Source organism: Camarhynchus parvulus, chromosome 26, assembly GCF_901933205.1.
Source record: "Camarhynchus parvulus chromosome 26, STF_HiC, whole genome shotgun sequence".
Classification (NCBI taxonomy): Eukaryota; Metazoa; Chordata; class Aves; order Passeriformes; family Thraupidae; genus Camarhynchus; species Camarhynchus parvulus.
This window is the reverse complement of record NC_044596.1, coordinates 6,097,388-6,232,958: the sequence shown is the minus strand read 5'-3', so window position 1 is coordinate 6,232,958 and position 135,571 is coordinate 6,097,388. Positions and strand designations below refer to the sequence as shown.

General features: G+C 55.6%; 11 protein-coding genes across 11 annotated transcripts in view; 4 read left to right on the top strand and 7 right to left on the bottom strand.

Annotated features, from left to right (window-relative positions):
- Positions 1-5,918, bottom strand: part of C26H6orf132 (chromosome 26 C6orf132 homolog) — a 12,250-nt gene extending 6,332 nt beyond the window's left edge. Inside the window, 2 exon segments of the mRNA XM_030965805.1 lie at positions 2,078-2,193; positions 5,721-5,918. Of these exon segments, the coding sequence (XP_030821665.1) occupies positions 2,078-2,193; positions 5,721-5,871 (267 nt within the window). The 5' untranslated portion in view covers positions 5,872-5,918.
- Positions 5,919-15,067: 9,149 nt separating this feature from the next.
- On the top strand, positions 15,068-18,393 carry GUCA1A (guanylate cyclase activator 1A). Its single transcript, XM_030965860.1, has 4 exons — positions 15,068-15,265; positions 17,284-17,433; positions 17,918-18,008; positions 18,233-18,393. The coding sequence occupies exons 1-4, from the start codon at positions 15,068-15,070 to the stop codon at positions 18,391-18,393; spliced, it is 600 nt and encodes a 199-aa protein (XP_030821720.1).
- A 6,348-nt stretch (positions 18,394-24,741) lies between these two features.
- On the bottom strand, positions 24,742-27,871 carry GUCA1B (guanylate cyclase activator 1B). The gene is made up of 4 exons (XM_030965831.1): positions 27,660-27,871; positions 26,340-26,489; positions 25,339-25,453; positions 24,742-24,869 (listed from the first exon to the last, which is right to left on the bottom strand). The coding sequence occupies exons 1-4, from the start codon at positions 27,861-27,863 to the stop codon at positions 24,742-24,744; spliced, it is 597 nt and encodes a 198-aa protein (XP_030821691.1). The 5' UTR covers positions 27,864-27,871.
- Positions 27,872-32,746: 4,875 nt separating this feature from the next.
- Positions 32,747-40,213, top strand: IRF6 (interferon regulatory factor 6). The gene is made up of 8 exons (XM_030965696.1): positions 32,747-32,803; positions 36,252-36,428; positions 37,279-37,483; positions 37,905-38,027; positions 38,131-38,277; positions 38,505-38,897; positions 39,252-39,370; positions 39,664-40,213. The coding sequence occupies exons 2-8, from the start codon at positions 36,255-36,257 to the stop codon at positions 39,883-39,885; spliced, it is 1,383 nt and encodes a 460-aa protein (XP_030821556.1). The 5' UTR covers positions 32,747-32,803; positions 36,252-36,254; the 3' UTR covers positions 39,886-40,213.
- Positions 40,214-40,775: 562 nt separating this feature from the next.
- On the top strand, positions 40,776-41,866 carry C26H1orf74 (chromosome 26 C1orf74 homolog). Its single transcript, XM_030965812.1, has one exon. The coding sequence runs from the start codon at positions 40,776-40,778 to the stop codon at positions 41,568-41,570; it is 795 nt and encodes a 264-aa protein (XP_030821672.1). The 3' UTR covers positions 41,571-41,866.
- A 102-nt stretch (positions 41,867-41,968) lies between these two features.
- On the bottom strand, positions 41,969-53,373 carry TRAF3IP3 (TRAF3 interacting protein 3). The gene is given in 15 exon segments (XM_030965777.1): positions 41,969-42,698; positions 42,959-43,159; positions 43,161-43,208; positions 43,969-44,120; positions 44,652-44,711; positions 44,790-44,852; positions 45,559-45,694; positions 46,167-46,304; positions 47,000-47,140; positions 47,395-47,466; positions 51,184-51,279; positions 51,518-51,547; positions 51,797-51,821; positions 51,961-52,330; positions 53,138-53,373. Coding segments are annotated over 14 exon segments (1,587 nt in total). The 5' UTR covers positions 52,302-52,330; positions 53,138-53,373; the 3' UTR covers positions 41,969-42,614.
- A 1,335-nt stretch (positions 53,374-54,708) lies between these two features.
- On the bottom strand, positions 54,709-57,182 carry LOC115913635 (corticosteroid 11-beta-dehydrogenase isozyme 1-like). The gene is made up of 6 exons (XM_030965778.1): positions 57,095-57,182; positions 56,479-56,609; positions 56,168-56,279; positions 55,896-56,081; positions 55,289-55,432; positions 54,709-54,929 (listed from the first exon to the last, which is right to left on the bottom strand). The coding sequence occupies exons 1-6, from the start codon at positions 57,180-57,182 to the stop codon at positions 54,709-54,711; spliced, it is 882 nt and encodes a 293-aa protein (XP_030821638.1).
- Positions 57,183-58,082: 900 nt separating this feature from the next.
- HSD11B1 (hydroxysteroid 11-beta dehydrogenase 1) lies at positions 58,083-62,837 on the bottom strand. The gene is made up of 6 exons (XM_030965788.1): positions 62,501-62,837; positions 61,780-61,910; positions 60,779-60,890; positions 60,008-60,193; positions 59,140-59,283; positions 58,083-58,660 (listed from the first exon to the last, which is right to left on the bottom strand). The coding sequence occupies exons 1-6, from the start codon at positions 62,586-62,588 to the stop codon at positions 58,434-58,436; spliced, it is 888 nt and encodes a 295-aa protein (XP_030821648.1). The 5' UTR covers positions 62,589-62,837; the 3' UTR covers positions 58,083-58,433.
- Positions 62,838-68,140: 5,303 nt separating this feature from the next.
- On the bottom strand, positions 68,141-69,275 carry G0S2 (G0/G1 switch 2). The gene is made up of 2 exons (XM_030965827.1): positions 69,083-69,275; positions 68,141-68,723 (listed from the first exon to the last, which is right to left on the bottom strand). The coding sequence occupies exon 2, from the start codon at positions 68,687-68,689 to the stop codon at positions 68,381-68,383; it is 309 nt and encodes a 102-aa protein (XP_030821687.1). The 5' UTR covers positions 68,690-68,723; positions 69,083-69,275; the 3' UTR covers positions 68,141-68,380.
- Positions 69,276-77,106: 7,831 nt separating this feature from the next.
- On the top strand, positions 77,107-102,121 carry LAMB3 (laminin subunit beta 3). Its single transcript, XM_030965931.1, is given in 25 exon segments — positions 77,107-77,143; positions 77,609-77,696; positions 78,038-78,195; positions 87,809-87,923; positions 88,071-88,144; positions 88,248-88,427; positions 89,764-89,827; positions 90,106-90,281; positions 90,605-90,640; positions 90,642-90,687; positions 90,690-90,725; positions 91,210-91,398; positions 91,478-91,633; positions 92,210-92,409; positions 93,223-93,334; positions 93,618-93,990; positions 94,563-94,723; positions 95,738-95,946; positions 96,846-97,049; positions 97,644-97,788; positions 98,746-98,953; positions 99,944-100,085; positions 100,199-100,375; positions 100,770-100,923; positions 101,686-102,121. Coding segments are annotated over 24 exon segments (3,501 nt in total). The 5' UTR covers positions 77,107-77,143; positions 77,609-77,647; the 3' UTR covers positions 101,823-102,121.
- Positions 102,122-102,583: 462 nt separating this feature from the next.
- Positions 102,584-115,770, bottom strand: CAMK1G (calcium/calmodulin dependent protein kinase IG). The gene is made up of 14 exons (XM_030965933.1): positions 115,560-115,770; positions 112,150-112,266; positions 110,470-110,598; positions 110,144-110,218; positions 109,065-109,203; positions 108,280-108,403; positions 107,718-107,793; positions 106,915-107,027; positions 106,015-106,093; positions 105,477-105,564; positions 104,806-105,055; positions 104,484-104,661; positions 103,988-104,104; positions 102,584-103,093 (listed from the first exon to the last, which is right to left on the bottom strand). The coding sequence occupies exons 2-13, from the start codon at positions 112,239-112,241 to the stop codon at positions 104,011-104,013; spliced, it is 1,437 nt and encodes a 478-aa protein (XP_030821793.1). The 5' UTR covers positions 112,242-112,266; positions 115,560-115,770; the 3' UTR covers positions 102,584-103,093; positions 103,988-104,010.
- Positions 115,771-135,571: the final 19,801 nt, after the last annotated feature.

Here is a 135,571-nt window from a genome sequence, read left to right as displayed (position 1 = left end):
TTTGCAATGGAAATGCATTGCTGCAGGTTTGCAGAGCACCCCGAGGGGAGCTGCTGGTTTGCAGGGAAACAAAAGTGTCTGAGCTCTGCATCACCTGCTTGGAGGAGAGCAGAGGGACTGGCGGTCAGAACAGAGCCCTGCGGAGCTGGAGGACACAGCCTGCACTCCATAGAGGAGCAGAACTCTTGGACGTGTCATTTCAAACTGGGCAAGCCTGTTCCTCACCAAAACCTTCTGTGGCAGCGGCTAATGCTCAGCATCTCTCCAAAACCACCCATCCCCACGTCATGAGCTGGCTTCTGAGGCGGAAAGCATCCCCAGCACGCTGCCAGTCTGCAGAGATGGCTGGGAAGATTGTTCCCGCGGCTTGCTCGGGGTGTGGCCAGCCCAGAAAAGCTCCAGCTGATTCAGGGCAGGCTCTGGGTGCTGTGCCAGGAACCTGCATTTCCAGTTTGTGGTACCTGAATCAGATTGGTGCCTGCTGAGGATCCCGTGGGGGGAAGCTTTCACTGCAACCACCAGGAATCACTTTTCACCCCTGGAACAGAGTCAGCCATCCCAGTGAAGGGAGCCTGCCCGTCCCCGTGGTCCCCAGCTCTCGGGAGCCCACCCATTCAACGACCAAGGTTTGAGGCTGCCCCTTACAAAAGCCACCCAAAATACATCTGCTGAGCACCCTGGGGTCTCAGAGACACCAAGAATTTCTCTGAGTATAGGAGCTGCCCCCAAACTCCCTGTTTCTGAGCTGGGGCAGGGTGGAGCTTGCTGCAGGAGTTCATTCCCTGGGATTCCTGCAGCGCTGGGGGAGCAGGGGGGACCCCCCTCGTGCAGTCCCTGCTGGATTCGGGGGGACAGCAGGGCTGGGGCAGGGAGCTGCTCCTGTGGGAAGAGCTGCCAGGTGCAGAGGCTCAGGAGCTGCAGGGCAGGGCGGGAGCATCCTCCTGACTCACCCGGAGCTGCTCCGTGGGTGGGTGGGGGGAAAGGGTTAAGGCAGGAGCTGCAGAACAGCCCCGTGCAGGTGTGTACCTGCGGCAGGTATGTGCGAGGCAGCAGCAGAGCCTGTGCCAGATCAAATCATGATCAAACCTCACCAAAAGCGTGCAAACCTCCAACACACACCGGGCCTCCAAAACGCTGCCTTTTCCTGCAATTCCTCCAGTCAGAGCTGCTACTGGGAGGAGCAGCCCAGGTTTGTGAGGGACCCTCAGAAGGGAAAGAGAGCCCCGGGGCCAGCTGTGCCTGTGTGGGCAGCACCAGGGCTCGGGTGACAGCCCTGAGGATTGTCCCGGGGGCATTCCTGCTGTTAACCCCTCTACCACTCACTCTTCCATTAGCAGAGGTCTCCCCCTGGTCAAGACCAAAGGATTGAAGCATTTTACTGACCTGCAGGTATCACTTCAATTTAACTACTGCCACCTCCAGAGCCCCTCTGAGCACCCTGCTCTAGTGCCAGGGGTAGGACAGGAGCAGCTTTAAGGTCCCATCCAACCAGACCCTGGGAGTCTGTGAATGCTGTTCCCCTCTGTGCTCCTCAGGGGATGAGAGCTCTGGGAAGTGCTCATGGGCTCCTCAAAGCCAGCCTGAATCCTGGGCTTACAGCCACCCCCAGGCCCTCTGCTCTGGCTGCTTTGGCCCCGCTGCTGCTGCTGCAGCCCTGGTGGCTCTGCAGGGAATGGTTTTTCATACAGAGATTGAAAGGAATCACCCCTGCCCACCACAGCATCCCTCATCCTGTGCTCAGCAGGACTGGGCGCAGCACTGCTGCCTCCAGCCACACACACTCCTGATCTGGGACAGATCCTGCCAGCACCGGGGAGATGAACTGCGCTGCAAGCCTGATCCACCATCCCCGTGCTCAGCAATTAGCTTTTAATTGAAAAAGCAATCTGACAGTGCTCACACCTCTCCCACAGAGCCTCCTCCATGCCCCAGAGCAGCCTGAGCTCAGATCACCCCCAGTCCCTTGTAGCCAGCCTCATTTCAGAGGGGCTCGGCTTTCATTTCTGCTCCCCTTGGCTGAGAGCAGCAGCTCTGGGTCTGGGCACAGCTCCAGCCCAGCAGTGGCTGGGGCACTCACCAGGGGCAGGAAGGTGAGCAGGGGCCGGACCCTCGGGCGCGGTTTGAGCGTGGCTGTGCCCGAGTCTGTCACCGTCCCGAAGCGATTGTCGCCGTAATAGACCTCGATCACATCACCTGGGGGGAGAGCAGAGCGTGAGCAGCAGCACTGAGCTGGGCACTGCTGACAACAGCACAGACACCCCGAGTTCACAGAGAGCTGGGCAGAATTCGCTGCAGCACCCCCAGGGGTGGGCAGAGCCCATCAGACCCTGAGGAAAAGCTGGGTGTCCTGGAGGTGAGAGGGAGACAGGAGAGGGAGGTCCCTGTGTGCAGGACAGGCACTCACAGCCCTGTCACGCTCCTGCAGAGCACAGAGAGCCTTCCCTGAGCTCTGCAGGATGAACTGGAGCGGCTCAGAAGGAGCAGGAGGCAGTCCTGGCTGCTCTGAGCAGCAGCAGAGCTGGCCAGGAGCAGGGACAGCTGCTGCCCTGCCGAGCGCTCTGTGGGCACAGCACTGCCATCCCAGCCAGGGGGATGCCAGGTGCCTCACCCCGCTCCAGCCTGCTCTAGGGGATGCCCACAGACGCTGCCCTGCGTGGGGAAACAGCAGGGCAGGAAGTCACAGGGCCCTGCTGTGACAAGCAGGAGAAGCCGTCAGGAATTCCTGGTTCCCAGCCCTGTGCTTTCACCTTGAGCCACACCTCTTGGGCTGGTTTATTTCTGACAGTGAATAAAGCTCATAAAATTAATTTAATTACGTTCTTTGTGTCTGATTAGCAGCATGAATTAACAAGCAGAAATAGTGAAGCATGTAAACCCCACCTTGGCTGGAAGGAGATACACAAATAACTCGTAGCCAAGGAGACAGACATTAAAGAAATTCTGAGTTTGAGGAAGGAGGGGGAAACAACAAAATGACTCTGATTGAAGGGAAAGCTGCAGGAGTGCTCTGAAGCACAGACTCTGATAGTGAGGAAGGGAGAGGGGAAGGAAGATGGGAAGAAATCAGGAGGAAGCTCCCAGGGACACAGCTTTACACCAAGGCTAGGAAGAAGAGGCGAGCAAAAGCTCTGTGTGCGTCCCACAGAAGGAAAACACTTGCATGAACACCTGGAATGGAGAACCTGACCACACCAGGGGCTGGGCATGAGGCAGCACAGCCTCTGCCCAGGGACTGGAGGCAGATCAATTCCACACAACCTTCAAACACACCACAGAGGCCAGGAGCACGCCAGCTTCTCCCTTCTCCCACTCGGCACCCCCAGGTTACCCTGGAACACCCCCAGGAGCATCTGCCCTGCTGCCACTGCCCCTCCAGGCAATCTCAGCCTCCCCTCCCTCACACCAGACTTCTCTCACTACAAGTGATTCTTTACACAAAGCACATTTTCTCCGGCTTTCAAACCACCACCCAGCTGTGCTTCAGCCAGCTTGGCCTACCCTGCCTGGGAGGGGCCCAGAAGGGCCCAGGAGGAGCTGCTGCAGTCCCAGGGAGGACAGAGGTGCCAGCAAATTACCTGGAAGTGCTCGAGGCCAGGTTGGATGGGGCTTGGAGCAGCCTGACCTAGGGGAAGGCGTCCCTGCCCATGACAGGGAGTGGAATGAGATGAGTTTTAAGGCCCCTTTCCACCCAATCACTCTGTGATTCTGTGATGATTAACTCTGTGGGTGACCCCACGTTCAGTGAGTAAGGAGCAGGATTAAGGCCAAGGCAACAGGAGAGTTTGGACTCAGACAGCCTGAGCAGCAAAAGAGTAGTTCTGAGACTTGAAATGATGAGTTTTGTATTTAACAGTCACTAGGTAAACCCAGTGAGAAACTGGATTAAAGATCACAAGGACTTTGATCCTAGATTACTAAGCATCGCTACCCTGAATGCTTTAATTAAAGGAAAATGAAGTGCTTGTAGTTGTGTTTTCTTTGCTAGATAAACAGGACTTGCCTGCTGGGAGCCCATCACCAGCAAGCCCTGAGCTCTGCCAGCCTCCTTTCCTGGAAGGAGGGATCAGGAAATGCACCCTTGGAAGCTGTGGGAAGCAGCTGGCTCAAAGCACTGGCCTTGCTTCGGCCCCTTTCTGCCATTCAGCCTGTCCTGGAGACATTCGTGTTTGCTCAGCCATGGGAAATGAAACAAACAATTTGCCACGCATGTAATGGAACTTCTTCCTCCCCGGGGCTTGCATCACCTGGAGGAGGCGCAGCAGGTTTGAGCCGGGGTACCCACAGCTCCCAGCAGCAGGAGGCTGCAGTCACTATATTCAGGAATCTCTGAGTCAGGGACATGCAAACCTACACCCATTGCACATTGCCTAACTTGTGTTTACTTTGTATGAGAAACCAAGGTGGGGATCAGCAGGAGCAGGGGACTCCTCCAGGCACGGAGCCCTGCAGGAAATGGCCCAGAAACAGCGCCAGGGCTGGAGCTGCTGGGGCAGGACCAGGATGTGCTGTGTGCGGGTCTGGGTACAGCACAGCTGGCCCCTGGGCTGCTGTCCCCCTTGGGGCTGTCTCTTTGAGCTGCTGTACCCACTTTGGGGCTGCTGTACCCACTTTGGGGCTGCTGTCCCCCTCCCTGGGCTGTCCCTTTGGGCTCCTGCCCTCACTTTGAGCTGCTGTCCCCACTGTCCCCCTTTGGGCTGCTGTCCCCCCAGCCGTGGTGTCCCACTGCCACACTGCCACCGCGCCCTCACCGAGCCCCATTCCGGGCAGAAACGCCAGGAGGATGCTAAGGAAGGAGCGATTCACCAGCTGCTCCTCAGGCTCGGGTTTCAGGATTCCCGGCCCTTCCCCTGCGCTCCGACCCACACCTGAGCAGAAAGCTTTAGCACTGCCCCTGCAGAACCGCAGCCACGGAAATCAGGCTCCTAATAAGCAGACACAGCAACTTCTTTTCTTTTTTCTAATCCAAACCACATCAGAGAGAAGCTTGGATCCTCCTCAGATTTACAACAGTTAGAAATCAGCAATTTTCCTCCTAGGTTGCAGAGTTGCATGAAACTCCCAGTCACATTTTCATTTTATCTTGGTTTCAGCAGCTTGGCCTTTGGGGTGTAACCACCTCGCAGTTGCTTTCACAGACAATACTTCACCCTGCACAGCTCAGCAGGCAGCGCTTCCATTTTTTTTTATCTTGGGAGAGTTTGTTGGGCTCTTACAGCCACCAAACTTCATCCACAAACTGCTATCTTCTATCTACCTGACTCCATTACTATTAATTTGGCTCCCTCCTACGTGAGCCTCCAGGGCACCGTATTGCAATTAAAACCACAAAGAAACACAAATAAATCCCGAGGAATATGCAACCCTCAGCTCCGTCCTCGCTCGCAGCCCTGCGAGAAACAGGTTTATGAGTAAATAACTCCGACCTGGCAAGGCGCAGATCAAACATGGCGTGGGAAAGCGCGACGGGAAGCAATAAAGTGGATTTTCAGTCACTCATCAGCCTCTTTGAGCCGAGTTTAACCCGCCGGGAGCGGCAGCGAGCCAGCCGAGGTGCGGACCGCCCGCCCCGCTCGGGCACAGCCGCGGGACCGGCGCTGCCGCATCCCGGAGCCCCCGAGCGCCCCCGGAGCCCCCGAGCGCCCCCGGAGCCCCCGAGCCCACCTGACCCTTCTGCCCCCGGACCGTCCCTGCCGAGCCCCGCGGCCGCCGGGGACACTGACCGGTGCCACCCGCGCTGTCCGAGGTCACCTCCTGCGTGAAGATCCAGGGCGGGTTGGTGGCGAACAGGGACGCGGCGCTGGGGCTGGAGTGGCGCTTGCCGAAGAGGCGGCTGAAGGTGCCCTGCACCGAGTGCGGCTGGTGCTTCTTCATGCTGGCCGAGCCGAGCCGCGCCGAGCCGTGCCGGGCATCCCGCGGCACCGGGGGGACGGGGCCGAGAGCTCCGGAGGGGCGGGGACGGTCCCACCCACCCCCGGGCCCGCCCTCCGCCAGGTGCCTCTGCTCTGCCCCGTGTCCCTGCTCTGCCAGGTGCCCCTGCTCTGCTGGGTGCCAGGTGCCCCCGCTCCGAGAGCACCGGGCCGCGGGGAGCCGGGGTTCGGAGGGCACCGGGAGCCGGGGTTCGGAGGGCACCCGGAGCCGGGGTTCGGAGGGCACCGGAGCCGGGGTTCGGAGGGCACCGGGAGCCGGGGCTCCGGGAGCCGCTGCGGCCGGCGGGGACCGTCCCGGTGCGGCTGCTGGCCCCGAGCGGACACCCCGCACCCCCGTGCTGACCCCTCTGTCCGAGAGCTCGCTGGGCCCGATGCGGGGCCCAGGCACCCTGTGGGTGAGGAGCCTTGCCCCAGGCTCCGATTCCAAACCTCCCTCCCTCAGCCCGACCCCCCGAGGGCTCTGCCCTTCCTCTCCCTCCCGTGTTTCTCCGTCCCTGCCGAGCCCCGGCTCCCCTGGCAAGGCCAGAAACACCCGTGAGCCCGGCATGCTCCGAGCCTCGGGGTGCTTTGGGTGCACAACCTTGAAGGCGATGGGATTGACCCCAAACCATTTCTAGTTTGGGGTACAAAAGCAAATTTCTAGCACTGGTAGTGATTTTTGCGCCCTGCAAGTAAAAACTGAGAGTTAATGAGTAGCATTGGCTACTAATAAATGTAGGGAATTCTGGAGAACTTTAAACCCAAAATAGTTATCAAAACATTAACTGTGAAACACAGCTTCCTACTTCAGGTTAAGATCTTACACCTCTTTCTACCAAGTTTTGAAAGTCAAAACAGTATAGATTGATTTTTTTCAGTGATAAATATCACTTACTCAATCACTTTAAAATGATGCTTTTCTTGTGAAAAGCATCTTCCTTTTTACTTTAAAGAACAAATTAAAGCAACACATTAAATCCCCTGTGATCAATGAAAAATGAGCACTGTTATGATATTCCAAAAGATAAGTCTAATCGTGGCACAGATCCGAGGCAGCACTTAAATAAAGTGAATCATGAATGGAAAACGGGGAAGGACAAGGAGAATTACAATGTTAAAATTCAATTCCGTGGCTGCGCTAGAGGAGCTCTGACACTTTAAGGGATGTTCGGGGGATTTCAGCGGCGCTGCTCGGGTTCCTCTGCCCGGCTGGGGCCGCTCCCGCAGGGGCGGCTCGGAGCCCTGCCGAGCCCTGCAATTAGTGCCGTGTCCTGACAGTTATCTTAAGTGCTGTTTGCGAGACGGAAACGCCGCTGCAGACAGACAGACACACGCACAGACAGACAGAGAGCCGCCCTGGCACTCGGCAGGGCTGTAGCGGGCTGGGGGGCAAGGGATTGTCCTGCCTGCGGGGAAGAGAGGGATGGGATGGGATGGGGTGGGATGGGATGGGATGGGATGGGATGGGGTGGGATGGGATGGGATGGGATGGGATGGGATGGGGTGGGATGGGATGGGATGGGATGGGATGGGATGGGATGGGATGGGATGGGATGGGAAGTGGGAAACAGCAGCCACTGCATTCCCAGAGGAGCAGCTTTCTTCTCCCCTGCATTCCCAGAGGGAGCCCAGGCCCATCTCAGCAGCCCCGGAGCTTCAGAAGAAAACTCCATCCTTGTCCAGGATCCCTGCTCCAGCAGAACCACAGCTGGCGCTGTGTGGAAATTCCCAGCTGGAAACTTCATTCAGAACCCCTCTGGTCACAATGCTACTGGAAACACGCTGGCTGTAAATTCTGGTGGTGTTCTGCTCTCAGGAGCTGCGAGCGGCACCGTGCGCCTTTGGGAGTGCAGAGCTGGGTACAATTTCCAGAGAGTACATGCAGCTGCACAGCCAGGTTCCTTGGACAGTGCATCAGGAATGTTTGCCTGTGGCTTTGACCAGTCAGAAAGCAGAGTGCTAACAGCTGGAGCTGACAAAACCATAAAAGTACACAAAGAAGATGATACTGCTGCTGAAGAAACCCATCCTGTCAGCTGGAAACCAGAAATTATCAAGAGAAAGCGATTTTAGTGCAGCAACATATTACTTCTGTAATTTTGTTTTGGCTTTCCTGAGAGCATTCAGTCACATTTTGTTCTGCCTAGAACAGCAGAGCAAGAAGCCAGCTAAGTCTTTGCTATTTCAACATACAATAAATTTTATTTCTCTTTAGGAAAAAAAAAAAAAAAGAAAGAAGGAACAGAGCTGCAGCGGCCAAGCCAATAAAATCCTGTGGAATGAGAGAGCCTGGGCTCGTGCACAAAGGTGTCCCACAAAATCTCATTACAGCGAGGAGACTTCAAAGGGGTGGGAGCAGCAGGGGTGACTCAGCCCCTGCCACTGCTGGGGTGCTGCTGGGCACTGGGGCTGGGGCTGCCACAGCCCCACATCCCCACATCCCCACATCCCCACATCCCCACAGCCCCACATCCCCACAGCCCCACATCCCCACAGCCCCACAGCCCCACATCCCCTCATCCCCTCATCCCCACAGCCCCACAGCCCCACATCCCCACAGCCCCACAGCCCCACAGCCCCACATCCCCACATCCCCACATCCCCACAGCCCCACATCCCCACATCCCCACATCCCCACAGCCCCACATCCCCACAGCCCCACAGCCCCACAGCCCCACATCCCCACATCCCCACATCCCCACATCCCCACAGCCCCACATCCCCACATCCCCACATCCCCACAGCCCCACATCCCCTCATCCCCACAGCTCCATCCCCACAGCCCCACAGCCCCACATCCCCACAGCCCCACATCCCCACAGCCCCACATCCCCACATCCCCTCATCCCCACATCCCCACAGCCCCACAGCCCCACATCCCCACATCCCCACAGCCCCACATCCCCACATCCCCACATCCCCTCATCCCCACATCCCCACAGCCCCACATCCCCACATCCCCTCATCCCCACAGCTCCATCCCCACAGCCCCACATCCCCTCATCCCCACAGCCCCACAGCCCCACATCCCCACATCCCCACAGCCCCACAGCTCCATCCCCACAGCCCCACATCCCCACATCCCCACATCCCCACATCCCCACATCCCCACAGCCCCCACAGCCCCACAGCCCCACATCCCCACATCCCCACATCCCCGCATCCCCCATCCCCCTCATCCCCACATCCCCTCATCCCCACAGCCCCACATCCCCACATCCCCACAGCCCCACAGCCCCACAGCCCCCACATCCCCACATCCCCACAGCCCCTCATCCCCACAGCCCCACAGCCCCACATCCCCACATCCCCTCATCCCCACAGCCCCACATCCCCACAGCCCCACAGCCCCACATCCCCTCATCCCCACAGCCCCACAGCCCCTCATCCCCACAGCCCCACAGCCCCACAGCCCCTCATCCCCACAGCCCCACAGCCCCTCATCCCCACATCCCCACAGCCCCACAGCCCCACATCCCCACAGCCCCACATCCCCTCATCCCCACAGCCCCATATCCCCACAGCCCCACAGCCCCCACATCCCCACAGCCCCACATCCCCTCATCCCCACAGCCCCATATCCCCACAGCCCCACAGCCCACAGCCCCACAGCCCCACAGCCCCACAGCCCCACAGCCCCACAGCCCCACATCCCAGCCCTGCCTCCCCCAGCCCTGTTCCTGCCTCGCCCTGGGTGGCAGGCAGAAAACATCACCCTCACTGCATGCAGGGATCCCGAGGTGAATTTATTATCCCACAGAACACAAGCTGCTGCACAGCCCTGCCAGGGCTCCTGTGCACATTCCCATCTGTGTGCTCCCGATCAAAGACGTTTGGTTTTCACCTTCCACCTCCCAGAGCTCCCCTCAGAGGGGTGGGAGAACTCAGGAGCAGCACGGGCAGCAGGCTGGGCACGGTGGCTCCTGTGAAGTGCCAACTGCAGAGCCACAGGAGAGGTGCCAGGTTGGGTGCCCGGGCTGTTTTTGAGGAAGGACAACTGTCACTCCCGCGTGGTTGAGGCCACACAGCAAAAGGACTGGTGGGCTGGGCACAGAGCTCAGGAAAGCACTTGGAAGATCTCCAGCAGATTTTATGGCACAGAAGGAGCCGTGCGAGCACTGCTGTGGTGTAACACCGCGCAGTGTGAGGCTGCCTTTGATCCCAGCGCGGGTAAACACCCCACAACAATCTGCTTTCGCATCAGGGGCAGGAGCTGCAGCCTCAGATGGGGATGGCTCCCGCTGCCCTCGCGGGTGTCACAGGGGTGCGAGCAGCGATGGCAGCACCTGGAGGAGGAAGGGGTGTGAGGAGAAGCCCTCGGGTGTGCCCTCAGAAGAGCAAACAGCCCCCAGGGACAGAGGAGCAGCTCGTGCCGGGGGGCAGGGCCCGTGCTGCAGCTGGGGTCCTGCAGAGCCCCGGCTGCCCCGGCAGCTCCCAGGGCTGCAAATCCTTCAATCCTGTCCCCATGTGCTCCTGTGCACCCCTGTGACATCCAGCAGCCCGTGACACCCCGGGGTCGCAGTGGCCCTGAGGTCACAATGGCCTGAGAGCCCCGAGAGCCGGGCCTGCAGCGCCGGCTCCAGCGCCTCCTTCCTGACAACGCCTCCCAGGTGGGTGTCCCAGCTCACAGCGGGGACACTGGCCCACGCCGTCCCCTTCCTGAGGGCTGCAGCTCCTTGTCTGAGGGTGACGAGGTCTCAGTGATGTCAGTGGGAGGCTTCATCCCATCCCTGCTCTGCAAATCCTGCTGCTGCCATGGGGGGCTGTGTCCCTGCGGTGCTGAGAGCTCAGAGCAAACACACCTGGTACTCTGCATGGCTCTGCATGGCTCTGCATGGCTCTGCATGGCTCTGGGATGGCTCTGGGCTCTGGGATGGCTCTGGGATGGCTTTGGGCTCTGGGATGGCTCTGGGATGGCTTTGGGTAGCTCTGGGCTCTGGGATGGCTCTGGATGTCTCCAGGGTGGGCAGCACTGGTGGCCAGGCTCTGGCAGCTGCCCAGGGAGCTCCTGCCCAGGGAGGTTTTCCTCTGAACCCTTCCTGTTCCCCAATTCCTGAGGCAGCCTTTCCCTGGGGCCCACCTGGGGGGTTTGCTGTGACGGCCAGCAGGCACTTTGGGAGGGATTAGGGATCTCTCTACGCAGGAAGGGTGCAATAGGATTAGTGGGACTCTCCATTCAGGCGCGGGGCCATAAATAGCACCTGGACCTTAAGCTGGTGCTTCCCCTCCAAGGCAGGGATCACCCGGCAGGTGCCTCCGCCCGGGCAGGGAGGAGCCCCTGAGCTTCCTGCAGAGCTCCAGGTGCCCCGAGGAGGAGCAGGACCCACGGGGCAGCCCCAGCGCAGGAGCAGAGCCGGAGGGCAGAGCCCAGCACTGCGGGACTGCAGGGCCCAGCAGCCCTGCTCATCCTGGAGGCGCCTGCATGACTCAGCAGTGGGGCTGCCAAGGCAGCTGCAGCCTCCCCTCCACGCCCCAGATTCGTGCCTGGAGCGCTCCTGCTGGGTGGGTGCACAGGCACCAGCACAGCCCTGTGTGCACTTGTCTCCTCCAAAGTGCAAAGGGGCAGGGGCTGCCAGCACTCACCGGTGTGAAAACAGCAGTTCCTGAACAATCCAAGGCCAGAGCAGGGGGGCACAAACCTCACTGAGATGGCTGTGGTGGTGTAAAATCTGCTTTTCAGCAGTGAAAATCCCATGACTTCATCCCCTGGGGGAAATGGGCTGAGGTTTCCTCGTGGCAGCAGCTGCTGGAATAACTGCTGGGAGCTGTGTGAGCCTTCCAGGCATCTGCCCTGGAGAAATGAGTGGCAAAAAGAGGTGGTGAACCTGCAGGGATCTGGTGATTCCCCTCAAAGGCTCTAAGGAGATTTCCAAACAATTTGCAGGCATTCCCCTCCTTAATAGATTTAGGAGCCGGGGAACAGAAATAGCGCCAAGCACGTCACGGAAAGTAGGAAACCTCTTTGCAAGGTTAAAAATAAGCAAAGAGCAGAGCATTTATTTAGGACAGGCAGGAGCAGAGTGGCTAATTGCTGAGGGAAGAGCCAGTTTCCATTCGCACAGAGGTGTCGTCAATGAAAACAAGATAACTGAGTCATGCTTAGGTAACAGCAGCAGCAATGTGTCTGCAGCCCAGCCCCCCCCCACCAGCCGTGTCTCTCAGCTCAAACAAAAGGGTATTCTGTGGTACTATCAATTCACGGGCCTGGGGGTACAGCAGCAGGGCCGGGGCTCACAGCTCACACAGGGGTATCCTGGGGGTCACACAGGAGTGTCCTGGGGGTCACACCCACCCCTGTGTGTCCTGGGGCTCATGTCCTCCCCTCCTCTGCAAAGGGCTCTTGCAGATGCTCAGGGCTCTTTCCCTGCTCCTTGTGCCCTGTGTGGGCAGGCATCCCTCACATTTCTGGGGTAAAACCCAGGTGGAGATGGACGGAGAGCAATGCCCAGAGCAGGAGGGGGCTCAGGGAGCTCTGGGGTCCCTGCAGAGGCACCCAGAGCTGCTGAGCTGCTGCCCCAAAGGACAGTGTCAGTTCTGCCATCACTGCTATGCCCTGTTGGCTCAGATTGTGTCGAACCCTTTGCGAGGCAGGTTTGCCATGGCTGTGGCTGCTGCCATCACCAGGAGCGTGTGTTGCTGGATTTATCACTGTTCTAACAGAGAGCCAAGAGACAATCAAGTCCTTTGTGTCTCACCATTCATATTCTCTCAGCATTTGTTTAAAGTCGCTTCCATATTTCCAGAGCATCATTTGAGTTTAAAGTCCCTTTCTCTTTAGGCAGCACCAGCTCAGATTTTTGGATGCGCAAACCCCTCAGCACTCGCAGTGCCTGCCCGCCCTGCAGGAGCGTTCCAAGCTCTGCTGCTGGCGATGCTGAGCCCGGGGACAATTCACATTACTCTGCATCTTTTGCTCCGCAGGTGGCTGGAACACCAGAAGCCCCTGGCAGAGCCCAGAGAGCCAAGGCAATGGAGGAGGCCAAGGCGAGCCCCGGGGTCCCCCAGCCGCCCCCCAGGCCGAGGAACCGGCCGGCCCCCGGCGCCCCCCTGGGCTCGCGCTTGGTGCCCGTGGTTGTGCACACCGGGGGCCGCCCCCTCAGCTCCTTCCACTTCGTGTTCTACCAGCCAGGCTGGCCCAACTCGCTGGCCCCGTTCTGCACGGCACAGAAACCTTCCTGCGGCTTCCGCTTCCAGGAGGGCACCGCGCACGGCCGGGCACGCCTGGGGGTGCCCAGCACCGACATCCGCAAGTGGAGAGCCTGCCACGGCCCCAAGCCATAGCTGGGGCTGCCAGGGGGCAATAAAGTGTCCCTCGGGGCAATAAAGGCTGGGACAGCATGGTGTGACAGTGTGCCATGGTGTGAGAGCATGGTGTGACAGTGTGCCATGGTGTGACAGCACGGGGTGACAGTGTGCCATTGGTGTGAGCAGTGTCCCATCAGAGTGAGAGCCACGGGCACCGTGTGTGTCCCCTGGGTGTGAGTGCCATGGGCACCGTGTGTGCCCCATCAGTGTGACAGCCACAGGCAATGTGTCCTATCAGTGTGAGCAGTGTCCCCTCGGTGTGAGAGCCATGGGCACTGTGTGTGCCCCATGGGTGTGAGCAGTGTCCCCTCGGTGTGAGCAGTGTCCCCTCGGTGTGAGCAGTGTCCCTCGGTGTGGCAGCCACGGGCAGGGCAGCTGGGCTGGGCAGGGCGGCTCTGCCGCTGCTCCCCAGGGAAATATGCAGAGTGGATTTTGCTCTGAAGCCCTGCCCACGCTGTCCTGTCCTTTCCTGCTGCCCGGGTGTCACAGCACAGGGCACTGCCAGCCCACCCAGCCCAGCTCACCTGGCTCAGCACAGCCTGGGCTGGGCTCAGGGCTCCGCTGCAGCCTCACCTGGCTCAACAGGGGCCCGCTGGCCAGTACAGAATTAGCACATCCAATTAGTGTTCCTCAGCTTAATTCCTTTTCCATGAGTGGTTTTTGATTGTGTAATGCTGCTTTTTTTAGCAGAGTTATTCCTAATTTTCTGAGGTGCAGAAGCAATACCGGCCTCTGTTACTTGTTAGATAACTGCAGTTATATATTAAATGTATGTTAAACTCAGTGGGACACCCTGGACTCACACCTTTCGCTTCCAGCCCAGGATCTGGCCTGTGGTGCTTTCTGAGATTTTATTCCCAAGTACTTCTCAGAATGCTTTGTGTAAAAGTGAAAACAACATTGCATTTGGTTGTATTTACATGGAGCATTTTGCATGGTAATCCATCACAAGTGAAAATTGAAGCTGCATTTAACTTCACTGAGTTTGTAGCAGCCAGGACACACTGCTGGGGTGAGCAGAGAGTGGGACAATTTTGAGGGAAAACCACTCAATTTGCAGCACCGAGACTGGACACAGGAGCTGGGGGGGGGAGAGGGTCCTTCCCCTTCCTGCTGTCTGCAATTAAAGCAGACTTAAACCTCTACCATTCAAAGCAATTACGTTGCTATATCTGTCTCCTCAGACCAAATTTACCCTCCTGCTGTGTCTCCTCCAGGGGCTGAAGCGGCTCTTCCTTCCCCCTCCCTGAGTTCCAGGCTCTGGAGCCCCTCTGGGATCCTCTGGCAGAGCGAGGTGAAGGGAAAGCAAAGAGCAGAAACAGCACAGAGGTTTCAGAGTGGTTTTCCCTCATCTTTCTTGCTCTGGTTCTGGTCCAAAAGTTGTTGCTCGTGTGACACCAGTCCCCCCCCCCCCGCCAATGATAAATGAAGTGGATTAAGAGATTAGCTCATCACAGAGAAAATTCCACCCTCCTAATCTCCTACTGGGCCTGTAATCTGCAAGACTTCCCCATTTTACCTCTTGTCTATTTTAACCTGAACTCTTAATGCCTGGCAGGAGCCCACCACCCCTCCGAGCCTCATTGGCTGGGGAGGGATTTGCTGGGTACTTAAATGTCACCTTCCCTCCAAGGAGGGTTTTGTGCTTTTGGCTTTCCCCAGGAAGAGGAGCCTCCTGCGTCCATCCATCCCTGCTGGAATCTGTACAGCACCAGGGATTTCCTCATGCCCTGACCCTGCACTGCTGGGGACATCTGCGCTTCCAAGGCAAGAAGCAGAATTGTGAGATTTTTTTTCCCCTAAATCTCACAAATCCTCAGTTTTTGGCCGCACAGGGCCCAACAGCTGGTGTGGAGATGGGGAACATGGACGGGAAAACCGTGGAGGAGCTGAGCACCACCGAGTGCCACCAGTGGTACAAGAAGTTCATGACAGAGTGTCCTTCTGGCCAGCTCACCCTCTACGAGTTCAAACAGTTTTTTGGCTTGAAAAACCTGAGTCCGGCAGCGAACAAATACGTTGAGCAAATGTTTGAGACGTTTGACTTTAATAAGGTAAATATTGTCCTTCCCACTGGGCCGTGCAGGGCTGGGCTGGGTGGGAGGGAGGGAGGCAGAACCTGCTCTGGGTACGTGCAGCCTGATTCACTGCAGCCTCATAAATTGTAGAATCGGTTCTGGAATGTGAGAAATGCCAGCAGGAACTCTTCACCCACTGCCTGCTCTGCAAGGACACAGAGGCTTCTCCCAGAACTGATATTTTCCTTCTGGAACAGGGGGTTTATCTGGCAGTCTTTGATCCCTTTAAAATGAAGTGCCCTTTAATCCTTAAACACTGGATGTTGTGACAGTGGCTGTGAGGACAAGGGCTGCATTCAGCGAGTCCCCAGCACGGGCTGCGGCTGCTTGTGCTGTGGGAAACCAAACTGTAAATGGATTGCACTGGGAATGATTTTATTCCATGGGAGAAGGAGCTTGGAATCCCTTGGGAGAGGTTTTGGGATTTGGGAGTGCAGTTCTGGAGCAGGGATTTGGGAATGCAGTCCCAGAGCAGATATTTGGGAACGCAGTCCCAGAGCAGATATTTGGGAATGCAGTCCCAGAGCAGATATTTGGGAATGCAGTCCCAGAGCAGATATTTGGGAATGCAGTTCCAGAGCAGATATTTGGGGATGCAGTCCCAGAGCAGATATTTGGGGATGCAGTCCCAGAGCAGATATTTAGGAATGCAGTTCTGGAGCAGGATTTGGGAAGCAGATGGATGCTGTGTCTCCAACAGGAAACTGCATCCTCCTCTGCTTGCAAATGACCTGAAATTGCACCTCCTGTGAGATGAGGAATCTATTTTACGGCAACCCAAAGGGCTTAGTGGCATTAATCCCATTGACAAAAATGCAAATCGGGCCCTAAATCCTTCAGGTGTTTGGTTTGTGCCTTGGCCTTTCCCTCGCTCACTGCTGTGTTTGAATGCCTGCCTGAAAAGGGAATTGATGCACAGGAAATCCTGCTGGGAAGGGGCTTAGCAGTTATTTGTCCCTAAGCTGGCTGCTGCAGCAGTGGGATAAAGCAGATGATCTCTGCAGGGTCCTGGCCCCGGGGCAGTGCCTTTGTTCACTGACAAACCCTGGCTCATGCTCTGCTGAGGTCTGTAGTGGCACTCATGGAATCCCTGAGGGTGGGAAGGGCCCCCCCAGCTCTGCTGGGTTCACCGTGAGCTGAGTCCCCAGTGCCACATCCACGGGAGCCCTTCCCGGGAAGCGCCACAAGCCACAGCAGGAATCCCTTCAAACGCCATGGGAACGCTCCGGGGTGGGCAGGGGGCATTTTAACAACCTCCTGGGAGCTGTGAGTGCTACAGGCAGCGTCTGGGGGCACTTTGGTGCCTCTGAGCTCAGGCCAGCAGCTCTGCAGTGGTGCCACCATCCTGGGTCCAGCTGGGCTCCCCAGACCATGGCACCAGCTGGGGTGGGCAAACAGCCGGCAGGAAAGTCAAAGATAAAAGTGTTTGTGCTCCAAACGTGGAGCACGCACAGCAATGGCACAGGGACAGAGGGACACCAGCCTGAGATGGCAGCAGCGTGCTGGGGTCACTCCTGAGTTTGCCCCTCTCCTGGAATGAGACCCCAGGCAGGAGAAAGGAGCTGAAGGTGTGTGCAGGCAGGAGGAGGCTGGGGAATTTATCTGGGCTCATCTGCATAAACCTCTCTGACCTCTGAATCCCCGCTGCTTTGGGCTGGTAATTAATGCCTGGTGTGTTAATTCCCTGAGCCCAGGCCAGCTCTCAGCGCCCAAGGCACATCCACCCAGCCAGCCCCAGCCCCGAACGGTGCAAGGCTGGACTCGCTGATCTGGGGGCCTTTCCCAGCCTTTATGACTTTGTAATTCTATCATTCCACAGCATTTCTGCCCAGGTTCAGGTGGCACCTTGGCTTTCACCACTGCACTCCACAAGCCCCTGGTCTCAGGGTGGAGGGACCAGTTCCAGGGGGAACTTCAGAAGTGACCAAGAGAATCCTTTATTGCCTGACTCTCTGCTTTTAACCTCACCTTAGCTTCTAACCTTGTGCTTTTAGGATGGCTACATCGATTTCATGGAGTATGTGGCAGCTCTGAGCCTGGTGCTGAAGGGGAAGGTGGACCAGAAGCTCAGGTGGTATTTCAAGCTCTATGACGTGGATGGCAACGGCTGCATCGACCGGGCTGAGCTGCTGAACATCATCAAAGTGAGTGGGGCCAGCTCCTCCATTCCTGCCCGACGGGCCCTGGGTGCAGGGAGGCTGCAACAGGAGCTTCCAGCCCATGAATGCCATGGGCAGCGACAGACCCTGCCCAGAGCTGCTGCTGTGCTGTGCCAGCTGTGCCTCCCACACCCCGGTCCTCCCCTGGCAGCTTGCTTAACCCTGGGCACTGAAACTGGGGCTGACATAAGCACTTGAATTTAATCTAGGGGTTTTCAGAGGTGAATGGCTTCTGGCTTACCCCAGCGTGCCCAGTAAATCTTGTAAAGCATCGATGGCCTTTTTAGGTGATTTTAATCTGCAGCCTTTCAGACAGGACTTGCTCCTTTCGAAGCCTAACTGCCTGAAAACAAGTTTTAGCCCTGAAAAAGCATCTGGCCTTTTGTGTCTGGTGCTTTGGCCACTTGTTCTGATGGACACCCACACCCCTGCAGAGCACTCAGTAACCCTGTGCCCCTCGCTCCCCCAGGCCATCCGATCCATCAACCGCTGCAACGAGAAGATGACGGCAGAGGAGTTCACAGACATGGTGTTCAACAAAATCGACATCAATGGAGATGGTGAGGCCCTTCCTGGGCACTGCCCCTGCCCTGCCCTCCCTTCCCTGCGCTCCAGAACACCAGGCTGGGAGAGCTGGCAGAGGCTGGCTCCCTGTGCAGGCTGAGCTCCCCCCTGCCCTGGGAGGGTCTGTGCTGGGCTTTGGGGCACAGGGCAGGGTCTGTGCCAGTCCCGGGGTGCAGGGAGCAGCAGGGCTGGGGGTCTAACAGATCTCTGTGCCCTGCAGGCGAGCTGTCCCTGGAGGAGTTCATGGAGGGCGTGCAGAAGGACGAGATGCTGCTGGACATCCTGACGCGCAGCCTGGACCTCACCCACATCGTGAGGCTGATCCAGAACGACGGCAAGAACCCTCACGAGGGCGAGCAGGACGCCCAGGCTGCCCAGTAGCTCCCTGGGCTCTCCCTTGGCCTGCCCTGGCCCTGTCACTGGATGAGCTGGGGCTGCACTCCCTGCTGACAGAACTGTCCCTCAGCACAGGGACCGGGGGGTGACACCCTGGGCGTGGGAGGAGAGGGGTGCAGAGCTCAATAACACACTGTCCATCCCACACCGACCTGGGATGGCTCTGGACGCTGCTGCTGAGCTCGGAGAGGGGACAGCCAGCGCTGCACGAGGCTGTGCAGGCCAAGAACTCACTGAGAACACCCCAAAATCGCCACCGAGGCCGTGGCCAACACCCCCCAATGGGGTCCAACCAGGGGCTGCCCAGGACTTGGCCCCGTGAGAGGGGTCCTGGAAAAGCAGATCCAAACCTTCTCCTTCCATTCGTGTTTCCAGAGCAAGCAATCTCCAGGTCTGGTCACTCCTTCCTTCACTCATTATTGTCTGGTCAGCAGTGAGTAGTGATAATGCGAGTTAAAACACTTGGGAGCTAGGAAAAGGGGAGGAGTGAATGCAGTGGCTTTTCTTTATTTAAAAGCATTAAAAACATGGAATGGTGCCTTTTTCTAACAACCCCTGGACTGCAAGGAAATGTTTCTCCCTGAAGCATCCGGAAGGAAGGGAGGAAGGAAGCAAGGGAGGAAGGAAGGAAATGCTTCCAGACAAGCAGGATCAGCAGTGCAGGAACCCGAGAGGGAGCTGTAGGGCTGATCCTGCCTGTGGGAAGGAGCTGTAGGGCTGTTCCTGCCCGTTGTAGGACTGATCCTGCCCGTTGTAGGACTGTTGCTGTCTGTGGGAAGGAGCTGTAGGGCTGTTCCTGCCCGTTGTAGGACTGTTCCTGCCCGTTGTAGGGCTGCTCCTGCCTGGTTCACACCTGGCACAGGAGCAGCAGGAGGCTTTCACCCCCCTGTCTGTGTGGGTTCAGGAGGGGGGAGCTGCTGCAGAGGGTGAGACCCAGCTCAGAGCAGCACCTGGGCATTGCTGCCAGGGCAGAGCTCAGGGTGGGAGCAGGGCAGTGCCCTGGAGCTCAGCCCTGGCACCCTTTGGGCAGGGCCGTGCTGGGGCAGGGCTGCCAGCCCCCAGCAGCCCAGGCTGTGCCCCGGCTGCTCCTGCAGGGAGCTCCGCAGCCCTGGGACACCCCAGGCCTGGTGAGGCAGCACAGGACACCAGGAAGGACTTCTTGCCCAGCCGAGAGATTTGTTATTTAGCGCTGGGTGTTTGCAATTCATAAGCTGCTTCCTGACCATTTTTCCTGCGTGTCTTTTTCACTGGACAGAGTTTTACCTGGAAGCTTTTGTACTTCCAGTCCTATGGTGAGCTAATAAAGATGTTTTACAATATTATTTCAGGTCATGCTTTTTCTCTCTTGCAATCAATCCGCCTGTTTCCAGCAGGGCAGATTCAGCGGCTCACACGAGTACAGAAACAGCTGCTCTGGGGTTGTTCCCGGGCTCACAAACCACAGCAGCCTGGACAGGAGCCCTTGCTGGCCAATCTGTCCACTCACAGCCCTGCAAGAGGGAGCAGCTGCAACCCCTCATTAGAGGTGGGCTGAGCTGTTACTCACAGTGTAATGTAAGATCCTAGCGCAATACAACAGTGTAACTCTCCTCCTTGCAGCAGAACCAACTCCCCCACAGGTGAGCAGCACAAAACTCAGAGCCCTTTGGCCTTGCACAGCACGGGGAGGGAGCTGAGCTCAGCGTGGGCTTCCCGAGCACCTCCCTGGGCACAGACACCTCAGCCCCGCCCGAGCTTCCCCGAGCTCCCCTCTGCGCCCGAGGGGCTGCGGGAAGCAGCTTTGGCCAACCAGATCTCTAGTTTTAAAGCTGAAGTTGTCCTAAAAGGTGTCACACCCTGTCCCACCCCTGTCCCCATCTCTGTCCCCTACCATGCCATGCCATGCCATGGATCCCATTATCCCTTTATCCCACATTCCCGTTCTGCCCCCCCGCTCCCGCCGTGTCCCGTCCCGCAGCGCCCCCTGCCGGCCGCGCCGTGAGCAGCGGGAACGCGCCGGGACCGGCCCCGGGACCCCCAACCCGAGAGAACACCCAAACCAGCCCCGAGACCCCCAAAAACAGCCCCGGGACCCCCCAAAACAGCCCCGGGACCCCGAACCCGAGAGAACACCCAAACCAGCCCCGAGACCCCCCTAAAACAGCCCCGGGACCCCCAACCCGAGAGAACACCCAAACCAGCCCCGAGACCCCCAAAAACAGCCCGGGACCCCCAAAACAGCCCTGGGACCCCCAAAACAGCCCCGAGACCCCCCCAAAAACAGCCCCGAGACCCCGAACCCGAGAGAACACCCAAACCAGCCCCGGGACCCCCCAAACCAGCCCGGACCCCCCAAAACAGCCCCCCAAAACAGCCCCGGGACCCCGAACCCGAGAGAACACCCAAACCAGCCCCGAGACCTCCCTAAAACAGCCCCGGGACCCCCAAAACAGCCCCGGGACCCCGAACCCGAGAGAACACCCAAACCAGCCCCGAGACCCCCCTAAAACAGCCCCGGGACCCCCCAAAACAGCCCCGGGACCCCCCAAAACAGCCCCGGGACCCCGAACCCGAGAGAACACCCAAAACAGCCCCGAGACCCCCCAAAAACAGCCCCGAGACCCCGAACCCGAGAGAACACCCAAAACAGCCCCGAGACCCCCCCAAAAACAGCCCCGAGACCCCGAACCCCCAAAACAGCCCCGGGACCCCCTAAAAAGCCCGAGACCCCGAACCCGAGAGAACACCCAAAACAGCCCCGAGACCCCCCAAAAACAGCCCCGAGACCCCCCAAAACAGCCCCGAGACCCCCAAAACCGAGCGGAACCCCAAACCAGAGAGACCCCCAAAACATCCCCCGGCACCCCCCAGAGCAGCCCCGGGACCCCCCAGAGCAGCCCCGGGACCCCACACCCGAGGGAACCCCCAGAGCAGCCCCGTGCGCTCTCGGAGCGCGGTCTCGGAGGCGAGGAGAGGCCACCGAAGCCATTCCCGGCCGGACTCTCCCCTTTCCCTTTCCCTTTCCCCTTTCCTGCCCCTCTGCCGCAGCCCCGGCGCTGCTCGGGGCCCAGAACAGCCTCGAGGGCACGGTCTGTGAGGGTGATGCTCTTGAGACACTTTCCAGGCTTCTGAGCTGAGCTTAACTTTGGAGAAATGAAAGAAGAGAAAGGGAAGAAGGAAGGGAAGGAAAAGGAAGGACTGCAAGGAAAGGAAGGAAAGGAAAGAAAGGAAGGAACGCCAGGCACAAAGGCAGGAAGGAAGGAAAGGAAGAAAAATAAAGGAGGAAAGGGAGGAAAGGGAGGAAAAGAAGGAAAGGGAGGAAAGAAAGGAAAGGAATTTTGCCAGGGCACAGCCGAGCGCAGGTGCTGTAAGAAAAGCACTGTGAGAGGCCACAGGCAGCGCCTGCAGTGACCGGCACGGGGCTCAGGAGGTCACTCTGGCCTTGCACAGGACGTTTTCCAAGGGAACCGCGCCACAGGTGCTCCGGGAATGACCTGGACACAAACCCCGAGCCCGGGGAGCCGCCCCTGCCCCAAGCTCGGCTGCGCCCAGAGCAGGGCAGGGATCCTCTCTCCGCCCATCCCTGCTGCTCTGCCTCTCCCCAGGGATGCCTCTCCCGGGGTATTTCAGGGCGTGATGCCCCCTTGGCTCCTGTTCCCTCTTCCCTCCATCCACAGCCCCGTTATTCCGCCTTTGCTCCTGCCCGGCTGCAGGGCACGGAGCAGATGGCAGCCCAGAAAAGTCAGGCGGCATTTGCCTTTTGCAAGCCCTCCTGCTGCCCCGTTTAGAGCAGAAAGAAATCCGATCAGCGCAATCCAATTGGAGCCGGGCCCTAAGTCTGGCGATGGGATTATGCAAATGCTGACATCGACAGCCCGGTGAGTGCTGATGGGGCTGGGAGAGATCAGGGCCGGCGTAGCCAGGGCTTTAAAATAGCCCTTGCCGTTTCTCGGCCAGAGATTACACAATTGATAAGAGGAACGATTTTCCACGGGTTGTGCCAGCTCTGACACCACCACAGCCCCGGCAGCTCCATCCCAGCGCTGCCCGGGGCTCGGAACCAGCTCCAGGCCTGCAGGGTCACACTGGGGCATCTGACTGCAGCACCCAGCTCACCTGATTTTAAACTCCTGCTCTCACTTCCATTGAGAAATCTTGTTTTTTTAATCATGCTCTCACGGTTTTTGCTGTCATCACACGAAGTTAAACGCAAGAGGCTCCTTCCCAACTCCGCAACAGCATCGTCATCTCGGCCTTATCTCTGTCTTACCCAGCTGCTCCAGCAGCTCCTCCCCTACATTCAATATCTCGCACTCACAGGCTGCAGTTTCGCTCAGGTGCTTACACAGCTCTTCACCTAATTAACAAACAGATACCAGAAACCGGAAGGATTTAATAAATATTTCTTTATTCAAGTCGTGTTTTACAAAACTTCTACCAACATCTGTACAAGGGCTCACCGGGGAGGGCTGCTGGCCCGGGGGTCCCCAAACAGCCCTGCAGAGCCTGGGCTGACCAGGGGAGCAGAATTGCAGAATTTGAAGCATTTCAGTGAAGCAGAAGCAGCAAAATGCAATTCTATGAACTAGACAGCCTCTCTAAATCCATGCAAGGAGCAGGGGGTGTTACCTGGGTTGAGATGATGAAATGTAAGGGATTCTTAGACATTTGTACCCTCCAATGAAAATATTTTTTTGCAACTGGAAAATCAATAAATGGGAATGTTTTCATCCAGGCTCTCAAGTCAGAAGTCAGATTTTTCTCTCAGATCTTGAGCTGATGAACTATCGACCAGAGAGAGCTTTGAGCAGCTGCCTCAGAGCAGCAGAAAGCACAAGTCTAATCAGCCCTGATAAGTCAGCACAGCACAAAGTGCTCAGTATTTACAGAGAACTCATAGAAAGGCTATTTCAAAGTGGACATGTGCACAATCTGAACTCCTGCACTGATTGTGTCTAATCCTGAGCACTTCCCCATGGAATTTAAACACTGGGTAAACTGACAAGACCACAAACCAGCACACTAATCAGCTAATGACAGCTACTACAGTCCTAATTAAAGGCCACAAAAAAGGGGTTGTAAATCTTTTCATTGGTATGACCTGGCCCACTGATCCCATAGGAAAATTCAAATGGAACAGACAAGCTCATGTTATTTCCTGGGGGTTTTCTTTTTCAAATGAACAGTAAATCCAATAAAGGTGAACCAAGATATTGATTCAACCCAAATTCTTTTCCCACATACATCCATGTAGGAACACGGGTTAGAACAGCAGAGCTCAGCCTGCAATTTGTGTAAATTCTATATCTGTACTCTGGGGCTAAATTAAATCCAGTGTAAAACCACTGTACTGCAATTTTTGTCACTTTTCCCACTTTTCAAGGCCAGTTTGGACCGGGCTTGGAGCAACCTGAAGTGGCAGGGCAGGGGGCTTGGAAATCGAGGAGCTTTCAGGTTCCTCCCAGCCCAGGCCATCCATGATTTCTGATTCTGTGGTCCTGCCAATGGAGCAGCACAAATCCCCCTACTGCAGAGACACTGCCAAGCACAACCCCGCTCTTCCCTCATCTCTGCTCCCACACCAAACTTTCCCCAGTGCAGTGAAAATCCCGGAGCTCCCCGGGCTCACCCCTCTCCCGGGGCAGGAGAAGCTGCTCCAGAGTGAGGATTCCCCAGAACCAGGGGCTGGAAGGAGCTGAGTCCCACCTGGGCCGTTCTGGGCTCTGAGTGGGGCTGGGAAATGCCAGAGTGTGGAGCCAGCATCCCTCAGCCCCTCAGGCTCTGGGCAGTGAAGGAGCAGCCTCTGGTCCCAGGATGGGGAGGAAGGAGCTGCTGCTGCTCCTGCCCAGCCCTGAGGTTGTTTCCCTGAGCTCTGTGCTGCCCTGGCCACTGCTCAGGCCCAGCTCTCATTTCTGGTGGGGTTATGTTGGACACGAGCAGCAGTAAAGGCTACAAAACACACACAGGGACCCCCTGAGCACCCCCCAGCTGCCTGTGCTGCCCTGCAGGGGTGAGCCATGGCCAGGCCGCTCTGGGCAGCAGCCAGGCTCCATCCCCACTGCCCAGCCCCAACCCTGCTCGGGATCTGCTGCAGGAAGCCACCAGAGTTTGTTCCTGGGGTGTAACCAAAAAGCAGAGCTGGCAAACACGGGATTGTGTACACAGTCAAGAGTTATTCATGGGCCAGAAATAGTCCCTGGGTACCAGCAGTGCTCAGCACGTGGGTTTTACAGCAGAGACGGCTCCTTAAACCACTCCGGTTCTCACCTGGATGCTGAGATGGAATTAAAAAGGAAAGTTGTTACCGGGCTAGAGGGAGGAAGGGTCACACCTGGGGCTCAGCACCGAGCCCTCTCAGAACAAAGCACTCTTCCTCCTCTGCTCCGTGATCCATCCCCCGGGGTTCACATCCATTTGCAGCATCTTCATCACCCACTTGTCCTTCCTGGCCCCGTCAATGAACTCGTCAAGGGACAGCTGCCCTGTGGGTGGGAGCAGGGACAGGCAGGTAAGAGAGGAGGAGGAGGAGGAGGCAGGGTTCCACCCAGGTTTCAGAAAAATGCTGATCAGGCTCGATCTCAGGGGATCCCCCACCTCAGCAGCTGAAGGACCAGACAGGGGCTGTGACCCAGCGTGTCCTGCAAGGCCCAGCCCGACTGGAACCAGTGTCCTCACCCAGCTCCTGGTGCTGGGACCTGCCCTGGGCCTGCTGGGGCTGCCGGAGGGTGGGATCTGAGTGGCACCAAAGCTGCCCCAGCAGTGACTCCTCTGTGTTTTGCATTAAAATAACAATGAAAAGGATCTCACCCTGCTCCACCAAGAGACTTTTGGCTCTGTGCAACAGAGCAGAACCAAGCCCAGCTGTCCATTGTGAGAACACAACAGAGCCCAGGGATGTCTGGGCAGCCCAGCTCAGGTGAGCTCTCAGGAATGCACCTGGGCATCACTCACCGTCCCCGTTCTCATCCACCAGCTGGAATATCCTGTCCACCACCTCCTCCGGGGTCAGCAGCGGGGTCCTGTCCTCCACGTCCGACCAGCACACCTTCTTCAGCCTGTAGATGGACTGAAAGCAGCTCCCAGATCAGGGAGATGAAAGCACTGAGCTCTCTTGTCCCCCCGTGGCTGTGAAGGCCTTTCTCAAAGGCTGGGCTTGAACCTTTCTGGAAAGATCTGCCCCTCAGCAGCTCAGATCTGCAATGGAACCCCTGACCTCATGGCTGCACATTAGTGAGCCCATTTGCTCTGTGAGGCTGCTGCCCTCCTGCTCTCCTTACACACACGGGCAGAGCTCAGGGCTCCTTTGCAGAGAACAAAGTGAGAGTTTCACAGATGGGGAAAATCACAGGCCTTGAGTGGGAGCTTTTGCTGACCCCCAAAGGCAGGCGCAGCTGGACTGACCCAGCCCTGGGGAAGCTGTGCCCAGGCTGCAGATCCAGCCTGGCCCAGCTCTCATTCTGAGCCCCTTGCCAGGGGAAAGGCTCAGACTGAATCTCGCCCTGCCATGGCACCACCTGTCCATGGTTACCTTTGCTGCTCAGGTTGAAGGGTTTTGTGTCAAGTCTGCCCAAGAGAGGATTAACAGTGGCCTCACAGTTCTGGGCACTTCTTGGCTGACCTCAAAACTGCAGTGGGAGGTGGCCCAGACAGGCTGCCCTGCTTTCCCAGCTGCTGCTGCTGCTGCAGGGGAGCAGTGCTCACCTTCCTGCCCAGAGAGACCCCTGTGCCCCAGGGAGGGCCCTGCACATCCCTGGGAGGCTCAGGTGGGGATGAGCATGTGCTCAGATATGGGATGTGCTCCCCAGCCTCTCCTGAGGCAGGAGCACAGGCGCCCGTGTACCTGCTCAGCCCCCAGCACCCTTGGAACCCCATTACCACGAACCCCACACAGCTCAGAGCGTTGCCAAAGAGCAGGGATTGCTGAAAGAAAGGATTGGGCAATGCCCACCTACCTCAACGATTTCCAGCAGCTCAGGTTTGTCTATGCAGCCGTTCCCATCCTTGTCATACACTTTGAACGTCCACCTCAGCTTGTGCTCCAGCTTCCCCCTCAAAACCAGGTTCAAGGCAGCCACATATTCCAGGAAATCAATGGTGTTGTCCTGCGCCGACACAGAAGCAGCAGCTGGGTGACCCTTGGCCGGGCAGAGAGCTGATGGCAAAGTGCTTTGCAGCTCCCAGAAAAGCTGGTTAGAGCTGCCGGGAGGACAGGCCAGGCACAGGAGCTTGCTTGGCACTCTGGGGAAGGTTTGTGGCAGTTCAGGACCTGCAGCCAGGCTGGGCTCCTCCTCCCATCCTGCATCCACCAGCACCCCCCAAAACCAGTCTCTGTCCTGTTAGGAAAACTCCTGTAAATTAGGAATGGGACTTCATCTTTTATGCACAGTTTGCTCTGCTGCCTTTTCCCCACAGCTTTCATAATGGAATCTGGGACTTGAACCTTTCATTTTTTGCAGGAATTTGGTTTTTCACAACTTGGAATTCTGAGACAAGCCTGGCCTGCCAACATCTTCCACGGCCTTTTAAAATCCTTTCCCACAAACTGATTTTTGCTGCCACTTCAATCAGATTTTGACCCTATTTTCAAAGGGAGCTTAAGGGAGATGAGTTGATCAGGGATGAACAGCCTGAGCCCCCTTTTCCTGTATTGATACAAGGAACAAACATCCCCACAGCTGGAACATGATCAGGAGCTTCAGGAAAAGAATAATTTCCCCATTTGGCAAGTGCTGCTCAGCCAAGGCAGCTGAGACCCCAACGCATGCCAGGCTGCCCTGCAGCAGGGCAGGGATGCAGGAGCTGGGGCTGAACCACAAATCCCACTTTCCCCAGGTGTGCCATGGCAAATATGGCAAAGGGAATCAAACACAGAATGTCTGAATTGTCCAGCATTCCTCTGCTTTTGGAAAGCAAAGATAAAACCAATATTTTATTACAAACCACCTGCTCGTACCTGCCACAGACACTTCCTCCAGCACAGAACAAGGCTGGGTAGGATTTTCCTGCACTGTAATTTCCCCTCTATCTCAACACAGAAATATTTTTGCCATGTGGGAGCCTTGGCTATTTGAGGGCCTCAAAGTGTGACTGCCTAACTTCCAACTTTTTAATCCACCCTTAGTCCCTTAAGGGGACATTCTGACCTTAATTTAGGTGGAGATTTGAGGAGATAAATCCAGGCCAGCCTGTGCTCCTTCTCCTGCCCTCGCTGGTCCCTCGTTATGTATATAATATAGAGAAATAAATGACTGTAGAACCCTCTCAGCACTTACCCCATTCTTGTCAAAAGCCCTGAACATGTTCTCCACATACTCTGCTGCTTCCTGGTTGTCCTGGACCCCGAAGAACCTCTTGAACTCGTGCATGAAGAGGGTCCCACTGGGACATTCCACCACAAACTTCTTGTACCATTCCTGCAGCTCTGCAACATCAATCTCCCCTTGCTCCCCTTCAGCATTGGTGAACTGCTGCCCCATTTTCTTCGGGAAAGCAGGATTAAAAACAGAAGGAAAAGAAGAAGAACCTGCCAAAGTCCTTTGTTCTTTTTCTTCTCTCTGTCCCGTGCCTTCCTGTGATGTCAGTGCTGTGTCTTGCTATGTCACCTTCCCTTTTTTGTGCTTTATTTTCTGTTCCTCCTCCCTGCCCAGCTGCTGGCAGCTCCGTGCACTCCGCAGGAGATCTCAGAGTGGCTCCTGTGCCCCGGAGCACTGAGCACTGGGCGCGGATAAAAATAACTAAAGATCATTAGGAGATTCCCACCCATGAGCCCCAGAGACCTTCAGATGTTCTGAGCTGTGCCCTATTTAGAAGCAAACTCCAGGGGCTCACGGTCTTTCTACACATTAATGCCTCCCTGTGAAAGAATTTGGGAGCAGAGGTTCCCTGCACACACAGCACACAGCCCCACTCTCTGTCCTGCAGGGTTTTCTAGGGGAAAAAGGGGATTGTAGGGGAAGGAACATTCATCTTTGCAGTGCTGGCTTGTGTTACCTGCCTGTGGGGGTTGCTCAGTGCTCCAGTGAGATGGGGCACAGGAAAAACAACAACTACAGAGAGGGGATCCTGAGAAAACAAACACTTCCACAGAAAAACCTGCTGGTGGATTAAATTAATTGAATGCCTGCAGTGGGCTGTGAGACAATTAGTGATACACAGTAGATACACACACATTCCTCTTACTGCCACATCTCCATCTTAAAGCTTTAAGCTAAAAAGAGCAGGAGTTGTTTATTTCCATATTTTTAGAGCATTTTCTCCTTATTCCCTTCCCTCCTTTGTGTCCATGGAAATTCTCCTGCTTTCCCCTTCCCCCTGAAGCTCATTTATGGCTCTGATGACAGACACAAAGTGCAGCTCTTCCCTGGGCTGGCTCCTTCTGCTCAGCACCACCCAGAGCCCTCCTCTCAGCACACACAGAGGCCCTTCCTCTTCCTCACAGCCACCAGCCTTTCTGCTCCCCAGCCCCACTGTTCTGAACCCCACCAGTATCTGTGTCAGTGGAAAGAATGACCTGAGCTATAAATGTGCCCAAGCCAGCCCAATATCTTCATTAAGAGGATTGGAGCAGCATTAATAGGAAACCATAGATTCTCTTATCCTACGTGCCAAGGCCCAGATGGATTTAAGCTGCTCGTTTTTTGGAACTTTTTTTGGTGTTGGTTAGGTAAGAAGAGCCTCTCTCATGGAAGAATACTGGTTAAGAACCTGGGTGAAATTTGAATTTGATATTGCAGAGCAGTGGAGCAATTCATGCTGCACTGTCAGAGTGGGGTTTGGTCTGAATCCACTCACACCTGCAAGTGACCCAGCAGTGGTACTCTGTGTGTGTATATATTTACATTTATATATTTATATATTTATATTTTTATATACACACAGAGATTTGCAGGAGTTGTGTTACACCTTTACATGTGAGGATACCCAGGCGAGGTTTGGTTTCACTTAAGAGCAAAGAGAGGACAGAGACAACACAGCAGAAGCCTGGAGACGGATGGGAAGGGCCAGAGAAGCTGCCAGAAAATTTAAGACTGTTCTGTTTCAGTTAAAGCATTTCTATCTAATGATATTCTTGCCTATCCTCGTGCCTAGAAGAATGCAAGACAATAATGAACTCAGCCCTTCCTTTTGGGAGTGCTTCAGCGCCTGACTCAGAGCTGCCTCATCCACAGCAGAGCAGCTGTGGGGCTGCCCACCAGAAAAATAACAATTAATCCATCCCCCCATTTTCCTCTTCACTAGAGCTACTGGAAAGAAGTATTTGGTAGCCACAGTCATGTTAATAAATGATTTTATATAATTTTTGGGATTATCCTGGCTGGTGAGGCCAGGAGCTCTCCCTGGTCACAAAGAGCCCCAGGCCACAGAGGGGCTGCCAGGACAGGGTGGGAAGGATTTGTTCCTTTTCCCTGCAGCACAGCTGGGGACTTTGGGATGTGCTGGGGTGAAGCCTCTCCACCATTTTGTGCTGCTCTCCTGCACGGAGCTGCCTGCTGGAATGTGAGTGCTGAGAGCACACAGCAAGACTCCACATGCCCAGGACATTGTCTTGACTCATTGCATAATTTTGTTTTGCCTTATGGGAACTTGGTGATCTGTTCCCAGGAGAGAAAATGGTTCCTTTTTGTTTTGATGACTGCAATCTTCTCCAGCTGGGAACAAAGGGCTGCAAGAGACCTGGAGTACAAAGCCCAGCTGCTGCTCTTGCAGGTATCATGACATACAATCGTGTTGATAAAATAGTGATGTTTATTTGGCACTGAAATAAAGTAAATCCCATAGCTCCTGGTATGGAAATTCCTCTGCACATCCTCTGTGTGCTCTGCAGACTGCACTGGAAGAGCTGCTGTCTCAGCCAGCAGGATGTCACTTCACAAGGTACAGTTTATCAGCCAAAAGATCTCTTCATTTGATTTTAAAAAATGATGCAGTTAGAGGTAAATATAGTCAGGGAGAAGTAAAAATAAAAAGAATAATTTCTAGAAAACACCACAGTGCAGAGGCTGGGGCAGTTTGTGTGCCGGAAGGAGCAGGATCAATGCTCTGGGTGTTGTGTCAGAGGGAGCACTTTGGATGATCAGTTACAGACAGGTAACACCTGCCTGCACATCCTGCCTCATGAGTTATCCTGCATTATCACCTCTGCAGCTCCGGAGCTGCGCAGTTTCCCAGCCAAGAGCATGGAAAAAGATGTGCAGCTGCTTTCCCGTCAGCTGCCTACCCCAGCGTGCTGCCACACGCCTCAGCACGGGCTGGGAGAAACTCAGGAGGGAAAAAAAGCCACAAACCCTGCAGAGGGCTGGGCAGACTCATTTGTTTGGCATCTGTGTCGGTGCTGGGAAGGCAGCAGGGGCTGTGGCAGAGGCAGCAGGCACAGCTGCCTGCCCTGACCAGCTGCAGGGACACTGCAGGCACCACTGGACCCTTCTCCCAGGCTGGAGCAGTCCTCAGCCAGCTGCTTTGCCACATTGCTCCATTTTTAAAATCCCCCAGCCCTGACCCGCCCCAGGACCTCTCCTGCAGCTTGGGCATCTGAGTGTCCTTCCAGTGTGCCCAGGAAGGGCAAACCCTGGCCAGGCACTGCCAGGGCAGCAGCAGAGCGAGCAGCAGCACTGGTGTCCCCCTGCACAGCAGCCCCCACAAGCAGGGCCAGCCCAGAGCATCCTGCCCTTTCCCTGCGGGACAGAGGTGTGCACAGCAGGAATGCAGGAGCTTTTGTGCTGCCCTGGCTGAGGAGAGATCAAAGATCCTGCAGAGCTTGCCCTGGAGTTCAGCCCAATTTCTGCCTGTGCCTCTTCCTGGCTGCTCCCAAAATTGTCCTACCACTGCATGCTTCACACAGCAGGAACAGCAGGGGTGTTTTACTGCAGGAGCTGCTGTCCCTTGATTTACACGTCAGGAATGGTCAGGTACCACTAAGGGAACCCACCTCACCCAGCACAGAGAGCACTGACCTCAGAGTGTCACATCTGCTATTCTGCTTATTGCCAGGAAGATTTTCTTATGTGCTGACAAACCCTGCATGTTTCCTCTGAGTGGAATTCCATGCTGAATGAAGCCTGAAATATTTACCTTGCCCTTGGTATCCAGCAAGGCAAACTTGCCCAGCAAAACAGTGGCTTGTTTTGTCTCTGTGAATATCTCCAAGATTGTGTCCAGTTCCAGCCTCTTGGCTCAGGACTGAGCTGTGGGTGTAAGTCAGCCTTCCCAAAGCCAGGGCTCAGTATTTTCCACAGCGTTCACGGTGAGAAGGAGAAGGGAAATTCCCATTTTTTTTCTGGTTCATTGAAACTGAAAGGTGAAGCACTGTATGATCCTTGAAACCAAGATTCACCACTGAGTCATGGTTCTCCACCTACGAGGAAAATAAATAAGACGCGAGGCTGGAGGGCAGGAGCCTGCAGAGGGACCAGGGAGAAGCTGCTGAGCCCCTTCCCAGGGGTAGGTGTGACCCACAGCGGGGATGGAACCAGGGAAGAGGGACGTTTTATGCTTTTCAGAGAAAAAACTGTGTGCCTGTGGCTTTAATCAGAGCTGACTTTACGGTTTGACTTCATCCTGTCCTATCATTGCCTGGATATGGATTTATATGGATGGATATGGATTAATATGGATTAATATGGATGGATATGGATGTGGGACAGAGCAAATGTACTAAGGTTGTGCTAGGGGAGGTATAGATTGGATATTTGGGAGAATTTCTTCACTGAAAAGATGGACAAGCATTGGAACAGGCTGCCCGGGGAAGCAGGGAGCCACTGTCCCTGGAAGTGCTCAGAACCCTGCGGATGTGGTGCCGAGGGACACGGTTTGGGGGTGGACTCAGCAGGGCTGGGTTAATGTTTGGACTCGACGATCTTCGAGGTCTTTTCCAGCTTTCACCATGCCGTGATTCTGTGACTCAGCTGAGTATGCTTTGAACTGTGAAACAGCCCAGGAACATAATGCTTTCTTCACAAAATATTCAATTCAAAAGGCAAATATATCCCGCTTAAAAGCAAACTTCCTTTCCTAAACACTCCATTTACCAGGGGGAAAAAAATATCCCGTTTGGAAGTTTCCTAAAGACTCCGTTTGACAGGAAAAGGGCCGCGGCAGAAGGGCAGGGGCGCGGGGAGCTCCCCTTGCCCCGGGATCTGCGGGGCGGGGCGGGGCGGGCGGAGCGGCTGCGCCGAGCGCACCTGGGCAGGTGAGGGGCGGGCCGGGCCAGGTGAGGCGGGGCGGGTGAGGGGCGGGCCGGGCCAGGTGAGGCGGGGCGGGCCGGGCCAGGTGAGGCGGGGCGGGCGCTGGGCGAGCGCGGCCGCCGCTGCCCGAGCGCCGCTGCCCCACGCGCGGGCCCGCGGGGCGGCCCCGAGCCCCCGCGGGACGGACCCGCCCCAGCCCCACGGACGGACAGACGGACGACGCACGGACGGACGGGGTGAGCCGTGCGGGGCGCGGGGATCGGGCGGTACCGGCCCCGGAGCCGCCCGGCCCGGGAGCCGCCGGGCGCGGCCCCGTCCCGCGTGGGGCTCCGGGCGGAGCGGGCGCGGTGCGGGCTCGGAGCGGGGCTCGGGCACCGCGGGGCTCCGTGCGGGGCTCTGCACGCTGCACTGCCCGGCCCCGGGGCGGGGGCGGCGGTGCGGGGGCGCCGGGCGGGTGCGGGAGGGCAGAGCCCGCTGCAAACGCCAGTTTAGCGCTCCTTGCCCCCGGCTCCGCGGGCAGCGCCGGGCTAGCCCCGGGCTACGCCTTCCTATCGCTGTAAAGCGAGGCCTAAAGTTAGGGTAAGGCTCGTGTGTTTCCCCCACCCCCTGCAGTCTTCGGATCGCAGCTGTTGCACCCCAAATCCCCACATTTTGTGTAACAACTCGTGCCCCTTCCAATTTCAGGGGCAGCCCGGCCGTGGCGGGGGCTGAGGTGACCAGACTGGGGTGTGCAAACTGGGAATTCAAAGTTGATCGTGTTCGGGTGTGCTGGGGACAGCAGGGGTGGTGGGTGACAGGGGATGTACAGAGCTCTGAACTGTGGGAGCCCCAGGTTGCCGGTGCAGGGAGGTGATTCAGCGTCGGATGGCAATTCAGCCTGTTCCTCTGTGGGAAGGTTTGCCTTTGAAAAGATGAATACAGGTCCATGAAATCCAGGATAATATAGTCAAACAAAGGTAATGAGCAAGGAGAGGGGTCTGGGGGTTTGCAGCAGTGAACCCCAAGAAGACCCTTCCATCTTCAGAGGCTTTAATGGATGAGATGGAGCAGGAATGCTGAGTATATTTGGATCTGCAGGCAAGGAGCAAAAGCATCTGTGCAGCAAAGCTGAGTTGGGCTTCAGGATGGTTTTTCTGGTGCTCCGTGGGCTGTTGAACTGTCTGGGACCTCACCAGGGCCCGGAGTGTCATCACAGCTGACCAGGGCTGTCCCTGACCTTGGTCACTCCTCTGCAGCCCTCCGGGGAATGGCTGCAGGCTGTCTGCTCCTTCCTAACTTGGAGTGGCTCTTGTTGGGCTCAATGTCTCCAAGGAGAAATACTAATAATTAGGGTACAGGCAGTAATTACATCACAGACCAGAGATGCATTAGCAGCACACTGATGTGCTAATTATCCCTACCCAGCACCCAGATTGAGTGGGAATAAAGGGAGCTGGGCAGTCCCTGGGTTTGTGCACCAAGGAGCCTCTGCCTTGGCAGAGCTGTGAGTGTGCCCAGGCATTCCCCAGGTGTCTGGCATTGGTGAAACCCACTGTGGATGTGCCCAGGCATTCCCCAGCTGTCTGGCACTGGTGGAACCCACTGTGAGTGTGCCCAGCCATTCCCCAGGTGTCTGGCCTTAGTGAAACCCACTGTGGATGTGCCCAGCCATTCCCCAGGTGTCTGGCATTGGTGGAACCCACTGTGGGTGTGCCCAGGCATTCCCCAGGTGTCTGGCATTGGTGGAACCCACTGTGGATGTGCCCAGCCATTCCCCAGGTGTCTGGCATTGGTGGAACCCACTGTGGATGTGCCCAGGCATTCCCAGGTGTCTGGCATTGGTGGAACCCACCGTGAGTGTGCCCAGGCATTCCCCAGGTGTCTGGCATTGGTGGAACCCACCGGATCGAAGTTGAAGGTTGTGAGAGGCTGACTCACCGTCTGAGCGCAGCAATGGGATTCAAGTTGATTTGCTCTCAGTTATTGTGTCAACAAGTCATTGGTGATAAAAGGTCATAAAGCATTGTAGTGCTGAGCGCTGGCAGACGCTGTCTGCAGGCCCCGGGACAATCCCTGCCAGCGCCCACCTTGTCACCCGACTCCTCTGCTGGGGCAGGGGCACAAATCTCTCCTGTTTGGGGGATTTGAATTTACTCTGTGTCTTGCAAACGTATGTGCGCAGCACACGTTATTAGCAGGGACTGCTTGTAATGTTAAGTGAGATGTAACGTTAAAAGAAATGGTGGAAAGCAGTCGCAGAAAGGATTCTTCAAAATGTCACTTTTTTTTTTTCCTTTTCAAGAGGAATCAGTACCTGATTTTGGTCTCAATTCCAAGTCCAGGATTAATCTGGACTTTGTGTCTTTGCAAGCACACTTCTGAAGGTTTAATTCTGATAGCATTTTCAACATGGAGAACCAACACAGCAGAGTTTCAGGAACACTAAAATAATTTTGATGATTGCTTCCTGATCCTTTGCAGCTCCTGGGAAACAGTCTGGTAATGTGCCCACACATTTTCAAACTATTATTTAAAAATGGTTTGCAGTTGAAGCCGAACATTTTCTTTGCAGAGAAGATAAACAGATAAACTGAGTTGTGTTTGGATTAATTTTGTGTGAGCGCTTGCCTCTGAATGGGATCTGCAGGTATTTGAACAAATAAAACCTGTTCCTGGACTAGTTCTTGGATAGGATTTTTTTTAATCTTCTCCATCTCTGCTACCAGACACATTTTGCAATTCCTCCAGCAATATTCAGGGCTTATGGCAAAGGTTTTACTTGTCCTGTAACTGCTTTATTAATGGGAATATTTGTAATTTCTCACCTCTGTTTCAGGATTTACAAAGGAATATGGGAGATGCACCCTGTGAGCACATGTGTGGTGCAGAAATCCCCTCCCAAAATCTAAAGATACTGAATGTTGCCCTTCTTAGAGAGGGACACACATTAATTCTGTTTGTTTGGCTTTGTTCTACACAAGGAAAATATTGTTGGCTGGCTGCAATTGTATGAGCAGTGCAGGGCTGCTTAACAAAAACATTAAGTAAACAGCAGTCGATTTTTAGCAGCAGTGCAGGCAGACCTGCAGTTCATGTCCTTCTGGATAAACATCCTGGTTATTACAGGTCACTGCTGTTTGCCAGTGATTATGCTGCATTCAGGGTATTCATGGAAAAGTCATAAAATGACTTTCAGAGTCTGTGCCTGTGGTAGAGCAGCCCCTGTGCCTCAGCTAAGCCCTCCCAGTCGGGGTGAGCCTTTCTCCTCCTCGCTGAGAGTCTGACAAGAGTGCAGGAGCAGAGATCAGATCAGCCCCTTCTCAAGGTCTATGTGGAGGCTTTGGAAACTCTGCTGCCTGTTCCTGCTGTGGCTTGTTGGTGCCTTTATCTCCTGCTCGGGGCTTACAGCCCAGCTCTGCTCAGGGCTTGCCTCCGTGTGCTCGTTGAGCACAAATATTACCCTGGAAGCCTGAATGTGAGCTGCTGTCCCTGTAACAGCTCTGGGCCCCCTCAGGGAGGTGTGTGTGACTCTCCCCGCAGAGGAGTCACCCAGCTGAATCTGAACTGGTGCTCTCAGGGTGCAGTACCATAAAAGCAACAGCAGTTACACAGCACAGGGCCCTTTCTCATTACATGAATTCCGTTTCTTTGAAGCCAAGGAGGCTCGAGTAACCTCCAGCAGTGGCTCTGCTGTCCCCCTTGCAGAGCATGGCCCTCCACCCGCGCAGGGTGCGCCTGAAGCCGTGGCTGGTGGCCCAGGTGGACAGTGGGATGTACCCCGGGCTGATCTGGCTGAACCGCGAGGCCAAGCGCTTCCAGATCCCCTGGAAGCACGCGACCCGGCACAGCCCCCAGCACGAGGAGGAGAACACCATCTTCAAGGTGAGGCGGGGGGAGCTCGGGCATCCCAGGGCTCTGCAACACAGACAAAGGGCTGGATTGTTGGCCCAGGAGCTGGACAGGCAGCTCGGGAGCTGCTTGCAGGCACGTTTTATTTATCTGACCTCAGAAAAGCCACTTGGTGCACCTGGATGCCAAGCTTGGCACTGCCTGGGATGGTGTTGAGTTCTTTAACCCTTTCCCACCACCAAAGGCCAGGTGCTGTGTGATCCTTGGTCTCTGGAAGATGACTGCTGTTGGCTTCATCTGCTCAGGCTGGGATGTGGTCACTGGCTCGTTCTTGGCAGCAAACCATGAAATGCTGTTACATAAGTCTTAAGAGGTCCACCACAAGCTCATCACAAGCACTCATCGCTGCCGTCCCTAATATTCTTATCCCAGGGGATTCACTGTAACTCCCTGCACTCCTTTGAGGAATTTCTGACCTTTGTCTTGGAGGCATCTTGGACCAATAATCAGATTTTGGGGTGAGAGAGGGAGAGGCCAGCCGGATGTCTGTGGCTGTCCTTCCACTCCATTTTAACCGAGTCCATTCCTCCTGCACAGGCTCCCTGTCAAAAATGACTTCTGGTGTTGAATCTGAGACCCACAAAACCTCTAACCCAGAACTGTGAACATTCTTTTGGAATTTGGATTTACATATTTTTTTTCTCCACTTTCTTTTAATAGAAAAACTATTAAAGAGGGAATTTCCTTTTTTGTTATCACGAGAGCTCTACCTAAGACTTCTGCAAGAGAAGGATTTTACGGTGGATTTGTTTGGAGGTTTGGATTCTGATAAAAGCTGCTCTGTGGGGAGGGCTGGACTGAGCTGGCTGTACTTTGTCCCCAGGCATGGGCCGTGGAAACGGGAAAGTACCAGGAAGGAGTGGACGAGCCAGACCCTGCAAAGTGGAAAGCCCAGCTCCGATGTGCACTTAACAAGAGCCGGGAGTTTAATTTGATGTACGATGGCACCAAGGAGGTGCCCATGAACCCAATTAAAATCTACGAAGTGTGCGACATCCCGCAGTCGCAGGGATCAATCATTAATCCAGGTGAGGGCCTTGCTGACACGGGCTGGCTCCTGGGCAGGCGTGGGTCCAAGGGAGCTCCTTCCCTCTCGGCATTAACTCTGCAGCTGCCCTTGTGCAGCAGGAGCAGCTCCCAGGTGAAGCCTGTACTTTAACTAAAAGGACTTTGGACAATCCTTTAATCCTGAAATTAATAAAGCTGCACACAGTTGTATGTTTTCCTGCTAAACAGTCTAATATTGGCAATACTGTGTCTTACTTCATCAATACTTAACCTTCACTTTCTAGAATTATATATTAAACTGAAATTAGCAATTTGTATGGATCAGATTTATCATTTTTTACTGAAATTTGAAAAATCCACAAATTAATACCCAACATGAAGACGATCTTTTGCCAGTGTTTCATGCTGATCATCCACCCACAAGAATGTGCTTGTTTGCAGGTTCCACTGGCTCAGCTCCATGGGATGAAAAGGATAATGATCTTGATGATGAAGAGGAGGAAGAATTGAATCAATCTCAGCATGTCCCAATTCAAGAGACGTTTCCATTTCTTAATATCAATGGTTGGTGGCACAGACTGATGTATCAGTGAAGGTATTTGTTTGTAAGTTGCTGCATGCTTGAAGTAAAATCTTGATTTATTGAGGAGTTGTTGCCTTATTGTAGATTCTCCGATGGCTCCAGCCAGTGCAGAAAACTGCAGCCCTGAAACTGTGTGGCCAAAGAATGAACCTCTGGATATGGAAATGCCCCCAACGGCGCTGCAGCATGACTTCTTCAGCAGCCCCGAGCTGTGGATCAGCTCCCTGCCAAGTACGTGCGTGGGCCTGTAACAGTGCTTCTGCTTTTGTGCTTTAAAACCCCACAGAAAAGAGTGTTTTGCCTTTTTTCCTGTGGCTGTTTGTGAATGAGTGAGGAGAACTTCTGTAGTTTAAATAGAATTGAGTGTGGTGTAAATATCCCTGTGAGAGCAGTGGGGCTTGTGTGGTGTCCCTGTGCTGGTGCTCCAGGAAAAGGCACACTGATGGTTTCTCTCTCAGTGACAGACCTAGAAATCAAGTTTGAATATCGAGGAAAGGAGACCGGACCCACAACGACCGTGAGCAACCCGCAGGGCTGCAGACTTTTCTATGGGGAGCTGGGTCCTATGCCAGACCAGGAGGAGCTCTTTGGGCCCATCAGCTTGGAGCAAGTCAAGTTCCCAGGGACGGAGCAGATCACCAACGAGAGGCAGAAGATCTTCACGAGCCGGCTGCTGGATGTTATGGACAGGGGACTGATCCTGGAGGTCAGCGGCCACGCCATCTACGCCGTGCGCCTCTGCCAGTGCAAGGTGTACTGGTCTGGGCCCTGTGCCCCCTCCTCCACCACCCCAAACCTCATCGAGAGGCAAAAGAAGGTCAAGCTCTTCTGTCTGGAAACCTTCCTAAGCGGTAGGTGACTTCTGCTTCTGGAGAACAGCTTTGGACACCGGCATGGCACTGTTGTCTGCACTGGGCTCTGCCTGGGCGCACCAGGTGTGGACAGCAGGTCAGGGCCACTGCTCCCCTGACTTGGAGTGGGTGTGTGGCAGGAGAAGGGCACTGTGCACTCATTTAATACTCTGAGAGACACCAGAGGGCCTTGCTTTTAAAGAAAGCAGTTCACGTGCAAGGGGTGAGCTGTAACTGTGTGAGAGGTGGCAGAGGACTGTGTAGGTAAGCTGGGGGTGATGCAATAAGGTGGGATGTCGTGGGTGTTTCCAGCCTAAAGAGGACAACCCTGCAGCTCTCTGCTTTTCCTCCTAGAGCTGATTGCCCATCAGAAGGGACAAATTGAGAAACAGCCACCATACGAGATCTACTTCTGCTTTGGAGAAGAGTGGCCTGATGGAAAACCCAGGGAGAGGAAGCTGATCGTGGTGCAGGTAGGGCACTGGGGCTCTGGGGTGACATGTGCCAGCCTTGTTTGGTTTGGGATCAATTCCCATGGATACTGAGACCTGTTATTTTCTGCTGTGGCTTCTGACACCAGGAAACCTCCAGTAAGACTGGTGGTTTGGGAGAGCAAATACAAATGTGACATGTGCTGAATAGAATTGGTTTGTGAGTGCGCTTTAGGGTGTTGTGGAAGCCATCTCTGCATCCAGGACAGGGGCTCCTGCAGAGAAACAGGGACATTCCACATGCCTTTAGGCTAAAAAAGGGACTTTTTCACCAGGTCATCCCCGTTGTGGCGCGGATGATCTACGAGATGTTCTCCGGGGACTTCACGCGCTCTTTCGACAGCGGCAGCGTGCGGCTGCAGATCTCCACGCCCGACATCAAGGACAACATCGTGGCACACCTGAAGCAGCTCTACCGCCTGCTGCAGAACCACCAGGAGGGCTGGCCCATGCAGGCCCCAGCCATGCACATGGCGCAGCCGCTCCCAGCACAGTGACCCACCCTGGCTTCTGGCCTTGTACATATACAGGAGTGCTTCTTAACCTGTGCCTTGCCTCAGTCCGAATAAATAACATCTGTAAATCTCGTCATCTTCTACAATTTCAGCAGTTGGTGGTGCTTTTGTTTTGATAGTGGCTCAAAACAGAAGGGATTACAGGAATGCTTTTAACTCCTTCATCCTTTTCAGCTATTTGCTTAAACGACTCCTCTGTATACATCAGATTCCAATTCTGTAATATTTTTTAATCTGCTATAATACAATGTATATAAACACTTGATCATTGGAAGGGGAGAAAGAAAATAATCTGTGCTCTATTAAATCTGCCTGGATAATATCACCTTGTCTCATTTTTTTCTCTTTAATGAGGCTGTAACAGCAACCTTAAAGGCTGATACTCCTTTTAGTGGGGAGGGTGGGTTATAGGGATGCATATACGCCAGCATTGTAAATGCATATATAACAGAATGGAGTTGGAAGGGACCTCTGGAGCTCCTCTAGTCTGCTGGGGGCTGATTGTTCAGATCTGTACAACCCTGAGCAGTCAGTGATGGCACAGAGCTGTCAGCAGCTCCCAGCACGGTTCGGTGCTGTCCCTGCATTGCCTGATTTGTGCCCAAGCTGCGGGCACTGTCCGTGTGCCCTGCTTTGTGCCCAGGCTGCGGGCACTGTCCGTGTGCCCTGCTTTGTGCCCAGACCGGCCCCGGCCCGGCTCCCGGCTCTTCTCCCGGCCCTTCCCCCGGCCACGGCACAGCCCCGGCCCTTCTCCAGGCCCTGCTCCCGGCCCTTCCCCGGGCCGTGACGAGGCGTCCCCGCCCCGCAGGAGGCGGCTCCGCCGGGGCCGGGCCGATCTCGGGCCCGCCCCGGAACCGCGGCGGCTCCCGCTGATGGCGCCGGGCCCCGGGGCGCTGCCGGTGCCGCTGCTGGTGGCGGCGGCCCGGGAGGCGCAGGGGCCCGGCCGGAGGCGGCGGCTGCCCGCGGCCCGGGCGCTGCAGGCGGCCGGGGAGGTGCTGGCGGTGGCGGCGGGGCTGAAGCCGGCGCTGCTGTGGGACTGCGGCCCCGCGGGCCCGGCCGAGCTGCGGCGCTACCTGGGCCGGCTGCGGGAGGCCGGGCTGGCCGCGGAGCGCCTGCACGTGCTGGCCATGGGCGGCTCGGCGCTGGTGCTGCGGCCGGGGCTGGCCCGGGACCGGCTCCACGCTCACCCCGTGCCGCTCGTGGATGTGTCGGCGGCGCGGCGGGGCCCGGCGCTCTGCGGCCCCAGCGAGGCCCGGGCCGTGCGCCGCCACCTCGCCGCCCTCCTGGGCCACCTGCGGGACGCCGAGGCCGCCGGCGCCGAGCCCGTGACCGCCAGCGAGGTCGTCGCCAGCGGCTGGAACCTGTGCACCGTGGCCGGGGTGCTGCTGGGCTACCCCGCTGTGTACACCTTCGCCGAGGGCGCCGAGAACTGCCTGGCGCTGACCCCGCTGAGGGTGTTCACGGCCCGGGCCTCCTGCCCCCGCATAAAGGATGGGCTGAGGGTGCAGATCTGCTCCTTCAGCGTCCCCGAGAGCCTGTGCGCCGAGCTCAGGGACGTGCTGGATGCCTGGTGCCAGCAGCTCAAGGAGGCTTTTGGTGCTCAGAGCGATTTCGTAGATCTCTGCATTTCCAGCGAGGTCGTGTCTCTTCCAGCGGTTGCCTTGTAAAACACGAGCATTCTCAGACTTTTTAGCCTTCCTCACTGTGTCAGGGACCAAGGCAGAAGATCCAGCTCCCTGTGTGTGTTGTCCCCTGCATCTCTCGTGGTCCTTGAGCACTGAAGGCTGAATTGTGACAGTCACCGCAGGCCGGTGGCAAAACCAAATACATTTTCTTTAAAAAAAAACAAGTGTGCTCCCAGATGCTCCGTTGCCTCGGTCCTGCCTGCCTGCACGTCACACCCTGCAAAGTCAGTGTGCTTATTTGCAGTGGGCAGCTGAAGATGAATAAATGATTTGAACACCACAGTGCTTTGAATTACGTGAAGTTTATTGTAGGCTCCATGTGTGTTTACTACGTGTATATTACGTGTATATTTCAGGTATATTTACTTCCCGTGTGAGGTGATGTCATTGTGTCTGAGCCTGCACATGAATGATGGGCAAGTGCTGCTGTAAAACCTGCACGGTGCAGCTGCAAAAGGGACTTTAAACCCCTGTCTCTGATGAATTCTTGTGGTGCTGGCAATGAAGGGGAAGCAGGTGTGGCTGTGGGGATGCTTGGCCACAAGGGAGGCTGGAGGAGTGGATAGAGCAGTGGGTGTGAGGGGACTGTGCTGAGGAACCCCCCTGAGCTGGGTTCCTTTGTCAGGTAAGAGTAGAGACAGCCCAGGATTGAGCACCTCCCATTTAGGGAGGCGATAAATACAGGAGGAGAACTTGGAGGCGTAAAGCCCAGGGAGGCTGGATGCCAGGGGCACAGGATGCCCTGTCCCTCTTACCCTGTGTGAGCCACAGCAGCCGTGGGCACAGGGGCTCTGTCCCTCGGTGCCTCGGGGCTGGGCAGTGCAGCCTTCGGCAGGAACAAAGCAACCACAGCAGCTGAGGGAAGGGGTGATGTGCTGTGTTCACAGGAGCTGGCTGGAGTGACACCAGCTCGGGATGCGAACCCAATGTGCACACACAAAAGAGCAGAAGATGAGGTGAGGTCAGCTTGCTTTTGGTGAAGCAGAGGTCAGTTCCTGCAGTGAAGTCAGTCATCAAGGAGCTCCTTCACAGCCTGTAAGTCGCCAGGAAGATGGCGATGACCGCTGCTGCCACTGCCACCAGGAGAGGGATCCAGGGGCCCCGCTGTGTCTGCCAGGAGAAGCTTGTGTTACTGGGAGCGTGCTGGGGGATGCCACTTCCCATGGCAGCCCTAGCGAACTGCCCTCTGCAGGGCACGGAGCAGGGAACATGTCCCAGGCCGGTGTGCGGGGCACAGAGCAGGGGACGTGTCCCAGGCCGGTGTGCGGGGCACAGAGCAGGGGACGTGTCCCAGGCCGGTGTGCATGGCACAGAGCAGGGGACGTGTCCCAGGCCGGTGTGCAGCGCTGGGGGCGGGCAGGAGCTCCCACCTGAGCCTGGCTGCCGTGGGAGCGGTTCAGCTCGTCGCGGCACTGGCGCAGCCGGGTCAGGCACCACTGGTACTCCTGGCTCAGCGCCTCCAGCTCCGAGCGCAGCTCCGCGCACTGCGGGCACAGCGAGGGGCTCTCAGCAGGAGGGGTCCCCTGGGCTCTGTGTGTCCCCAGAGCAGCCGGGCTGCTGCAGTGGCTGCAGCAGCTTCACCCGCAGCTGGGCACGGCTCTGCTGAGCATCCTCGGGTACCTGCAGGGACAGGGCACAGCTCAGAGTCACTGCAGCGTGCTGCTGGGTACCTGCAGGGACAGGGCACAGCTCAGAGTCACTGCAGCGTGCTGCTGGGTACCTGGGGTACCTGCAGGGACAAGGCACAGCTCAGCATTACTGCTGGGGCACTGCCAGCTTCCCACACCTGCCTGCTTTGCTGCCAGCAGTCACAGCACAAGCTCTCTTCCTGTGTGGCTCTCAGCTCTGCTATGCTAAGTTATAAATTATTCTTTTATAAGTCCTTTTGAATAGATCCTTGCTGGCTGAACACTGCTATAAGAATTGAGGGGCTGTTGGTTGGCAGAAGGCTGGTTTGATGGCAAAGTGTGTGTAAAAGGCTTTGGTTTTTGGGTTTTTTTCAGCCCACTTGTACAGACATTGCTTCTGTTAGCAGACTCTTCCTGTTATTTTTATTGTTGTTATTATTGCAAGCATTTTCTTTTCCTCTTCTCCTTCCCTTATGCTCAGGGGCTTGGTTCTTAAAGCGTGGCTTTGGCTTTTCCCTGTGGGGCTGCTGAGGCTCTCCTGTCTGTGAGGGCAGGGGGATTTGTACAGGGAGAGCTCTGCTCATGCAGCCAAGGCTGCTGCAGCCCTGCCCTTGTGTGCAGGGGCTTCATCGGGGGTTTGGGCAGGAGTGGGGTCAGGATAAAATTTAGGGCAGGTAATCCTTACAGGAGCCAAGCCTGGGCTGCCTGCAGGAGCTTTGGTGTGCAGTGTTTCTGCTGAGTGACTTCCTCACCTCGTTCTCCTTTGCTGTGAGCTGGGATGTCGTTTTCTGCATCTCATCCTTCAGACTTCCTGTTCCCTCCTCCTCCTCGGGGTGCTCTGACAGAGCGTTTTGTTTTTCCTTGGCAGGAGTGAGAGGTGGGGTCTGTGTGGTGAAAACCTGGTCTAGAAGAGAGTCAGGCTTCTGATGAGAAACAGCTCCAGGCTCTGGGCTGGCTCTAGCTCTTGTTTACTCAGCACACTTTAGGGATAATATTTGTGTGCTATGCACAAAGCAGAAGACACAGGAGCTGAGTTTGTTATCCCTGTCTCTGCTGTAGCTACAAGTTCATCATCTAAAGAGCAATATTTCTAAGCAGTTGCCAGAAATGGAGGGGAGGGAGAGTTAAAATGCCTTTTTTATTGCTTTCTTTTTGTCAAGTACAGCTGTAATTGCAATTATAAACTGGAATGTGTTTTGTTTGGAAAAAATATGGCAGAGCCACTGAAGTAGAATTTGAAGTGAAATCCATTTATTTTTTAAAGTGTTTGCCATCATAAATATGTTTGTAGTTTTAATGTTAACTAGCAAAACAATTTATTCTGTGTAGCTTTAAAATAACCTTTTACTCTAGACCACTGCAGACTTTCCCTAGAGTCAGGGCTAGTGTTCCTGTGTCCAGGGAGTGCTACGTGAGGGTTACAAAGTTTGCTGACCTGTCCTTTGCACCGTCACCTCCTGGCTCTTCTGTTGGTTGTTCTGGTTGTGGATCAAGTCTGGGAACACAAAAAGCACCATTACTGTCTCCAGCACTAAAGGAGGTCTCTAACTTTGTGCATTTCTGTGTTACTTACTCTGCAAATGGCTGATTGTTGCCTCCAGTGTTACTTTCTGCTCTTGTTCTTTTTGCAATTTATCTGAAATAAGGATAGAAGATCAAGGTTGGTGTAAATCTCTGTGTATCTTTATGCAAGGGTGGTACTTTTCTGTTCTCCACATGTGTAGAGTGGAGCAGACGTTGTTGGCTGCCCTGGACTTTCTTCTCTGAAGGGATGTGATTTTTAGCTGTTTATTGCTCTTTCTTTTTTGGCAGCTTTATCTCTCGTGCTCGTTTTCAAGTCATTTATGGTTTGTTTTAAAGCTGTTCATGCAAGACCCGTTATGAGATTAGAACTGCAACCTGCTTTCTCTTCCCTAATTATGTTTTAAAATAGCCATGTGTGAGTTCAAAGTACCGTGTGTGAGTTTCCTTGCTGTGTCTGAAGTGGTGCTTTAGGACATTACCAGCTCCTCTGTCTGCCCTCACCACCCAGCACCGGGGCTGATGCTCTGCCAAGGGTGGCAAGTCCTGCCTCAAGCTGAGGACACATCTTAGGTTTTTATTTCTTTTCACGTCTCCCATCACATCCTTTCCTCTAACAAAGCCACTTCTCTGAACTCTTTAATCTAGCCAGGAAAACCTTTTGGAGGGCTGTGGCAATCAGCAGCCTTGGTGGCACGCTGAGATGTGCGGTGCGCCGGAATGAGCGTGGCGTGCACGCTGCTCCGAGCCCCGGGGAGCTCTTTAGGAGCTCTTTCCTGGTCCCTGGCGGCTCCCGGAGGGCACAGCTCCGGCCCCGGTACCTCGGATGTGGCGGATGAGGCCGGCCTGGCGGTCGTTGTCGCTGCGCAGGGCGCTGGCTCTGTGCAGCAGCTCCGTGCGCTCGTCCCGCAGCGCCCGCAGCTCCCGGCTCTGCCGCTCGCTCTGCGCGTCCGCTCGCTGCGCCCGGACACACAGACACACAGACACACAGACAGACAGACACACAGCGGGCCGGCTTGGCAGGGCGTCACAGCTCCCCTCGTGCTGCCCCCGCTCCGCCTTCCACCGCCCAGGCTGCTCCCGCCCAGTGTCCAGCCTGGCCCGTATGATTGTTCCTCTACATCGCTATGTACTGATGAGGATCTTACTCTTCTAGTATATTAATTACAATCGACTTCCAATCCTTAGAATCTGGTTTGAACCCACAGAAGAGTAATAAACATAATCCTATTCATACCGGCCCTATCACTGGCCCTACGCATCCTCCTAACTTCACTGAACTTTTGACTCGCCCACATAACCCGCGACTCACAAATACTATCCCCATACGAATGCAGATTCAACCCCCCTGGGATGCAGGGGCAGCCACGGCTGCTCTGGGCAACCCAACAATCCCAGAGCAGGCTGCTCCTGCAGGGAGCCCACGTACCTGGAGCTCGCTCTGTAAAGCCTGGAAGCTGTTTCTGAGCTCGGTGTGTGCTGTGGTCTCCTTGGTCAGCTCGGCTCTGAGTGTGGCATTGTGCTCCTTCCAGAGGGCGAGGTCCTCTTGCATCTCTGCCAGGCTTCTCTGGAGAGCAGAGAGAGACCCAGGGGTGGCTGTGACCCAGGGGTGGCTGTGACCAGGCCCGGGGGATGCTGCCAGCCTGCCCTGGTGACACCAGCCGGGCTGTGCTGGGCAGCGCTGGCTCCCCGAGCAGCAGCTGCACACAAAAACCCGTGTGGGGCTGATGCCATCTGATGGACAGAGCCAAGCAGGGCAGCGCTCCCTCTGGAACACGTTCCTGTGCTGCCAGCAGGCTTGAGCAGCCCGCTGGTACTTGGGATAAAGCTCACTTGTCTTTCTGCAAATATGTTATCCTGCGGGGCAAAGCAATTTGCTGCCTCTTGGGGAAAACCTATTTTCATATAAATGAGCAACTCCAGAAGAAAACAGCTCTGGAGACGTCGTGCCCTGCTGTCTGTTGGTGTGAGCAGGGCAGGGAATGGCCCAGAGGGATGGTGGGAGGAAAGGGTTTGCAATTCAAGCTGACAAACCCAAGTATACTTCCCCAGCTGTGAGCTGTCTGTAACCTGATGTGCGGCTTGTGCAGTGAGTACAGGTTGCACTAAAGTTGCTTTGGGCTTTGCTGAGTAGCTAAAACTTCATATTTTTTTATCTTTGCTGCTAATGGCAAGCCTGTCATCACCTTTCCCTGATGTGGGTTTTCTTTGTCACAGCTGGGCTAAATGAAAGCCAAGCCAGGCGTAAGGCATACTGCTCACCTGAGAGTTCTGCAGCTGCTGCTCTGTTAGGAGTTTTTCCTCCAGCATCTTCTGAAGAGCCTCTTTTGCCTTCTGCTCATAGGTCTGCTTCTGGTCCTCCATCTCGATCAGGATCTTCTTCACACACTCCTTTGAGTAACTCTTTAGAGAAAGAAAGAGCTTGAAGTGCTTATCTGTCAGATTCCCACTTTGCTAAACCCGAGTGTTAGCAAACCCAGAGTGTGTAAATGCTGCTGCTAATGTGCTGTGAAGCATTGCTTCAGCAGAGTTAAAGTCCTTTTTGGATAAGTATCTCATCAGATCGATGAAGAAACTGAGGCCTGGCTCAGTGACAAGGCTTGGTTTTTGTTTTCCTGCCTTTCCTCACCCGTGTTTGTCAGTGAGTCAGACATTACCTGGCTACAGGTCTGCAGCTGATTTTCCAGCACCCGTAGTTTACACCTCAGTTTGTCCTCGTTCAGCTGACCCTGGGGAAAAGCAGTTGAAGTGAGATGTGGAATCATGAACTGCACAATGTGCCCCCAATGTTTTGTTGGGCTGTGTTTTGATTCATTTTCTCCCTTCATCTGTAATCAGATCAAAGTCTCTTCATTGCTCAGAGCTCAAGGAAACATTCCCAGCCTCAGAATAAATGGGATATGGGGAAAGTGAAACTTTTATGGATTGAAAACCTGTCCTGAGGGAGTCTCTCTGGTGTTTTACAGTACAGTTATGAGGCAGTTTTACAGTTATGAGACAGTCGCGCTTTACGACACCTTTTACGACAGTTGCACTTTATGACAGCTTTTACGACAGTAGCGCTTTACGACACCTTTTACGACAGTCGCATTTTTACTGCAGTTTTACGACAGTTGCGTTTTGCGGCAATTGATGGCAACCAACTTTATTATTAATAAATCAATCCTAACTAATTGGTAATCAATTAGGTCTTTAATTAGAAATTTTGTCAGCTAATAATTTAATTTGTTAATTAATTTATATATAATTAGTTAATTAGATGATATTAATTGGTAGTCATGTGGGTAATTAATGAGGTAATTACCTAATCTTAATTGGCTACTTGTTGAGAATTTATTACTTATTTAATTAAGGAAATATTTTTATCAATTAGGTGATTATTAATTGGTAATCAATATTTAATTACTTTACAACTTAATCAGCAAATTAAGTGATTAATTATATATTATTTGATTAGCTAATTATATAATAACATTTCTATGTGACAGCTTTTTCATTACATAATTATTTAATGTAAAAATTAATGATGTAATTTTTAAATTCATCATTATGTAATTATTTAATTAGCTTCTTAAGTGATTGCATATTATGTAACTAGGTAATTATGTAATTACATTTGCATATGATTCATTAATTACCTTACTAATTAGTTGCTTACTTATTTATTAGATAATTATTATGTTATTGGCTAATTAAGTAATTTTATAAAAAAGTAATTTTTTAATTAGCTAATTAAATAATTGCACTTTTGTGTAACACAGTTACAATGTGTCCAGTTATGTACAGTGTATACATTGTGTACAGTTATGTACAGTGTGTGCAGTTATGTACAGTTATGTACAGTTATGTACAGTATGTACAGTTATGTACAGTGTGTACAGTTATGATTAGTTATGTACAGTTATGTACAGTTTGTACAGTGTCTACAGGGTGTACAGTTATGTACAGTGTGTACAATATGTACAGTGTGTACAATATGTACAGTTATGTACAGTGTGTACAGTTATGTACAGTTATGTACAGTGTGTACAATATGTACAGTGTGTACAATACGTACAGTTATGTACAGTTATGTACAGTTATGTACAGTTAAGTACAGTTATGTACAGTTATGTACAGTGTGTACAGTTATGATTAGTTATGTACAGTATGTACAGTAATGTACAGTGTCTACTGTGTGTACAGTTATGTACAGTTATGTACAGTTGTGTACAGTTATGTACAGTTATGTACAGTGTGTACAGTTAAGTACAGTTATGTACAGTTATGTACAGTTATGTACAGTGTGTACAGTTATGATTAGTTATGTACAGTATGTACAGTAATGTACAGTGTCTACTGTGTGTACAGTTATGTACAGTTATGTACAGTTTGTACAGTGTCTACAGGGTGTACAGTTATGTACAGTGTGTACAATATGTACAGTGTGTACAATATGTACAGTTATGTACAGTGTGTACAGTTATGTACAGTTATGTACAGTTATGTACAGTTATGTACAGTTAAGTACAGTTATGTACAGTTATGTACAGTTATGTACAGTGTGTACAGTTATGTACAGTTATGTGCAGTGTGTACAGTTATGTACAATTATGTACAGTGTGTACAGTTATGTACAACATGTACAGTTATGTACAGTTATGTACAGTTATGTACAGTGTGTACAGTTATGTACAGTTATGTGCAGTGTGTACAGTTATGTACAATTATGTACAGTGTGTACAGTTATGTACAGTGTGTACAGTTATGTACAGTTAAGTACAGTTATGTACAGTTATGTACAGTTATGTACAGTTATGTACAACATGTACAGTTATGTACAGTTATGTACAGTTATGTACAGTGTGTACAGTTATGTACAGTTATGTACAGTTATGTACAGTTATGTACAACATGTACAGTTATGTACAGTTATGTACAGTTATGTACAGTGTGTACAGTTATGTACAGTTATGTACAGTGTGCAGGTGCTGGCAGTGACATGACAAGTTAGGAGCGAGGGGATTCGGGGCTGTTCTTGCTGGCTTTGGCAGAAATGCAGCTGCTGCCTGTCCCCACGGTTCTCTGCCTGTGCTCCCTCCCTGCCTCGAGCTCCAGCTGCTGGAACGCTCTTGTCTGGCTGTTTTCCTTAGAAAATGGGTTGGGTCTCTGTTGCAACATCTGCACTTGGGCAGGGGGATCGAGGGCACGGTGATGATTCATTTTCCTCACTGTCATCAGCTCCTCTCGGTGTTAGTCAGGCTGCTCAGGCCTTGTGGAAGCAGACTGCATGCAAATTCACATAACATTGCTAGCAAAGAGTTCACGTGGGCTGTTTTCCACCACCAATACTGAGAACACCAATATCCCCTCTGCCCACTGCTGTCTGAAGTCACGACTCTGACAAGAAACTCCTCGGTGTTACAGGAATAGCTGACAGAGCCAAGCAAAACCAGACTCCCCGGTGTCTCAGCCCTGGTTAAATTTGCACACAAGCACATTTACAGTCCCAAAGACTCAATCTTCCCACTTCAGCTGTTGGTGCAAAGAACCAAAGGCTCTTAGTATGTAGGTGGAATTTTGAAAAGCAATTTTAGATGTGCAATATCCTGCCTGGTTTTCCTCAGCTCTCCTTCTCCGCTGTCTGCACAGGTTCCAGCTGTGCACAGATGTGACTGTGCCATTATCCATCCATCCATCCATCATCCATCCATCCATCCATCCATCCATCCATCCATCCATCCATCCATCCATCCATCCATCCATCTCTCCCTTTGCCAGACCCACCTGCCTTATGGAATCCCCTCCCAGCAGCAGCATCTGCCTGTTGGCTCCAGCACCGAGGGGATTGTCAGGCTGATAAAAAGCTGATTTTTAGGCCAATGAAAAGCTGAGTTTTAGGCCAAGGAACAGCTGATTTTAGGCTGAGGAAAAGCTGAGTTTTAGGCCGATGAAAAGCTAATTTTAGGCTGATGAAAAGCTGATTTTTAGGCTGAGGAACAGCAGCATGCAAGAGGCAGCAGCAAAGTCTCTCCTGTCCTGTAGCAGGGACAGCGAGCAGCAAGGAGCACCCACCTGTTGGTATTCTGAGGTTTCATGGCCACTGCCTGCACCTGTGGCTGGGTGTTTTTTCCTGCTCACGTTATATTGAAGGAGCGAGCAAGGGCGGAAGTTTCTCACCACAGGATGTGTCTAACACAAGTTTTTGTCCCCCCTCACCCAATCACTTGCTTCTCTGCCCCAACAGAATTTTCAAACCGTGTTTTTTTTTAATGCCACAAGAGCACGAATTGTTTGATTTAAGGATCCTATAAGAAAGCCCCATATATTACATAAAATGTATCATCTTAATTTTGCAACCTCTTAGAAGACAAAAAGGGCCTTTTCTGCTGAGTTGGTCCCACCCTCCCTGAGCAGAGAGGCAGGGGAGGCAGGGGAGGTGATGGGGGGCTGCAGCTCTCAGGTACCTGCCAGGATTTCTCTGAAGCCTGGAGCAGGGTGGACAGGAGCTCCTGTAGAATCACCATCTTGTGCTTGAGCAGCAGCTCACGGTGCAGGGCCTCCTGTGGGACAGGGGGCCAGAGTCAGTGGGGCCAGAGCTGGGGGCACAGCCCGGAGCCCCCAGCCCAGGGCTGGCCTTGCCTGGAGGCTCCAGGTCTTTGAGGTCTGTTGGCTTTTTTGGCCATGTTAAAACTGGGCTTTTAACACCCCTTCATTTAGCAATATTAACAATTTTAATAAGTATTATTCTTGGTGAAAACCAGCTGTCCCAGTGGGTGCTGAGCACTGTTTGGTACCTACCTTCAGGTAGTTGGAGAGCTGCACCATTTCCTGAAAGGGAAAGGGCAGGTGTTTAAAAATAGGATTGTTTCAGTTTATAAACATGGTATGGACTTGCTCCAAAACTAAATAAACTTGCTAATAAAAACTAAACTTTTTAAATAAAGATGAATTAACAGCCTATATTTGGGTGGAGAAGGAGAGCCTGCTGGGGTCCATTGGGTTAGTTTTCCCAGGGAAGTGGAAATATTTCCACAGCAGTTTACCTTTCAGGAGTTCCATTACCTGTGCTTTGCTTACCTTATTTAAAACTGCTATTCCCCAGCTGAAATGGAAAACAAAGTGTGTTACTGAGGAGTCAGGGAGGGTCTTCAGCAGGACACCCCCTCCCCAGCTGCGCTGTGTCTGTGCAGCCTTTTGTGGGAGCACTTTGGGCATTGCCAGGGAGGGCAGGAGCTGCTCACTCTGTCTGCTGGCTCGAGTCTGTCACTGCTGAGCTGGGCAGGGTCTGTGTCCCTGTGGAGGCGAAGGGACAGGCTGGGGACGATCCCCCTGAGGAGCTGTGGGTGTCCTCCTCCCATGTGGGTGTCCATCTCTGTCCCGGCAGGGTGTCCCCGGCCTCGGCCACCAGGTTTCTCCTGCGGAGGAACTCAGCCTGCCGGGGGCTGGTGGCTGCTGGCGGTGTCCCCCGGCCCGGGGTGACACTGGCCCTGCAGCGGGTGACATTGACCCTGCCCCGCAGCCGCTCCCGCGCCTCCTGCCGCCGCTCGCTCCTCTCCTCGTAGCTCTCTGCCCTCCTGGGCATGCTGGCCCTGTCCCCTCGGGGGCTCTGCCCTGCGGAACCAGCGCAAAACACGGGGCATCAGTGAAGATCAGCCTTTGCTGGGCTTTGTGGGTGTGGGGTGTTGGGCAGCGCTTCTGGAGTGCCAGTCACATCCAGGGCACTTGTTTAGTTTGTATAAAATCTGCTCTGAAATTCTTTTTGCTGTCCTGGTGGTAGCTGTGGGGTGCTCAAGGCTCATTCCTGGTACTTTCTTTTACTGTAGGGGCCTCCTTTGAAGGCAAGCAGCCTTTTTGGGGTGGTGCCTGGGTGGGGAAGGTGCCCACAAGCCCCAGCCAGGACACTGCTCCAAAAACCGAGTGTTTTTCAACTCATTTTGCTCCATTTTTGTGTGTTCTGCTCAGCCTGCACTCATCCATCTCTTCCCACCAGGAAAAGCTCAATCCTCTCCCACCTGTGCTGCCTCTGGCTTGCCCAGCCCATCCCAGGGCTGTAAAAGCCTCAGCTCACCAAAAATGCACTGAAAAGCAGGATAAAGCTTAAAGAAACACAGCCCATTACTCACCCGGGGCTGAGCAAACCCTGGAGGCTTTCTTGACAAGCTAATGCTCTATTTCCTCCTTCTGTTACCCCAAATTACCCTCTCTAATTAAACCTGTCCTCTATCTTTGCTTTCCAAGCTGTTACACCTCTTGCTTCAAGGGAAACCAGGAAAAACCCTCTGCTTCTTGCTGGTTGGCGTCACAGCTCCCCAGAGCAAGTTGTGTAGGCTGAAATTGGGGCGAGAAAGGAGGGAAATGTGCCTGGTGCTGCCCTTGGCCTGCGCTCCCCTGCAGCCCCGCAGGCAGCCGGGCGCTTACCTGGTGCCAGGCTCCTGTGCCGCCCCTCGGGTGCCGTGCCCAGCCGCAGCTGCCCTCCTCATGCCCAGCAGCTCATCCTGCGCTCTCCCGCTCTCTGTGGAACAGGAAACGCTGCAGCTGCGGCCGAGCCCCGGTTCCTGTCTGTGCCCGCAGCCCGGCTCGGCGGGGTCGGCCTTATCTCAGGAGCCCCGAGGGTCCAGCCGGGCCCCGAGCAGAGCCAGCAGCTCAGTTATCTCCCGGGGCATCTCCCCGTGCTGCTGTGTGACACACAGCGTGAGCCGGAGCTGCCCGTGGCACTCGGGGACGGAGTTCCCCTGAGCGGCTTTGGGGAAGTACAGTAATGCTGTTATTGAAAGGCTCCTTGCAGGTTGCAAAGAGGAAAAAAAAGCGTGTTTTGGCAGCTGAGGAGAGGTCAGGAATGGCAGAAATTCATTAAGGTCTTTAGAGAAGTGAAAGCTTCGCTAATGCAAATCGGGAGGAGGTCGGTTTAGCCAGCTGGGCACTGATAAGGGCGCCCTGCCCTGATAAGGGCTCCCACGTGGAGAAGGAACACCCGGAACAGCAGAGGTCTCAAAGCAACACTGGATTTATTTTTACAAAGACCGGCATGGAAGGGATGTGTGACAGAAACCTCCAGATTCAGAGCTCTCTCGTGGCTTTGGGTGCTTTGTGCTGCCTGGCCCAAGCCTGGTCCTGGGCAGGGCTCAGCTCAGCTGCCTCAGTGGCTCTCCAGGGGAGCAGTGTCTGCAGGATGAGCAGGACCCTGCTGCTGGGCAGGGCACTGGCAGCAGATGCTGCTGCAGCACTCCTCTGGACTGCTTGCTGGCTGCAAAAAGCCCTTTACAAGAGCCCTTTGCTAAAAAGGACATTTTTGTGCTGCCTTACAGGCTCCTGGAGTGTCCTGCCCCAGGCTGCCGGGGCGTCAGCACCGGGATGCCCCAGGGTGGGGAGAGGGCACCGAGCACAGCTGGGTTCACAGCCAGAGTCGTCCTGAGCAGCTGGGCTCAGAGCCAGACCTGTCCTCTGCCCTCCCGGACAGCAGGTCTGCCGGCACAGCAGGTGTGCCAGCCAGCCCAGTGTCCAGCCCAGTGTGCGCACCCCAGGTGTCCCAGCACAGCCCCAGGTGTGCACAGCCAGGTGTCGCACAGCCCAGGTGTGCGCCCGCCCAAGTGTGCCAGCACTGCCCAGGTGTGCCAGCCCAGCCCAGGTGTCCCAGCACAGCCCAGGTGTGCCAGCACAGCCCAGGTGTGCCAGCACAGCCCAGGTGTGCCAGGACAGCCCAGGTGTGCCAGCACAGCCCAGGTGTGCCAGCACTGCCCAGGTGTGCCAGGACAGCCCCAGGTGTGCCAGCACTGCCCAGGTGTGCCAGGACAGCCCAGGTGTGCCAGGACAGCCCCAGGTGTGCCAGGACAGCCCAGGTGTGCCAGCACTGCCCAAGTGTGCCAGCACAGCCCAGGTGTGCCAGCACTGCCCAGGTGTGCCAGCACAGCCCAGGTGTCCCAGCACTGCCCCAGGTGTGCCAGCACGGCCCCGGTGTCCCGGCACGGCCCCGGTGTCCCGGTGTGCCGGCACTACGTTCTCCGGACGTTCTCCAGGCGGTAGCTGCCGCGCAGCAGCGCCTCCAGCAGCTCGGGGGCCAGGCTGTGCAGCAGCAGCGCGCTGCCGATGGCCGGGCCGGGGTAGCGCAGCTCGCGGCGGCGCAGGGCCCCCGCCCGGATGATCTGCAGGGCACACTCCTCCTTGGGGGCCGGCGTGTCCGGGATGACGTGGGACACGGCCCGCACGGCGCTCTCTGCAACGGGACAGGGGCGGGGACACAGCGCCATCAGCTCACTGCGGCGTCCAGGGCACCCCCAAACCCACAGACTCTGGGATCAGACCTATTTAACGAGGCTCAGAAAAGTGAAAATAACAATTATAATATGTCCTTCCCTTCCCTTTGCTTTCCACCCCTGAGTTTGCTGAGCCCGGCAGAGTCCAAGGCCTCAGGGCTCACTTTTTGAAGGGTTGGGGTCCTGTTCCCACAGCTGCAGAGGCAGGGGGGCTCCAGCAGCAGTGGCAGAGCCGGCTGGCACCAGGGACAGGGGACGGGCTCAGCTGGGCTGGGCTGCAATGGGCTGAGCCACGGGGTCCTGGCAGGGCTGAGCTTACCTGTGTTGATGTAGCCCAGGATGCAGAGCGTGATGGAAACGTTGACCTTGTCTATGATGAGCTCCTGCCTCAAGGAGCTGAAAAATCCGTCCAAGGCGAACTTGGTAGCGGAATAGGAGGCAGTAAAAGGGCCAGCAATTTTACCTGGAGCAGAGACAGGGCTGGGGTTCAGGTGCTGGGCAGGCACCAGGCTGCACAGCTCTCCATTCCTCTTGCCCTGCCAGTGGCTCCAGTGCTGGGGTTTAGGGTGTTGGAATAAGCTGTCATGAATGCCTGAGAGATAAACGCACTCAGGAATGTTCAAGATGTGACACGTGGCACAAAGGGCCTTCCAGAGCAGCTTTTGTATCCCTGCAGAGATGCCCAGGTACTGCCAGTGTGTGTTCAGTGTGTGGCCATGCCTGTGAAATCACCTGCACTGCAGCGTGGGAAGGTGATCACAGGGTGCCAAGGGCCTGACAGGACAGAAGATAAATTTCCCAGAGGATTTGAATTGTGCAGAGTTAATAATGTGCTGCCCCTGAGAGCCAGCCCTGCTTGTGGCCTTTTGGAGCAGTCTCAGCTGGGATCATGGCAGGCAGAGGAAGGGCTGTGGGCAGGAGCTCACCTGCTATGGATGAAACCACCACGATGCTGCCCTCGCTCTCCTTCAGCAGGGGCAGGGCAGCCGTGGCCAAGGCCACGTAGCTCACAAAGTTGGTCTCCATGAGGCTGCGGACGTGCCCCACGTCCCCGCTGAAGAAGGTGAAGCCGCTCTGGCCGATGTGGTTCAGGATGAGCATGTCCAGGCCCCCTGTGGGCAGAGCAGCTGTGCCACCAGCCGCAGAGCCAGCACCTGCTGGGGGCTGGGCTGCACGGGGCTGAGGAGGGAGCACCTACCCCAGGTGTTCTCAGCCTCCCTGAGCACCTCCTCGGGCAGGCTGGCGTTGGCCATGGAGCCGCTGATGTAGCGGGCGGAGGCAGCGCCGAGCTCCAGGCACCGCTCCACAACCTGGGGAGAGAAGGGCTCTGATGGACTCCCCTGCAGGGAACCCAGCCCGGGCTGCAGGGAACCCAGCCCAGACTGCTCCTGTCCTGGGCCAGGCAGGGCTGGGGCTGGGGGAGCCCTGGGGTGGATCTGCAGGTACCAGGTGTGCCCTGGGGTGGGGTGAATATCACATCCAGGCCAACACGCCCCCCTCGCCATTTACTTTCTGCAGCTTGGCCTCTGTGCGTGCCGTGAGCAGCAGGTGTGCCTCCATCCGTGCCAGGTGATACGCCATCTGCTCCCCGATGCCGCTGCTGGCTCCCGTCACGATCACCCGCTTCCCCCGGAGCAGCTCTGCCGAGGAGGGTGCAGAGCTCAGCCCTGGCACAGCCCTGGCACAGCCCTGGCTGCCCCTCTGCGCCTCCCTGTGCCCCTGCAGCTCCCTGTGCCCCTGCAGCTCCCTGTGCCCCTGCCAGCCTCCTCAGGCCCCGCTGCAGTCTGACCCCAATCCCTGCGGGGTGGGGAGGCCTGAGCTCTGCACCCCTGCCCAGGGAGCAGGGAGAGCTGGCCAATAAAAGGATTGAATGTTTGAAGTGGGAAAACTTCTTGTTTCCTGAATAAGTCATTTCCAGGGGTCAGGCACTGTGTCCCAGCTCTGTGAGTTTTCCCCAGCTCTGACCCCTCGCCTGGGGCAGCCTGACCTCCCCTCCCAGCCCTCCCTGGCTGTGCCAGCCCCGTCCAGGTCGCTGTGCTCGGCACACGCCGCCCCTGTGGTGGTGCTTGTGGACCCTGCTTCTCCCTGCTTCTCCCTGCTTCTCCCTGCTTCTCCCGGGCCTTACCTTCGCTGAAGTTCTCGGGTGCTGAGTAAAAATAAAAGGCCAGTGCTGCTCCCAGCAAAGGGATGAGAATCTTCAGCAGCAGCCCCATCCCTCTGCAGAGGAAAGGCAGGAACGAGACGAGCCCCACGGGGAGGTGAAGGCAGCTGGAGCTTGCAAATGGGGCTGGGGAGTTTTGAGCTGGCTCTTATCTCACACAAGTTTGCTGATGGACCTTTTCTTTGCCCTGCCGGTGATTTAGCAAACATTAACCTAATGAAGCATGTGGCTTTGGACTTTAGGCTGTCCCTTTTCACCCTTGGCCTGCCAGGAGTGCCAGGTGTGCTTTTGGAGAGGGCTGAAGGGAAGGCACCGAGCAGTGGCTGCCCGGGGGCTGGGACAGCAGTGTCCCCTCAGAGCAGACATCCCTGGCACCAGTGGACATCCCTCTCTCCAGCTCTAAACCAGGAGCAACCCTTCCCTTCCTCGGTGGCTGCACAAGGATTCACTGAGCAGCACTTTTGTACAGGTTCACAGCCAGATCTGGGGAGAGAAGGGCTGGCAAAGGTTCCATTTCCCATCCACTGCTGATGACTCTGGGTTATCCTCTAGGATATCACCCTGGCAGTTTGCTGAGTGGCTCTTACCCCTAAAATATATCCCTGTTGAGGAATCCATGGGTTGCAAAAGGCAGCAAAGGAGCCAAGTGGATGAATAGGAAAGATCTTCAGCTTTCCTAGGGTTGTGATTCTGCTCGGTGTCTGCTGGCAGGTGGCAAATGGGTTTGAGGGTGATTTTCTGAAAGTCTAAAGGGCAGAACCCACTCTGTGTGTGCTGGTTTGTGTGGGTGATCTTGGGGTAAGGAGAAATTAGGAGGGAATTGCTCCCTGTGATGGTGGCAGGCCCTGGCCCAGGGTGCCCAGAGCAGCCGTGGCTGCCCCTGGATCCCTGGCAGCGCCCGGTGCCCATGAACAGCTGGGAAAGGCCATAAATCCCCGCCAGCACACGCAGAGCTGTCCGGTTAATACACTTTATTTAATAATTAGCTCAGTCATTAGCGTTCCGCGGCCGGGCGGGGCCGGCAGGGCGCGGAGGAGCCGCCAGTGCGGCCCCGCTCTGTCCCGGCGGGCGCCGCCAGCGCATCGCGAACCGGGCGGGGGCGGCGGCGGCCGGGAACGGAGGAACGGGGCTGGAAGGGACCTGCCGGTGACAGGGGACCCTGCCGGGGTACGGGACCGTACCGGGGTACGGGACCCTGTCGGGGTACGGGAGCCTCCGGGGGGGACCCTCCGGGGTACGGGACCGTACCGAGGGCTGGGACCCTCCGGGGTACGGGAGCCTGCCGGGGGTCCCGGGCCGGGGCTCAGTGCGGCGGGCGGGGGGCGGCGGGCAGGCGGTAGCGGCTCCGCACCAGGTAATCGAGCAGCTCGGCGGCGCAGTCCCGCAGCAGCAGCGGCAGCCGCGTGGAGCTGTAGCGGTAGTAGAGCTCCCTCCGGCGCAGCGCTGCGCCCTTGAGGATCTCCAGCGCGCACTCGTCCCGCGGCGCCGGCCGCTCCTGCAGCACCTCCGCGGCCGCGCGCACTGCGCGCTCTGCGCGCCCCCGCGTCAGCGCCGGGCACCCCCGGGATGGGGGAGAGAGCAGGGACCCCCCCGGGGATGGGGGAGAGCGGGGAACCCCGGGGATGGGGAGAGCGGGGATCTCTGGGGGATGGGGAGAGCAGGGACCCCCAGGGATGGGGGAGAGTGAGGATCTCTGGGGATGGGGAGAGCGGGGATCTCTGGAAGATGTGGGGCCAGTGGGGACCCCCGGGGATGGGGGAGAGCGGGGACCCCCGGGGATGGGGGAGAGCGGCACCCAAAGGGGTGTTGGGCTGTGCCAGCCTGTAACCAATGCCCAGATTTACATGGCACGGGGAAGTAAAAGGCTTTTGAGGCTGTTTTTTAGGGCAGACAGGTGGGGTCCCCCTGCAGCAGGGGTGACAGGCTGAGGGGGGGGCAGAGCGGGCAGGAGAAGGAGCCGGGGTGGGGATGCCCAGCCCTGAGCAGGGCTGGCACAGCTCTGCTCTCACCTGTGTCGATGAAGCCGAGGATGCAGAGCGTGATGGAAACATTTATGCTCTGAATGGTGAACTCCTGCCTCAGCGAGCTGAAAAATCCATCCAGGGCAAACTTAGTCGCAGAGTAGGGGACGGTAAAGGGGAACCCGACTTTACCTGGGCACAGAGTGAAGTTCTGTGTTAGCACACGAGGCTGCTCTGCCTGAGCTGCTCTTCTGCCCTCCCTCAGAGACAGGATTTTACCAGTGAGGTGGCATCCTGGCACCTGAACAGCAGCCTTACAAATATTCTTGGTGGCTTCCAGCTCTTAAGGCCAAAGCTGTGGCCCACATCTCTGCTCAGGGCATGGGCAGCCCACAGGAGCCACAAAACCCTCAGAGGGGAGAGATGGAGCAAAGCTGAAACGCCTGTCCCCGGCCTGAGCTGCTCACCAGAGCACTGACCAACACAGCACGGTGGGGTTTAACTGCAGCGCTGGTCAAAAACCAAAATGGGCAGGTTGGATTGAGCAGAAAACAAATTCTATCAAGAGAATCCCAAACCCATCTGGATTTGGGGCTGGTTTTGGTGGGGGTTTGTGCTGGGCTGGTTTTGGTGGGGTTTGTGCTGGGCTGGTTTTGGTGGGGTTTGTGCTGGGCTGGTTTTGGTGGGGTTTGTGCTGGGGCTGGTTTTGGTGGGGTTTGTGCTGGGCTGGTTTTGGTGGGGTTTGTGCTGGGCTGGTTTTGGTGGGGTTTGTGCTGGGCTGGTTTTGGTGGGGTTTGTGCTGGGCTGGTTTTGGTGGGGTTTTGTGCCCGGTGCCTCTGTGTGCTGCTCCTGGCAGTCAGCCCAGGTGCCTCTGGGTGAGTCCCGTGTCACCAGCCTGGTGGCACTGCCCACTCACCTGCCATGGATGAAACCACCACGATGCTGCCCTCGCTCTCCTTCAGCATGGGCAGGGCTGACGTGGCCATGGCCACGTAGCTGAGGAAGTTGATTTCCAGGAGCTTCCGGACGTGCTCAACGTCCCCATCAAAAAAACCAAAGTAGGATGCACCGACGTGGTTCAGAATCAGCATGTCAAGGCCTCCTGCCAGCAGAAAAACAGGCATTAGTGCTGGGGGGAGAGGGCTGCAAGCAGCAAAACAACATTTTCTGGGAGCAGAATAAGTGTAATCCAAGGAAATCAGGTTTTTGGGTCAGAGCTGTGGCCTGTTATCTCCGGAGCAGGGATACAGCCTGGATGGTGGCTGCCAGTAAATATTTTGCTGTGATATATTGTTTTAGTTCAAAACTCAAATGCCACGGCCCAAGGGAGATCACCCTGAGCTGTCTGCGGGCCAGGAGGGAGAGGGAGAGGGGAGCTCCCCACGGAGCTGATGCATTTCTGAGCCGTGACCCTTGGCCGCAGTGGCCGGGGCTGCTGGGTCCCCCAGATCCCCCGGACCCTGGCACTGGGCTGATGAAATCCAGGGCTGTGGCACTGCAGCAGGATGCCAGGGGGCCACAGGGCTGAAATCCAGAGCGCAGTTCAGTTTGAGAGGCAGCAGTGCAGGCAGAGGAGCGGGGCTGCAAAGGGCAGAGTTAGGGGAGGCTTTTCCCGTCTCTCCCTTTTCGCACGTGGCAAACAGCACGGCCAGGACGCTGGCAGTGTGCAGAGCAGGCTCAGACGTACCCAGGGCCCGCTGTGCCTCCCTCACCACGCGCTGGGCGAAGGCCGTGTCCTCCATGGAGCCGCTGACGAAGCGCGCCGAGGCTGCCCCCAGCTCCAGGCAGCGCCGCACCACCTGCACCACAGCGGGGCTCAGCAGCCTGCCGAGCTGCTCTGGGACCCCTCCCTGCCCCAGAGAGCCTCTGCCCTGCCCGGGAACCCCATCCCTGCCCTGCAGCCCCCTCCCGGCTGTGGGAGCCCCCTCCCTGCCCCTGAGCCCGCTGGCTCTCAGGTGTGGGTGTCGGAGCTCCCTGTGATGTGTCCCCACCTAAAACCAGCGGTTTGGGCTTTGGGGAGTGTGTTTGGAGCCTTGTGAGCTTCAAAGGGAGCCTGGGAAATGATTCCTTGGGTGAGCGCGTTACCCGAGGCAGTCTGGCTGCTCCTGCGTGCAGGCTGGGCTGGAATTGCAGGAGCAGGAGCTCAGGGGCAGGAGCCTGTCATGGAATGAGGGTGTGTGGGGATGTGTGTGCAGCTCAGACACTGCGGCGTGGAGTGTGGGGGGCTGTGTGTGCAGGAGGGACTGCCAGGTGTGCAGGAGGGACTGCCAGGTGTGTGTGTGTGAGCAGGAGGGACTGCCAGGTGTGCAGGAGGTCCCAGAGCACAGGGGTCTGCCACCGTGACATGTGACTGTCCCCATGTGACCCGTGCCTGTCCCCATGCCCAGCTGTGACCCGTGCCTGTCCCCATGCCCAGCTGTGACCCGTGCCTGTCCCCATGCCTGGCTGTGACCCGTGCCTGTCCCCATGCCCAGCTGTGACCCGTGCCCATCCCCATGCCTGGCTGTGACCCGTGCCTCTCCCCGTGCCCGGCTGTGACCCGTGCCCATCCCCATGCCCAGCTGTGACCCGTGCCCGTCCCCATGCCCGGCTGTGACCCGTGCCGTGGCTGTTCCCGTGGCCGTGCTGGGAGGTCCCGTCCCCGTGTCTGGGTGAGCCCTGCCACGAGCCCCAGCCGTGCCCATTTACACTCTGCAGCCTGGGCTCTGTGCGTGCCGTGAGGAGGACGTGGGCACCCATCCGTGCCAGGTGATACGCCATCTGCTCCCCGATGCCCGTGCTGGCTCCCGTCACGATCACCCGCTTCCCCCGGAGCATCTCTGCAACACAGGCACAGCCCTGCAGTTAGCCTCATGCCATTAGAAAAACCTTTAAACTGAGAGATAATAAACCCCTGAGTGCCCTTCAGATCAGGAAGGTAAACGAGTGCAAAGCATGCAGCACCAGCAGGGCTCTCCCATCCCGTGTTAAAGGCTGAGGAGCTGCTGCAGCTCCCCGAGGAATGCAGGGACACAGGGACAGCTCTGGACTCTTCCAGCAGATTTTTCCACAAGCCAGGGCACAGTTTATCAATGCCCCAACTATTCTGTAATAAAAGCAACGCACTGAGTGTGTGCTGCAAACTTTAGCACTTACAAACCCCATTTGTAAACTCTTTTCCTGCACTCAGGAAAATGGAGCTCTCAGTGCCCTCTCCCCCTCGCCCCCTGCCTCACCTGCTCCCTCAGGAGGTTTTTCTGCACAGCTCCTGCTCAGTTTGGTTTTAAATCTTTGTTAAAGCCCCTTTCAGTATCCACCACCACACAAAGGCTCGGCCTTGGTCCGAGCTCTGACCCGTTTCTGTGCAAAACACCCAACTGTGGCTTTTTGTCGTTTTTTCCTTTAAGTCAGAGTCACTTTGGATACTTACCCGGTTTGAAAGTGTCCCTCGCAGAATAGAACCAGAAGGCCAAAACCAATCCCAGGAAGGGAATGAGAATCTTTTGCAACCGACCCATCCCACTGTGGAGTCAGGAAATGCAGCACGAGAGAGAAGGAAGGAACAAAAATCCCTCAGCAGAGCTGCTCCTGAGGGAAGCAGCAGCGTGACCCTTTAAAAACCCCTCAGCCGAGGAGCTGCAGCTTCCAAAGCCCTGGAAAATCACGGGTGGGGGATGGATAAGCCAAGCAAAGCCTTTGCTTTGCTCCCTGCAGCTCGGCCTGGCCAGCGGGGCTGTTTGGGTCCTGCCCGGCTCTTTTCATATTTCCTGTCCTACATTGAAATGCAGAATTTTGCACAACACCCTGGAAGAGGTGTGTCTTTGCTGAGCAGCATCAAGTTTCACTTGGAGAGCATCAGGGGGAGCCCAGTGCAGGTGGTTCAGCATTGTCCCTCATTCCTGCAGGCCCCGGGCACGGATGGGGCACGGGGACACCCCCAGCTGGTGCTGGGCACCCCGGGCAGGGCTGCCCCTGCCCCAGGGCAACTCCTGGGGCTGGCAGCAGGGACTGGGCACCTTCTGCACCCCAAACAGCCCCAGCAGAGGCTGGTGGAGGGGAAGGGGTTCCTGATCCCGGCTGCTGCCAGCCTTGGAGGGGCAGAGCCCAGGGCTGTGCCCAGAGCTGTGCCCAGGGCTGTGCCCAGAGCGCCCAGAGCTGTGCCCAGAGCTGTGCCCAGAGCTGTGCCCAGGGCTGTGCCCAGAGCTGTGCCCAGAGCCCAGAGCTGTGCCCAGAGCTGTGCCCAGAGCTGTGCCCAGGGCTGTGCCCAGAGCCCAGAGCTGTGCCCAGAGCCCAGGGCTGTGCGCAGAGCCCAGAGCTGAGCCCAGGGCTGTGCCCAGAGCCCAGAGCTGTGCCCAGAGCCCAGAGCTGTGCCCAGAGCTGTGCCCAGAGCTGTGCCCAGAGCCCAGAGCTGTGCCCAGAGCCCAGAGCTGTGCCCAGAGCTGAGCCCAGGGCTGTGCCCAGAGCTGAGCCCAGGGCTGTGCCCAGGGCTGTGCCCAGAGCCCAGAGCTGTGCCCAGGGCTGTGCCCAGAGCTGTGCCCAGGGCTGTGCCCAGAGCCCAGAGCTGTGCCCAGGGCTGTGCCCAGAGCTGTGCCCAGGGCTGTGCCCAGAGCCCAGAGCTGTGCCCAGAGCTGTGCCCAGAGCTGTGCCCAGAGCCCAGGGCTGTGCCCAGAGCTGTGCCCAGAGCCCAGGGCTGTGCCCAGAGCCCAGAGCTGTGCCCAGGGCTGTGCCCAGAGCCCAGGGCTGTGCCCAGAGCTGTGCCCAGAGCCCAGAGCTGTGCCCAGGGCTGTGCCCAGGGCTGTGCCCAGAGCTGTGCCCAGGGCTGTACCCAGAGCCCAGGGCTGTGCCCAGAGCCCAGGGCTGTGCCCAGAGCTGTGCCCAGAGCCCAGAGCTGTGCCCAGAGCTGTGCCCAGAGCCCAGAGCTGTGCCCAGAGCCCAGAGCTGTGCCCAGGGCTGTGCCCAGAGCCCAGAGCTGTGCCCAGAGCTGTGCCCAGGGCTGTGCCCAGAGCCCAGAGCTATGCCCAGGGCTGTGCCCAGAGCCCAGGGCTGTGCCCAGAGCTGTGCCCAGAGCCCAGAGCTGTGCCCAGAGCTGAGCCCAGGGCTGTGCCCAGAGCTGAGCCCAGGGCTGTGCCCAGGGCTGTGCCCAGAGCCCAGAGCTGTGCCCAGGGCTGTGCCCAGGGCTGTGCCCAGGGCTGTACCCAGAGCCCAGAGCTGTGCCCAGAGCGCCCAGGGCTGTGCCCAGAGCTGAGCCCAGGGCTGTGCCCAGAGCTGTGCCCAGAGCCCAGGGCTGTGCCACAGCCCTGCTGCTCCTGGATCACCTCTCTGGGGTGGCCCCGGCTGGGTTCCCCCGCCGTGGGTCCCTCCTGTGCCCGGAGCTGGGGCTGTGCTCCCGGGGATGCTCCTGCCCTGCTGCCCCCTCCGGGCAGGAAACCTGAACTGCCAGACACGGGAGAAGGAGCTCGGGGAGCCCTGCAGGGAGCTCGTTCCAGGGCCCAGCTCAGGCAGGTTTGTGCAGGCAGCTCCCAGGTTCAAAACACTTGGCAGGAATTTGGATTCTGCTTCTTTTTTCCCCCCCTTTTTCTGTGATATTTGGCTTTTTTCAAATCATTATCAAATCTTGGTCAAATGCAGAGGATTTCCCTTTTCCTTTGTTTTTTCGCCCCCTCTTGCTTTCCTTTATCTCATAGACATTTAAATATTGCTTTTCCTCCCCAGCTGTCCCAGTGCCCTTTGCCATGAGCAGAGCTCTAATTCCTTTCTTTGCAGACAGGGCCATCACACTTTCAGGGCTGCCCTCAGTTTCTTTTCTCCTTGCCCATCCTGCAGACCCCATGGCTGCCAGGCTGCACCACTGGAAGTGCACTCCCAGTCCCAGGGGAGATGAGAGGATTGGAGGATGGCTTTGGTTTGGTTTGACATCACAGTTCTGCACACTGCTGGTTTAGAGAAAACACTGTGATGTTTAAATCATTTCCAAGCCCTAAATTTGTGTGTTTTCCCCTCTGTGACCAAATTGGGAATTGCTGCCTTGGAATTCCGTTGTTGGAACAGTGGCTGCTGGGAGCCTTGGCCGCTGCCCATGTTCCCGGTGCCCTTGGAGCTGATATTCTTATCTGCACCCCTAAATTTAGCCTGGCAGCCCTGGGGTGTCCGTGTCCACACTCCAATAGCACTGAGGGCTCTCTGAACACACGCAGGCCCTGCCTCTGGAGTGGCTGAGCTGTGAGGGGAGGGCTCCTGCTCCTGGGATGAGGGGCTGGATGGCAGCTCCAGGCTGAAACCAGATCTTTGACGGATGGCTACACACAAAGACTCACCAGATTTTGTGCCAGCTGCACTTTTCCTGAGAATTCAATGTACCAGGGAAGTGTCACGTTCACAGGTTGGAATAAACCACATTCAGACAAGTCTCAGAACAACAGAAATCAACCTCACGGGAACCCAGAAATGTAACTCAGCCCTGGGGCACTGTGTGGCTCTGGGTTTAACGCAGCCTTAAAGTCTCTGTCTGCTCTCCCTGGTCCTGTCTGTGCCTTATCCCATCTGCTGTCTCTCTGCTCTATCACAGTGTTTATAATTAAACAATTGTGCAATTGGCACCTTGCAGGGGCTGTGGCCACGGCCCCGTGTGCTCCAGGCTGTGGGGTGCTGTGGGATGGTCTGGGATGCTGTGGGATGCTGTGGGATGCTGTGGGATGCTGTGGGATGGTCTGGGATGCTGTGGGATGCTGTGGGATGCTGTGGGATGCTGTGGGATGCTGTGGGATGGTCTGGGACGCTGTGGGATGCTGTGGGATGCTGTGGGACGCTGTGGGATGGTGTGGGACGCTGTGGGATGCTGTGGGATGCTGTGGGATGCTGTGGGATGGTCTGGGACGCTGTGGGATGCTGTGGGATGCTGTGGGATGGTCTGGGACGCTGTGGGATGCTGTGGGATGCTGTGGGGTTCTGTGGGATGCTGTGGGGTGAAATCAGGGATCAATACTGGTCTAATTGCCCCTCTGCAGAGGGTCTCAGGCCCCTGCCGTGCCCGGGGCTGTGGCAGAGCCCGGGCTGGCCCCAGGCTGGCCCAGAGGGGTGAGCAGGGTGCGGTGCCCAGCCCGGGGCAGGGGCAGGGCAGGGGCAGGGCTGTGCTTTAGCTGTCTAATCCCCTTAGCTGTCTTAGGAGCGGCTATTTTGACTGTTCCCAACCCTCTTTGCTTTAAGCTCATCACCTCGGGGCTGGAGCGCTGGGGAGAGGAGGAGCAGCAGCAGGGCAGGGTGAGACAGCCAGGACTGGCCGGGCAGAGGGGATCCTGGGCACCGAGCGTGAGGGACACAGCTCCGGGACGGGCTGGGACTGTCACCTGGGTGGGATTGATCCTGTGAGGTGATGGACACAGCTCTGGGCTGTCCAGGACTGTCCCCTCGGTGTGACTCTGTGATCTGACAGGACACAGCTCCAGGCTGTCCAGGACTGTCCCCTCGGTGTGACCCTGTGATCTGACAGGACACAGCAGCCCTGGGAGCGCCTCCATCCCCGCCTGCCACAGCCACGGCCCCCAGCTCCCTGCGGGGTCCTCGCACCAGATGTGCCCCAGGGAATTCCAGCCCAGCCCTGCCTGCCCCTGAGCCCTGCTGGAAATGTGAAACCTCTCTAAAAGCTGGGAAGGGCAGGGCAATGGAGCTCCTCAGCTGATGGATCCCTTCAGGCCTGAATTCTCCAGTTTTCCCATGAAACTTCCATCAGTATCAGTGAGGGGAGGATTGTTCAGCCTTGCCAGAGAAGGGCAAGTTCAGCCTTGCCAAAGGGCATTTAGTTACAGACTAAATCCCTTAGTTACAGACTAAATGAGGTAATTCTCAAACACTATTTAAAAAAAAAAACCTATAATTTTAATGAGGAAAAAGTACTTTAAATTTGAAAGGTTGAGCAGATTTTCTGGGCAGATGCTGGGTAGGATTCTTTCTCTACTCTGTGCTGCTGGGTTTGTTTTGGTAACAGAAATAATTGTCAACAAAATGAATTGTGGGTTGTGTATTATGAAAATGAAATGGTGAACTTCAGCCGTATTCTGGTATTTTCAGGTCCTGCTCTCACGTTGTGCAGCTCTGGGAGGAGCTGTGCGCTGGGCAATGAGGTCTGGCAGGGCTTTTTCATTTTCCATGATCCAGTGTTCGGCCCAATTGCTTTGCTGTGAGCTGGAGAGTGGCACACTGCTGGTGCATCTCCCAGTTTCCATGAGGCGTGTGTCCTGCTACTCCCCCTGCCCCGAGGGTGTCTTTGAGCTGATAAAGAGATTTGCTGCCCTGGTCAGGGCTGGCAGGGCCTGTTTGCCTGCCCTCCCCCTGCAGTGTCACTCAGCTCTGGCTGCCTGGAGACTTTGACTGACATGACACAGTCCCAAATGCAACACATTCTTGCTAAGCCCCAGAACATTTTTTAAATAGGTGAAAGTCCTCTAATGATCCTGGCAGCGCTCTGAGTGGAGCCTGAAGCCCGGAACAGTTTCCACACCCTCCAGGCTGTGCCATCTCTGTGTTTTTCCATCTGTGACACCCTGTGACTCTGGAATCCAGCATTGCCCTGCACGCTCAGGTGTCTGTGGCGGCTTTGTGAAAGGTCCCAGAAAGGTGGAAGGGTTTCGGCTTTCGGGTTTTTAGCTGGGCAGCAGCTGGAGCCTGCTGGAGGGCTGCCAGGGCAAGAATGGGGTTTTGGTTTATTTTAAACCAGTTCTGTGCACACATGGCCATGGCAGAGACAGATCTGTGCCACTGAACCCAGATAACCCCTGGATAACACCCAACCCCACCTCCAGCTCGGGGCATGTGGCACCCGTGTGACACAGATGCCACCTCCTCCCCAGCTGGCCCCTGGGGAAGGAGCAGAGGGACACACAGACAGACAGACAGACAGACAGACAGACAGACAGACAGAACAGCCCCCAGAGCCGCCTCTCTGGCTTTATCTCCTCCACTGTCCCCAGTGTCCCCCCTGCCCTGCAAAAGGCGCCAGAGGTGGGAGCAAAACCTCTGCAAACCAGCACGAGAAGGGTCTGAAAACAACAGCAGCAAGAGAGAGCACCGGTACCATATAAAATATTTATTGATCTTGCAAAATGGTGTAAAACGCGTCCGTAAGAAAAATAAGAAACCACGCTGTGCGTCGCGCACAGGTTTATACCAACAAAAGGTATTTTTCCCCACTGCTGCACAGCAGCAAATAAACCCCTTCACTTGTGGCGAGTGTCAGACGCGCAGCCTCCTCCAGCCGAGCCTTCCCTCCGCGCTGGAGCCCCCCGGGCAGGCGGAGTCTCTGCGCTGCGGGGCCAGCCTAGGACGCGTGCTGCCGGGTCACCAGGGCCCTCTGCAGTGCCGGCGCTGCCTTGCCCTTGGCCAGCACCAAATCCTCCCTTTTCTGCGCCTGCTGCTGCTCCCGGGCCGCCGCGGGCTTGTTCTTGTCCTCCTCGTCCTCCAGGCCGGCCGGGGAGCTGAAGGGGCTGCACACGGTCTCCACCAGGCCGATGACCACCCCAAAGAAGGCCAGCACGCTGCCCAGCATGTACAGCTTGACCATCTTCCTGTTGGGCTTCTGGCTCAGCATCTCCTTGGCGAAGGGGATCAGCTCGTGCATGGTTTCCATCTCACTTCGGCAGCAGCGGGGTCTGGTGGGGCTTCTGGAAGGGAAGGGAGAGGGATGTGAGTTCAATGCAGCTGCTGTGGTGGCAGAGCTCCCCGCGCTCCCCGCAGACCCGCAGCTGCGCTTTAAAGCCGTGCTTTAAATGGGAATTGGGGATTTTTGCTGGAGGTTTGCTTCAGGAAAAGGCAGCCACCCTGTCCCTGTGGTGCCCCGGGACAGAGCCAGAGCCATCCTCCCCAGACAGAGCCACCGTGCCCAGGGCAGAGCCAGAGCCACCCTGCCCAGGCTGTGGTGGGGGGCACACGCTGCTGGTCCCACGCGTTTTCACAGCGTCCCATCGCATCCCCTCGCATCCCCCATCCCATCCCATCGCATCCATCCCCCCGCAGCCCTTACCCGGTGTGTTCTGCGGGCTGTGCGGTGCAGCGAGGCTGCGGTGTTGCTGCAGGCTGTGCTGTGCTGTGCTGAGCGGTGCGGTGCTGAGCGGTGCAGGGAGCGGTGCAGGGAGCGGTGCAGGGAGCGGTGCAGGGAGCGGTGCAGTCGCTGCGGGGCTGTGCCGCTGTCGCTGCTGTCGCTGTCGCAGCCGCTCCGCTGCCGCCGCTGCCCGGGGCCGCCGCCGCCGCCTTTTATCGCCGCTGGGGCGGGCGGGGCGGGGGCCGGGCCGGGAGCGGGCCGGAGCTGGGGCCAGCCTGGCCCCCCCGCGCCTGGCAGCTCCTGCCCCTAATCCGGCCAGACGGCAAAAAAAAAACTTTTTTTTTTTTTTAAACCCTTTCCTCCCCTAGTTGGTAATTTTTTTTTATTCTTTCTTTTCCCCATTCCATTTCTTCCTCCTTCCATTTCTCCTTGTGTTTTCCCATCCCCCCTTCCATTTCTCCTTTTTCTCTTAAAAAACTTATGTTTTTCCTCCCTCCAAAAAAACCCCAAGATTGCCTCAGCCTAATTCCCAGACCAGAGATCTGGTGCCTGACTTGCTGTACCTGCTTCTGCAATAAATATTTCATACATTCAATTTCGTATATTCACAGTGGCTTTGCTGATTGCCTGGCAGGCAGGGAGAGGGTCTGTGTCCTCCCAAAACAGGGCAGGGTTTGGGTCGGGGCTTGGGGCTGTGCGTGGTCAATTCACCAAAATGTCCCTGCCCTGCTGCCAGTGGTCAATTCACCAAAATGCCCCTGCCTGGCTGTCAGTCTGCAGGGAAGGGGGTGAGAAAACGCCCGGGGACACAGCGGGCCGGTGTCACTCGGTGTCACTCGGCCGAGGTGTGACCATGTCACCCACAGTGTCACCGGGCTGAGGTGTGACAGGGTCACCCGGGCTGGGGTGTGAGGTGCTTGTGGAAGGTTTCTCCAGGTGCCTCACCAAAGGGAACCATGAGCAGGTGATTCTGCAGCTGTGACAGTCCCTGACCTCCTGGGAGTGAGAGAACTTGGGGAAGATCCAAAGATGGAGAAGTTACATCAAATTCAGATCCACTCCTGACTTTTCCTGCACTTGGTGCTGAATCTGTGTCACCCCCTTTGTGTCCCCCTCAGTGTCACTCTCTGTGTCACCTGCAGCACGGTGCTGTTCCCATCCTGGGCTGCAGCCGGGCAGTGTTGCACCAATAACCCCGGCATTACTGATGATGCAAGAACGATTGCATCATCATCATCATCACCACCCCCATCATCTGCTGCGGCTGCAGCTCCATCAGAGCAGACACTGCAGGAGTCCTTTGGGTTCCTGCACATCCCAGCTGAGCCCAGAGAGCTGCTAAAGCCGCCACAACTTGTTGGGATCTCCAGGAGGTGATGGACGCTGGGACAGACTTCCATGTGGCTGAGAGGATGGGAACTGCTCTGCTAGGCAGTGTGTAGAAATTAAAATATCAGCTGGTGTTGTAGCAGCAGTTTTGGGGAGAGGTTGGCGCGTGTGGAAGGAGGTAAAGCTCATGTCCTTCCTGCCTTCCTCCCTCCTCCTCCTCAGCTTTGATGCCCCCCACAGTTCTCGTTTCCCTGCCCACGAGAGTGGGCGCTGCTGGCTGCCCCAAAAGGAGCACAGCCCTTGAATTTGCGGGGTTTCCCTGTCTCTGAGCCGTGCCGGGTGTGGGGCAGTGACTCAGCCCTGGCTCCGCACATCCCGCACGTCCCGGGGCCGCCCCAGCCCCCGCAGCGCTCCGAGGAAACGCTCCTGCTGAAAACTTGGGGTTTTTTTGGTTTTTTGCAAGTTTCGAGTCTGCTTAGGAAATTGTATTGCAAGACTGGCTGTAAAAGTTGCTAAAGACTCGTCTATCCCTCCTCAGCGTCTGGGGTTTTCTACTTTAAATAAAGGGTCCTTATCTTCTCTGCCAACTTGGCAGCCGCGGTTGCAGCTGATCCCTGAGTTCGGGCTGTGTTTTTTCTCTTCTGCAACACTCAAAAAAACGGCTTTTGGAGAAAAGATAGCTGGAGGAGACGGCGGCCCGACAGGGGAAGTTGAAGGTCACGGCTGATCCCGCGGCTCTTTGGGGGTCATTGTGCTGCCCCGGCCGCTGACACAAAGGGCACTGGCACTGGGACTTTTCACCTACTAAAGGGATTTTTGGTTGGTTTTGGGTTTTTTTTTTTTCAGGCAGGGTTTTTGTTGCCTGCTGAACCTGATGTTTGCAAGTCTTTTCCTGAGGACAGAAAAGGGCGTTTTTGTTCATAAAATACTGATGGAGATGCCCATGGATTCCCAAAGCATTCCCTCAGGATAATTTTGAGCATTAACCAATCAGCTGATAATCATCTCTGGCAAACACTTCTCATGGCAGCACTCAGATTGTGTTGATCTAATTTAACAACATTTAATTCGATTTTGGTTTAGATTTCAGTAACAAAGTCTATCCAAGCTCGTTGTGTGGACATTTAAATTGAATTAAGTGTGGCTAAAACGATTAATGATTAACACCAAATTAGACTAATTTTAGCCGTTCCAAATCTTATTTAGGAGAGTCTGCATGAGGATGCTGTCAGGTTTAATCGCAACTTTGACTAAACCGGGCTTTGTGGCCGGGGGAGCCACACGAGTTTAACGTCATCGGGGGGAAGAGCTGGGCCTGAACTTCCCGAGCAGCGTCAGCAGCCGCGGCTTAACCTGAATCGGCTGGGAGGGGAGGCTGGGATGGGGCAGAGCGGGGATGAGGCTCCGGCAGAGCGGGGATGAGGCTCCGCAGGAGAGGCTGGGATGGGGCAGAGCGGGGGATGAGGCTCCGGAGGGGAGGGGATGCGGCAGCTCCGGGGATGCGGCAGCTCCGGGGATGCTGCTCCAGCAGCTCGGGGGATGCTGCTCCGGAGCCGCCCGCCGGGAGATCTGCCTGGAATTGCGCTGGAGGAGGGCGCAGGGGATGCTGAGCTGCCGCACCGGGGCTGCTGCTGCCTCTGCCAGAGCTGAGCATCCTCCCGGCACGGCTGGCTGGGCACGGGTGAATTTGGCTCCACGGGGTGCCCTTGGTACCATGGGCTGACGTTGGTGCCGGGGGGTGCCCTCGGTGCCAGGGGTGCTCTCAGTATCCACGATGACCTTGGTGCCAGGGGTGCCCTTGGCGATGCTCTCGGGATGGGAGCGCTGCCCGGGCCGGGCTGGGCGCAGAGTGAGCCCCACTGCCAGCCCCGCGGAGCCTTCCAGGGGCTCAGGTTTCACTGCCCGGGGCTGGCACACTCCCTGCTGGCAGGGGCAGGGGCACGGCTCAGGTTTCATGGCCTGGAGCTGGCACACGCTGGGCTGGCAGGGACAGGGACAGGGGCACAGCAGGTGCTGGCCATGCCCCGGCTGCGTGCTGGGGGCTCTGGGAGGAGCAGAGCTGCCCTGAAAGGGGCTGGGAGGGAAGGGGAGCTGCCCCTGCTGCCAGAACAGCCCCACAGCAGGCCCAGGACATTGCCAGGGCCTCTGATCTGCTCGGGCACAGCACGAGGTGGTGTCACCCTGAAACACTCAAGGGAATAAGGAGAGGAAAAGGAAAGGAAACCCTAAAGCCCTGCAAGGCGTGTTAAGGATCTGTCCTATTGAAAATGAATACAATAATGCAGGTGTGGTTCCATACTCAGCTGTGCCTGCTGGGCTGGGCCCAGAGGAGCCTCCCCCAGGCTGTGATGGACACAGGCTGCAGACAGCTCTGGCCGCATGGCCGGGCCGTGGTGCCCTGGTCACTGTGGTGACCTGCTCTGGTCTGGGGCCTGAGGGGACATCGCTGCCCTGGGCAGGTCACAGGGACTCTGCTGCTGGTGCCAGCACTGCCCTGTGCCCCTGGTGCCCAGCATTGCCCTGTGCCCTTGGTGCCAGGTCCTTGAGTGTGGCACAGCCACAGGGCTCAGCAGCAGCACCAGAACTGCACAGAGCTCTTGCCCCATCTCCCACAGGTCCATGAGTGGGCAAGGGTCGGGCACTGCTGGACTTTGTCTGCTCCATGGGCTGTGCCCACCCCTCAGCCCAGCCAGGGAGGGCAGCACAGGTGGGAGCAGCCTCTGCTCTACCTGCGCAGCTCAAAGCTGGCAGGCAGGAGCAGCAAACAGCGTGTCCTTCGTGGGACATCTGTGCTTTAAATGTCCCTAAATATTAATTTAAACTTCTGCCCTGGATGTTGCAGGGAGAGGCTTTTGGGGGGTTTGCTGGCTGGCATCAGAGGTGCAGAGACCAAAAGCCAAAAGCCCCCAGAGGGGAGCTGGACGCTTTCCTAATGGAATATTTTCCAGTTTGGAAAACGGGGACGTGACAAAAATAACGCTGTTCCCCTGCAAGGATAATTTTATCAAGGCCCCTGTGGGAAGGGGGCACAGTGCCAGCCTGTGCCCTGCCAGCTCTGCACCGTGTCCCTCGTGCCTGGGGGGCTGTGCAGCCCAGCCCACTGGGGACAATGGGGACACTGGGGATATGGGGACACTGGGGATATGGGGACACTGGGGACACTGGGGACACTGGGGATATGGGGACACTGGGGACACTGGGGACACTGGGGACACTGGGGATATGGGGACACTGGGGATATGGGGACACTGGGGACATGGGGACACTGGGGACACTGGGGACACTGGGGATATGGGGACATGGGGACACTGGGGATATGGGGACACTGGGGACACTGGGGACACTGGGGATATGGGGACACTGGGGACATGGGGACACTGGGGACACTGGAGGTACTGGGGATACTGGGGCATTCTGTGCCCACCCATCATGGGTCAGGCCCAGGGAACCCCATGGGGTGGGGAAAGGAGCTGGAGGGAAGAGGAAAGCCCAATTTAATTTAAGGGCAAATGCTGAGCCTTTGCTTTGCTGCACAGTGGTGTGGAAGGGATTTGGGAGCGCTGCTGAGCTCCTGGGCTGGGCTGGGTGAGGAGCAGGTCTTGAGCCCTGTGCTGGCCACAGCTGTGCCCTCCATGCAGCACAGCCCTGTGCCAGCTGTGCCCACAGCTGTGCCCACAGCTGGCACTGCTGCAGCTGCCCAGGGAGGCTGGGCTTACAGGGCTGCTGCACTTTGGAGCCAGCTCCCAGAGTTACTGGAATTTAAACCTAAACTAGGTCAGTGGCATTTTGGTTCAAAGTGTTATTTGCTTACCGAGCAGGTTTTCAGAACAGGAATTGGAATTTTGTCAGGAATTCCTGAAATGCTTTTAAAGGAGATCTTGGTAATTAGCAAAGCCAGTGATTTAAACCATCTCTGCTGGAATAAAGAGGTGGTTTGCTGGTCAGGTTTGAATTAAAATGGGAAATGAAAAGATTAGGTGGAGGAAAGCCTCTTTTGTTACTGATATCATTAATCTTCCAACCGAGAGGGTTATCAGAAAGTTACAACATGAGACACAACTTCTCACCCGACAAAACCCTCCCAAGTTTTGCTCTTCCCAAGCAGCTTCAGTGCTTCCAGCTCCACGTCCTGTGGCTCTTGCAGGTGTTTCCCACAGAGGTTGCAGGCACCTGACAGGACTCAGGCCAGGGTTTCATCCCAGCTCTGGGCAGTCAGGGGCTGGGAGCCCAGACTCTGCCCTCCCCTGTGCCAAGATCCGGCCCAGCAGAAGCAAATCATCCCTGAGCCTGGTTTTTTCCATTGAAAAGCAGCTGCTCGTGTCTTTTCAGGAATTGTGCTTCAGACATTTGTTAATCCTTCAGTGAAAAATGTAACAGCAGCATTAAGTATTGTTCAATTTCTGTGTGCTTGAACTATAAAACCATCCTCGAGCAGCAGCATCCTTTTTCTTAGCGCAGATTTTGCATTTCAAGGGATTAAATGTACTTTATGCCATGCTGTGTCGCTGATTTCAGTTCCTTTTGTGTTTCTGCCGGCACGGGGGGCAGCAGGGGTGCTGATCTGCTCCTGGAGGAGAGGTTTTGGGTTTTCCTCGGCAGTGTCCCCTGCAGCCCCGGGCAGGGGATGTCCCGTGACTCAGAGCGGATTTCCTGAGGAGCTCATGGTGTTTGTTTTGCAGGGAATGTCTGGCCCAGCCCTCGGAGGGCCGTGGGCACAGCCTGGCGCAGCACAGGCTGGAGAGGAGCCCGGGCCCTGTGAGCATCCCCCTGTCTGTCCCACCCACCCCAGATTGCTCCTTATGTGCTGTGCTGCATTTTCAGCAGCAGTTCCAATCTCCACGTTCCCTGCCTGCCGCCCAGGACAGCTCTGGTGCAGTTCCAGGTCTGACTGCCCCCAGAGCCTGGACCTGCTGCCACCCTGCCACCGGGGCTTTCGGGATCCCTGTCCCTGAGCACCCACCCGTCCACAGCTGATTCTCCCTCTCCCACTTTCACTGGTTCGCAGTTGATATTCTGTAAACGAGACTCTCCCATTTTCCCTGGTTCGCAGTTGATATTCTGTAAACGAGCCCTTTCCTCGGTTTGGATCCTGTTTGACCTTGCGGGCCCTGGAGCTGCAGGTGCTGTTTTGCCTTGCTGTGGCTCTCTGGGCGCCCTTTACACCCCGAGGTGCTGCCGAGGGCTCGGCTGTGCGGGGCTCATCCCCGCAGCGTGCCGAGGATGTGCCGGCAGCTCGGGGCCGTCCCATCCCTCCCTTTCTCTCTCTTTAGACATTGCAGGGTTTTCTCGCTTCCCTGCTGCCCCGGGCGGGGCTGCGGAGCAGGAATGCGGCGTTACCGCATTGCTGAGCACGCCCAGGTGTGCCCAGGTGTGCCACACCTCAGCCCAGCTCGCACACTCCGTAGCCCGAGGGACGATATTTTTTATTTTTATTTTTTTATTCCAGCTCTGTGTGCAGCCCTGCTGGGAGCTGCTGGGCCTCAGCTTGGCGCGCCTGTGTCCCTCGGGGTGGGGATGGGACTGGGTGACACCGACAGCAGCACAACAGGAGGGACCTGGAGCCACCCGGTGGGCCCTGCTGAGCCCCCCACCACTGTGGGAGAGGAGCTTTGGGGTTATTGCACGGGAGTACATGGAAAGGGCTCGGTTTTGCTGAGGAGGAAAACCAGTTTTAGCTGAAATTCAGCGTGTGGGCAGCGCTGGGGGTGGCGGCTGCGCTCTGAGCTGCCCTCACTTCAAACAGGGCTTTAGACGTTCCTGACTTTGCTGCAGCAGTATGACGATAATGAAGTTATGTTTCCATTAGCATTTCCAGGCTGGAGCTGAGGGGCTGGGAGCGGCCCTGCCCTGCTCTGCCAGCCGGTGCGGGCACAGCGTGCCAGCCCTGCCCGGAGGGTGGTGAGCTCTGCTGCAGCAGCCCCGGCTGAGTTCAACGGAGCCTAACCGGTTCAACGGAGCTCAGACAGGTTAAACGGAGCCTAACTGGGCTAAACGGACCCCATTTCGGTCAAACAGAGCCCATTGGGGTCAAACGGAGCCCATTTGCATTAAACAGACCCCATTTGGGTTAAACGGACCCCATTTGGGTTAAACAGACCCCATTTGGGTTAAACAGACCCCATTTGGGTCAAACAGACCCCATTTGGGTTAAACAGACCCCATTTGGGTTAAACAGACCCCATTTGGGTTAAACAGACCCCGTTTGTGTTAAACAGACCCCATTTGGGTTAAACAGACCCCGTTTGTGTTAAACAGACCCCATTTGGGTTAAACAGACCCCATTTGGGTTAAACAGACCCCGTTTGGGTTAAACAGACCCCGTTTGTGTTAAACAGACCCCGTTTGTGTTAAACAGACCCCGTTTGGGTTAAACAGACCCCGTTTGTGTTAAACAGACCCCGTTTGGGTTAAACAGACCCCATTTGGGTAAACAGACCCCGTTTGGGTTAAACAGACCCCGTTTGGGTCGGACAGCCGCCGTTCGCGTTTCCCCCGCCGTGCCCGCCCGGCGCTGCCGGGAGCCGCGCTGCGCTCGCAGGGTGTGGATGTCTGGGGCTCCCTGATTCACTCCTTTGTCATCGCTGCACCCACAGCACCTCTCCGCAGGTGAGGCAGGGCGCGTTTAAAGCCTGCGGGGATCGGCCGGCGCTCAGAGCTCTGCCGGCTGCCGCGGAACACGGAGGGGACACGGAGGGGACACAGGGGACAGGGCAGGTGAGGTTTCTGTTGGCTGCGGGTGCGTGCTGGCAGCATTTCCTTCCCTGGGCTGTCCCACGCGGCTCCTTTCCCTGCGGGAAACACTCACGGGAGGTTCTTATGGATTTCTGCTTCTCCTGGAACGTGAGCTCGGGTCACGGCGCCAGTTTGGACCCGGGATTGAGTCTGGAAGCGCCGGGCGATGGTGGGGCTGGGGCACACGGAGTGCCCGGGGGCGGCAGGGCTCTGTGTGTGCACACTCCATCCCCTCCAGCCCCCATCCCACCCAGCACCAGCACGGCTGGGGCAGGGGCTCATTGCGCTGGAGGCAAATTCGGTTTCAGCATCTGATTTTCCTCTTCGTTATTCTTGATTTTTCCCCCATGCTATTCTGTGTAGATTAATTGAAGTACCTCCCTGCAAAGTGAGAAGGAAGGAGGACCGGGAGTGAGCTTTTGAACTGACATTTTCTGCTCTTTTCAGTCTCGCTGCAAACCCTTCCCCAGCAGTGTCTGTGGCCGAATGGAGCCTGGCTGCCAGCTGTGGCCATGGGCAGCGCTCGTCCTGCTGGGTAAGGCTCACCCTGTGCTCCCAAAGAGCAGGGGAACAGCTCAGTAAAGAGAAATGCTGCTGATGGCAGCTCAGTAAAGGGAAATGCTGCTGATGGCAGCTGTGCAGCAGCAGCAGAGCCTGGGCTGGATTGTAGTGCTGGGGGGTGGCAGGAGGCTGCTCTCTGTCCTGAGTGGCTGGTTGGTGTCTGTGCCCCCTGTTCGTCTGTCTGTCTGTGGGGCTGGTTGCTGTCTGTGCCCCCAGTCTGTCTGTCTGTCTGTCTGTCTGTCTGTCTGTCTGTCTGGGGCTGGTTGCTGTCTGTGCCCCCTGGCACTGCCCTGAACCCCGTTCCCGCTGTTGCAGCTGCCCTGCAGCCCCTGGCCGCTCAGAGATCCTGTTCCCAGGGAGGAGCCTGCTACCCTGCCCCCGGGGACCTGCTGCTGGGCCGGGCCCCTCACCTGAGAGCCTCCTCCACCTGCGGCCTCAGCAAGCCCGAGACGTACTGCACCCCCCACGGGCAGGTACAGCCCCTTCCCTGCACCCAGAGCTCCCCTGGGGGCGTGAGAGCCTTCCTCGGCCCTTCCTCCCCACCCCCAGGGGGGCAGGAAAGCCTTCCTCCCTTCCGTCCTCCCTTCCATCTTCCCTTCCATCCTCCCTTCCGTCCTCCCTTCCGTCCTCCCTTCCATCCTCCCTTCCGTCCTCCCTTCCGTCCTCCCTTCCATCCTCCCTTCCGTCCTCCCTTCCATCCTCCCTTCCGTCCTCCCTTCCATCCTCCCTTCCGTCCTCCCTTCCATCTTCCCTTCCGTCCTCCTTTCCATCCTCCCTTCCATCTTCCCTTCCATCCTCCATTCCATCCTCCCTTCCATCCTCCATTCCATCCTCCCTTCCGTCCTCCCTTGCATCCTCCCTTCCATCCTCCCTTCCATCCTCCATTCCATCCTCCCTTCCATCCTCCCTTCCATCCTCCCCACCCCGCAGGGATGCTCCAGCCTGGAGGGGGCTCTGAGCTCTGAGCTGTCCCGACTGGGATGAGCTTTAAGGTCCTTTCCAACCCAAATCGTGCTGGGATTTGTTCCCTCCCAGCCGTGCTGGGGCAGTGCCCCCGGAGCCCTTCCCTGCCATCCCCTGGGTGAGCTGGGCACCAAGGCAGCCGCAGGGCATGGGCAGCGAGGGCACCAAGGCTCTGGCATGGAGCACTGGGGGCAAAACATCCCCAACCCTCCTGTCCCTGGGCATTTTAGTTATAAACTGAACTCGTATTTTGTGTGTCATAAATGGGAACATTCCAGCTTGGAAAAGCTGCTGAAGTTGTTTCCAATGCCTGGTTGTGTGGGGGCAGGAGATCCTGCTGGGGGGATGATGCTGCATCCAGCTGCATGTTCCCACTCTGCCGCTGAGCCAGAGGGAGAGTTTAGGGATAAATCTGCCCGAGCACGGAGCTGGGAGCTGCAGGGGTGCTGTGTCCCTGGTGTGAGCACTTACTGCAGCCTTTCTGTGGCTGCTGTTAACCCCAGAAGGGCCTTGGGAGGAGCCCCGAGGGTTCAGTGCAGGACAGGCAGAAAGGTCTTGGAAGGGATGCTCCAGAGGAAAGGAGGGGCAGCTCCCCAGTGGGGCAGAGCTTTCTGCACTGGAGCCCAGCTCCTGTGAGTCAGCCTTGCGGTTTTCATCCCCTGCAAACTGAGGCCAAGATGTGGCTGTGGATTTGTGGTGGAGCCAGTGGTGTCCTGGCTGGGCTGGACACATTTCCACTCATCCCTGAGCTCAGGGAAGGGCAGCTCCCGGCCCAGAGGGGTGTGAGCATCCAACCCTCCTGGCTGCTGGGCTGGCTGCAGCATCTCTCCCCCCTCAGGTCCTTTTCCTGCTGACAGTCTCAGTCAGGCATTTCCTCCTCTCCCTTTTTCTGGAGCTCTTCTGCTGCTCCCAGGGAGCAGCATTTGTGCTCGCAAATAAACCCCAACTGCTTCCTGTGGCTTAATTAGCTTTTCCTTCCAAATTTCTGACTATAGATGAGGAAAAATGCTCAAAAACTTGCCTCTGAAATCTTCATTTAACAATGACTTTAGGCAGTGACTTCTATTTGAAAAGGAGGCATGGGGGCCTTGTGCTTGGGGAGTGAGTGAGGAGCAAACCCTGATTTATCTGCTCACCCTAAGAGCGGCTGGAATGGGCTGGGTGCCCCCTTTGCCTGGCCCTGGGAGCTCTTTGAAAGGGCATCCCTGTGCCCCTCTGCATCATCTGTCACCTTTGGAGTGGGGCTGGGCCTCTCTGCTGCCCCTGGAGCAGGAGTGACCGGGCTGCAGGCTCAGGGAGGGAGGCAGGAGCAGGGCTGCACTCGTCTCTTCCAGGCTACAAATCCCAAAACTCTTTGGTTTTTCGTGTCCCTCGTCCCTTGCCTTACAAGTAGCAGGGTTAAAGGGGATGTGGACAGTTAAGATTGTGTTGAGCTGGGTTGTGCAGCTCTGGCTCTGGGATGGGCTCTTCTCTTCCTGACATTTTGTTCCTTTATTGAAATGAGAGATCCAGAGTTACTGAGAGCAAATCCCCTGATTTCTGTTCTGCAGCTGTAATTGCTGATGGAGGCTTGATTATACCAGCTCTTAACTTGGGAGAAATCCCCACGGGTTCAGCATTTCCTAATTCTTCCCTCCCTTTCTCTACTTCCCTAATTTAAGCAAAACTGAACTCGATTTCCCTATTCCCATCCTATAAAAAGCAAACCCGTTCAATTTATAGACTCCTAGGGCTCTTTTTTGGTGACAAGCCCTGCTCTGGTTCAGTTGCCAAACAGGCACAGATCTGGGGGTGGTTTTGCAAGCTCAGCAGAGGGCAGGGGACCAGGGGTTGCTCCTGCCGGCCCCAGGGCCCAATTTTGCAACTCTGGTGGTCACTGATCAGCCGCAGCCTCTGCTCCATTGTCTGCCCGGCCCCAGATCCCTGTGACCTTTATGCTTTGCCCTCCCGATTGCTCCATCCCTGGCCGGGGCTCAGCACTGCCCATTATAGGCCGGGCAGGGAGATGGCCCGGCTGGAACCGCTCGGGCTCGGAGCTGCTGCTGCAGCCGGCAGGGCAGGGAAACGGGAATGGACCGGGAAAACCAGCGAGGCTGGGCTTGGGGCTGAGGGATGCTCGGTGGGACGGGCTGGGATGGACTCAGGGCGGTTCAGCCGCAGTTAGCACTTCCTTTAGCTACAGAACAGACTAGATGTAAATGTATCTGATATATAGATCAGAATATATTGTGTTTCAGAATTTATGAAAAATATCAGAATATATGTAAATATATCTGAATAAATATCAGAATTTATGAAAAATATGAGAATATATGTAAATAGATCAGAATATATAAAAATACCAGAATATATGAAAAATATCAGAATACATGTAAATATATCTGATATAAATATCAGAATATATGAAAAATATCAGAATATATGTAAATAGATCAGAATATATAAAAATACCAGAATATATTAAAAATATCAGAATACATGTAGATAGATCAGAATATATAAAAAATACCAGAATATACAAAAAAAATCAGAATATATGTAATTATACCTGATATATAGATCAGAATATATGTAAATAGATCAGAATATAAGAAAAATTTCAGAATATATGTAAATATATCTGATATAAATATCAGAATATATGAAAAATATCAGAATACATGTAAATATATCTGATATAAATATCAGAATATATGAAAAATATCAGAATATATGTAAACAGATCAGAATATATAAAAAATACCAGAATATACAAAAAATATCAGAATATATGTAAATATACCTGATAGATAGATCAGAATATATGTAAATAGATCAGAATATAAGAAAAATTTCAGAATATATGTAAATATACCTGATATATATATAAGAATATATGTAAATATATCAGAATATATGAAAAATATCAGAATATATGTAAATATATCTGATATATATGTAAATATAAATGTGTGCACAGCTCTGAGGAGCACGGAGCAGCCCCCACTGGTACCTGCAGCCACGGGCAGGCTCAGAGTGGCTTTCACAGACACCCTGAGCATCCCTTGGGATCCTGCGCCAGAGGACAGGGCAGGAGCAGAGCTGTGTCCCTGTGCTGCTGCTCCTGGAGGCTGTGAGTCCTCACCCTCCAGCCCTGGGACACTTTTGATATTTACAACGTTGTTTGCATGGGATGTTCTGCCTGTCTCACCTGAGCTTTGTGGCGCTTGGTGGATGTGGAGGGTGGGCAGTGCCCTTACCAGCTCTGGTGTCACGGAGCCATCCAGGGGGGTGAGAGTTCCAGAGGAACCTGTGGGAGGCAGGCAGGGAGATGTGAGCCCACGGGGGTCCTGGCAGGGAGATGTGAGCCCATGGGGGTCCTGACAGGGAGATGTGAGCCCATGGGGGTCCTGGCAGGGAGATGTGAGCCCATGGGGCTCCTGACAGGGAGATGTGAGCCCATGGGGCTCCTGACAGGGAGATGTGAGCCCACAGGGCTCCTGACAGGGAGATGTGAGCCCATGGGGCTCCAGGCAGGAGATGTGCGGCCGAAGGGCCGGAGATGTGAGCCCATGGGGCTCCTGGCAGGGAGATGTGAGCCCATGGGGGTCCTGGCAGGGAGATGTGAGCCCACAGGGCTCCTGGCAGGGAGATGTGAGCCCATGGGGCTCCTGGCAGGGAGATGTGAGCCCATGGGGGTCCTGGCAGGGAGATGTGAGCCCACAGGGCTCCTGGCAGGGAGATGTGAGCCCATGGGGCTCCTGACAGGGAGATGTGAGCCCATGGGGCTCCAGGCAGGGAGATGTGAGCCCATGGGGCTCCTGGCAGGGAGATGTGAGCCCATGGGGGTCCTGGCACAGCACAGGGTCCCTGCTGCTGATGGATGGGGGCAGCTGCCTGGCCAGGCTGCTCTGGAGCCTCAGCACCGGCTCCTCTTTGGCTGCTTCCAAAAATACCGGCCAGTGTCTGCTGGGAGGGACGTGCCAGACAGCTCTGGAGCTGTGCTGGAGCTGTGCTGCTGCTGGGCCACCTGCCTGAGTCCCTCAGGGAGCTGGGAGCCCACGCCAGGGCTGGAGCAGGGAGAGCTGTGCCTCCCACTCAGCCTCCTTCACAGCCAGGCAGCTCTGCACAGAACCGTGGGATGGATCTGTGCAATCCGGCCGGGCTGGATGGACCAGAGCGTGGCTCTGCTCTGGGTTTTGCTTTGTCAGGGGTTTGCCCTGCCCGGTCTGTGCTCCTGAGGGTGGCAGGTGAGCAGCAAGCCCAGGCTGCTGCTCAGCGCTGATCTCCGCAGGCATTCGGGCACTCCCTGCTGCAGGATGTGCCCCCGCCTGCCCAGGGCCAGCCTGTTTCCCGTGGCTGCTCCCTCCTCCCTTCTCTGCAGCTCGTTTTCCTGGCCTGGGGCTGCAGATTGGCACAGGCTGGGAGACACCTCCTCGCTGCCTGGCACCGTGCGGGGTGTGGGGTAAGCTGCTGCAGTCCGGGGTGTGCAGCCTGTCAGATCTTCCTGGCAGGTTTCAGATGAGGTTTTGCTGATGTGAGAACAGATGGGGTGAGGAAAACAGCACCCACGAGCTTGCTTTTGAGTGAGGGAAAGGAACTGCATTTCCTTAATCCTCATCCCTGGGAGGTTTGTCCAGCTTGTGCCCTTACCCCACCTCTGCTGCCCCCTGAGTCTGGGGTACAACCAAGCTGGGGGCAGAGCCCCTCTGTGGTTTGAGCAAAACCTCCGAGCTCATTTCCAGTGTCATTTCCAAAGTGACACTGATGTCATGGCACAGAGAACCTCAGGCCCAGGCTGGGATTTTGGGGTGTCCTGTGTGGGGCTGGGAACTGCACTCAGTGATCCCTTTGAACTCCCTGTGCTCCCAAACTGAATCCCAGTCCAGTTCAGGGAATGCCAGTTACTCACTGGGACATTTAAGCATGATGGCAGAGCCTTGGGAGCTTCTGCTGCCTTTCCCCATGGCCGAGGAATGGGTTTGTGCCCTGCCCCAGGAGCCTGGCACAGCCATGGCTGCAGTACAGCGCTGGAATAATGACATAACCTGGCTTTGCAGGGGCCTTTGCCCAGCCCAGTGTTTAGTAACCCCAAATCTCTGTGTGTGTACAAACTCCCACAGCTTTCCAGAGTGTTCCCAGCTGGAGCTGGGATGGTGGTTGGTGTCCCTATGGAATACTGGAGTGCAGGGGCTGCCTGGCACGGTGCTCTGTCCCCTGGGGCAGAGCTGGGACCCCCACAGCTGGGAGAGGTCTCTGCTCCGGGGCTGCACGGCTCAGCTGCCCTCTGTGCTGATGAAAAGTGCACTTTATTTTGGGCTCTGCTCCTGTGCCAGGAGGGTTTCATTTCAAGGGCTCTCTGCTCATGTTAAAATGGCAGCAGGAGCTGCTGAAATAGCCTTGGTCAGGGGCCATCAGGTTACTCTGTGTGAGCTTTGCTGCCCTGCACGAGCAGGGAGGCTGCTCAGGAGCTGGGTCACAAGGCCAGGGCAGGAGGAGAGCAGCCCAGACCTGCAGATCTGCCACTTTCTAGTTGTTCTTTATGGGCTTTTCCCCCTTTCCATTTATTTCTGAGACGTGACTCGATTTATTCTGAGCACAGGAGTTTTCCCTCTCACACAACTGTGCTGTGAGTTATCTTTCAAAAGCCAGAATGAATTTCCCTTCATCCCAGAGCCTCCATAACCGGGATTTTGGGTGACTGGAGCAGCCTGGAGGCACAGAGGGTGAGAAGTGATTTCCTTGCAGACCCAGAACCCCTTTTACCTTCCTCCCCACTGTTCCCAGCAGAGCCTGGCAGGGAGGGGAGGCTGTGCTGGGAGCCAGCACTGATCTGCCCAGAGCAGATCCCCTGTGACCGTGCTCACAGGGGTCTCAGGGTGAGGGAAGGGACGAGGATCTGACTCCATGGTTCACAAGGCTGATTTATTATTTTATCATATATATTATATTAAAACTATACTAAAAGAATAGAAGAAAGGATTTCATCACAAGGCTAGCTAAGAATAGAATGAGAAGGAATGATAGCAAAGGTTTGTGGCTTGGACAGAGAGTCTGAGCCAGCTGGACTGTGATTGGCCATTAATCAGAAACAACCACATGAGACCAATCACAGACACACCTGTTGCATTCCACAGCAGCAGATAACCATTGGTTACATTTTGTTCCTGAGGCCTCTCAGCTTCTCAGGAGGAAAAACCCCAAGGAGAGGATTTTCCACAGAAGATGTGTGTGACCGAGCCCCAAAGCTGCCCTGCTCTGGTCACGTAGAGCTGCAGCCCCTGGCAGCTCCCAGGCATCCCCCGCGCTGGGCACAAAAGGAAATGGCAAAGGGCTGCGGAGGGGACGTGCTGCTGGAGCTCTCCTCACTTCGGGCTGTCATTTTTGGTAATTCCCTCTGTCCCAAGGAACTTTGAGCCACATAGTCACAGCTGGTAAGGGCAAATCCTGCTGTTGTGCAATGCAGGGGTTTCACAACTCCGAGGATGTGACATGGATTTGGTTTCCAGTGTTAATTTTAGTCTTAATTTAAAAACTGAGGGGAAAAAAAAGAGAAAGGAGATTTTTGCAGCCAGCACAGCCCTGGGCTGCCTGGGAAGGGTTTGTCTCACACCTCTGAAGCTTCATTTGATTTAGCACCAGGTCTGAGAGGGGCTGCAGCTGCTGTCCCTGACTGTGTGAATGAGCTCATAAGTATGCACGAGTCACTCCTAATGAATAATTTGAGCCGAGATTAACCTTTCCCCTTGCAGGAAACCTTCCTTTCTCGTTTGCTGAGCACAGTCAGGACTGGTGGGAAGTTTAATCACCGCTGGCAATTGTTCACTAGATTATTTCTGTGGATAATTCTTGCAGCTCCTTGACAATTTGCTGCTCGTGGCCATTATCTGAAATGAGTTCTGCCTAGTCCTGATTAAATTATTTGTGATTCTCACTGGCAGAGCCAGGGAAATGGCATGATTACATATTTTCACTGCTATGTTTGCTTACTTTGGGATATTGTTATAAATACTGTAGTTTGCCAACTCCTGTGCTGGGGTATTTATAGACAGAGAACATAAAGATTGTGGAAAATACAGAAACAGATGGGTTACAAGTGAGGATCTCGCTGTGCACCCAGCTGGGGGAGGTTCCCAGGCCTGGGACAGAGCAGACCCAGCTCTGGGCTTGTGAGGAATGAGACCACCGATTCATTTTTGGAAAGCACAGATTCATTTTTAAAGGGGAAACCATCAATGGTGGTGTCACTGTGTCCCAGTGGCTGCCACCCTCCTGAGCCCAGACCTGTCCCTTCCCCAGCCCTATGGAGGGCCCTCTTTAGGGTTTGGGCTGGATTTGGCTCCTCAGTTTTAAGCAGCCTGAGGAAGGTTTCAGCACAGGGGTGCAGTGCTGTTTGTCTCTTGTCACCCCCTGGCCCTGCTCAGACCCTGAGAGCTGATTCCCCTCCGGGGTCCCAGCATTCCCATGCCTCTGGAGTCACCCAGAGCCACTGCAGCCCCTGCCAGCCCTGCACAGGGTGTCTCATTGCCTTCCCCGTGCCAGCTGGGCCCCTGCCAGACCCAGACCCCTCTGCACCCAGGGTGACATTTCTGAGCCATCAGGGCTGGCTCTGCCATCCCTGGCACGCGCTGCTCCATCCTCCCTAATCCCTGAGGGATGTGACAGACGTGTCCCACTGCTCCATTTGGGAGGCTCCTCTGCTGCTCCTGACACCTCAGGCTGCCGGAGGGTTTGGGCTGGAGGAGATGGTGCAGTTCCAGTGCCCTGTCATGGGACACCTCTGCTGCCCCAGGCTGCTCCAAGCCCCATCCAGCCTGGCCTTGGGCACTGCCAGGCCTGGGCCAGCCTCAGTTTCTCTGGATAACCTGTTCCCACCAGGCTGGAGGTGCTGAGCCCTTCATTTCATGGTCTGAGCAGCACCTTCCCCCTCCCAGTGGTCTCTGCAGTCCCTGGCTCCACTCCAAGTGCTTCAGCTGGGGCCTCCCGTGTCCGCAGGGATGCTGCTGTGGGCTCTGGCACCATCTCCTGATTCCCCATCTCCCTAATTCCCCATCTCCCTAATTCCCCATTCCCCATCTCCCTAATTCCCATCTCCCCATCTCCCCATTCCCCATCTCCCTAATTCCCCATTCCCCATCTCCCAATTCCCCATTCCCCATCTCCCTAATTCCCCATTCCCCATCTCCCAGTTCCCCATTCCCCATCTCCCTAATTCCCCATGTCCCAGTTCCCCATCTCCTAATTGCCAATTCCCCATCTCCTAAAATTCCCCATCTCCTAAAATTCCCCATCTCCCTAACAATTCCCCATCTCCCCAATTCCTGATCTCCCAGTTCCCCATCTCCCCAGCCCTGCCCTTCCCACCCTGGCCCCACCTGGCTGTCTCCATCCCAGTTTCCTGGTGGTCCTTGCCCCCCCAGCCTTGGCTGCTGTCCAGCCCTTCGCTCTCCCGGCCCTCGCTCAATCTCTCTCCTGCTGCTCCCTGCCCGTTCTGGAGCCCCCGGCGGCGGCCGGGGCTGCCTGCAGGGAGCGTTCGTTGCCTGGTTAGTGACAATTTGGGTATTGTTTGCTCCCGGGGGACGCCTTTCTCCAGCTCCCCGTGCTGAATCTCTGTTTACTCCCTGGGTCACTTGCTCAAGTGAAGGGCTGAACTTTGAGCCACTCGACTTCCACCCGCTGGCTTCTGACCCACTGCGAGCTCCTGCTCTGCTCCCGGGGGAGAGCCCTGGGGGCTGAGCACAGCCCGAGCCCTCGGATAGGAGAGAAAGGCCCTTCTGTTGAGCACACAGCCCCTGGGCTGTGTGGAAAGGGCAAACCAGCGCTGAAAGGCTGCAAAGGGCTTTCTGGCCAGTGCTGGCATTGCAGAACTTGGGGGGTTGCTTAAAAAACTGCAATTCTGATGGTTTGCCAAAAATCTGTGTCAGTCAAAGGTGTTTTGGGTTTAGTTTTTAGTCATAAAACCTTGAGCTGTGGCTTTCAACAAGGTGTGGAGGCCTGAGTGTCATCAGTCTCGCTGATCGTGGTTCTCCAGTTCTCTCTCATTGAGCTCCTTGGTCCTCAATGAGCCCACCCTGCCTCTCCTCCCCACCCCCGGGGCCTGTCCAGGGGGCTGCTGGGGTCATTCCTGCTGTCCTTGCTTTGCAGTGGAGCATGAAGTGCTGCAGGTGTGACTCGAGGCTGCCCCACAGCCACAGCGGGCACCGCGTGGAGAACGTGCTGTCCTCGGCCGGCCGCGCGCGCTGGTGGCAGTCCCAGAACGGTGAGGGCACAAACTGCTGCCAGCAACCCGCCCGAGGGGAGGAGGGCACGGTGCTGAGCTCCGGGGCTGGGCAGGAAGGGAGGAAATGGCTGTTGCTGTCCCCGTGTGCCCAGCGTGTCCCTGTGACCGTGCCCTCTGTGCCCGCAGGTGTGGAGCGCGTGTCCCTGCAGCTGGACCTGGAGCAGCTGTTCCAGCTGCACAGCGTGGTGCTGCACTTCAGGGTGGGTGTGTGGGGGCAGCTCCTGTGCTCGTGAGCTGTCACTGCATGGTGCCAGCCCCGGTGCCAGCCCCGGTGCCAGCCCCGGTGCCTGTCCCTGCCCGCAGGCGCCGCCCGCAGCGATGCTGATCGAGCGCTCCCTGGACGCTGGCAGGACGTGGCAGGTGCTGCAGTACCTGGCATCCGACTGTGCCACCGCCTTCCCCCGCGTGCCCCGCGGCTCCCCCGAGGACTGGCACGACCCCCGGTGCCAGGAGCTGCGGGGGCACCCCGTGCACGGGGGCACGGTGGGTACTGGGGGCTTGTGGCAGGGAGCCCTGCTGGGGCTGGGGTGGGCAGGGCTGCAGGGACGGGGTGGCCTGGGAGCCTGGCACCCTGTAAACTGCACACCTGGTGAGGATAACCTGGCAACTGTGAGGGAATAACTGGACATGGTGAGGGAGATGACTGCACACTGGTGGAAATGAAACTGGCACACTGTGGGGGAGATGAAACCTGAACTGGTGAATGGGAGATGAACCTGGCACACCTGGTGAGGGGGAGGATGGAAACCTGCACACTGGTGAGGGATGGAACTGGCACACTGGTGAGGAGGGAGATGGAAATGGCACACCTGGTGAGGGATGGGGAGGATGAAGGCTGGCACACCTGGTGAGGGATGGAAGCCTGGCACACCTGGTGAGGGATGGAAACCTGGCACACCTGGTGAGGGAGGGAGGATGGAAACCTGGCACACCTGGTGAGGGATGGTGAGGATGGAAGGCTGGCACACCTGGTGAGGGGAGGGAGGATGGAAACCTGGCACACCTGGTGAGGGAGGGAGATGGAGCTGGCACACCTGGTGAGGGATGGGGAGGATGGAAGGCTGGCACACCTGGTGAGGGAGGGAGGATGGAAGGCTGGCACACCTGGTGAGGGATGGGGAGGATGGAAGGCTGGCACACCTGGTGAGGGATGGTGAGGATGGAAGGCTGGCACACCTGGTGAGGGAGGGGGAGGATGGCACACCTGGTGAGGATGGGGAGGATGGAAGGCTGGCACACCTGGTGAGGGATGGGGAGGATGGAAACCTGGCACACCTGGTGAGGGATGGTGAGGATGGAAGGCTGGCACACCTGGTGAGGGAGGTGGACTGGCAACCTGGGAGGGATGGATGGAAGGCTGGGCACACCTGGTGAGGGGATGGGGAGGATGGAAGGCTGGCACACCTGGTGAGGGAGGGAGGATAGAAGGCTGGCACACCTGGTGAGGGATGGTGAGGATGGAAGGCTGGCACACCTGGTGAGGGGAGGGAGGATAGAAGGCTGGCACACCTGGTGAGGGATTGTGAGGATGGAAGGCTGGCACACCTGGTGAGGGATGGGAGGATGGAAGGCTGGCACACCTGGTGAGGGCTGGGGCCCGTGGCGCCCAGCAGAGCTGAGGGCAGCCCTTGGGAAGATCCCTGCTCCTCTCAGGAATGCCCTTGCTGCTCTGTGACAGGCAGTGTTGTGTCCCCTGCAGCTCTAAAGGCTGTCCCTGTGTTTCGTGGTGCTGTGCAGAGGCAAGTCCAGCACACACAGTGCCCAGAGCAGAGAGCAGCTCTAGTTTCCTGCTTTTTTACCTGTTTTCTTTCCCTCGAAGGTGAAATTCAGTGTCCAAGACCTGGGGTCTACGATCAGCTCCTCCTACAGCCAGGCCATCGGGAGTAAGCGGTGGGCTCCTCCAGGGCTGGGAAGGGAGAGGGGAATGAGGCTGCTCGTGGTTCTCCCTGCAGTGCTGGGACGTGCTGAGCTGGGGAACCCCTGGGGAACCCTGAGCTGCTCGTCCGGGCTGTCAAGGAGCAGCATTTGGTCTTTGCTGATGGCTCAGCTGCTGCTCTTTGTGCCACGTCCTCCTTCCCTTGCTCCAAGCCCTCCCCACCACTTGCAAGGAGCTCCTGTCGGGCACCTGCTGCCCCTCACAGCCGTCCCCTGTCCCCAACAGGGCTGGGGCCCTTCACCAACCTGCGCATCAACTTCACCGAGCTGCCGCACGTCCCGCGCCAGGGCTACCACGCACCCAGCACCTTCTACGCCGTGACGGAGCTGCAGGTGCTGGGGAGCTGCTTCTGCCACGGCCACGCCGAGCGCTGCAGCCCTGCAGGGGAGCAGCAGGGCACGGTGAGCTGCCCATGGGCTGCCCGGGGGCTGGGGGCTGCGGGGATGGGACTGCCAGGGGCATGGGCACCATTGGGATGGCTCTGCCAGGGGCATGGACACCCTGGGATGGCTCTGCCAGGGGCATGGGCACCATTGGGATGGCTCTGCCATGGGTTGCCAGTGGTCTGGGCACCCTGGGATGGCTCTGCCATGGGTGCTCCTTGGGACACCTTGGCCACAGTGACCAGGAATGGGCTGTGGGAGGCTCTTTGCTGGGCATGAACGGGTGAGGCTCCGTGCTGAGCCGCTGCCCCAGGGTGTGTGACCCCTTGTGTGCACAGCAGGTGCCCGGGCACTGCGTGTGCCAGCACAACACGGCAGGGGCCGCACTGCGAGCGCTGCGCTGCCCTGTTCAACGCCCGGCCCTGGGCCCCGCCGAGGACAGCGACCCCCGCGCCTGCCAGCGTACGGCCCCCGCCCCAAATCGCACCTGGCCCAAATCCCCCGCCCCAAATCACACCTGGCTGAAATACCCTTGCCCCAAATCCCACCCTGTCCAAATCCCCCCGCCCCAAATCCCACCTGGCCCAAATCCCCCCCGCCCCAAATCCCCCCACCCCAAACCCCACCTGGCTGAAATCCCACCTGGCCCAAGTCCCCCCGCCCCAAATCTCCCCACCCCGAATTCCCCTGCCCCAAACCCCACCCGGCGGAAATCCCCCCACCCCAAATCCCAGCCCTTCCTGGGGCTCTGCGGGGCTGCTGCTGCCGCGGTGTCTCGGTGTCCCGGCACCTTTGGCTCTCACGGCCGCAGCAGTGCGCTGGTGCCACTGCAGGGCTGTCGCTGTGTCGCACGGGAGCCTTGGGCACCCTCTAGTGCCACCGCTGCCGCTGCCGGGGGGCGTGCACGGTGCCGGCTCCATCAGAGCCGTTTGCTGGGATTTTTCAGGATGTGACTGCAATGGTCACTCGTCCTCGTGCCACTTTGACCCCGAGCTGTACCAGGCCAGCGGCGGGGCCAGCGGGGGGGTGTGCGACAGCTGCCAGCACAACACCGAGGGCAACAACTGCGAGCGCTGCCAGGGCGGCTTCTTCCGCAACCCGCGGCGGGAGCTGAGCCACCCCGAGGCCTGTCTGCGTGAGTGCCCCCCAGAAACCCCCCAGCACCTTCCCCGGGACCTGCCCCCTCAGCTGGGCCCTTTCCTGCCCGTTTGCAGCCTGTGAGTGTGACCCCGATGGCACCGTGCCCGGCTCTGTGTGTGACCCGGGCACAGGGCGCTGTGTCTGCAAGGACAACGTGCAGGGCGACCGCTGCCACCTCTGCAAGCCGGGCTTTGCCCAGCTGGCCAGTGCCAACCCCGCCGGGTGCCGCAGTGAGTACCCTGGGACACCCCCTGTCCCCGGGCTGCCCGTCCCACAGGGAGCTGTGTCCTGCCCAGCTGTGGTTTGGGGTTCTCAAGCCAAGGGCCCGTTTTGTAAAGGTTTATAAAAGCTCTGCGGGTGGTTTCAGGTGTCAGTTTAGCAAAAAGCACAGGGCAGGTGGGGTTTAGGGGGTGCAGCTGTGTCCTCAGTGCCCACAGGGCTCAGGGGGTGATGCCACACAGAGCAGGGCAGCACAGGGCAGCTGTGGGTCAGGGCGCTGCTGTGTCCCCCCAGGCTGGGGACACTGAGGCCTGGGGCTCTGATCCCCACTGCAGCGTTTGGGGGATGCTGTCAGAGGCAGGTGCAGCTGTCCTGTTTGGGGGATGCTGCCAGAGCTGGGTGCAGCTCTCCTGTTTGGGGGTGCAGATCTCCTGTTTGGGGGTGCAGCTCTCCTGTTTGGGGGATGCTGTCAGAGCCAAGGTGCAGCTCTCCTGAGCTCAGGTGGGAAGGGAGGGAGGTGAGTCCCCCCTTGGGTGTCTGGGGGCTCCTCCCGAGGCTGCTCCTCACCCATCTGCTCCCTGTTGCAGGGTGCACCTGCAACGCCCTGGGCACACGGCAGGACACCGTGCCCTGCGACGGCGACACCGGCAGCTGCTCCTGCCTGCCCAACGTGGTGGGCAGCGACTGCGGGCAGTGCGCGGCCGGGCACTGGGGCCTGGGCAGCGGGCAGGGCTGCCAGCCCTGTGCCTGCCACCCCCGCGGCTCCCGCAGCCCCCAGTGCAACCAGGTACCCCCAGCCTCCTCCTGGGGGCTCCTCTGCCTGCTGCAGCCTCTCCTCTCCGTTCCCTCTGTTCTCTCCTTTCCACTTGCTGCTGGGAGGGGCTCTCGGGGCTTGAGCTGCACGGACCAGGGTGACACTGCTATGGCTCTGTGTCCCCTCACTGGGGACGTGTCAGAGAACCAAACCCGCCTGCTGGGTGGCTCCTTTGTCCTGTCCCATCCATAGGAACATTCACAAAAAGTGCTGTGTGTTCCCCACTGCATCCCACTCCTATTTTGCTTCTCCTAATTCTTAGAAAACACCACGACAGACTATTCAGGAAAATGAAAGAAAGTGGTAATTACTGAGGCAAGATTAAGTCACTTTAACAAGCCTGATATTTATCAAGGAAGTCCTAATAAGACATCTTCATCCAGGCGAGGGAAGTTAATTACGCTCATTTGTCAATGAAAAGCATGTGTGCCACTTCAGGCTTAAGAGGCAACTGGGAAAATTAAAGTTAAATGTAAAAAACCCCAAACCATGACAAATTCTAAGAGCCTAAGATAGGTTCCAAATGAGCTCAGCGTGGGGAGGAGACCTGAGATGGCAAAGCAGCTGCTCGTGGGCGATTGCTTTGTTTTTGAAACAAGGCTGAGCACTCTCCTGGTGGTGCTGGCGCTGTTTGGAGCCTGTTTGCATCCTGTGCCAGAGCTGCAGCCTGGCAGGGGCACCTCGGGCACAGCCTGGGCACAGACTGAGGGGGGAAATGGCCCATGGGTGGTTTTGGTGAGCGGGGGGAGAGCTGTGCCAGGTGTCCCTGACGTGCTGCCCTCTCAGTTCACAGGACAGTGCCCGTGCAGGGACGGCTTCACAGGACAGACGTGCTCGGCCGTGGGGCAGCAGCAGTGCCCGCCCCGGCACTACAGGGATGCACGGGGAGGGTGCACAGGTACTGCTTGGGCTCGGTGCCCCTTGGTGAGAGCACAGATTTACCCACCAGTGCCCTCCCAGCCGCCTTGGGCGAGTCCTGGGCCCCCTGGGCTGGCTCTGTAGGGTCAGGGGCTGTGCCAGCTCCGGGGCTGGGGGCTCTGCCCACTCCTCTGCCTGTGCCAGCAGGAGGGGATGGATCTCAGCTTGGGTAGGGACTCATTAACCCTCATTAAGGGGCTGATTTTATACAGCTATGAAGTTATTCACCAGCACCTTCTCTCCCTCCCCCTGCCCTGTCCCAGAGTGCGACTGTGACTTCCAGGGCACGGAGGAGCGGGGCTGTGAGCCGGCCACGGGCCGGTGCCTGTGCCGCACCGGGGTCACCGGGCAGCGCTGTGACCGCTGCCAGCGCGGCCACTGCAGCGCCCAGCCGGGCTGCCAGCCCTGCCACCCCTGCTTCCACAGCCTGGACGGCGACATCCAGCTCCTGCGCCGGCGCCAGGCCGGCCTGGCCAACGCCACAGCGCGGCTGCCCGCGGGCACGGGGGGCTCCCAGCTCGGCCCCCGCCTCTCGCGGGCACAGGGCAACCTGCAGCAGGCGCTGGGCATCCTCGGGCACCCCGCTGGCACACAGCAGGGCCTGGCCCAGGCGGGCAGCGCGCTCGCTGCCATCAGGTGAGGGATGGGAGCTGCCCGTGGGGCGCAGCTCTGATCCACAGGGAGCTGCTGGGCTTTCTCTGGAGCTGCTTGCATGGTTCTGCTTCGATTCTGTCCCTGCCGTGCCTGGCTCTGCTCACCAGGGGAGCAGAGAAGCAACAGAGCAGCGCTTCCACGTGTGCCTGTCCCGCTCCCATGTGTGCCTGTCCTCCATCCACGTGTGCCTGTCTGTCCTCCTTCCACATGTGCCTGTCCCGCTCCCATGTGTGCCTGTCCCATGCACAATGTCCCTGAGGCAAGAGGAGCATGGGCAGCCTGCGTGATGGCACTCCCAGGGCTGCGTGGTGGCACTCCCAGGGCACATCCATCATTCCTGCTCCCTGCATGGGCACAGCCCTGCTGTGGAGGGGCTGCAGCTCAGCTCCCCTCTGCAAACCTGCAAGGCCCTGGCGTGTCCTCGGCTGTCTCTGGGCTCAGGAGTGCCCCTTTGCCAGGTGCTGGCAGTGCCCCAGCACAGGTGGCCCTCTCAGCCCTGCTCTCTGTCTGCTTTGCTCTCTCCCAATTCCCATTTCGTTCCTGTTCTCTGACAGGGAGCAGGTCCGAGGCATAAATCCCAACCTTCATTTCCTGGATGACACTGCCTCTCTGTCGAGGGAGCTGGAAGCCCTCAACAGCAGCTTGCTTGTCACCAGCTCCCAGTACCAGAGCAAGAAGACCCAGTTTGAAACCAGCCTCAGCACGGACCTGTCAGGTACAGCTCTGCAGCTGCAGCATCTCTGAATTTGCAGTCATTAATTTACCTCAGCCTGACTGCCTGGGGTTTTCCTGGCTGGTGGATGAGAGGGGGATTTTAACCTGCTGTCAGCTCAGAACAGCAAACACATCTCCTCTCCAGTGAGGGGCGCTTCCCACGCAGCCTGGCCCATGGCCGGGGCTCCCACACGGCTGGGGGTTTGCTCTGGGCTTTGGGGCTGGCAGCTCATTCTGTGCTCCTGTTCCCCCCAGCACAACCTCTGCTGCCAGGCAGGGGCGGGAAGGGGACAGCCCTGCTGGGAGGGGTCACTGCATCCCTGAGGCAGCAGAGAAAGGAGGCAGGCACAGATGGAAGGGATGGAGGGTGGGGAAGGGAGCCAGGCTGCTGTCAGGCACTGGGGAGGAGAACAGCTAATCAAGCCCTGTGATGATGCTGGTGCTTGCTGCCATGAGTCCTGCTCCAGCTCCTTCTCTCCAGTGCCTCGCTGCTGTCCCCTCCCTGCCCAGCGCACAGCCTGGGGACGTGCCAGCTGTGCCCAGTGGCACCAGGACAGCTCACTCTGCACCTCTGTCCTCTCAGAGCTCTGTGTCCTGGCCACCCTCCTTCCAGCCTGCGCTGGAGGGCAATGGTGGGGCTGCTCTGGAGCTGGGCAAAGGCTCTGAAATCTGTGCTGCCCTGCCAAAGGCCAGGATCAGCGGGTGTGCCTTGGCTGGCTGCAGTTTAGTTTCAGCCCTGAGCTCAGTTTAGTTTCAGCCCTGAGTTCAGTTTAGTTTCAGCCCTGAGTTCGGTTTAGACTCCACCTCTGAGTTCAGTCCTTCAGGAGACCTCGAGCTCTCTGAGGGGATGGCTGGAAGGTGTTTGGAACCAGAAGGAGTTTTTGTGATGCCTTGGTGACTAACCCTGCACCCTCTCCTGTGCAGAAATCCAGCGCAGGGCAGAGGCAGTGCCTCCCCGAGGGGCTGCGCTGCATTTGTGAGTCATTTGTGCCTTTTGTCGCCTTGATTCCCGCAGGAGCCCTGCAGACGATCCGCTCTGCCCACCGCAGCTCCAGCAGCGCGGGCAGCCTGGCTGCAGGAGCCCCGGGGCTGCTGGCCCAGGCCAGGCAGAGCCGCCTCAGTGCCGAGGGGCTGCAGGGGGACCTGGCCAGGGACACGGCCCGGCTGCTGGCCCTGAAGGGAGAGCTGGCCTCGGGCCCCGACCTCACCCCTGTCATCAACCAGGTGAAGATGCCAAGCGGGTTTTTGACTTGCCCACGGCTGTGTCTGCTTCTCGAGGGGGCCCTGCAGAGCTCAGATCCCATCCTGCAGCCCTGCTCCTCTCCTCAGGCACGGCAGGACAAAGCTCTGTCCAGATAGACTCGGCTGGAGAGCTGGCCGAGCATCCCCTGCCCAGGGACCACGGATCCCACAGCTCTGCCCTGCACCCCCTCCCAGCCTGCCCTTTTCCCTGCAGGGACTCTCTCGTGTCACTTCTTCTATCTCCAAGACCCCCTTAATTTCTGGCTGAGGTTTCTCTTATTTCTCCCTCGTCGCTCTGTTATTGCCATGGAGACCCATTTCGGTGTCTGTTGCTGTGGAGACCACCAGCCTCCCCTCTCTGCTGCTGGGGGCACCAGCGCGTTCTGAGCCACCAGCCTGGCCTGGCTGGGCACTGTGAGCCTGGGGGCAGCTCTGCCAGCTGCCAGAGCTGCTGCTGCGGCTCCCAGGGGCTGCTCTCAGGTGCAGATCTCCCCCAAAGCAAACAGGGCAGAGGGGTGGTTCTGCACAGAGGTTTGCTCCACACAGACGTGCTGTTACCCACCGGGAGCCATTGGGGCTTGGCTCCTGTTTGTGCTGCAGCTGGGGCTGGTGATGCCATGCCGGCCAGGTGCCACGGGCTCAGGTGGGGGCATCCAGCTCTGGCTGGCACATCTCCAGCGCTTTGGGCCGTGCCACCTGTGTCAGTGCCAGCCCGCTGGGCTCCGTCCCGTGCCCACACAGCTCCTGCCGCACGGGCTCAGCAGGTCCCAGCTCCCTTGGCAGGGTGTGCCACCCCTGTGGGGCTGAGTTTGCCTCCCCACGGGCACCGAGGTGCGTCCAGCCGGGCACTGCCCAAGCCCAGCTCTTCTCTCCCTGCCCAGGTGTGCGGAGGGGCCCGAGCGGAGCCGTGCACCCCTGCCCGCTGCCAGGGGCTGCCGTGCCCTCGGGACAACAGCTCTGTCTGCGGGGCTGGCTGGCCCTGCCACGGCCTCTTCCCGCTGGCCAGCGGGGCCCTGGCTGCGGCCGGGCGGGCGGCCAAGGAGTTCAGCAGCCTGAGCGCCCGGCTGCGGGGCACGGCACAGCTGGTGAGTGCGGGCACTGCCCGTCCCTGCTTGAACCCTGCTTACCACAGCAGAGTGAGGAATACCCACCTCTAACCCTGCTCGGGGCTTAGCCCCTTGGGCAGCTTCAGACACGCAGTGATTTTGGAGTGGGAGGCTCCCTGCTGTGTGTGGGTCCTGCCTCCTCCCCAGCTGAAGGCATTGGACACAGCACAAGGGAACCTCTCTCCCTCCTGGGTTGGGATCAGTGTGGCAGGAGGGCTGGGAATACGGAAAACTCTCAGATTCTGCAGGTTTGATGCAACCAGAGAGAGCTCATGGGTTAGGGCCCTTTCAGCTTCTTTCTGTGCCTTGCAAAGAGATAGTGAGGCTTCAAAGTGATTCAAAATGCATTTCAAAGGTGTTTTTAAAAGCTGAATGGTGCTGCCTCTCTTTGAGAGCTTCCTTTGTGGACCCAACCCTCAGTCATTAACATTTACAGCCTTTTGAAGCTCTGCCACAGTGAGAACAGGGAATAGCTGCATCTTTATGGCATTATAGCATCGTGCCTGGCCCAGGCCAGGGCTGCGGGCTCTGGAGGGAGCAGAGGCCCCAGCAGTGATTGATTTCTGTGTGCAGATCCAGAGGACAGAGCTGTCGGCCAGTGAGATCCAGAGCAGCACGCGGCGGCTGGCGGAGCAGCTGGGGCTCAGCAGGGCACAGCTCCAGGGGGATGTGAGACGTGCACGACAGCTCCTGCAGCGCCTGCGCGCCTTCCTGGCAGGTACCAGGGCAGGGCAGGGCTGGGCTGCAGCCTGCCTCCTGCATGGCAGGTACCAGGGCAGGGCAGGGCTGGGCTGCAGCCTGCCTCCTGCATGGCAGGTACCAGGGCAGGGCAGGGCTGGGCTGCAGCCTGCCTCCTGCATGGCAGGTACCAGGGCAGGGCAGGGCTGGGCTGCAGCCTGCCTCCTGCATGGCACAGCCGCTCTGTCGAGTGGTCCCAGAATCACTGGGTTCAGCACAGACCTCCAAGGTCACAGTCACAGCTGTGTCACCAGCCTTGTCACCAGCCCAGAGCACTGAGTGCCATGTCCAGGTGTCCCCAGATGCTCCAGGGATGGGGGTTTGCAGCCAGCAGTGACCTGATGCACTGAGGTTTTCTGGCCATGCTCACTGATGCAGATAAACACACAGATGACCCTTCTCTGGAGCAGGCTGTTAATCAGATGAGGATTCCTTATTGTCCTACAAACTGATGGGATGACTTATTGTTCACAGACAGATTGTAATAACATAATGAGCCTCCTGAGCATTAGCCGAATAAGAAAATCAGGTCATTTGGTGCTGCCTGGTGTTAATGATGAGTGAAGATATTTCTGAGCTAATCGCAGGGCTAATGTCCCTTGGGCTCTGCCTGCTTCTGATTTATTAACTTGTATTTGTGAAATGAAAAAAGGCTTGTCTTGAAGCACACCCTCATCTGCTCAGTGAGGGCTGCTTGACTGGGCTCAGCCGTGGTGTTAGCATTGCCAAACTCAAGGCATCACTTCAGCTGTTTCCTGAAAGTTTTACTGGTGTGAATGAGAAGTGTGTGGAATTCAAGGAGATGGGTCCAGAAGGGATGCTGGAGGCTGTCTGGAATGAGGAGATGTGTGTGAGACGTGCATGGGTGTCTGCCCTCCTCCTCCCTTGCGTTCGTGCTCCCACCTTCCCTGACGCTGTGTGTCTGCCTGCTCTGCAGACAAGGACACGGATCCAGCCTCCATCCAGGAGATCAGTGAGTCAGTTCTGTCCCTGCGCCTCCCCACGGACGCTGCTGCAGTCCGGAGGAGGATGAGCGAGATCCAGAAGCTGGCGGCGGAGCTGCAGTGTCCCGAGGACATCCTTGCCCAGACGGCCGAGGACATCGCCAGGGCCAAGAGGCTGCAGCAGGAGGCAGAGCAGGCCAGGTGGGTGGGGGTTCAAGCCATTGCCAGCCGAGGGTCCCTTGGCTGGGCTGCAACTGGTGGTTCTCAGCTGGGCTCAAATCTTGCTCTGCCCGAGCTGTCCTGACTTGCACAATCTGAAGTTTTAGGCCAGGATCTTCTGTGTCCATCCAGTGCCTAAAAGAACGAGTCTGCAATCTCCAGACACCTCCCGGGGCCCCAGTGCAAATAAATCTCCCCAGGATAGATCCTGTTATAGATTCCAGGACAAGAAGGGCTTTATGGAAAGCAGGGGAGGCTTTGCTCTTATCTTGAGTGCCTGTGCTGGGAGATGACAGCGTTGCCCTGGTATTAGCTGATATTGGTGACCTACATCCTAATTGCACAAGAGAGCATGGGGAGAGTTAATGGGCTATTTGTTTTCTGGGTGAAAGTTGGGACAATTATTCCACGGTCCCTTAAAAAGTAATTACAGGGTGTCCTTGCCAATTTGGAGCATCTGCTTTGTCACAAGTTGACTTGCAGCAATACCCCAGCGAGAAGGTCAGCAGGATAGATCTGTAAACTCCTTGGCAGTGTCTGACACCTGCTTAAGCTGCTGGAAGTGATGAGACAGGGGAGCCTGGCTTTCTCCAGGGCTCTGTCACCCAGCCCGAGCAGTCCCACTGTGAGCAGTAAACTGTTCATTGGGGCTGCTTCCATGGTTATTGCTTTCCCTTGGACACCTTGTCGTGCACCACAAAATAAACGTTTTGGATTAGTTTGAAGGAAGGCATTTCCCCCCCCCTCTTAGTTTGTCTCCTCTGCTTGAGGCTGTGAAGTGGAACTGATGTTCCTCTCACAAGGAGACCTGCTGGAGTCCAGATGTGTGGGTTTTGGTGGTGGGACATTGCGACCTTCCCATCAGCAATCCTCTCCTGCTTCCCAAGATCCCTGATTTTACCTCTGTGCCCTGGACTCCGAGCCTTTGCCCTTTTCCACCCTCACTCCTGGCTGCTTCCCACCTCTCTGCAGGAACCGGGCGAACGCCGTGCAGGGCAGCGTGGAGGAGGTGCTGGGGAGCCTGCAGCGAGCCAACACGGTGCTGCTGGAGGCGCAGGGGGCCCTCAGGGGCTCGGGCTCCTCGCTGCGCTTCATCCGGGAGCGCGTGGAGGAGGTGAGGGACCCTGGCGGCCTCCCTGTGCCCCGTGTGTGTCCTTCAGCCAGCAGGGCTGGCACGGGGAGCCTTTGGGCGTGACTCCATCCTACCGGGGCTCCCTGTGCCCGCAGATCGAGGCTGTCCTCGGGCCAGCTGAGAAGAACGTGGTGGCCATGGGGGCCGGGCTGGCCGGGCTGGCCGGGCGGCTGTCGCAGCTGCAGCGCAGCACGGAGCAGAACCGCCTGCGGGCCGGGGACATGAGGGACACGGCGGGGACAGCGGCACAGCAGGCCGGCAGGGCCCAGCAGGTACCAACTCAGAGCAGGGCCCAGCAGGTACCAGCTCAGGGTGTGCCCGCTGCCAGCACAGCACAGCCAGCTGTGCCCTGGGTGATGCCAGGACACATTCCTGTGCAGTCATGGCTGCTGAGCTGTCACACCACAGCATTGGCCCGCTGCTGAGCCTCTCCAGAGCCATTTCCAATCCTAAAGGCCATTTCTGGCCTGTCCTGCCTGAGGCAGAGCAGCTCGTGGAGCTGTCTGTCGGTCTGTGCGTGCATCACAAACTGGCGCACATTTGGTAACAGACAATGCTCTGTTTAACATTTAACATCCATTTAACATCCAAACAGGATCCAACACTGGAAACAGCCCTGTGCCCAGGCTGCTGGGCGTTACCTGCAGTGTTTCTGCCTTTCCCCAGGCCCTTGCCCAGGTGAAGGAGCTGTACTCGGAGCTGCAGAGCAGGGTGGGGCAGGGCCCGGCGCTGGGCGAGCGCGGCAGGAGGGTGCAGAGCATCGGCCGCGAGGCACAGGCGCTCTTCCAGGAGACCGTGGGCATCATGCTCAGGATGCAAAGTAAGGCTCTCACTAACTCAATGCCATCGTGCCCTGGGGAAGGGCTTGGGTTGCTGTGGTGCGATGAGGGAGACTGTGACCGTGTTCACAGGGGTTCTGAGGATGAGGGAAGAGACGAGGATCTGACTCCATGTTTCACAAGGCTGATTTATTATTGTATGATATATATTACATAAAACTATACTAAAAGAATAGAAGAAAGGATTTCATCAGAAGGCTAGCTAAGGATAGAAAAAGAAAGAATGATAACAAAAGCTACAGCTGACTGTGATTGGCCATTAATTAGAAACAACCACATGAGACCAATCACAGATGCACCTGTTGCATTCCACAGCAGCAGATAACCATTGTTTACATTTTGTTCCTGAGGCCTCTCAGCTTCTCAGGAGGAAAAATCCTAAGGAAAGGATTTTTTACAAAAGATGTCTGTGACAGGAGACAGCACACTTTGGGCAGTGAGAGGGCGGGATGTGGGCTGGAGCTGGTGCTGCTGTGCCAGGAAACCGAGAGTTTTCAAGGGTGCCACCACAAAGGGAAGCCCTGCCTGCAGTGCCACTGTGCTCCTGTTTTCCTCCACACGCTCATTTCCATTTTTTGGCATTCAGAACTAAAGGGAGTGGTGTTTGGGGGCTCTTAGAGGGTGGGAAGCAGAGGGAGTGCAGCGTGTTGGTTTTCTTGCGCTGTCAGAGCTGTGCAGGAGCGAGGCGGAGGCTCAGCCAGCCCCACCATGTAACCCTTCCCTTCCCTGCCCTCTCTCCTCAGCTCTAGAGTCAGAAATTCAGGAGGGCAACAAGGCCCTGGTGTCCAGGGCGTCACGGCTGTCGGGGCTGGAGGAGAGGGCGGGCAGGATCCGGGACAGCATCAAGAGGAAAGTCGCCTACTACGAGAGCTGCTCCTGAGCAGCCCCGGGCATGGCTGCCTCCTCTGCACACAGCGACTGCTGCGCTCATCCCACTTTCCAGCTGGAGCTCCCCTGTGCCCAATTCCCTATTTTTAGCAAGTTAATTTTCCGTACCTCTGGAAAATAGCTGCACTGAAGCGAAGGAGCACCCCCATGGAGGGGGCTGGACTGGCCAGAGCTGCCCAGTGGTTGGAGGAAAAAGGGGGAGAGACCTCAGGCTCCCATGGCAAATAAACACATCCCCAGGTTGTTATTTCCAGAGGGTTTTATAAACCGGGAAATTATTTTTTTTTCTCTTAGCCAATTCAAGCTCTTTAAGCTGAATTTCACTGTTTAAATTAAAGCCCTCCTGTGGGGTCTTTTAAAGCTTATTATCTGTGCTGCAGTTAATTCTTCAAACATGCCACGGCTTCAGTACTTCCCTCTGAGATCTTCCTTCAAATAAGCAGATCAGAGAAGTGGAGAATTTTATCTCCCTCTGTACAACATACCTACATTTATGCAAATCGGACAAACACAGGCTCACAGTCAAAGGTGAAGTCAGATGTCTTGTTTGATTTTCTGCCACAATCTGCTTATTTTCCACAGAACATTTTGCCAGAAAACATCAGTGGGGGGCAGGTCTGGGATGCACAGGGAAAGCTTTAGGAGGGACTTGACAGACATTTTCCATGTCAGATCTCTATGAATAACCAAGAGGCCCTTTACAAAACAAATCTCAGCTTTATTAAGCAAGTGCTCATTGTGCAATTACAGCCTTGGAGGGGGAGCTCAGGCCTTGCTGTGGCATTGTCACACACAGGGAGGTTTCTAGCAGGTTCTCTCTCCTGTTGGGGCTGCACCGAGGGCTGGGCAGCTGAACTCAGAGTGCCAAAGCCTGGACTGACCAAGCCCCAGGACAGGAGAGGGTGAGGGCTGCAGAAACCAGGGAGCTGCCCCGGGAGTGAAGCTCGCCATGGCTTTGGTTCGCGGGGCTGACGCTGTGCAGGGCCTTGGTGCATTGACAGCTAAACAGGAAACACAAGCTGAGGATGCCCTATGAGAGTGGACACTGGGTGTGGGAGCAGGAGCCTCAGACCTTCCCTCGCCTCCTCCCGGCTGGAATGATCCAGAAACAGCCCGAGCTGCCCGCAGGGATGGATCCTGGCACTGCTGTGCCCCTGACCCAGCTGGCCCCTGCTCTCCAGAGCTGCTGGCAGGGCACAGCCTCCTTTCTGCTCGCACTGCCGGCTCTGAAGCACAGAAAAGAGTCAAAGAGCCCTTCTGGTCCTGCAAGAGAGAGAATTCCAGGTGAGGACAGGGCTTTGTTCCCTGCTAATGAGCCGCAATGGGGCAGGGGCAGCTCGGGTCCCTTTGTGGCTCTCACAAAGGGCTGTCCCAGCTCTGATTGCGGGAATTGGCCTCTCTGGAGTCTGCAGTGGCTCTAACTGCGTTTGTCTGTGCTGTTAATCCGCTGTGCTGATCAAACAGCCTCATCAGCAGAGACTGGCACAGGACATGAGAGGAGGGAGCTCTCTTGATGTGGCTTTTGAGGAGAGCTGTGCCAGCAGGAGCTCACCTTTGGGACATTGCTCAGAGCAGGGTCTGACAGCAAAGCTGCTCACTGCTCACACACAGGGCGGTGCAAATGACGGCAGGGCTGAGCCAAGCTGTGGTCAGACAGGATCCAACCGCATTGTTTCACTCTGCTTTACAAAACGAGCCTCTCTGGGCTCTGCTCACAGAGACACTCGAGCCTGCCTGGGCCAAACCTGGGAAAGAGAGGAGCTGCCCGTGCTGAGCCCTTTGCTCATGGCCCCAGCTGAGCCCTGCCTGAACAGCCCAATCCCAGCTGAGGGACAGCTTTGCATCGGTGTTTTTCCCATGAATAGCTGGAAATCAGTGCAGAGCTTGGTGTGACAAACCCAAGCTTGGCTCCCTCTCTCAGGCTCCTGGGCAGCCTCGTTGGGATGTAAAAGCTGCATTGCGAGGGGGAATGGCCCTGGTGGAAGCTGAGAGCTGAGTCATGGCTGGAGAGGCGCTTGGTGAAAGGCTTTTCCTCCTGCAAAAACCCTGGGTTGGTTTATTTGGTGTACAGTCACCGTGCTATTTCTGCCTTTCCCTCTTGCCTGCCCTAATTGGATTAATTAGGAGCAGCTGAAGATGGGATTGCAGGGCACTCACCTCTGACCACATGGCTGCCTCCATCACATGATCAAACAAACTCCAGTTTGCCCAGTGCCACAGTGAGACGAGTGTTTACTGGTTTTCACTGGGACGAGAACCTCTGACTTGAAATGGCTGGTTGGGAATGGGTGAAAGGGAACAGAAAGAAGAGAAATTGCAATTATTTAGGATCGTTCTGTAGGGGAATTGTGGTGTCAATGTACAGAACATCAGCTGTCAGAGCAGGGTGGCTGCAGTCCCTGCAGCCAAGGCAGGGTCTGGTCTCCTTGAGCCACTGGTAACTCCTGTGGAAATGCAGCGTGCTCCAGTCCATGGGAGCCGCCACCCAGCCTGGGCACCCACTCACCCATGCTGGGACACCCAGCAGAGCCTGCACTGGGCACAGCTCCCAGCCAAACAGAGCCCTGGCTCATCCCTCCCCTTCTCCCTCCACTCCTGTGTCTCCATTCCCATGGCATTTGCTGGAAGGTCGTGGAAGGACCTGGGTACCTACTGGGATTTTGAAGACTTTTTGAGCAGCACCGTCTCGGAGCAGGAGGATGCCTTGGTCTTCTCGTGGCCCACACAGGAGGGGCTGCAGCCACAGGAGCTCCTGCCCGGGGGGCTGTGGCTGTCCGGCAGGGCCAGGCTGCTGTCCCTGGGCAGGGGTCCCTCCTCCGGGGGGCTGGGGGTGTGTGACAGGACCAGGCTGGGAGTGTCTGGCAGAATGGGGCTGCGGTCCCCAGGCAGGGGTCCCTCCTCCGGGGGGCTGGGGGTGTCCAGCAGGGCCAGGCTGCAGTCCCCAGGCAGGGGTCTCTCCTCCAGGGGGCTTGGCAGCTTTTCCTCCCCCGTTCCCATCTCCTGCTGGGGCTGAGGGGGTCGGGGTGGGTTTGGGTGCCCCTGAGAGGGGCCCTGAGCTGTGTCCTTGTCATCTCTTGGCGCTGCTGGCAGGGGGGTCCCCGAGGGGCTGCTGGGCCTGGGGGGCTCCGAGGTCTCTGGGGCAGGGACAGAGCCCTCGGCCGCCCCGTGGCCGCTCATGTGCAGCTTCTTCATGTGGTGCACGACGGCTGCGGCGTTGAAGGCTTGCTGGGGAGGGAGACAAAAGCTCCAGTGAGCAGCTGGTGATGCCAGGACAGGCTGTCCCCCCCGGGTGACACCAGTGCTGCCAGCACTGGCTGTTTGGGGTGGGCACATTCCTGCCACAAACCCACAGACACCGCCTTTCATGGGCGCAGGCTGGCGCTGTGTTTGGAGCTCACAGCTGCCTCCAGCCCAGGAAAGCAGGGAACAGCTGGAAGTGACCCCTGCCCTCTGCTCCTGGTTGTGGTGAATCTCACTTTGGGAATATTGCTGCCATCACCCTGCAAACATGGACTGCAGGCAACTGCAGCTTTGGGGATCCCAGGGTTTGGGTGCTCACCCCCCAGGGAAGCCCTGCTCAGTGCTGGCTGACAGCAACTGGTGTTTGCTGCTGAAATGGCTCTGGGCTCCAGCAGCAGCCACTTACCCTCCATTTGCTCTTTGCAAAGTTTTTCTGGATCTGAGCGCTGACAGATGGGTAGATGTCACGGTGAAGGGCTGTATTTCCATTAATCCTGCAGATGGAAGAGAAGAAAATGGGCTCGTAGGCAGATGGCATTTGTAAGGCATTCCACATTCTGCAGGCACCGAACTGCTTTGTACGTTCAATCAGCAATAATTAAACCCAAAGGAAAAACAGCAACAAAATGTAACACAAACACACACTTCAAAGCCTGGGAAAGCTCAGGGTGGGATTTCTCCTCTGCCTCTGTTTGTGGAGGCAAATACGCACAAATTGCATCTTTTAATTATTCATGGTTTGCTTTCTGTGCACACAAGAAGGAGCCAGCCTGGCGGCGCGGGGGAGGCGGTGACGATCATGACGATAATGATGTTAATGACGTTAATGACGTTAATGACGGGGTGGGGGACACTCCTGTGGTGGGGACACTGCTGTTCCCCGCTCCCACAGAGCACAGTGAGCACACACGGGGCTGCAGGACCCCCGGGCACCCCCAGCTCACCACGGGTGCCTCAGGGCCTCCTCGCAGGTGAACCTCGCGCTCGGGTTCTTCTCCAGGAGGTGCCGGATGAAGTCCTTGGCTGTTTGGGAAAGGGGAAAAGCAGAGAGGGGTTATTGTCTCGTTATTGTCTCCTCCTTCCAGAGCTGGTCCCAGCAGAACATGGGCAATGCTGCTGGAGGAACAGCACAGAGGTCAGCCCCAGGAGAAGGGGGTTGTGTGGCTGCTCCAGGGGAGGTTCAGGGGGATTTTGGGAAATATTCCTTCACTGAAAGTGGTTGGGCACTGGAAGGGGCTGGAGAGGGCAGTGGTGGAGTCACCGTCCCTGGAAATGCTCAGAAAATGAGAGCTGGCACTTGGTGATGTGGCTTGGTGGGATTCAGTCAAAGGCTGGACTTGGAGATCTTCTCCAACCCTAATAATTCTGTGATTACTCCAGTAAAGGAAGATTCTTATAGTGACAGGCTCCAGATGAAAAATATCAACTCCGGATGTACCAAACTTCACTCTTAGATTGTGTGAGTTGGAGTTGAATTGTTCACCCAAAAAATAACTCTAGAAACCATGAAGTGAAAACTGAGCAGATTTAGAAGCTGCCCTGAAGAGCTCTTACATCTCTCCCCTTTTTCCCCCTTTGTTTTTCTTGCAGGAAGGATTGTGATGTTTGTTATTAAACCCCAGCACACCCCCTGCTAGGTTTGTTTGTTTGTATAAAAGATTGATGTTGAAATAAGCCGTGAGGATGCTGCCTGCAGTGAGCTCCGGAGCAGCTCGGGCTGCTGAAGTGACAGGACAGAGGAAAAAAATGGGGAAAAAAATGCAGATTTTCCCTTCTTACAGAATCCCAGAATGGTTTGGGTTGGAAGGAGCCTCAAAGCTGATCCAGTGCCATCGCTTCATTACCTGACTCGGAGATATCGTCCCAAAACGGAGACTCGAACTCGTAGTAGCCTTCCTTGATCTTCTCAAAGAGTTTGGATTCGGTTTCCTCGTAGAAAGGAGGGTAGCCACAGAGCCTGGGGCAGAGCAGGCACACAGGGGCCCTTCAGTGCCAGCCCAGAGCGGGCACAGGCTCCTGCACAGCCCACAGAGACCACCCGAGCCAGGAGTGACAGAGGTGACGAGGAGCTGCTCTGCCCCCTCCCTGCCCCTCCCTGCTCAGGGGATCAGCAAAGCTGCACAAAAGAGTTAAAAACTCCCCTGCAGCAGCAGCCAGAGGACAAAGCCGCAGCTGGTACCGAGCTGAGAGTGTGGGAGGAAACGAAACAAAAAGTCCCCGGGAAGATGGAATGGGTTTTGTAGGGAACTGGAGAAAAACAAAGCAGAGGATGAGGCACAGGCAGAGCAAATGGGATTCCTGTCATCTCCTCTGCTGAGCTCAATTCCCCACATCCCTTTAATTTCTGGGTTTGGGATGAATCCGGTGCTGTGCTCCACAGAGAAAGGGGAGGTCTGGCCTTGCCCCTGCCCTGCAGAGCCTGGGGGAGTTCCTAAACCCAGGGAAAGGAAAAGGAAAAGGAAAAGGAAAAGGAAAAGGAAAAGGAAAAGGAAAAGGAAAAGGAAAAGGAAAAGGAAAAGGAAAAGGAAAAGGAAAAGGAAAAGGAAAAGGAAAAGGAAAAGGAAAAGGAAAAGGAAAAGGAAAAGGAGCGAGTTCCCAAACCCAGGCAAGGGAAAAGGAGCAGCTGCTGCTGCCTGCTGGCACTCACAGGATGTAGGTGATGACCCCGATGGACCAGCAGTCCACGGCTTTGCTGTAGGGCTTCTGGGCCAGCACCTCGGGGGCTGCAGGACAGCAAAGCAAAGGGCAGCTCTGAGCAAGAATGGATTATCCAGCACTGGGGGAAGCAGGAGTCACAGCCAGGGACAGCCCCATCTCCCAGCTGAATTGCTCTGCGGTTTTTGGGTCGTTTTTATCCATTATACAGAAAGAACCACAGACAGTCTCTGCCTGCATGCTGAGGTTTAACCACAGAGCTGATCCAGCCAGTGCAGTCTGGCAGGAATTAAACAAAACCCCATTGCATTAAAATAATTTTTATAACCTTTTCAATAGATATATTGCCCTTAAAATTACCCTTTTCTTCGCATTTTTAAAATACTTTTTAAAATGTTTTTCAGCCCCTACACTTGTTTCTATGGTCTGTGCAGTGCATCTGTGGGTCCCATGTTGTTACCAACACATTGATGTATTTCTCTCCCTCTCCCAGGCAATGTCTGGGATGTGCACAACCCTTTCTCCAGGAGCTCCACTCCTGCCCCCTGGCTCACCCACGTATCCTGGGGTCCCACAGGCCGTGGACATGATCCCGTTCTGCTCCATTTTCGACAGGCCAAAATCCGTGATCATGATTTTGGAGTTCTCCTCGGGGGTGAGGTACAGCAGGTTCTCAGGCTGGGGACACATTTGTGCAGGAAATGGCAAAGACGAGTGTGGTCACCAATTGTTGAGGTGGTGAGGGTTCCCAGGATGAGGTGAGAGATGAGAATTGACTCTAAGTTCTCAGAAGGCTGATTTATTATTTGATAATATTATATTAAAAGAAAATTATACACTAAAACTATACTAAAAAAAGAAAAAAAAATCAGAAAGCTAAAAAAGAAATGATAAAAAACTCGTGACTGACCAGAGTCCCGACACAACTAAACTAGAATTAATCATTAATTAAAAACAATTCATGGAACCAATCAAAAATACATCTGTTGTTATAATATTATATTAAAATAAAATGATATACTAAAACTATACTAAAAAAAGAAAAATAAACACATCAGAAAGCTAAAATAAATGATAATAAAAACCTTGTGACTGACCAGAGTCCTGACACAACTAAACTAGAATTAATAATTAATTAAAAACAATTCACATAAAACCAATCAAAAATGCACCTGTTGGTAAGCAACCTCCAAACCACAATCAAATAATTATTGTTTACATTTCTTTTCTGAGGCTTCTCAGGAGAAAAATCCTGGGAAAAGGATTTTTCATGGAATCTGGCAGCGCCAGAGGAGCAGGAGGGGTGGGGCAGAGCGCAGGTGGCACAGGCAGGGCTCACCTTGAGGTCCCGGTGCACGATGCCGTTCTCATGCAGGTATTTCACAGCTGTCAGCACCTGGTGGATCACCAGGCTCGCGTCCTTCTCCGTGTACACTCCCCGCTCCAGGATCCTGTCAAACAGCTCTCCCCCTGACACCCTGTGCAGAGAAAGGGACTGGAATGAGCACAGACAGAGCTCTCGTGTGAGCTCAGCTGAGTTTCTGCTCCTCCCTCAGCCGTGTTTGGGAGGCTGATGGGAGCTCCTGGGTGCAATGCCAGGCTGCCAGTGGGCACTGCTGGCACACCTGGGCACTCTGGGGGAGCTTTGAGGCAAGTCCTGCTAGGGCTGCTGTCGCACACATCTTCTATGGAAAATCCCCTCCTTGGGATTTTCCCTCCTGAGAAGCTGAGAGGCCTCAGGAACAAAATGTACACAATGGTTATCTGCTGCTGTGGAATGCAACAGGTGCATCTGTGATTGGCTCATGTGGTTGTTTCTAATTAATGGCCAATCACAGTGAGCTGGCTCGGATAGTCTGAGCCACAAACCTTTGTTATCATTCCTTCTTATTCTATTCTTAGCCGGCTTTCTGATGAAATCCTTTCTTCTATTCTTTTAGTATAGTTTTAATGTAATATATATGATAAAATAATAAATCAGCCTTGTGAACCATGGAGTCAGATCCTCGTCTCTTCCCTCACCCTCAGACCCCTGTGAACACGGTCACAGGGCTGGCACCCAGGTACCCGGCCCTGCCTCAGGCTGCCCCACCAGAGGTTTTGTTCTGTTCTGAGCCTGCAGTCAGGCAGCAGCAGGGTGCCCCGAGCTGTTCCCTGTGCTGACACGGTGCCCATTCCATTTCTAGAAACCCTGCGTGGCACAGCTTTAATTAGAAATACTTCTGTCTCTGCCCTGCTAAACTATCAGGAATTAATTTGCATAAATAGGTCCAAATTGGGGTTCAGAAAGTCGCTGTTAGGATGGGGATGGGCCAAGGGGCCACGGGGAGTGTCCAGGTTGGTGCTGACATCCCACACATCCCCTGCTCCTGCCCTGTCCCTCTGTGTGGCCCCGAGCATGGCTCTGCTGGTACTCACAGCTGCATGACCAGGTAGAAGTGGGTTGTGCTCTCGTAAATATCCTCCAAAGTCACAATGTTTTCATGCTTTATCCTGCAAAGGGAAATGTGGGTCAGAAACAAATCCTGGCAAGGGCAGAGGGGGGAAAACCCAGCAGTCATCTTGCTTTAATCACCAGGGACGCTTCACTGGGGTCCTGGGGCTGCTGTCCCTCCCCTGCATGGCAGGGGATCACTGATGTCCATCCAATTCCTTTGGGAGCACCAGGCCCCAGCAGTGGGGGCCAGACCCTTTAAATAGAGCCCCCGGCAGAGCAGGAGCGCTCCTCGGAGTGTCACACTCACTTTTTCAGCACTGCTATTTCATTCTCCAGGCTGCTGTCCCTGTTGAGAGGAGACTTCTTGATGCATTTCAGAGCAAAGAGCTTGCCAGTGCTTTTCTGCTTCACCAGGAAAACCTCTGAGAAGGCACCTCTGCAGAGAGGGGGAGAGGCTGCATTTCAGGGGCAGAGAGGGGAAACAGCACACAAAACAATGTGGTGGAACTCCATGTGGGTGCTGATTCTAAAGCTGGGGCCGTCCTGGAGCAGCCCCAAACTCAGGGTGTTCAAGGCAAGGTTATGCAACGTGAATAAAACCCCACAATTTTTTTTTCTGTAGAGAAAACGTTAATTCTGCACAGCCCAGGAGGGAGCTGCAGTTTGGGCTGTGCCACCCAACATTCTGCAGGTCCAAAATGCAAAGCAGCAGGAGAAGCCCAGTTCATCTTTAAATTCAGCCTCTGCTTGTCCTCCTGCTGCTGTCCCCGTGTCCCCTTGGGGACAAAGTGACAGTGAGTGTCTGCTCCCCCCCAGCAGCAGCAGCAGGTATTTATAACCTGCCTAAAACCCCAATCCAGCTTTGTCCTGGGGCTGAGCACGAGGCTGGGGCAGTGACAGTGACATTGGGCCAGTCCCCACTAATCCCCATCAAACCTTAATGAGGCAGCTCCTTAACTGGGAGTCTCAGGGCAAGGGGCAAGGAAGGGCAGTGCTGTGGAGCCTCGGGGAAAGTGAAAACAACTTTGAGGTGGTTTTAAGTCCCAGATCTTCATTTCAATTCTTCAGAGAGCTGGAGCGATGCACGTGGGAAAAATCCCAATTTCTAATGTTAAATTTTCCTATTAAAGCAATAGTAGGAAATGAACAACCTACAAATCAGCTGCTGGGGCATCTGTTCTACATCTCTGTCCCAAACAGTTTATAATAATTATGCTCCTTATTAAAAATGATAAATCAACAAGTGGGCTAGGGGAGAACAAAGCTTTTTCTAACCTCATTCCCTCAGCGAAAGCTGCTGGATAATTCAATTAATCTCTGAGGCTGACAAGGCTCAGAATTTGGAGGAGCTGCTTCTTTGGGAGCTTTCTCGTGGGCTCAGAAGTCACAGAAAATTTGTCCATGACAGAACTTGCTGGTGGAGGTAATTCAATTCCTCCCCCACAACCTTGGGAATGTTTTGTTGTCTCATCCCCATGAATAGGCAAATGAAGCTGTTAACGCGCAGGGAAGGATTGTACAACTCCAACATCCTTGTTTTTGTTTCATTCCCCAACTGAGTCAGGGTTCCTGAGCTAAATATACAACTTGTTATTGTCGTGCTCTGCCGCGCCAGCCCTGACCTTGCAGGGGCAAAAACCTCCCCTGGAGGCAGGAGGGGCTCCCTGGGGCTGGGGGCACCTGCAGGGAGGGCAGGGGCACCTGGAGCCGTGCCCGGGGCTGGGGGCTCTGCTGCTGTTTGGGAAAGGTGAGCCAGGAGTGGGAGCAGCAGCAGCAGCACCTTGGGCACCCCTCACCTGCTCCAGCCGGTCCTGGGGCATTGGCCAGGGCCAGCAGGGACCCAGGGCACTGAGCAGGGACCCAGGGCACTGAAGAGGGACCCAGGGCACTGAAGAGGGCCAGGAGGGACCCAGCTGGGCCTGGGGAGCCGGGGCTGGGGCTGCTCCTGCCCAGGGACACAGGGACAGCAGCTCCTGCTGGTACTCACGAGCCCAGGGCCTCCATGAAGATGAAGGTTTTGCGGATGTTGCTCGTCTGCTTCTTCCAGGAGCCGCTGCCTTCCTCCTCCTTGCGCCCCATCTCCTCCAGAGTGGAAGCAGGAACGCTGGGAGGAAGAGGAGGAGGAGGAGGAGGAGAGGTCACTGGCAGTCTGTGTTTGCAGGGAGCCCAGCACACCCCAGTCACAGCTGGGGTCAGAGCTGGCCAAGGCCTGGGGGCTGTGAAATGCTCCCCAAAGCCCAAATCTTGTCATGAGATTGGGTCTGGGGACTGGAGGGACACTGGAACCTGAGAGAGGGACCTGGGACAAGGGGAAAAATCGATATAAAATGCAGCAGGGAGCATCCCTGGGTATGGGGAGCATCCCCGCTATGTGGAGCATCCCTGAGAGTGGGGAGCATCCCTGGGAATGGGGAGCATCCCTGGGAATGTGGAGCATCCCTGGGAATGGGGAGCATCCCCGGGTATGGGGAGCATCCCTGGGAATGGGGAGCATCCCTGAGAATGGGGAGCATCCCTGGGTATGGGGAGCATCCCTGAGAGTGGGGAGCATCCCTGAGAGTGGGGAGCATCCCTAGGAATGGGGAGCATCCCTGGGAGAGAGGAGCATCCCTGGGAATGGGGAGCATCCCTGGGAATGTGGAGCATCCCTGAGAGTGGGGAGCATCCCTAGGAATGGGGAGCATCCCTGGGATGTGGAGCATCCCTGGGAATGGGGAGCATCCCTGAGAGTGGGGAGCATCCCTGGGAATGGGGAGCATCCCTGGGAATGTGGAGCATCCCTGGGAATGGGGAGCATCCCTGGGTATGGGGAGCATCCCCTGCAGGGCAGGATGGGACCCAAGTGCTGTGGGACACAGCTGAGCCTGCAGAAGACAAAGCAAAAGCTTTCCTGGATGTTTTTTCCCCCCATTTGGAAAAGGCAGAAGTATTCAAGCAGAGAAGAAGCTGAAAGGTCTTTTTTCATGAGAGGCTGCTTAGATATTGGATTCCTCCTGAACCTACTTTATCTCCTTAATTAGCACGTTTGCAGGGTTTTCAGCTCCTTGACACAATTTTTGAAGGTTAATTTAACATTATTGAAACCAAAATTGACTCAATTGTAAACAGTTGAAGCCTTCAGTCCATAAAATCACCAAAGGCCCCATGAACTTGACCTTTATTTACCTCTTGGCTTCTGATGCCTGTGGAACTCACAGAAATCAGCTCCTTCCAGAGCCCAGCCTGATCTTGCTGTTTGAAACCTGGGAAGGTCAAAAGTCCTTCACAAAAACGCTGATCAATCAATAGAAAACTTTCTGCCAATTATTTTAAGTCCCTAAATAATGTTTTCTTTGCAGTCATCTGCCCATACCAAACCTACAGATCTGGAATATCACAAAAAAAGAGCAAATCATCTCGGTCAGCTGCTGCCTGCCCCTGCCCTCTGCTGCCCTGGGAGCAAAAGGGGGAATGCTGGAGCTCCTGAGGGGGAAGGCTGCCCAGGGGTGCCAGGGAATGGTCCCTTTTAGGTCCCCCAGCCATCCTTGATCCCAGCAGGGCTCAGGGGATGGGCACCTGCCCACTCTGCTCCTTCCCCGGGATTTTCCTCTCTCGGTACCAGGGCAGGAGTCGCCCAGGGCTGGGTGCAGGACACAGGGGCCTCTCAGCCCAGCCAGGATCGTGGGCCCAGGAGAACGGGGATCCCTGGGAGCTCACCTTTGTCTCACTCTGCCTGAGTCACCTGTTGCACTTTGCAGCACTTGCTCACAATGCAATGCTTGATGTAGTTGTTGTTTGTCTCTAGTTATTAATTCCAGCTCTGTGCAACAATCCCAAAATCCCAGAATGGTTTGGGTGGGAAGGGACCTTAAATCCCACCCAGTGCCACCCCTGCCATGGGCAGGGACACCTCCCCCTGTCCCAGGTGCTCCAGCCTGGCCTTGGGCACTGCCAGGGACTGACCCAGGGGCAGCCCCAGCTGCTCTGGCACCCTGTGCCCTTCCCAGCGCCCGGCCCTGGGTTTGTGGATGGACTCCCTCAGCTGGAGAAGCTTCCCCCAGCAGTGGGACCATGGCAGAAGCTGGGCAGGCCCCCGGTGCTGGGCCTGGCAGATCCCTGCCCTGCTCTGTGCCCACCCCAGCCCTGCCGTGCCCTCCTTCCCTGCCAGCTCCACCTGACCCCCTCCAGCTGGGCCTGGGGACAGAGCCCAGCCTGGGACGCACACAGAGGGCACCCAGGGGCACCTGGAATTCACAGGATCTTAAAGAATTATTTAAGGAATTCACACTATTTTAACCGCTGATCCCACGAGGGGCTGTGGTGCCCTTGTGCCCGTTCACCTCCTGGCACTGCAAGCACACCAGAGTGCCACGGTTGCATAATGAGATTGAAAAGCTCATTAACTCATGCAGGTGAAACCCTCTGGAGCTGAGAGTGAAGGGCAGAACTCAGCTTTGATTTGTGGAGCTTCCCCTTGCCCATCATAACAAACACAGCAGCAAGCAGGGCTGCACCTGGGTTTGTATCCTGGACAGAAGATCACAAACAAGTGTGATATCAGAAGATCACAAACAAGTGTGGTATCAGAAGATCACAAACAAGTGTGGTATCAGTGTCTGACCTCTGGGCTCTCCTCCAGCCTGAGCCAAGCCCTGCTCTGCTCTGCCTGATCCAGCTCGACACTGCCCAGGGTGCAAGGGGAGTTTTGATGACCTTGCTTAAATAATTCCTGAGGAAATCTGTTCTGCTTCCCCATCCCACAGCAGGAAACCCATCTGCAGCCAGCCCCTGCTCCTGAATGGATGCTCTGCATTAGCAGAATGATTGTAAGTCATGATTAATGGTCTCGTGACAAACTTCATGGGCAGGGGGAGCAGACGTGCAGCTTTCAGGGCTTTGCCTTTGCAATTAGAAGTTTATAGGGAACAAAGGGGAATACAAATTCAAAGGGCTTTGATAAAAAAAAAATACAGCAAAGCAAGCAAATCTGCATGTGAATGAACAAATGAATGAATGAATGAGTGAATGAAGTGCCAGGGCAGCCGCCGTGTTCAGGGACAAAAGAACAAGAAATTGAAGCCACGAGCTCGCCATTAAAAACAAACCCACGTCAGAGCTCTGGATCCCCCACCACAGCATCCATTCCAACTTGGGGAACACTTACAGAATCTCCATTTTCATGGGAAATATCCCAGATTCCCTACAATACTCTGGATGGAAAACATCAGAGACAGCTTTCTATGAAATCACTGAGCACAACACGAGTGCCGGAGGATACTACAGAGGAGCAGTCCTCTGGTGCTTCCCTGCTACAAGATAAATCCAATTTAAATCAAAGCAGGCAAGCAGGGACCCCACCGGCTTCACCGAGAGAGCACGAACAGCAAATGGCTCGCAAGGAAAGAAAATTCTGCTTACCCAGGTCAGCACAGACAGAGCTGCTCCTGGTGGCTGCTCGCGCTCGGCGCCGTCTGCGGGGATTAGAGCCGGGGGAGGAGGAGGAGGAGGAGGAGGAGATGGAGCCGAGATGGTAACCAGGGAGTCACCAGGGAGTCACCAGGGGCACGGGGACAGTGCAGCAGGGCTGGGATCCCACTGCCACCAGGCTCAGGGCTGGGGCTGGGCGTGCAGCAGCCGCTCCCGCTGGCGCTGAGACATCCCCGATGCAAATCCAGGCTGCCTTCCTCACCCCAACAGCTCCTCAGGGCTGGAAACCGCCCCCACTGCCCTGGTTGGGCTGGCACTCCTGTGGCACTGCCCTGGTTGGGCTGGCACTCCTGTGGCACTGCCCTGGCACGGGCTGGCACTCCTGTGGCACTGCCCTGGACGGGCTGGCACTCCTGTGGCACTGCCCTGCCTGTCCCAGCAGCAGCTCCAGCACGGGCAGGGGATGCTCCTCACCATCCCTGAATGGCACAAACCCTGGAGAACAACCACTGGGCAGAGGTTAATTGCCATGACCCCAATTTGGGGCTGTTTTACCCCAAACAATGGCTCTATTTTGACTTTCAAATCCTCCCTGTGAGTGCCTGCTCAAGCACAGCACATATGAATAGAGGAAATATTAGCACATATGAATAGAGGAAATATTAATAATTCTTTGGATCTTCTCTGTGGTGTGGGATTTTTAGAGCTGGCAATAACAACTTTACTGACTGCACCCTCAGTTGATTTACACTGCCATCTAGAATAATGCATGGGAAAAGTCTGTATCATTGTGGAGTTTAGTTTTATGTCAGGAATAAATCAGCTCTGAGGCAATTATTGAAAATCACATTCTTTTTCCCTACATTTTCCCTCAGGAGCTTGGTCCCAAGGCAAAGGCTCTGGGGTGTTGTTCCTTTGCTGCGTGGGCTCCATCCCTGGGAGCTCCCCTGGGATTTTGGTCAGGATTCCTGGATGTGGCTCCGAACGTGCAGCTTCCCTTTAGTGCAAGGTTTGGGTGGAATTTCCTTGGATTTTACCCCGAAAGCCTTGGGAGGCCTCAGCTGTGGAGTGAGGGGGAGCCAGTGCCACTGCAGGGGAGACACCAGAGCCAGAGGGGTGGGAGAGCCCTTATTGGGGGGTTAATTGGGTTTGTTAGGGGGGTTAATTTGGTTTTTTTAGGGGGGTTTTTTGGGGGTTTATGTGGTTTATTCAAGGGGTATTTTAGGGGAGTTTATTAGGGTTTATTTAAGGGGGTTTATTAGGGGTGTTTATTAGGGGAGTTAGGGGGTTTTATTAGAGGGGTTTATTAGGGTTTTTTCAGGGGGTTATTAGGGGTGTTTTTGGGGGGTTTATTAGGGGGTTTATTAGAGGAGTTTAGGTTTATTTAGGGGGTTTATTAGAGGGGTTTATTAGGTTTTTTCTGGGGGGAGGTTTATTAGGGTTTTTTTGGGGAGGTTATTAGGGTTTTTGGGGGGGCTTTATTAGGGGGTTCCCAGCCATCCTGGGATGGATTGGAGGAGCTCAAGGCAGAGCTGAGGAGCACCAAGGGAAGCTCTGCCCGTGGCAGCCCCAGAGGCGTCTGAGGGGAGGTGGCTGTGCCAGCCAGCACTGGGAGCCCAGCCTTGCCCTGCCCCTGCAGAGCCCGCTGTGAACGGGTCACAAACGTGTCACAAACGTGTCACAAACCCTCAGGCAGAGCCCCAGGGCAGCAGGGCCCTGCTGGGGCTGACCAGGAGCCAGAGGAGGGAGAAACATTCCTGGGAACAGGGAGGAGAGCAGAGCTCAGCCTTGAGAAACAGCCAGAGAAAAGCAGCAACAACCTGCAGGAGTGAGGGGAAGAGCTCCCGAGGGCTCTGCTGGGAGGATGATGGAGATGGGGGCTCTGACCTCGCCTGAGGGAAACTGGGACAGCAGCAGCAGCTCAGGGAGCTGTGCTGAGCCAGAGCTGAAATTGCAGTTACCACCCAGGCGCAGGGAAAGCTGCACTGCTGCAGTGAATCACGCTGAGGGGGTGCAGGGAGACAGCAGATGTGCAGCACAGCAGCCCCTCTGCACGGGGGGAAGGTGCTGCTGTGCCAGCCCTGGGGAGCAGCACCTGCAACACGCCTGGGAGGGAAAGGAAAAAATTCTATCCTTGGCCAGCCTTCTGATGAAATCCTTTCTTCCATTCTTTTAGTGTAGTTTTAATATAATATATACCGTAAAATAATAAATCAAACCTTGGGAAACGTGGAGTCAACATTCTCCATGTCTCTTCCCTCGGCCTGCAAACAGCAGCACAGCGGGAGCTCGGGCCGGGCCAGCAGAGAGCACTGCAGCACAGCCCATGGAGCTGCCGGCCCTGGCGGCCCAGGAAAGCCGGGGGAACAGCCCTGGTTAAAGCAAAGGTGCGAGAACGCCAGCGGTGCCCTTGGGGGCCGGAGCAGTTGGCCAGGGGAGGTTATTGTGGCAGAGCTCCTTGAAATAAAGTGCATTTCAATAACACATTCCTCCCAGCCCGGGAGCGTTATTTGCTCCTCTCTCTGCCCCAAACCAGGGGCTCTGTAAAGCAGGGAGGCTCCTCCATCCATGGCATGGCTTCCATGAGCTGAGCTGGGTCCGGATCCTTTGAGCCCACATCGTCTCAATGGGAAAGAGCTGCTCTTTTCTCCAGGCTCCGTTTTTAAACTCCAGTGGATAAACTGGTGAATGAGCCACCCAAGGAGCTCAGTCTCAGGTTCTGCACGTTCTCCTTAACCTGGGAATTCTGGTCCTGGAGACCACATGGTAACCATTCCTTTAAAAATGACAAAGAATCATGTAATTAGCTGCTGATTAGCATTACTGTTAATTACCCTGTTCAGCGGCACATTTACTGCACAGCTCCATTATCTGTCCCTAAATAATTCCATCCATCTCTTGTATCTCCATCATTTCCATACAAACCTGCTTTCCTGGGACACATCCCAGCCCCTGCCCAAAGCACCACCCCAGACTGACCCCCAGCCAGGCTTTGGGGCTTTGGGGCTGCATTTCTCCACCCTGAGCAATGTTTTCTCTGGGAGCCCCCACAGGAGAGGCTTTGGGGCTCCCTTGGCCATCCTGGCTGCAATTGCAGCCTCGCATCCCTGCCAACAGAGCCCCCCCTGTGCTGACAGCTCACACCCCGAGCTCACTGAGGGGATGCCAATTAGGGACCTAAAAGGGCCTTTCATGAGCCCATTGAAAAACGCAGTGCTAATTATGCAGGTCTGAATAGATGTTTACTCAAGGGGTTAATTCTGCATCCCTGAAGAGCAAAACTTCATTCGGTGCGTCTGGGGAGGCTCAGGGCGTGGAGAGGACCCTGTGCTGCTCTCTCTGCTCAAACCCTCCACAGGTTTTGGGGCTGCTCTGCCTCTCCCTGGGGGAATTGGGGTTCCCAGGGCCGAGTCCTGCTGCGGCCAGAGTGGCCATGAGAGCCCACAAACCTCAGCGTGGCTGCAAATGTTTCCTCCCTGAGCAGGGGATTGGGCACAGGATGGCTTTGGCAGTGGGGAGGACAAGGGAGGCTTTCCTGGGACCTGTGGGGACCCTGCATGGTCTGTGCTCATCCCCAGCCCCCTGCAGCCCATGAAATCCCATTTATCAGGGCTTTCCTGGGATATGGGGGGACCCTGCAGGGCCTGGGCTGGCTCTGGGCTCCCCCCCAGCCCCCTGCAGCACACCCTGCCCATGGAATCCTGTTTGTCAGCACAAGTCCACTGGAACATGAACAACCCCAGAGGCTCAGTGTCTGTTTGCTCCTCTGCTCGTGCTGCACAAACCCACCCGCACTGTTCCCCTCAGGAAAAACCAATTAAAAGAGGAGGAAGAGAAACCCAGACCGTTTTCCCGAGGCCACAGAATTTCTCAGATATCATTTCAAGGTGTTTATTGCAGCCTTTCATCCCCCTCCTGGCTGTTGGGGCTGCATTCCCTGCCTGGCAGCAGATGGGACACCAATTTATTTTTAGCAGTGTGTTTGCTTTGGTTGAACCCCCCAACACCACCCTGGTTTTAAGGCCACGAAGCCCCTCGGGGGGCAAGGTGGGAGTTCAGCACAGGAGCTCCTGGGGTGGCACCATCCAGCTTGGGGGTGTGTGTTCCCATCCAGGACCTGCACAGCCACTGAGCTCTGAAATGTTAATTTATTTCACAGGAGGGCCCTCGGTGAGGCTGCAGGAGGGTTCTCAGCCTGACTTCTCCATCAGCCCCACAGAAGTCACAGAAATGCCCCAAACAGCCCCAAAACAGGCACGTCAGCCCTGAGCGCACAGTCCCTGCACAGCATTCAGCTCTTTGCTAAAATCACCCTTTGAGGCACAGGGAGCTGCTCCAGACCCCTCCTGTGCCTCCCCACAAATGGCTCTTAATAATTAAGTGTAATGGAGGAGCTCTGATCGGATTCCTCACTCAGAGGGTTAACTGAGTGTTCCTAAATAAGTTACAAAATGTGTTCCTTTGGACCCAGCTCCTTTTGCTTTATCCAAACTAAAATACACTGTTCTCCAGACAGTTTTTTTTTTGAGAATTAACTGGAGATAATTATTTCAGATAATTAAGATCACTGAGCAAAGTAATTTAATTTTCTTCCCTGCCTCTCCCTCCCTCCAAGAAATGTAAATGTCTGTGGAGCAGCAGATCAATAAAAGAACCTTTCCAAAGGTTAACTTGGCCAAGGGTGTTCTTGAGCTGGGAGAGACCAGCGTGGAGCCAACTCCAGCAGAGATGTTTGGAAAAGAACTGAGATCTCCAATGCAATGATTCCCCCACCAAGATTGCTTTCTGAGTTTGTTTTTGGATTTGTGTGAATACTGAATAATAGATACTAAATATTAAATACTAGATAATAAATGCTAAATACTGGATATTAAATGCAAAATACTGGATACTAAATACTGGGTACTAGATACTATATGCTGAATAATAGATGCTAAATATTAAATACTAGATACTAAATGCTAAATACTAAATACTAAATATTAAATACTAGATAATAAATGCTAAATACTGATAAATATACAGATAATAGAAATACGATAAAATGTAGAACATAAGAAATAATACTATATACGAAAAATAGATGCTAAATATTAAATACTAGATACTAAATGCTAAATACTGGATACTAAATATTAAATACTACATATTAAATACTAGATACTGGTAACAGATGCTAAATACTAGATATACTAGATACTAAATACTAGATACCAAATACTGGATACTAGATGCTAAATTATAGATACTAAATACTGAATACTAGGTACTAAATGCTATATAATAGATAACAGATACTAAATACTAGATACTAAATGCCAGATACTGGATACTAAATACTAAATACTATATCTACTAAATACTGAGTACTAAAGACTAAATACTAGATATTAAATAGTCGATACTAGATAACAGATATTAGATACTAAATAGTGAATACTAAACCGTGGGGTCTGTGTCCATGGGAAAGCCTCCCAAACCAATCCTCCTTTCAGCTCCAGAAGGGCAGCATCTGAGCCCCATCTGGCACATGGGCAGCACCTGGCACACGGCACATCAGGAGCCATGGCCCCGCCTCCACTGACATCACTGGCACGACACCGCAGCACCGGCAGCCGGCAGCACCTGGCAGCATCACCTGGGCAGCATCACCTGGGCAGCATCCCTGGGAGCATCCTGGCAGCATCACCTGGGCAGCATCACCTGGGCAGCATCCCTGGGCAGCATCCCTGGGCAGCATCACCTGGGCAGCATCACCTGGGCAGCATCCCTGGGCAGCATCCCTGGGCAGCATCACCTGGGCAGCATCCCTGGGCAGCATCCCTGGGCAGCATCCCTGGGCAGCATCACCTGGGCAGCATCACCTGGGCAGCATCACCTGGGCAGCATCACCTGGGCTGCATCACCTGGGCAACATCCCTGGGCTGCATCACCTGGGCTGCATCACCTGGGCAACATCCCTGGGCTGCATCACCTGGGCAGCATCACCTGGGCTGCATCACCTGGGCAACATCCCTGGGCAGCATCCCTGGGCTGCATCACCTGGGCAACATCCCTGGGCAGCATCACCTGGGCTGCATCACCTGGGCAGCATCACCTGGGCAGCATCCCTGGGCAGCATCCCTGGGCAGCATCCCTGGGCTGCATCACCTGGGCAACATCCCTGGGCAGCATCCCTGGGCAACATCCCTGGGCAACATCCCTGGGCAACATCCCTGGGCAGCACCACCTGGGCAACATCCCTGGGCAGCATCACCTGGGCAGCATCCCAGGGCAGCATCCCTGGGCAGCATCCCTGGGCAGCATCCCTGGGCAGCATCCCTGGGCAACATCCCTGGGCAGCATCCCTGGGCAGCATCACCTGGGCAACATCCCTGGGCTGCATCACCTGGGCAGCATCACCTGGGCAGCATCCCTGGGCAGCATCACCTGGGCTGCATCACCTGGGCAACATCCCTGGGCTGCATCACCTGGGCAGCATCACCTGGGCTGCATCACCTGGGCAACATCCCTGGGCAGCATCACCTGGGCTGCATCACCTGGGCAGCATCACCTGGGCAGCATCCCTGGGCAGCATCCCTGGGCTGCATCCCTGGGCAGCATCCCTGGGCTGCATCCCTGGGCAGCATCCCTGGGCAGCATCACCTGGGCAGCACCACCTGGGCAACATCCCTGGGCAGCATCCCTGGGCAGCATCACCTGGGCAGCATCCCTACCCCTGGGCTTTCCTGGCCCTGTCTGTGCCCCCCAGGCCCTGGCACCCCGAGGCTCTGGGCAGCAGCACTCGGGGTGAGGGGGGGCTCTGGGGGAGGGCAGGGGGCTCACAGCCCCCCAGGCTCCCTGCTGCCTGCAGGGTGTGGGGGCACTGCCTGCTCCCCACAGCACCGCCCTGGGAGCTCCCCAGAGCTGAACCTGGGGTGTTCCAGCCCACATGCACTCGCTAATGGCTGCACACTCGTAGGAAAGCTCCTCGTGGCGTGTTCATTATCATTTGTGTTCTACCAGGGCCACTCAGCCGCAGCACAAACGCTTCCGTGCCTGCCCGTGCTGCTTTGAAGCTGCTGGGGAGGTGAGCACCGAGGATCTGCTGTCTAATTAGAACAAGAGGTTACAGGGATGCTAATGCCTGATCTTGCAGGGCTGACAGGAAGGATTAAAGGTGCTGCAATCAGGTGCCTGTAAAGCAGAGGGTTCTGGATGCTGGGGGTTTTTCCTGAGCTCACGTTCATGGATTGTGGCTGCCCTTTCTTGCTGAGGGAGCTGCTTGGTGCTGGGCTGTGCCTGGGACAGGGATGGGAGCAGCCAGGAGGGCCTGGATCCCCCAGGAATTCGGGTGCTGGATCTTTCAAGGTATCTGTGTGTGACAAGTTACACTCAACCTGTCTCAAGGTGGTAAAAATCTTGCAGCAATTAATTAACTTATTGTATTTGTGATGTTGGCTGTGCCTCCCTGGCACCCAGAGGATCTCAGCTCTTTGACCTGGGGGTGATTTATTGGGCAATTACACATCCCCACACCATCACTCATGCTGGGAAGAGGGGCTGTGATCTCATCAGGCTGGGTGAACGTGACATGGAAGGACTTCTATCAAGTGGAGGGGGGCTGATGGATGGACGAGCCAGGGAAGTATTGATTGGAGGCAATATTTTATTTTCTACATTAATATTGTGCAGACAGTGGCAGACAGAGACCCTGCATGGTCCTGGTGCTCCCTCCATGATGAGGAATTACCCTCTGTGCAGTTCTGTGCAGTGAGGGATGGTGCTCTGGGACCTTCAGTGACTTCTCAGGGAAATGTTTGTTCTTTAATTATGAAAAGAAAGAGGCAGAACACACCATTGTATTTCTTGTGCTGTCAGAAACAGCGTGAGGGGAATGCTCTGGGGGTGTGGAGCTCCCTGTGAGTGCTGCTGGGCTTTGGGATGGCCCAGGAGCTGCTCAGGGGTTCCTGGGGTGGCTTTGGGACTCTTGGGGTGCCTGTTGTGCCCACGGGGCAGCCTGGGGCTGGGGTGTCTCCCCAGGAGCACCAGATCTCAGGAGCCCCCGTGGGTTCCTCCAGGGGCTCCAAAAGCAGCAGAGGCTGGGCCAGCCTCGTGCGGATGAACATCCCTGCAGCTCTGGGGCTGTGAAAGGTGGATCAGGAGAGATTTGAGTCTTGGTTTGGTGCTGGTGTCCCTCCTGACTCAGATCCAGAGCACCATTCCAGATTTGGGTTCTCCCTGGGCTCTCCTCCCGTTTCAAGGTGGTCCCTGTGAGTCCAGCAGGCCTTGCTGGGTGTGCCTGATGTGCTCCCCCTGCTCTCTGCTCTGCTGTGTTTACACAAACCCTGCATTTATTAGCCAGAGTCCTGCCCATGCCCACCAGGGCCAGATGGTGATAAGGACGTGTGCTTTCCCAATTGCCATCCTGCTTTTCTTCCCACCAAGAGCAGGGAGGGGGGGATTGAACCTGGACTGAAACTCTTTGGTTCTTGGCGGCTCAGAAGTCATCGGGAGATACCCAGGAACGAGAGTGAGCCCCTGGCTCGTGCTGCCTGATGGAAGGGTGAGGAACCTGCAGGATTTGGGGTTGGCTGGGCTCAGGCAGCTTTGTCCAAGGTGCACACAGGGAAGATTTTCACCTGAGTTTCTGCACCGGAGGGCTGGGGGGCAGTTTGCGCTGTTTAAATAAAAACCGAGGGAGGTTTTCCCGCAGCCCTTGTCCGTTTGTCCGTGCTGCAGGGCGGGGCAGCCCCCGCAGGAGGATCCCCGGCCAGCCCAGGGTCGCTGTATTCTCGCCGCTCCCCGCTGGAGGTCACTGGAACATTGGCTACCATTGTCCCCCGGAACAAAGGAGCTGCCAAAGTGACGTTTGGCGAAATTAATGTTTGAAATTTTCGGAGATTTTTATCAGTTTCACGTATGAGAATAAATCTCCAAATTGCTCATAATCCCTGTGTGTAATGGGTATTTTATAAACAATTCTTATGCCCCGAGGAGACATCAACAGAGGCTTTATTTTACAAAAGTATGACTCAACTGCCAGGAATTTTGAGCAAAGCTCCTCTAATGGGTTCTCTGTGGCCCAGCTCTCTTTGTCATGGCCTGATGGATGTGTCAGAAGTTCTAAAACAACCTGAAGCCGCTCCGTGGTTACCAGCAGGAAACCTAAAAGTTGCCATCACCATCAGGGCGCTGTGTTTGTGCTGTTAGAAATGCTGGGGAGAGGAGGAGCAGCTCGAGCTCTGCAAAGCTCATTTCATAAAAATTCCTTCTGATCATTTATTATATTATTTTATTAAATATTATTAAATATTATATTGATATCAAATTATATTTTATTAAATATTATTTATTAGATATGATTTTTCTTTCTCCCTCTGCCCTGGTGCAGGCAGCTGTCCCTGCCCACTCAGATTTTTGGGAAGCCTGCTCAGATCCATCCCTCCACTCTCAGAGCCCTGGCAGGAGCAGCCTCAGTGCTGGAGCAGGAGCAGCTGATGAAGGAACAGGAGCTAATTATCAGCACTAAGAAAAGTTTGGCAACTCGTCACAGACTCATCAGTGCAAACCAAAGCTGCTTCTCAACCCGTCTATCAAAGTGCAGTTGCTGTTAATGATAGACTGAATAATAATTAGTATTAACTAAAAGGATCCCTTTCTATTTCCCAGTGATATTTGAAGCCAAGCAGCAGACTCGTGGCTTTGGGTGAGATCCAGCTCCAATCTAGCTCTGGGATTTACGTCTCAGTCTTTAGATGGGAAGTGAATTTGTGGAATTTGTGTCAGCTTGTGGCAAACCCGGTGCCATGTGCTGGAAATGATTCCTGGGGGTGCACCCGGAGCTCAGACAGAGCCTGGGCCCGTGGGAGGAGCTGGGGAATTCCATGGCAGATGTGGGTGATCCTGGGAACGTGCTCCCACAGCCTGGATCCTGCAGGAACAGGGCTCAGACACATCCAGGGAGCAGGAACAGGGCTCAGACACATCCAGGGAGCAGGAGCAGGGCTCAGACACATCCAGGGAGCAGCAGCAGGGCTCAGACACATCCAGGGAGCAGGAACAGGGCTCAGACACATCCATGGAGAAACAGCAGGGCTCAGACACATCCAGGGAGCAGGAACAGGGCTCAGACACATCCAGGGAGCAGGAGCAGGGCTCAGACACATCCAGGGAGCAGGAACAGGGCTCAGACACATCCATGGAGCAGGAACAGGGCTCAGACACATCCAGGGAGCAGGAACAGGGCTCAGACACATCCAGGGAGAAACAGCAGGGCTCAGACACATCCAGGGAGCAGGAACAGGGCTCAGACACATCCAGGGAGCAGGAGCAGGGCTCAGACACATCCAGGGAGCAGGATCCTGCAGGAGCAGGGCACTAAAGGGATGAGAACCTCCTTGGCTGGGAGCTCTCCCTGCTGGGGAGATGCAGGATCTGTGCCAGCACCGAGGTTGGAACCTTCCCACAGGGCAGGAGGTGCTGTCTGTGATCCCACAGGGCAGGAGATGCTTGCTCTCTCTGCTCCCAACAGGGCAGGAGTCTCTGCTCCCAACAGGACAGGAGATGCTCTCTGTGCTCCCACAGGGCAGGAGATGCTCTATGTGCTCCCACAGGACAGGAGATGCTGTTTGGGCAGGAGATGCTCTCTGTGCTCCCACAGGGCAGGAGGAGCTCTCTCTGCTCCCAGCAGCTGCTGTCTCTGGTGCTCAGCCCTGCAGGTGATGCTGCTGCCCTCCCTGGAAGCTCTGGGGGCCAAGGGAGGCGGCCTGCTGTGAGCTGCCAGTATCAGGTTATCCCAAACCAGGCCCCAAAGCATCCCTGTACCTGTGCAGGGGCTTTGCAATGCCCTGCTGGGGTATGCAGGTGTCCGGGGCAGCCTGGAGAGGAGCCTGGCCTGGCTCTGGAGCACAGCCACTGCTCCATTCCAAAGCTCATCCTGAAATGTTCGCTCTAAAGCCCTGGAGCCCCAAGAAAAGAAGATGCAAATAACTTGACTCTTTTCCCATGGAAGCAATTAAGGAACTGTGTTAATAAGAAATGAAGTTGTTTGTAAATTTTAATGGTTTAAAAGGTGCCCCAGGGAAATCACAGACAAATAGGAGCCGTTTGGTGCAGGCCCTTTCTAGCCAAGCTCCACCTCCGTGGTGGATGTGATCAATTAAAAATTATCAGGAGAAAATGACACATTCTTTTTCATTTAATGCCTTTGGCCAGAAACATTTTCTAACATAATGATTTGGGCTAGGAGGGGAGTGTTGCTTTGTTTCCTCCCCATTTCATCCAAAAATAGCCCCAAAGGAAAAAAAAAAAACCAAACAACAAAAAGCAACCAAAGAAGCAACCACTACCAAACCCCAAAAGACAGCCCCATGAAAATCTCTAAATATATGGGGTTTTTAAATTCTGTGACTGCAAAGCTCATCCCATCACTCTGAGGCCCAAGCCCAGCTCTCTGGGCTGGTGTTTGGGGCAGGGGGAGCTGATTTGGGGCTGGTTTGGGGCAGGGGGAGCTGATTTGGGCTGGTCTGGGGCTGGTTTGGGGCAGGGATTGGGGCAGGGATTGGGGCAGGGATTGGGGCAGGGATTGGGGCAGGGATTGCTGCTTTGAGCTGCTTCAGGGCAGGGACTTCTGGCCACGGCTGTTTTGGGGCAGTTTTGGGGCAGTTTTGGGGCAATAAGAGCTGCGCAGGGCTGGTTTGGGGCTGGTTTGGGGCTGGTTTGGGGCTGGTTTGGGGCAGGGATTTCTGCCCAAGGCTGGTTTGGGGCAGTGACCCAGCGGCCCCTGGCACAGCGGGGGTGGCACTGAGGGCTGCCCGGGGGTTCCCTGGCTGCCCCAGGAGCCCGGGCTGAGCCGAGCCGAGCCGAGCCGAGCCGAGCTGAGCCGAGCTGAGCCGAGCCAAGCCGAGCCGAGCTGAGCCGAGCATCCCCGCGCTGCTGAGCAGCCCCTCCGCAGCCCCTCCTGTGTTCCGTGCAATTTGTTTCCCCCGGAATTCCCGTAGGGCTTGACAAGACACCCAAGTTCTGGGGAGGCGCACAAAGGCCTCCTTTGCGTATTGAAGACCCCGTGTTGTCGCTTGGCTGAATTTGGGAGACACATCCGCGCCGTGAGCGTCATTAGAGCCGAGATGGAGCCGGGGCTCATCAGGGGTGCAGTGACTGAGGAGGAGGAAGGACTGGGCAGTGGAGCTGTGCTTCCTCCCCGAGCCCTGTCGAGGCTCATTCTCCCTCTCTCCATCTCCAGCACTCTCAATCCCTCGATAATAAATGCAGCTCACATAGGAACTACCCCCCGGACTGATTTCTCTCCACTGCAAGAAGTGATTTAAAAGAAGACGAAAAAAGACATTGAATGTGTTCATTATTGATAATCTTAAAGATTTACTGCAGGCTTTCAGAAAAGCTGCTGCCTTAAAGCAAACTGCTTTTATCTCCTTTTTGTTTGCTTAGTTGGCTTTTGTGGGTTTTGTGTCTTTTCCTTCGGTAGCTCGTGTAGGTAGAAGCTTGAATTATTTTCTCTTTTGCTGAGGGGAGTTTGGCAGCCCCTGGAGCAGGGGAAAGCTCCGTGGGAGCTGCAGGAGGGGGTTCCAGGCTGGTGCAGCACATGCTCTGGGGCTGTGCCCACTGAGAGCAGCAGGGCTGCCCCTTTGGGGGGAGATTTTGGGGGCAGCTCCGTGCCCAGAGCTCTGCACAGAGCTGGGATCCCACCCGCGGGCACCGGGGCTCTTCAGAGCAGTTTGAAATAGAAATTCATGGTAAATATTTAGAAAACAAGCAAAAAAGGCCCCACTTGGAGCAGATTTCTCCAGGATTTGCCAGCAATTGCAGCTGTTTGCAGTCTCCCTCCTGAGCCTGGGCTCTGCTCTGCTCCCCTGGCTTGGGGTCAAAGCGTTCTGCATCAGCGCTGGAGGAGCCAGGGGGGCTGCACTGGGGGGGGACCAGGCCACAGGGCTCAGGTGGGAAGGGAGGGGTGCAAGGAGCTCCAGCTGGGCCTGTGCGGAGCTCTCTGATCCTGTCAGAGCCACCAGCCCGGGCCCACAATCCCAGAGTGGGAAGGGATGTGACAGATCCTTTCATGCCAGCCCTGCCATGGCAGGGACACCTCCCCTGCCCCATGGACACCTTCCCCCTGCCCCAGGACACCTTCCCTGCCCCACGGACACCTCCCCTGCCCCATGGACACTTCCCCTGCCCCATGGACACCTTCCCTGCCCCACGGACACCTTCCCTGCCCCAGGACACCTTCCCTGCCCCATGGACACCTCCCCTGCCCCAGGACACCTCCCCTGCCCCATGGACACCTCCCCTGCCCCATGGACACCTCCCCTGCCCCATGGACACCTCCCTGCCCCATGGACACCTCCCCTGCCCCATGGACACCTCCCCTGCCCCACGGACACCTCCCCTGCCCCAGGACACCTTCCCTGCCCCAGGACACCTTCCCTGCCCCATGGACACCTTCCCTGCCCCATGGACACCTCCCCTGCCCCAGGACACCTCCCCTGCCCCAGGGACACCTTCCCTGCCCCATGGACACCTTCCCTGCCCCAGGCTGCTCCTCAATGCCCAGCCTGGCCTTGGGCACTGCAGGGACCCAGGGGCAGCCCCAGCTGCTCTGACCACGCTGTGCCAGGGCTGCCCTCACTCCCAGGGAAGGATTTATTGCCAATATCCAACCTGATGTTGCCTATTTCAGTTTGAACCCCCGTCCCTGCAGCTCCTGCAGAGGAATCCCTGTTCTCAGTTCCTCTGAGGATGACTTTGGAAGGGAGAGCACAAAGCTGGAGGTGCCTGAGGCTGAGGGATGTTGGAGCAGAGCTGAGTGAACTCTGGTTTTGGGTTTTCCCTCGGGGCTGGGGCAGGGTGTGCTCGCTCCCACCCCTCCTGCAGCTCCCCTGGTGCCCTTTGCTCCTGGAGCAGCAGAATGCCCAGGGCTCTGAGCAGCTGCTTTTAATTAAGCCATGTTTTTAATTAATGACCAGTCCCAGTCCAGCCGTGTCGGACTCTCTGGTCAGTCGCAGGTTTTTATTATTCATTCCTTTCTAGCCTTCTGATGTCTCCTTTCTCTTTCTTTAGTAGAGTTTTAATATATCACATGATATGATATATGATATGCGATATATGATATATGATATATGATATACGATATACGATATACAATATACAATATACAATATACGATATACGATATACGATATACAATATATGATATATGATATGTGATATATGATATGTGATTGTGATATGTGATATGTGATATGTGATATATGATATATGATATATGATATATGATATATGATATATGATATATGATATATTATATATTATATATTATGTTATTGATGATATATGATATGATATGATATGATATATGATATATGATATATGATATATGATATATGATATGATATGATATGATATGATATGATATGATATGATATGATATATGATATGATATGATATGATATGATATGATATGATATGATATGATATGATATGATATGATATGATATGATATGATATGATATGATACTCCCAGGATCACAGGACAGAAGGCACCAGAACACAGGGTGTTCTCTGAACACAGGGATCACAAACACTTCCCCTGCTCACACAGCAAAGCCTCGTGCCCCAGCCCTGCCATCAGCCCAGAGGAGTTTAACAGCCTCATCCTTCACCAATCAGAATAATTAAACAGCCTCATTATTTTAAATATTCATCGAGGCCGGATTCCATGTTTGGCTTTCTTGGTCAATTTGGTTCTTGCTAATCTGGGGGAAGGAAAGAATGTTCTCTAGTGCTTAATTTGCATTAAAAACACTATAATTTGTAAGTAAATTGGAAAGCTTTTAAGTGAAGAGGGAACATCAGTGACTTGACAGTTCAAAGCTCTCCTTTGTTTTTCAAGCACAATGTTCCAGAAAGATGCTCTTCCTTTCTTGGAATTACATGGCAGCAGAATGAAGCCTTGTAATTGTTCATTAATCCACGGTCATTAGGAGACCCGGGGAAGGAGGCACCAGAACTGGGAACCGAATCCAAAGCAGGCGCTGCTCCACCAGAAATTCTGAATTTCTCAAGTTGCTCAGGGGGGAAAATGGTCAGGAGAGCTGAGGCTGGGAGGGGCAGGGGTGCTGCTGCCTCTGCCCCAGGGTTTTCCAAGGAAAGCCTCTCCCTGTGCTGAGCTGAGCCTTTCCCTGCGGGTTCTCCCCTCCCCAGGCTGAGCCTTCCCCTCCCCGGGGAGCTGAGGAGGGCCAGGGGGGCACTGAGACCCCAGGCTGGCTGTAAAGGATGGAAAGGGGGCACTGAGACCCCAGGGTGGTTCTGAAGGATGCAAAGGGGGCACTGAGACCCCAGGCTGGTTCTGAAGGATGGAAAGGGGGCAGTGAGACCCCAGGGTGGCTGTAAAGGATGGAAAGGGGGCACTGAGGCTCTAAAGGATTTAAAGATCTGTCCCCAACAGGGCCCTTTCCTTATCTGACCTGCTGGCACGAGGAACCCAGCTGAACTGCTTTGGGTTCAGGAGATGCCCAAGGAGCCTGGCTCCGCTTTTCTCCCTTTTTTGGAGCATCTGATTGTGTGGATATTCCTTTAAACCCCCTTCTCTCTCTTGTATTTAAGATGTTGCTTTCTTTGTTGCTTGCACCTCTTTATTTAGGAGGAGGAGGAGGGGAGAGGAGGGATAAAGGCAGCAGAGGAGCTGATTTCAATGCAAATCTATTGTTCATAATTGCAGTTTTAAAATCTTCTCAACCTTCAGCTGAACAATGATAAAAGAATAATGGCTGTGAATTATTAGCTGTTCCACTTACCTTCAAAATAGTTCTTACACTGTTGTGATACTTGGCTATATTTATTACTGTACTTCTTTTTCCTTTTGTAATGAGCTTGTGCTTCCTGTGGCCTTAATTTTCTTTTTGGACCTCTGCTCATTCTGCATCTGTGTTTTTGTTAGGGACATACAGGGCTAAAATCAATTAAAAATCCCTTCCATGCTTCCAGAGTAATTAGATCATTTCCCATTACTCTGTTTCCAGGCCTGCCTGGTTAAGGTGACAAAAATTAATGTAAAAATGGAGCAAAGCAGTGAAATTGGAGAGTTTTTATTGCTCTGCTGGAGGTGTCTGCACACACGTGGGCTCAATCCTGAGCTCAGAAGTTCCTCGTGGCACTGAAATCCAAATTTCTGCCAGTTCTGGCTGAACAGTGAGCACAGAGAGCAGCTGGACTGGGGGCAATGTTTCACCCCCTTTGTGCAGCATTTCACCCCCCTCATTCTGTGTTTTCTGCACAGAAATGGCCTCAGGTATGGGATGAAGGGAATCCATCCCCAGGGAGCCTCACCTTATGTATGCAAATGTCTGAGTCTGGAAAAACTCCAAATGCTGAGGGAATTCTTCATTTTTATTTGATTTCTTTTTTTTTTTTTTTTTTTTGGAAGCGTTTTGAGATTTAAAGGCAGCTATGAAAACCTCTCAGGAGGAAAAGGAGAGATTGAATTGCAGTAAATAATAAGAGAGGGAGCCACACAGACAGAATTCAGTCACACGGGGTGATTCCCTCTCAGTGTGCTGAAGAAACCTGGAGCTGCTCCATGTAAACCACGGAATTATGGCACAGGATTTTCAGAAATGATCCCTTTCCTCCCCCTAGAAAAGCCATTGTGGGTTTCCTGATGGAAGTACGAGAGCAGGAGTGAGCAGAGGCTTCCCGACATTCTGAGAATGCCGCTGAGGACAGAGCCGTGCCATTAATGATCATTAGCGGCACTAATAACTCGAGAGGGGCATTCATTAAGGACAGAGTTGATGGCACGCGATGGAGGGAGCTCTCCAAGGTGCTCTGAGCGCTCCCACAGGAGCAGGAGCAGTCTCATCCCCATCCCGAACTCATCCCTGGTGCAGCAGGATCCTCTCCTGAGCCCCCGTGCTCGGCTTTTCTCCTGACCGAACCCTTAAATGAACCAACCCTTAAATAAACCAACCCTTAAATAAACCAGCCCGGGATGGGCTCGGCCTGGGGAGAGGAGGAGAACCCGACTGACCCCCCAGGAACCCCCTGCTCCTCTGCTGGCACCTGCTTTCCATGAGCATCCCTGCATGCTGAGGACAAGCACGGCCTGTCAGGGATGTGATTGCTGCTCCTCGGCTGCCTGAGGAGTGTTAGAACCTATTGCTTGTGACAATGCACCTCAATTAGGTCTGAAAATCAGCACTACACGCTCTGTGCAACCCGAGGAGTGGGGTGGATTCCTCGGAGGACTGAGCTGCTCGATTTCAGCTTAAGGATGATGTTTCTCCACAAGGGAGTCACCAGTCACAATAATTACATTGCTGTCTTCTCATAATATGATTTATTTAGATGTTGCCGTATGAATTAATTCTCTCTAATTGCTGCTCTTCTCACTGTAAATCAAGGTTTCTTGCTTTCTGGAGAGTAGTGAACATGATCCTACACTGAAGTAATTAGTCCAATTAGAAAGGAAAGCAGATGTGGAAAACCAATTACTTTCAGGAATATGTCTGCTCCTCTGTAGTCCAAACGCTGTTCAATCAAACTGTAACAGCAGTTTAATAAAACATTGTTTTATTCATAAACTCCATCCAGCGGTGAGACTCCACCTGCTCTTCTGGAGGAGCCGCTTTGGAGCAGCTTTGAGGCTGGGGAGCTTTCTTCAGAGCTGCTCCTGCTCCACGAGCTCCAGGGTGAGAACAAAGTGGTCAGCGCACGATTACAGCCGGATCCAGGTAATTGAGGAGCTGCTGGTACAAAGGGAAGGCAGAGGAGGAATTGTTGTGAACTCTGTGTGAGTACAGCAGGGACTGTTCCGATTACAGCAGCAGCAGCAAGGCTCGCCCAGTCCCTCCTGCCCAGAGGAGCTGTTAAATCAGAGTTTGTGCCCAGCCTGCAGAGCTGTGAGGCGCTCCCCGTGTCTCACTGAGCAGGGCCAGCGGCAGTGCCTGAGCCAGGCAGCCCTGCAGAGCTTCGTTCTGGCTGGCATTTCACAGGCAGGCAGGAGTCTGGGAGGCCAGGAGAGGCTCTGTGCTCCCCGTGCCTGTCCTGGTCTGGAGGGTACCAGAGGATGCTCTCTGTCAGCAGAGAGAGGGAATCAAAGCCCGAGTGCGCTCTCTGTAATTAACCCTGCAGTGATGATGATGATGATGGTGAGAGAGCTGTGCCAGCCCCGAGGGCCGGAGCTGGGCACACACAGCTCCTGTGTCACCAAACCACGGCCCAGAGGCCTCCTGGGGTTTGTTTTCTGACTTCTTCATTAAAATACCTGCAGAGGAGCTTTGCATTGGAGATTCGCCCATCTATTTTCCTCTATCTGCTGCATGGAAGACAAGTGTTCTCATAATTGGGCCATTAAAGGAGGTGTTGAAATGTTACTAATTGTCAAAGGCAATTAAGTATGGCAACATGTCACAGGTAAATTAACGAGGCTCCAGGTGTTTCCAGCAAATTGCGGTTCTGTGGGTGTAAAACACTTCCAGTCTTCTCTGCTGCTCGTCTTGGAGTTTTGGTGTGCTCTGATTTTGGGGTTTGGCAGTCACTAAAACGCTCCTTTTGCTGTTGAAAAGTGAAGGAGAACACTCAGAGCTCCTGCAGCCACTTCTGATGGTAGGCAGGGATCACTATTGTCCCCTCTCCCTTGCAGGGACTCCTGCAGTGACCCCAAAGCGCTGCTGAGGATCTGAGGGTTTGAACCCCAAACTGAACCCCGTGGGTGTTTGTTCCTTGTTCTGCTCCCCATCCCCACCCAGAGCCCCACATTTGGGGTTCGGCTCCCCATCCCCACATTTGGGGTGCCCCATCCCCACCCAGAGCCCCACATTTGGGGCCCCCCATCCCAATGGGTGCCCCATCCCCACCCACCCACATTTTTCTCCCCATCCCACATTTGGGTCCCCATCCCCACCCAGAGCTCCCACATTCGTTCTGCTCCCCATCCCCACATTTGGGGCGCCCCATCCCCACCCAGAGCCCCACACTTGGGGTGCCCTGCAGCTGTGGCAGCGCTGCCCCCCCGCTGGCGCCGTGCCCTCGCTCTGTCCGTGCCGGGGATGCTCGCAGAGGGTGGCACTGTCACCAGGCTGTCATTACCCAGCCTTTGTTCCTGTTCTGCTCCCAGGCTCGGCCTGGGATTGTGTGCATGTGCACAGCCTGTTGGAGGGAGGGTGCAACCCTAATTGTATATTATTAAAATATTATGATTTTTTTCCCCCTTCCAAGCTGTGGCACCTCCCCATGCCGGGTGCAGCTGGCTCCGACTGGCACTTGCAAGGTTGTCCTCCAGGTGCTGCATCAGAAATCTTTTGACACAGTGTCAGTAATTAAGTGTACAATTAAGAGAATGTCTGCAATTAAGTTCAATCAGTCAGTCAATCAAATCTACATTTGTAAAGGGTTTCTAAAGGGCCTCTCATCCAAACCTCCCCTCTGCTTCTGAGCTGGGCTAAGTTAACACCAGACAAGGCAGCGTTTATGAGAAGCAGCTCGAGGGGCTGGAAGGTTTATAGTGAAATGCTGTTGGAGGCCTGGCCGTCTCCTCAATCAAAACTGGCTTTAAGTGAGGCATTGAGGCACAACACGGAGATGTAACCATTAAAAAAGCTGAAAACTCGTGGCTTTTCCAGCACTGTGTCTCCCTGGGCTTAGCAGTGTAATTCCTCACCTTGTTTCCTTTGGGGAATACTCAGGAAGGACAGATATTCTGCTGGAATCAGCCTGGTTTTGTGCTGTTTCAGGCATCCTTCAGCTCCTGACAGTTCAGATTTTCCCAGGAGGCTGCAGAGGGTGAGCACTCGCTGCTGTTGTGCTGCCCAGCCAGTGAACCTGGAGTGGGAACTGCCCTGCTCGGGGTTATTTGGGTTATTATTTGTGTGATTCTTTGTGTGATTATTTGTGTTATTCTTTGTGTTATTATTTATGTTATTAAGTTATTCCTTGTGTTATTATTTACGTTATTATTAGTGTTACTATTTGTGTTATTCTTTGCGTTACTAATGTAATTCTTTGTGTTA

Coding starts and splice junctions, on each gene's coding strand:
- GUCA1A (XM_030965860.1), top strand. CDS start 15,068: ATGGGGAACATGGACGGGAAAACCGTGGAGGAGCTGAGCACCACCGAG. Junction 15,266..17,283: donor AGACGTTTGACTTTAATAAG/GTAAATATTGTC, acceptor TTGTGCTTTTAG/GATGGCTACATCGATTTCAT. Junction 17,434..17,917: donor AGCTGCTGAACATCATCAAA/GTGAGTGGGGCC, acceptor TCGCTCCCCCAG/GCCATCCGATCCATCAACCG.
- GUCA1B (XM_030965831.1), bottom strand. CDS start 27,863: ATGGGGCAGCAGTTCACCAATGCTGAAGGGGAGCAAGGGGAGATTGAT. Junction 25,454..26,339: donor AGCTGCTGGAAATCGTTGAG/GTAGGTGGGCAT, acceptor AGCTGCTTTCAG/TCCATCTACAGGCTGAAGAA. Junction 24,870..25,338: donor GGTGGATGAGAACGGGGACG/GTGAGTGATGCC, acceptor TCCCACCCACAG/GGCAGCTGTCCCTTGACGAG.
- IRF6 (XM_030965696.1), top strand. CDS start 36,255: ATGGCCCTCCACCCGCGCAGGGTGCGCCTGAAGCCGTGGCTGGTGGCC. Junction 37,484..37,904: donor GGGATCAATCATTAATCCAG/GTGAGGGCCTTG, acceptor GCTTGTTTGCAG/GTTCCACTGGCTCAGCTCCA. Junction 38,898..39,251: donor TCTGGAAACCTTCCTAAGCG/GTAGGTGACTTC, acceptor TTTTCCTCCTAG/AGCTGATTGCCCATCAGAAG.
- C26H1orf74 (XM_030965812.1), top strand. CDS start 40,776: ATGGCGCCGGGCCCCGGGGCGCTGCCGGTGCCGCTGCTGGTGGCGGCG.
- LOC115913635 (XM_030965778.1), bottom strand. CDS start 57,182: ATGGGGCTGCTGCTGAAGATTCTCATCCCTTTGCTGGGAGCAGCACTG. Junction 56,610..57,094: donor ACCCGAGAACTTCAGCGAAG/GTAAGGCCCGGG, acceptor CCTCCTCGGCAG/AGCTGCTCCGGGGGAAGCGG. Junction 54,930..55,288: donor CCTGGGCTACATCAACACAG/GTAAGCTCAGCC, acceptor GTCCCGTTGCAG/AGAGCGCCGTGCGGGCCGTG.
- HSD11B1 (XM_030965788.1), bottom strand. CDS start 62,588: ATGGGTCGGTTGCAAAAGATTCTCATTCCCTTCCTGGGATTGGTTTTG. Junction 60,194..60,778: donor GGAGGCACAGCGGGCCCTGG/GTACGTCTGAGC, acceptor TTCTGCTGGCAG/GAGGCCTTGACATGCTGATT. Junction 58,661..59,139: donor CCTCGGCTTCATCGACACAG/GTGAGAGCAGAG, acceptor GGGGGCGCGCAG/AGCGCGCAGTGCGCGCGGCC.
- G0S2 (XM_030965827.1), bottom strand. CDS start 68,689: ATGGAAACCATGCACGAGCTGATCCCCTTCGCCAAGGAGATGCTGAGC.
- CAMK1G (XM_030965933.1), bottom strand. CDS start 112,241: ATGGGGCGCAAGGAGGAGGAAGGCAGCGGCTCCTGGAAGAAGCAGACG. Junction 109,204..110,143: donor TTCTACCTGGTCATGCAGCT/GTGAGTACCAGC, acceptor TTCTCTGCACAG/GGTGTCAGGGGGAGAGCTGT. Junction 104,662..104,805: donor GGGAACGGGGGAGGAAAAGC/TGCCAAGCCCCC, acceptor TCCTGTCACACA/CCCCCAGCCCCCCGGAGGAG.